The 131,187-nt window shown below is 37.7% G+C and overlaps 1 protein-coding gene, 1 non-coding gene and 1 pseudogene across 2 annotated transcripts; all 3 read right to left on the reverse strand.

Annotated features, from left to right (window-relative positions):
• Positions 1 to 11,230: 11,230 nt before the first annotated feature.
• SLC25A12 (solute carrier family 25 member 12) lies at positions 11,231 to 98,962 on the reverse strand. Its single transcript, XM_053665056.1, has 18 exons — positions 98,865 to 98,962; positions 97,887 to 97,940; positions 81,754 to 81,896; positions 68,400 to 68,515; positions 60,287 to 60,426; positions 51,599 to 51,745; positions 49,415 to 49,553; positions 48,641 to 48,734; positions 45,249 to 45,333; positions 35,778 to 35,859; positions 33,798 to 33,956; positions 30,634 to 30,686; positions 30,320 to 30,400; positions 18,306 to 18,446; positions 16,429 to 16,567; positions 13,638 to 13,796; positions 13,427 to 13,517; positions 11,231 to 11,895 (listed from the first exon to the last, which is right to left on the reverse strand). The coding sequence occupies exons 1-18, from the start codon at positions 98,874 to 98,876 to the stop codon at positions 11,697 to 11,699; spliced, it is 2,034 nt and encodes a 677-aa protein (XP_053521031.1). The 5' UTR covers positions 98,877 to 98,962; the 3' UTR covers positions 11,231 to 11,696.
• A 1,541-nt stretch (positions 98,963 to 100,503) lies between these two features.
• On the reverse strand, positions 100,504 to 100,667 carry LOC119053656 (U1 spliceosomal RNA). Its single transcript, XR_005083344.2, has one exon. It is a non-coding gene; the product is annotated as a U1 spliceosomal RNA (small nuclear RNA).
• Positions 100,668 to 100,914: 247 nt separating this feature from the next.
• On the reverse strand, positions 100,915 to 101,255 carry LOC119053646 (eukaryotic translation initiation factor 1-like; annotated as a pseudogene).
• Positions 101,256 to 131,187: the final 29,932 nt, after the last annotated feature.

Genomic DNA, 131,187 nt, shown 5'->3' on the forward strand with positions numbered 1-131,187 from the left:
GCAATCCTCAGAGGGAAATTCACAGCATTACAGACCTATCTTAAAAAAAACACACAAGAAAAAGCTCAAATAGACAATCTAACTTCACACTTAAAGGAATTTGAAAAAGAATAACAAAGTCCAAAGTCAGTAGAATGAAGGAAATAATAAATATCAGAGCAGAAATAAATGAAATAGAGTCTAAAAAATGACATAAAAGATCAATGAATCCAATAACTGGTTCTTGGAAAAGATAAACAAGATTGTCAAACCTTTAACCACATTTATCAAGAAAAAGAGTGCCCTGGCTCAGTGGATTGAGTGCAGGCTGCGAACCAAAGGGTCACCAGTTCAATTCCCAGTCAGGGCACATGTCTGGGTTGTGGGCCAGGTCCCCAGTAGGGGGCATGTGAGGGGCAACCACACATTAATGTTTCTCTCCCTCTCTTCCTCCTTCCCTTCCCCTCTTTCTAAAAAATAAATAAATAAATAAATCTTTTTAAAAAGAGGAAAAAATTTTTTTTCATTTCAGTTGCCTCTTCACCTTTCTTGAAATAATACAACGTAATATGCTAAAAATGTTGTATATTTTCTTCCATCTTCAATATTAAAACGGGTACACAAAAATTCACCAATCTTTATAAATTTAAAAAAAAATGCACACTGATATGACAGCTGCCGCAATACAACAAAATTGTTTTCAATGAAGTTAAAGGTGACTAAGCACTACCAGACCCGTCTTACAGGAACAAAGAAATGAACTTTTTGGCCAACTCAATATATGATGGGGGAAAAGTAGTTGTTCATGTGGGAAATAATACAGTAATGGAGAAATAATAATACAAATGTAAACTCCGTTGCACACTCACAGCTGTAAGCCTATTTTTGCCCCACCCTGTATGTACCTTGCATTTACCCCAGGCATGCAAGACTGGTTCAACATTTGAAAGTCAATGTCATCCATCATATCAGCAGGCTAAAAAAGAAAAGTCATGTGATCCTATCAATAGATGCAGAAAAGGCATTTGAAAATCAAACATTCATAATAAAAACTCAGTAAACAGGAAATAAATGGGAACTTCCTTGACTTAATAAACAATTTATATGAAAAAAAAACAAACCCAAACCTACAGCTAACATCACACTTAACGGTGGGAAACATGAAGCCCTGCCACTAAGATGAGAAAGGAAGAGCTTTCCCACCAAGGGAAGAAGGCGAGGATGTCCCCTGCCACCACTCCTTTTCCTGGCACTGGGCTGACACTACGAGCTAATACAGTAAGACAGGAAAGGAAATAAAAGGCATACAGATTGGGAAGGAAGAAATAAAACTAGGTTTGTTTACCAGTGACATGATTGTCTCAGCAGAAAATCTGAAAGAACAACAACAGCAAAACACGGAACCAAATAAGTGGTTATAACAAGGTTGAAGGATGCAAGGTTAATGTACAAAAGTCAATTCCTTTCCTGTATTCCAGCAATGAACAAGTGAAATTTGAAATTAAAAACACAATACCATTATGTTAACACCCCAAAAAGAAATACTTAGGTATACATTTAACAAAATATGTGCAAGATCTATATGAGGAAAACTACAAAACTCTTTGAGTCAAATCAAATAAACTAGATAGTGGATATTCCATGTTCATGGGTTGGAAGACAACATAGTAAAGATGTCAATTCTTCCCGCCTTGATCTAATGATTTAATGCAGTCCCAAATAAAATCTCAGTAAGTTATTCTGTGGATATAGTCAAACTGATCCTGAAGTGTATATGGAGAGGCAAAGGACAAATAGCCAACACAGTACTGAAGAATAACGAAGAGAACTGACACTGCCCAACTTCAAGACCTACTATAAAGCTACGGTAATCAAGACTGTGTATTGGCAGAAGAGACAAATGGCTCAATGGAAGAGAACACAGAGCCCAGAAAAAGATGCACATATACAGTACATATAGTCCACTGATCTCTGACAAAGGAGCAAAGGCAATATAATGCAGCAAAGATAATCTTTTCAACAAGTGGTTCTGGAACAACTGAACGTCCACATGCAAAGACCTTAACACCCTTCCCAAAAATTAATTCAAAATAGACCACAGAACTAAATGTAAAACATATGACTATAAAACTTCCAGAAGATAACAAAGGAAGGCACCTAGGTGACCTTGGGTATGCTGGAGATCCTTAAGGTACAACCAAGCCACAATCCATAGAAGAAATAATTGATAAGCTGGACTTTATATTAAGATTAAAAACTTCTCTGTGAGAGACAATGTCAAGAGAATGAGGAGACAAGTCACAGAATGGGAAAAGAATATTTGTGAAAGCCACATCTGACAAATGACTGTTACCGAAATACACAAAGAACTCTTAACAATAAGGAAACAGCCAAGTACAAAATGGGCCAAAGGCCTTAATAATCTCACCATACACATGGTGAAATTATTGAAAATATACACACGGCAAATAAGCATATGAAAAGATGTTTCAAATCATATATTATCAGGGAAATGCAAATTAAACAATGAGATATCACTACTTACCTATTGGAATGGCCAAGCTGTGGAGCGCTGACACCAATGCCAATGAGGATGTGGGGCAACAGGAGGTCTCATTCTTTGCTGGTGGGAGTGCAAAATGGTACAACCACTTCGGAAGATGGTTGGTGGTTTCTTACAAAACTAAACAACCATACCATATGATCCAGCAATCATATGTCTTGGTATTTCACAGCTCAAAGGAGCTAAAAACTTAGGTCCACAAAAACCTACCCATCAATGTTTACAGCAGCTTTATTTATAGTTGCCAAAACTTGGAAGCAACCAAGATGTCCTTCAGTAGGTGAATGGATAAATAAATTGGGGCACATCCAGACAATGGTATGTTATTCAGCGCTAACTGAAATGAGCTCTCAAGCCATGAAAAGACATGGAGGAATCTTCATTGCATATTACTAAGAGAACAAAGCCAATCTGAAGAGGCCACATACCATATGATTCCAACTATATGAATTCTGGAAAAGGCAAAACTATGGAAGCAAAAAACATCGGTGGTTGACAGGTGTTAAGGGAAGGAGGTGAATGAATAGGTGAAAGACAGAGGATTTTTTAGGGCAGTGAAAATACTCTATGTGATACCATAATCATGGATACATGTCATTACACATTTGTCCAAACATGTAAAGCATGCAACACCTAGAGTGAACCCTAATGTAAACTACGGACTTTGGGTGATTCTAACGTGTCAGTGTAGGTTCATTGAGTATAACGAATGTAGCCTCCTGGTGGGGGATGTTGATAAAGGGGGAGGGTATGCGTGGGTGGGGACAGGAGGTACATGGGAAATCTCTATACCCCTCTTAATTTTGTTGTGAACCTAGAACGGCTCTTGAAAAAATTAAATATTTTTAGAACAGTAAAAGCAAAGGAATGAAATGGTATACTACAACATATCTATTTTATACAAAATAAAACAGTAAGAGAGGAAGAGAAGAACAACCACAAAAAAGAAATGAGACATAGAAAACAGTACCCAAGTATCAAATCTAATAAGTGAGGCCCTGACTGACATGGCTCAGTTGGTTGGGTGTTATTCCCATAATCTGAAAGGTCGCTGGTTCAATTCCCAGTCAGGGCACATACCTGGGTTGTAGGCCAGGTCTCTGACTGGGGGCATGCAAGAGGCAACAGATGAATGTCTCTCTCCCTCTCTTTCTCCCTCCCTTCCCCTGCTCTAAAAATAAATATATAAAATCTTCTTTAAAACTTGTGAGTTCAGCAAGGTCATAGAATACAAGATCAATATAGAAAAATCAGTTATATTTCTATATACTAACTGAACAATCCGAAAATTAACAAAGTAATTCCATTAATAAAAACATCATAAACAATAAAATACTTAGGAATAAATTGGACAAGAGAAGTACTAGACCTCTACGAAATATGGATGAAATTTTAAATGATCTAAATAAGTAGAGACTCCAAGTTCATGGGTTGGAATACAACATTGTTTTTTTTTTTTTTTTTAGTTTCTTTTTTTTTTTTATTGATTATGCCATTACATTTGCTCTATTCCCCCCTCCCTTCCCCTCCACCCTGCATACCCCTCCCCCACCATTTCCCCCTTTAGTTCATGAACATGTGTCTCAAATTCTTTAGATTCTGTATTTCCCCTACTATTCTTACCCTCCCCCCCTATCTATTTTCTATCTACTGTCTATACTACTTATTTTCTGTACCTTCTCCCCCCCTTCCCCTCCTCCCACTCCCCTGTTGCTAACCCTCCCTGTGATCTTCATTTCTATGGTTCTGCTCCTGATCTAGCTATCCTCTTAGTTTGCTTTTGTTTTAGGTGTGGTTCTTAATAACTGTGAGTTTGCTGTCCTTTCACTGTTCATCTTTTTTATCTTCTTTTTCTTAGGTAAGTCCCTTTAACATTTCATATAGTAAGGGCTTGGTGATGATGAACTCCTTGAATTTGACCTTATCTGAGAAGCACTTTATCTGTCCTTCCATTCTAAATGAAAGTTTTGCTGGGTAGAGCAATCTTGGTTGTAGATCTTTGGTTTTCATGACTTGGAATACCTCTGTCCAGCCCCTTCTTGCCTGTAAGGTCTCTTTTGAGAAATCAGCTGACAGTCTGATGGGAACTCCTTTGTAGGTGACTGTCCCCTTAGCTCTTGCTGCTTCTAGGATTCTCTCCTTCATTTTAATCTTGGCTAATGTAATTATGATGTGCCTTGGTGTGTTCCTTCCCGGGTCCAACTTCCTCGGGACTCTCCGAGCTTCCTGGATCTCTCGGAAGTCTATTTCCTTTGCCATCTTGGGGAAATTCTCCTTTATTATTTGTTCAAATAATTTTTCAACTGGTGGTTGTGCCTTTCCCCCTTCTGGTACCCCTATAATTCGGATGTTGGAACGTTTAAAGATGTCCTGGAGTTTCCCAAGCCTCTCCTCATTTTTCTGAATTCTTATTTCTTCATTCCTTTCTGCTTGATCATCTTTTTCTTCTGTCTGGTCCTCTCCCTTGATTTGAGTCCCAATTTTCTTTCCATCACTATTGGTATCTTTTGTATCAGCATTCATTTCAATTAATTTAGCTTCCATATGTTTCTCTAATTTGTGACTAAAATCCACCAGTTCTGTAAGGATCTTTATAACCAGTGTTTTGAACTGTGCATCTGAAAGACTGGCTATTTCTTCATCACTTAGGTCTATCGGTTCTGGGGCTCTGAGTTGTTCTAGAGCCATTTTTGGTTTATTCGTGCTGTTTAGTGAGCGGAGCGAAGCCTTAGTTGTTTACCAGGACGGGGCAACCCAGGTCGCTGGTTTGTGACGCTGTGTGTGGGGGCGGGGTCAGAGAGGGAGCGATGGCGTTCCTCTCCGCTAGCCCAGCGCATCCAGTGACTCAAACGCCTCAGGCTTGCTTATCCGATCCTAATTTTGCGAGCCTGCTGCACCGCGCGGGTTTCCCTTCTCACTGGTTTCTCCGCACGTAAATGCGCGCGACTGAGCGACCCACCGCGCCTATTCCCTGTGCGCTCCGGCAGCCAGCTCGCTGGCGATCAGCCCTGGTAGCCTGCGCGCCCCGCGCACCGCCCCGGGAATTTTTTCTTGCTAACCTGCTCTGCTTCTGGCCTCGCTCCTCGTACCGGTCCAGCCGAGTATCTAGTTGTCCTTTGGACTCCGTATTGTCGATTTTCCGTGTGGCTTGGTTGTGACTGCTGTTAAAAATAGTTGTTCTTAGATTTGGTTGTGCACAGAGGCGAGGTGGACCCTCCACCTACTTCTCCATCTTGGCGGAAGTCCCGGAATACAACATTGTTAAGATGGCAATTCACCCCAAATTGACCCATAGGTTCAACAAAATCCCTATCAAAATACCAACTGGCTTTTTTAAAGAAACTGACAAACTAATCTCCAATTTATATGGAAGTGCAAAAGATCCAGCCAGAACAAGTTTACAAAGAATGAGAATGGAAGATCCACTTCCCTGTAAAAACTCAACGTGCAGCTCAGTCACCAGGGCAGCGTGGGGCTGGCACCAGCGCGGCCCCGCAGATGCACGGGACTGGGCTGAGAGTCTAGAGGTAAACCTCACATGGACGGTTGATTCATTTTCTACAAAAGCACCACGGTAATTCATTGGAGAAAGAACAATTTTTTAAACAAATGGTTCTGACACACTGAATAGCCACACGCAAAAAGAGTAATTTAAGCACGTCACGCCATAGACATATATTAATTCAAAACAGATCATAAATAAAATTTAAGAGCTAAAGTATAAAAATTTTCAAAGATAACAAAGGAGAAAATCTTGATGACCTTGGTTTAGGCAGAAATTTTAGGTGACATCAAAAGCATTCTCCATAAAATTTTAAAATTAATGAGTTAGGACTTAATCAAAATTTTAAACTTTTGTGTTTCAAAAGATAACCATTAAGAAAACAGAGTAGGAGAAAATAATTTCAAATCCAATATAGGATTCATACACAGAATGTATGAAGAACTTTTACAACTCAATAATAAAAAGGCAAACCCCAATTTAAAAATAGGTAAATGGCCCTGGCTGGTGTGGCTCAGTGGAATGAGCACCAACCTGCAAACCAAAGAGTCACCACCTCGATTCCCAGTCAGGGCACGTGCCTGGGTTGCAGGCCAGGTCCCCAGTAGGGAGCGCATGAGAAGCAACCACACATTGATGTTTCCCTCTCTCCTTCCCTTCCCTTCTATTTAAAAATAAATGAGTAAAAAATAAAAATAGGTAAATGACTTAAACACAAATGTGTATAAGCCCATGAAAAGATGTCCAACATCATTAGTGACTGGGGAAATGCAAATTAAAACCACAATTTAGGTTAACTTCACATGCATTCAATAATTATAATAAAAGACAATGATATGGTGTTGAGGATATGAAGAAATGATAACACTGTTATTATACATTTTACCTTTGAGAAGTGATAGAAAATGCACTATAACTGAACTGTGGTAAGTTACTTAGTTTTGAAAAGATAACCTCATTAAAGCTGTTAAAAAGAAAATATAACTATACCACTAGACTAACTTCCAGTCTACAGTATTGAGACAAGTTAGACAGTACCACAAAGGAAACAGATCAACAATGTGACACATTCTGTAAGACGAATGACTTCCAATGTTAAGAACAAATAAAAAAGCAGGGGACCATTCCAGAATTAAAGATTAACGATGCACAACCAAGCATAAAGCATCGATCTTGATTATATTCTGCATCAGAAAAACAAAGGCATTTCTGGAGTAGTTGGGGAAGTTTGAATATAGACTGAACATCAGATGACAGTATGAAATTATTGTTTGTTATGTGTCATAACAGTATCCTTGGTTACAGAATGTGCTCATTCTTAGGAGATGCAAGCTGAAATATTTAGGAATGAAGTACCATGGGGTCTGCAACATACTCTCTAATGGTTCAGGAAAAAAAATGTATTTGTAAGTGAATCTAGTTGAAAGGTATTCAGAGTTCATTTTTCCTCTTCAAACTGTTTTGTAGATTTGAAATTTTTTAAAAATAAAAAATAGGGAAAAGCTCAATAATATTCCTGTATACCAGGAATGGAATTTTTAAGATACAATTTATAATACATCTAAATATACGACACACCTAGAAATAAATACATATACACACACAATGTACAAGATCTCTTTGATGATTATACAATTTTATTAAGACATTAAAGACTTAAATAAGAGATACGTCATCTGCATGGATTAGAAAGCCCACTACAATGATGTAAATTATCCCCAATGGCTTATAGTCATTGCAAACCCAATCAAAATCTCAATGTGTTTGGTTTGTTTGTTTAGTTTTACAGAGGAAACTGACAAGCTGTTTCTAAAATTGACACAGAAGAGCAAAGAACCAAGAAGGACTACAGCTCTTAAAGGACAAGAAGGTAAGAGGATTTGCTATTTTACATATCAAATTTTTTAAAAAGATAGAATAATGGAAAAGATAGAATAATGGAAAAAACAAAACCAAACAAAATCCAGAAATAGATCTTTGCATTGATCACCCTTAATATAGAACAGAGAAGGCACTTTAAAGCAGTAGGGAAAGGCAGGTCCTTTCAATAGACAGGACTGGGCCAACAGACTCACCATATAAAGCAAAAATATTACTTCACACGACGTGCCGAAGACAGCTCCACGTAGGATAAAACCTCAACGTGAGACAAAACTAGAAAGCATTTAGGAAGACAGTATCAACCGTATTCATACTTTGAGAGAGTAAAACTTTTAAAAATAAAATATAAAACATGCTAACCATAAGTGAAAAATCGATATATTTGAACATAATAAAGTGTTACTATATCAAGAACAATGTGACAAGACAAGCCACAAACTGGGAAAAGATTTTGCAACACAACTCATAAAGGAGCAGTATCCAGAATACATAACACATTCCTGCAAGTTACTAAGAAAAAAGGACAAAAACCTTTAACATATACTTCACTCACCAAAGATGAAATCCAGGTAGCCACTACACACACCAGCATTCTCTTATGCTGTCAGTATGAAAGTCAATTAGTAGAGTTTTTCTGAAGAGTAATGTGTATATTAACATATGAAAGATGTTCAGCCTCATCAAGAAAAAGGCTTTAAAGTAACATGAGATAACATATAGCCAACAGATTGGTACAAATTATAAAGAAAAATACAGGCTTGGGGAAATATAAATTAGTACAAGAATCTCTGGGAAGAAGTTTGGCATGATCTTGCAAAGTTAACTCTAAAACACCCTGTGCCTCTGTGGTCTGCTGTAAGTACATATCCTTAAAAATGAATACTCCAAAGTACACATACAGAACATCCAAACAACCTGTAATATCCCCAAATTGGAAACAAACCAGAGGTCCAGAGTTAAGAGGAAAAATAAATTGTAATATATTCATACCATAGAATAAGCAAACTGTAGCTACATACTTACATGAATGAATCTCATGTTTAGCAAAAGAAACAAGTCTCAAATGTACACAATATAATTTGATTTGTATATATTTCAAAATCAAGAACTAAATGTTGTATTTAGAGAAATATGTATGGGTGGTGAAACTATAATGAAAAGCCAAGATACAAAGGGTAGCGACAGTGTTCAACAGAAGAGGGGACTGTGACAGGGAGGAACTGAGGAGGTGTCCGCAATCGTCTGTTTCGTGACTGGTGTGGTCATGTGGGTGTTCACTTTATGACTATTTGTTTAAAATATATATGTGCGTGTGTGTGTGTATACATACATGTTTAATATACTTTATATATTCCACAATAAGAAAACATAAATGACCAGCAACTATGAACATTCAACCTCACTAATTAGAAAAATAAAAATTAAAATGACAGTAATTACCTATCATGATTTGACTAAAATGTAAAAGACTCAATAGCCATTTTTGCTGAGGTTGCAGAGAAACAGGTGTTCTCATACTCTCGGTGGGAAAGTAAATTAGTGAAGCCTTTTTAAAAGAACAATGTGGCAACATACAGGGTCCGGCACAAATAATGCCCCTTTTTATTACAAAATCATAAGCATGTAATTCTGTAGCAACAATATCACACTCATGCATACCATATGACATTTTAGGTGAATTGTTCAAATTAAAGCTATAAATTATTACACCCATATATTACCCTACCAACCACAGTCAAGCAGGCCTTACTTCTGCTGGACTCTGTATATGAAATGTTAACCTGTACATCTGGTGAATTATCAATACCAATTTCAAATGTCTACCTTATTATGTGTACAAAGATATTTACTGTTCACTACAGCATTGCTTGAAATAGTGAAAAAAAATGAATAAATGTCAACAAGGAGCAATTTATGGAAATCATAACTCATACAATGCAATGCTACACAACTATTAAAAATGAAGATAAATCTTTGAGAAAGACCTCAAAGGCATTAAATAAGCAAAGTGAGTCAGAGAACAACCCATACATAAATTTTAAAACAGTCCTGTTTTTAACACATAACTATGTACACATAAACATTTATATGGATAAACAGATGAAAGACAGACTACGGATTGATGCTGGAACCTGTCAGCAATGACACTCTCTGGGGCAGGAGGGCACTTCCTCGCCTTACTCTTTAAACATACATAGTATTATATGAATCCTTTGTAAGAACTTACCCGTGGACTACTTGCATGTTTTTGCTAGGTGATAATAGCAAAACAACTGTATTGTCATTTATCCCATGGAATAAATGTCATTTACTCCAGTGGAACTGAGAACAACTGAAAACTTTGCTTTCAAAGCTAATTCTTTTGTTCCTGCAGGGCCTCGAGAGCCCGTGGCTGGGTCACGGGACTGCCAGGCATGGCCTGGTGGGCACTGTGCTGGACGCTGGGTGGCCGGGCCCTCCTCCAGCCTTGCCCCTTGAAAATATTTGTGTCCATCCCCATGTCCCAGCTTACTGGCAACAGCAACGATGTTTCCCCAAAGCACTTTGCCAAAGTAAATAAATTTCATGCTATATATCAAATCAAAGCACACCTAGATTTAGATGTGGCTGTCAAGATGCATGTTGAGATCTAAATTAGTAATCACACCCTTGGTGAGTGACTTTGGGAATAAGTAGTTTGCATTCGGATTCACGAGGAAGAACCTAGACCCCACTAAATCACAAAATAAGCTCTTCTCTTTCTTCTTTCCTTCCCTCATTTTGCCATAGCCCTTTCTAAACCAAACTCTTTCCAATAAAAGTATGAGAGAGGGAAACCTGAACATGAGTTATTTGGAATCAGTAATGAGTCAAAATAAAAGGCACTATCAGTATATTTATGAAGGAAAATTCAACTACCTGCATATATTTTGGTGTCCACTTTATTTTTGATTGGAATTATATCCATATGAAGGAAAATTTCTCAATATCCTTCACTCTTTTGAAAGCTAGACCTTTGCTGTGCTGTGTCAGAGGAAGGCCCAACTAAGCCAGGCATGCTGGAGACGTCCCTCTTTCCCTATGCACGCTCACAGCAGAGGGGCTGTCCAGGGGGAGCCTTTTGATGGATGAACAGAGGATCTACACACACGTTAAAGGCAATGGAAACACATCAGCACACTCAGGTTGTTCACCTGGTCCTCTGTTATCCACTGCCACGCATCTTTTCCAAAGGATCTCTTATTCAATGGTGTCAGCACCTGGTTTTGTTATACCTCTTTATCAGCAAATACCTTTCTATCCCAGAATGGAAAACAAGCTAGAAATGAAATACATCCAATATTGATGCTTTATTTCTCTAAGTCACCAATAAGAGAATGAATGTAATTGTAATACATTTATTTCCATGTGATTTTTAATAAAACACTTTCAAAACATTCTGTACATTTCAAGCCACTAGAACTGCATTACATTCTATAAATGTGATTTATTGGGATGAGGTGCTGAGATGTCTCTGTACAAAGATGTACAATATGTACAGTCACTCACTGTAAGGGCAAGCTGTGCAAAGCAGTCTAGAACACTAATTCATGCCAAAGCTCAGAAAACATTTCAACACGTAGGACTAAAGCTTGAAACTGTATTGTGGTTTCTTTTTTTCCCCTGGCAAATGATTATAAACACATATATGTATATGCCATATAGACTCCTCAGCCCAGCCAGCACCACGTGGCTGCCCTCCCAGGCCTCTCTCTTCCAGAGGCTGATTTGCCACATTCAGCGCCTGTCTCATCACTGGGCTGCTGCCACTGCCTTTGACTGAACCACAGGAACACTAGTAGATTTAAATTTGGGGAGATAAAGGCCAAACTTGTTTTCAATGCCAGCGAAAGTGGCTGTGGCGAGTCTGTATCCACCGATGTGATGGGGGTTGGCAGGAGGAAGGTCTGCAATGCGTGACTTAGGTGTCGGTTCTGAGCCAGAGGGTTTGCTGTCAGTGGGAAAAAGCAAATGGTTAGCATGCTCAAGAATGAAGAGGGTGGCACAACGGCTGAACATTTTCAGTCTGCCCCACACATCTAACAATCTCCTTGTGGTCCACACCGTGGTAGCCATGATTTACAGGGGCGTTGAAAGCAACACATTCACACATCTGACTTAGAAGACGACGATGGCCTCAATTTCAATGTATATATACTTATATAAATAGGTCCATAGAAAACCGATCAGAAGATAATACACTCAAATGCTAACACTTTCTGGGGAAGCAGGATTATGAATTATTTTCTCTTTTATACTTTCCTATACTTTCCTTTTATACTATTTCCCAAATTTTCTAAACTAAGCATAATTTAATCATAAAGAGATTACTTTGATCATTTATTATTTTTTAAGATTTTATTTATTTTTAGAGAGGGGGAAGGGAGGGAGAAAACATCAGTGTGTGGTTGCCTCTCCCACGGCCCCCACTAGGGGTGGGGAGACCTGGCCTACAACCCAGGCACGTGCCTGACCGGGAATCGAATTGGGGACCCTTAGGTTCACAGGCCCGAGCTCAATCTTCTGAGCCACACCAGCCAGGGCTACTTTGATCATTTAAAAAGCTGCCTTTTAAAACAGTAGACTCATGAGGGTTATTTCTAAAAGTGTTCTAAAAAGAAATACAATTCTTACTTTTTGGAATGTGGAAGCACAGAAAAGCCTGGAACTGTAAGACTGCTCTTCATTCTTTGTATTAGTTCCTCTACATGATTCTTAACTTTGCCTTAGCTCATTCTGAACTTGGCCTTTGAGCAGAAAAGGGGTTTATAGGTTTACAAGGTGTAGACTTAGATGTGGGATTTGATCTTACACTGAAGCTGATAACTGTTTGCTTTGGATAAAACCTTCCCCACCCAGCAAATCAACCAAGTGATTCCTTTTCTCTCTGGTGCAGGTTTGAAGCACTAAATCTTCAAAAGGCCCAGTTTCTGGCCTATATCTCATTGGTGATTATGTCCATGGACATAAACTCTCTTTGAACCTTTTTTGTTTTGTTTGCTATAAATTAGTTCTAAGAACATCTATACCTATTCTAATAATAAATTACGGTGAATAATGACATCTCAGAGGTGTGAAGGGCTTGAGTCTTTGAAATGAAGTTCATAAGTATATCTAATACAAAGTTACATTACTTGTAGTGAAAAGGCCATATAATAAAATCTAAATAATAAGAACCTAAATCCAAGAAGCTCATTACTCCTTACACTAAAGAAAGATAACTATTCACATAACACTTTAATTTGCTGCTTCTGTTAATTTCCCCCAAGGAGCTGCTTAATACTGCACATGATATCGCCCCATCAACGTCGTCTTCCCTTACACGGAGGCTTCTCAAGCCCACTGTTTGATTTGAATGCACTGGTCCTGTAGTGTGCTCTGTCCTACCGGTTTCTGAGAAATCCAAACTGCCTTTGTAGGCTGAACAAAGGCCTGTTTGGTCTGGTGCTTTCTTAACAAAGGTGTGAAACAGCCGCACTTACAGGCCTCCAAAATCAATGTAAAACCACCGCTGAAGAAGCTCATAGGTGACCAAGGTAACACCAAACTGGGGAGAGGACCGGAACACTCGAGCTGAAAGAGAGAGATAGGGGGGCACTTAACACCACGACACCTGTGGCAAAGGCGACCAGTAAGAATTGGAAGCGGGCGCCGCCAACGCCCGCCAGCCATTCCACAGGGCCCTGCCCCCACCTGCAGTCCCTTTCCAAAACGCTGAGGGCCCCTCCTCCCGGAGTATCTTCCTGAAACAGTCGATGACACCACTGTATGTCGTCTGGCCAGCACGGGCAGCCACTTGCAGTCTTGTCTTGATGACATCAGCAGGGGTTACCAGAGAAGCCGCAGGCACACCTTTCAGGAGAAAGGCACATTTAATTCATTCAAAGTACCTTATGAAGGATAGAAATACTGCTAACATCTAACAATATAATTAGTAATTTCAACTGCTTTTAACTCAAAGCCTTGTAAGTAGATGGCTGGACACTAATGGAAAAAATGATATAAATGTCTACTAGTTGTTTCAGTGTGGTTGGGGTAAAATTTTTTCCTTCTGAATCAGGAAAAATCACTCCATACTGACTGATCCCAAAGAACTGAGAGAGGGGCAGGGAAAGGCAGCAATATTACCAGGATAATTCCCAAGAGTTCTCCCTTAGGCTTCAAATATTTTACCTCCTTTTATTTCTTAATAAAATACAAGTATTTTTCATATATAATAAGAAGTGAGGATAATGTCCATGAATTGAGTTCCTAAAGGTATCTGACATCAAACTGTATTGTTTTATATTGATTCTTGTCACCATAATGTGTGAGCTAAGTTCAACACTCATATCCACTCGCCTGTTTGAGGGGCTAACTTGAGAGCTGACTGAGTCCTTTCAGACATGCGTGTAAGAGAGAGGTCATTACAACTGGGGGGGAGGGGAGGCCAGGCCACCAGATAAAGAATAATAGGGGAACTGATCTCGGAAAGGTCTCATCATCCATCCCTGTGTCCGAGAGCCCTGGGCTCATGTTGAGATTCATCAGCAGCAAGACACACGAGGTGGATTTCGCCACCACACCTCGTAACTTATAAAGTAAAACAAGGAACAAAGGAGCAAGACAGTCTTCTTCAGGGCCAGGGAAATGCACTGTGGCCTGAACCATCACCAGGCAGATGCAACTGGAGGACCTGCAGGGGCTCTCTGTTCGAGAGTGAAGAAGACACCTCCCCTCAGCACGGCTCTGCACCCCATCCAGAGGGAACTCGGCAAATTGCCTGCCTTTGGAATGTTCTGGACTCTGAATATTGTCAGTGCTTGCCAGCAAACTTTACAAGTAAAAATCAGACAAGTTCATCTCTCATTCTGAAAACTGACATTGAATGTCTGTGGGCAAGCAGCTGGCACTGACGGTTCCATGGAGATATTTACTTGGTCCCATCATGCACTGGCAAAATGCCTGTCCACGATTAAGCTGTTCTTTGGCTGGTTTTTTATTTTGTTTTGTTTTCAGCTTTTTGCTGCTGGTTGGAAAGCACAGAAAAAAGACTTGAGGGAAAAATGTGTCAGTCCCATTTAAGACTGGGAGACTTCGTGAACACTACAGAGGGGCTGCATGAGCACCCAGTGGCAAGGCCGAACAGGTAGCTTTACTGGCTTTCAAATGTTCACGCAACTGACAGAAGTTACAAACACTGGAAGACAAGGGATTTGCTGGGCCCCAAACAATAGCTCGAAGCTCCCTGGGAGACTTTCTTAATCATCACATTCCCTGTCATTCCCTGTCTCCAAGGCTGAGGACAACAACACAGTCCACCCCAGCACCCTCAGAACCAAGGGTTCCTGCCACACCCCACACTGCAGGCAGTGCCCAGGCTGCACCACCATGTTGAGCCTGGGCACCAGCAGGACCCATTCTCACCAGAATGGACCGGTGAGAGCTCCAGGAGCAGTGAGCTCAGGTAATCAGAGCTACACTGCTCACGTAGGGACAGTGTTGGGTTTGTGTTCACCCTTCACATTTCTGTCCCCAACCCACTACAATGGAGGAAAACCACAGGTCCGCCCTTTCCTTCCTCTGTCATTCCTGAGCACTGGTGCAGCCAGGGACACCTGGTCCCTTGCCTTCCACCACAAGTCAGCTCCTTCACAGCTCCAGAGGAAGGCTGGACCCATGAGATCAGAAGGAAGCATCTTAGTGCCTCCCTACATTTTTTAGGCTCTTCTTTTCAGATGAATCTCTTCTGTGTCCAATATGGTATCTTAGACCAGATGAAGGTTTTCATTTTTTCCACCAACATTTACTGATTGACATTTATCCTATTATTACTATGCTGGCCACATAGGGAAGGCAAGGATGGACAGGAGGAACCCTCTGCCCTCAAGGAGCGCCCCTCCTAGAACAGAGGACAAAACTCATACAAACAACCACAAATAAAAGGTCGAAAGTGTCAAGACACGGGTCCAGGACAAGGTGGTGTGCTGGGGAAGCACTGCTTACTTTGGTCTGAGGACGATGGCAGAAAGAACAGAAACAGCTTTGTGATAAAGGCTCAGTTGTGGGCCAAATCGTCCCAATTCCATTATACTAGAAGGGGCATGCCAGCCCCGTGCATCAGCATGAGGGACAACAAAGCAACTGACCCGATAAAAAACTTTTCCACCTTAACACTTAGCTGGGCTGGGCCCAAGGTTTCCGGGGTACAGGAGGCTAAGAAACACAGTAATGATGAAAGCCCAATTTAGATGGGCAGATCTAATTTGGCTCCAAGTTGCTAAGCTGCATTAAGCTGTTTATCCACATTATGCAAATGTAATTAACTCTCATCAGAATTACAGCATTTCCCACAAAGGAGAAAAAGCGATCCCATTTAAACTAAGTCAGATACAAACAATAACCCTTCCAGAAACAAAGTAGGAAAGTACAGAGATTCTGTACTTCTCCAAGAGAATGGGCGGAGGGGGTTTCTTTTGGCTGCAAAACATAAAATGGTACTTACCTGCCATGGCTCCAGCTGCAAGGAGATTGAAACCTCCCACGTGTCCACCTTCATCAGCCAGAAGCAGTTTGCAATGAGCATAAACAGGAAAATAGATGGCAGAGAAGGGAATGTCTCGGAGGAAACACGCTTTGGCACCCTGTCACACAGTGAGGAAACAGAGCAAAACAGTTGTGTAAACAGGGTGTGAGTGCCCACGAGGTGACAAGCTGAGGTGTCCCTCCAGCGGCATTGGGGCTGATGTGGAAGGGCAGTGGGGAGAGCTAGGGACACGGGGACACCCACATGGTTCAGAGCTCGAGAGAGGCTGCCGGATTCTGGAGTCCTAGGATCAGTTAACTGGGCAATGATGTCATCCTCACAATTAAGAGTTTTCTGGCATTTCCAGTATAGATACAATTTTTAAGGTTAATAAAAATTTAGTTCTCAAACTTCCAGGCCACTTGTTCTGTTTGGCTGTGATGAAGGTGGGTGAGGGGGAATAGACTTAGAAACCCAGTATTAATATCTTGGTTCCAAAGCAACCAGCAAAGACAGCCCGCGAACTAACAAATTACAATTCAATCCACATCAGCCAGAGGCCCTGAAGTGCCAGGAAAGAAGCTATAGACAGTGGCAGTGGGAAAGGAAGGGGGGAAAAACCCATCGATGTCCCCCTGTCCTAAATAGCAGACGACTAGGGGGACCCAGACAAAATGTTTGAGCAGGAGGTTTCCACGGGAGTAGAAAGCCACCCAGGGATACTTTGTCTCAGGGACTGAAGTCACAATGAACACCCTCCTCAGCTTGGTCAGGAACCCACGTGCTCCACTGCCCAGGGCTTCACCCAGACAGCTGAACAGTTCAGCCTCGGCACTTGTTTCCTGAATGGCTACTTTTAAAAGACACTTCAAACATTAAAAAAAAAAAGATTTTTAATTCCAGGGACTCTCTGAAGGGTGATACAAGGAGAAACGTGGTTAACAAAAGGGTATTCCAAAAAGGATGGACCTCGGGGGTAAGAGGGAAGGAGTGTGTACAGAACAGAAGACAGGCCTCATGGGCTTCCTGGTCTCCTGAGGGCCCTGGAGCTGCGTGAGTCTCATGTACAGAATTTCTCATGTCTAATTTGCTGCTGCAGTGATGGATCTATAAATAAATCAAATGCTGTGGAAACACAGTTGTTGTCTACAGCAGCTAAGTTTACGTATTTTCCCCTTTCACCAGGCAGAAGAATGGAAAGAAAACTCTTCCTTGTTTAAGAAAAATAATAGCTTCTGCTCCATTACATCTGATCTGTAATAATGAGAGTAAGTATACCTGCAGGGAAGGAATCTGTTGACTGGCATTTTGCTAAAGTACAATACACTCTATTTTTTTAATGGAATTCATTATTGACAAATCCCACCACTTACCTTCTTAAAGACCCGAATCCTACCAAACTCTACTACTGTTTCACTGTGGTCAAATTATTAAGACAAAGAGAAGCTCCTACTGGGAAGATAACAATAGAGATAACTCAGACTCAAAATAAACATAAGACCCTCCTGAAGTCCTAAGCCAGCCTGAAGAGAACACCAAAGAAACTTTTCCCTAACCCGTCATCAGATAAAAGGCCGCGAGCCCACAGCCAACGGGCCTGAAGAACTGGCCTCCCTGCTGGCAGCTTCAGAAAAGCCTGAAGAGAACAACTGGAGAGTAAGTCTGTACATCCCACTGCTTCTAACAGAAGTGTCCCGATTTTTCCTTTATGTTTGATTTTCTCCTTCAGGAACCACCCCACAGGACAAGATTGTTTTCCCGTTTGTGGGGAAGACATCTGGTTTCCACATTCTTGCACATTTCTATGGCGTGCATGACAGGATTTCTGTTGAGATAAGCTGCGGGAATCGACCCACCTTATACAAACCAAAAATTCCCAGGTCCCGCAGCACACTCAGGGCGCTGACCCTGGGTCCTGTAGTGATCTCTCCCGCTACCTGCAGGCGAATCTTCACTATCTCCAGTGGGTTGGTGAAGATGACCTGAGAGCCCCCAGCCTGCGGGCAGGGAGGAGAGACAGAAGCAGATTTCCAGATCAGAGCTCCACTGGCATTGTGAGGAAGAAAAATCCAGAAAAGCCTCCGCATTGTACCACTTCACACCTCCCTCTTCATGGGGAAATGAGAGGACAACGGCCCTCTTTGGGGCCAGTTCATGGGGACAGACCCGAACTCTCCTGAAGCCCATCTGTGTCTGGGTTTGTTTCTGCTTGAGATGTCAACAGTGTTTCTCAGACTGGTCTTTCCAGGGTCAACCCAGCCATATCCAAAATGGCAAAACTAATAAACTCATTCAGAAAACAAAAGTGAAGCCAGATGTGGCAGCGGGGAGCTCCCAACGAGAGGGAAAGAGATGCTTGCTATCTTTTATGAGCTGGAGCTAAACTTCGGATCCATAGTGGTTTCCATCCTCTTCTTAGCAAGCACTCAATTTAGCGAGGCCACCGGCTCAAACTCCCTTGGGGCTGCAGAACAATTAAGACAGCTTTGCCTCTTGGAGGCGCCTTAAATCAGAGGGGAAAGTCTCCTCTGGTCCAAATTCTAAGGTGTCTAGTCCTGAGCAAAAGGTGTTACTCTACATAGTAACACCCACACACAAGTAGAGATTGAGAAAGACCATTTCAGTATCGCTTCAACACAAAACCAGAAACTCTGCAAAGCAGAGTCAGGAAATGGAACATCTAGTCACCACGAGTACAACACAGGCAACTCAGAGCCACACGCCACGCTGCCTGGTGGTGACCAACAGCATTTGGATAAATAGTGTATTTGCATCTGAAACCTGTCTACTGGTAGCGGAAAAAAGAGAATATTTAACAAAACTACTACCAACTCCTTTTTTGGTTTTTGTAAGAAAGAATGTGTATATCTATATGTACATAAATATATAAAAATAAATACATTTAAAATATATAAATACATATATATCTTCATTTATGAAGTGAAAAAGTCTCATTTGCACATCTACATCTCACCTGTGGCTATTTACATTATATAATCATAACCATATTATATAACTTCATTGGAACAGCACGTCACATGTGAAACAGGAAATGTGCCTCGTTGGGGCACTGTAATTCCTCAGGTATAGGAAGACTACAAACAATAAACTCCCGTGCAGCATTTGATGCTGCTTCAATGTTCTACTTCCACCCACATTCCTGTTCATTTGTCTAAATCCCACAGCCTTCCCAGACCTGCTTCTGAGGGGCAGCAACAAGCCCCAGCCCGCTCCCCTAACTGCCCTGGGGCTACAAACCCCCAACTACTGCTGTTTGAGTCCTGACCCTTTACTCCTATCAACACCCACAACTGCCAGCACTGACACAGGATTCCTCCTCTTCTCCTCACAGGAAGCTTATTACCCTGGTTTCCCTGGGGCCCTAATCCTCTTTTGTCCACCGAGCCTGGGGGTGCAGCAATTGGCTCTCTCTCTCTCTGGGCTTTGTGCAACTCCCAGCTCACACACTGGCACACAGGTCCCTGAGTGACCGACTGACCCAGTTTTAGAGACTGATTTGCCTGTGTTTCTCATTTTTTAATCCATTGCACTACAGGCAGGAAGAAGTATTTCCATGTTTCAATCTGAGCAAGCAATACTTTCAAAAGGATTGCTGGGTGAAAAGTTATGTTAAAATGATGATTCAAATAATTGCTCCTGTAGCTAGTATTGAAGACCAAATCAATTGAAAAAGTTTGCTACCTCCTTGAAATCTCCTGTTTAAATAAATAATGGTTGCAAAAGACTACCTTTGGGAAAATGAGCTTTATGTTCTGAACTAAAGGAGATTAAAAAAATAATAACAGAACCACAAATTTTTATTATAATCCCCCATATTTGCCATCACCAGACAGTGTCAACCCCTGGGTGTCACTTGTTAAAAGTTCTTTCATGTTTTTAATCATTAGTAAATTATAACATCCCGCAGAACAGTAGTACCCCAACCGACATACCCCTGCCCCACAGTTCCCCTGCCCCACAGTTCCCTCCTCCCCTTCGGTTCTCATGGACACTTTTGGAAATAACTGCTAGTTTATTGAGATTCATATTCCTTTAGCAACTCTTCAAATTTCTGCCTGAGTGTACATGTAACAGGCTTTCTTTGAGGACAGCACAACTAAGAAGAAAATAACTGCACTCAAAAACACAAACTCAGTGACTGTGGGATGCTCTGAAGACGTGTTACCCAGAACACATGCTAAGTCCCAACAGCGCACTGAATGCAACCCCCAAGCAGACTGACACGGACACGCAGTCTGACAAGTGAGTGTGCAGCAAGGCACACACCCATCCACTAGCCTGTTCACACCTGTGCACTGCATTTGAAGGAGGAGAACTTCTAGCAATTGCACAGTCTGTATATGTTTTCAAAGTCAATGTACATTTTTAAAAACATTTTAGTAGGTCTAGGAATATGTAGACAAATACTCTCCAAAAATACTAAATAATTATAGAGAAAATAAAGATTGTGATTGTCTTAAATACTGAATATTGTATGACACTTAAAAGGAAACATACATGGCAAATATGTACTGTCCTTTCTTCAAAACTCAAAGGTTGACCACTGTTCCTAACATGTTAAATCAAAGATGGGGGGAGGGGGCATAAAATCTTCAATCATTCAATTACTCAGCTAAGAAACCTAGTAATATAGGATAAGGATTATGATGTTATTACATCCTTAACTATGTTTCCCCTCTAAGAAACAAATACAAAAAAATATAGTATCTCCTCTATTTTAAGACTATAGTATCTCCTCTATTTTATTGATTATATGTGATATCATTAATAACAGCTTTTCACAGAAAAAAAAACACTGCTTACAGCACATATAATCAATGAATATACAAAACCGCAGGAATGTAAAGTTGTGAAATATAAATATGGCAACTTTTTAATGAAAAAAATAGTGCCTGTATTTTTATAAATATGCTAATATTTGCTATTTTAAAAAGCAACAAATTTAAACAAAAAAATTTAAATGTCCAATAAGAAAATAGTTCAGTAGAAACAATTTATGCTCTTAATCACACAAGGAGATTGGGAGACTGGGTAACAAAATTATGCCGATGACATAAACAGAACATAAAATGTCAGGTACCCATTGATGACAAACAGGTCAAAATTTACTGAAATGTATCACAATCAGAATGGCTTAGAGATGAAAACACTGGTTGCCTCCTGGAAAAAGAAATAAGTAGCTAGAAGAAGTAATTTTCAAGGCATACCCCACTGCATCTTTTAAATTCTGAATTAAATAATGTATTAACTACTCAAAAACAAAACAAACAAACAAAAAACCTCCCCGAAATAAGAAACAGACCAGTTCTTAGAAACAATGGCTTCTTTTAAAGACTAGGTCCTCTCTCACACATTTTTCTCTGTGGTAAGTTTGGTAATTTATGTACTTTAAATGCATTTTAAAAAACTATCTGTAGTCCCAAAACTTTAAAAAAAGCTTATCTATGTCTTGGCCACTGTGAATAATACAGCAATGAACATAGAGGTGCACATATTTTGCAGATAAAGGTTTTAAAGTTTTTTGGCCCTGGCTGGTGTGGCTCAGTGAACTGGGCACCGCCTGCAAACCAAAAGGCTGCCAGTTCAATTCTCAGTCAGGGCACATGCTTGGGTTTTGGGCCAGGTTCTCAGCTGGGGACATGAGAAAGGCAACCACACATTGATGTTTCTCCCCCTTTCTCCCCCCCCTTTCTGAAAATAAATTTTAAAAATGTTAAAAATGTTTTTCTGGTAGATACCCACAAAAGGGGTTGCTGAGTCATAGAGAAGTTCTATTCTTAATTTTTTGAGGAACCGCCCTGCTGTTTTCCTCAAAAAATACTGGTGGTATCAGTTTACATTCCCACTGGCAATGAATGAGGGTCCAATACATTTTTCAAAGCTTATCTCTCCCTGTATATGAATGTCGAAAAATATCTAGTGATCTGAAATACGCACCAAAGATATATAAAATTTCAAATTAAACCATGATGATAACACAGCTACAGGGTCTTAAATAAACATTGTCTAATTTGACATCTTGTTGCTTCCGGTACTGATGTTTATTTACATTAGATAACATACCATGCTGCACACCTTCAATGAATCTTTTCAAGTCACCGAATCACTGAAATTAACTTTTAACTCTCTAATTGCTAAATTTTCCTCTTCAAATTGCTGCTTATATTTTTAAGAAGAGGAAAGCATTAATATTACAACTGCCTTAGATTCTTTTGTTTTTCAGTACTGAGTCATTTCTTTGTTGAGAACTGTATTACAAAGGAAACAAAGGGACCAGATCTCATCTGAATGAGGGTTATCTGCATACAACAGAAACAAAAAGTCAACAAAAACTTCCATTTAATCTCATGTCACATATTTTTTCTTTTTAATGACAAAATAAACCAACTAACGCTGACAGCAAAAGTTAGGAGGAAAAGAATGCAATATTGAGATGTCACCACGTGGCTGATGCGCCGGAGGCCAAGGGGTCTCACACAGGACTGGGCCTGTCCAACCTCCTGCCCTCACAACCCTGCCCGGGGCAGAGTCCACAGGGAGGCTGGGGACCTGGCCCGGCCTGTGCTGAGGCCCCTGTTTACTTTCTTCTTTGATCTGTTGTCTTCTATAGTTTGCAACTATTTCCCTCCAACCACAAAATGTCCAATCTGAACAATCATTACAAAGTCTCCCTTTACAGAGGCTGGTGAAAGTCTAACTTCAATTTAAAGCCATACCAGCTCCTTGAACAGATGTACAAAATATGTGCATTTAAAATAACCAGGAATCTAAGAAAAGTCACTTAGTTGTCACTAGGACTCACTGAAGAGGAAGACAAATAGACAGTGACTCTGTATCACACACCATCAACCACAAGCACTTTCAGACTTTCATAAAGCAATGAGAAATGCTATGGTTCTTTCTAAAATAGTCCAGGATAGAGATAGCTTAAAGAGAATAAACTGCAGTTTTGCTGAGTGCTGAGTGACGTTACATGCCAGGGTGCTGGGGTATGAAGAGGAAATTACACATATCCCTAACTAGGGTAAAGAAAGTCTAAACTCCTATATACCTCTATACCTCCTATATACCTATATGCCTCCTATATACCTATCTCAAGCCACACTGACATAAATGTATGTGGACTTTCCACTTGTGTGCACATGTACGCTTGTGCACGTAAGTATTCAAGCACACAATCAGGACCACACCAGTTCCAGGGGATGACACCTGGAGACACTATTTCCAAACAACTCTTCAGAGGCGTGCAAATTCAGCGTGCTGAGGAAGACACAGCACAGAGGGCTGGCTAGCTACAGACCTTGGCTCCCAGGATTAGTAAAAGCTCTCACTAACAAGTGGACCTAATATGGGGGGTGTGTGTGTGTGCGCGCATGCATGGCACACATGGGCTGAGGGGAGAAAGCACGAGAGAGGGGAAAAACACTAGGTCGGAAGGCTGTTGACGTACACTGTCGTTAACTTTGTAACCTTGGATAGGTCATAACCTTTCCATCCCGTGGTTTCCTAGTATGACAACAGAGATCCCAACAAGCGCCCCATCTATCACAGAGCTCTTGTGCACTAACCAACATGAGAGCACCATGCAGACTGAAAGCAAGACCCCAAGGGAGGGGGTGTGCTCTTCAGGAGGCTGGGTTCATTCAGGGCTAAGGAAACACCTGCCACATGATGGATTTACATTAGCCCTTTGCTGAGCAATAAATACATTCTGAGTTTTATGACTTCTGTCCACTCATAAGCATACAACCTCCAAAAGAGCTAAGTGCTCTGGTTAGAACTAACAACATAAAAAAAGATACCAGAGAGATGTTTAGAAAATACATATATGTCAGTCTGTTCAGACTTTTAAACTTTCTTTTTTGTTGATCTGAAAAGATACAACATTTTTTTCCCACTTAAGTTTATGGATATGTCTAACCACCAGAGACTCCATTAAGATAATTCGGAAATAAGTCATAGACTGAGAAAAACATTCATGACACATATATTTGACAAAGTACTATCTCCATGACATATTAAAGAACTCCTAAAAGTCAATAAAAATATAAATATGAACAACCTAATGAAAACTAGGCAGAAGGCTTGAACAGATACTTCACCAAAAAGGATAGATGACTACCCAATAAACACATAAAAGGATGCTCAATATGTTTAGGCTTCAGGGAAATGTAAATTAAAACCACAACACGGTATCACTTCATACCAATTAGAATGACTGAAATAAAAAAGACTAAGAATACGGAATGCGGATGCGGATGTGGCATGACTGCAACACTTCTTTGCAGGCCGCCAATGTGACTGTGAGATGCCCATCCACTGGAAGACCCGGCTGGCAGTTCAGACTGAAAATACACCTGCCCCACTGCACTCTTAGATATTCGCCCAAGAAAAATGAGAGATTATGGCTCTTGAAAACAAGATGTTAAACAAAATTATGGTGACGATGAAAGAATGCATTTTGTACGATGCTATTTCTATGAAATCCGAGAAGAAACAAAACTAGTGACCGAAATAAGAACAGTGTTTACCTGGTGAAGGGGAGGAAGGGTTCACTGGGAAAAGGCATGAATGAATTATCTGGGGTGAAATGTTTTATATCTTGTGTTGGGAGGTGATTTCATGGGTGCATACAATTTTTAAAAACTCAGTGAGCAGCATGCACTGCGTACCCAAATAAATTCTTTTTAACTGATGGGAAAACAAAAAAACCTCATTGATCTGACTGACATCTAAGATCTGTTCATCTGTGGTATATTAATTACACCTAAATAAATTAACATATGTGTTGATAAACATTTTTAATTTACATATACCCATAAAGTAATAAGGAAAGAGAAGGTGCTAAAAAGTTGACTGAGCTCACTGAGACTTAATCTGAGGTGTGGAGAAGGCCCTGACCTGATCCCCCAGAGAGCATCATAGAATAAAGGAGTGGGTCTTCAAATCCCAACATCCGGGCTCACATGCAGCCCGCAGTACACGTTAGCTGAGCGTCTGCAGCGACAGAGCCAGCCGCCCTGAGCTGCTGCTCCATCTGCCCACTTCATAGCAGCGACAATAGTACATTTTAAAGTAATTTAAAAATTCTAAATTGACATTAAAGTATTATTCTTGCCCACAACAGATAATGCAATTAAACAGTCAACTACATGTTATCTAGGAATATATATGTACTTATAAATACATACAGAGAGAGACTTTCTAATAGAAAAATAAAAACAGCTTGGTAAGAATGGCTTACCAATGAGAAAATTATCAGAAACCTATTATCACATACACACTAAACACAGAGCATCCATAACAGAGGTGAACTGAGTAACTGCACACATACATGTACACTCTTACTCCATTCCCACCTAAAGAAATGTCAAGCAATTGTGAAACCTAAAGTACAATTTATAGACTCTTCAAGAACATGTCAGCTCACCTAAATTATGATAAATTCTGAGCTAGTAAGTCTTTCGTGGGAAGGTTTTGATATAGATATAAAATAAGAGTTTGATTAATGCTCACCATGAAGATTTAAAATTTGAAAATGCACACTCTGTTTGTACTTCTATTCCCAAAGGTTATATTATATTTCTAAAGTTAGAAGTTCCACTGTGATTACCAGCTGCCCTTAGAAACTGAGAGCTTCTTTCATTTGTAATCAGGAAGTCAGCATGCACAAAACTTCCGTCTGGTTTAAAAAAGAACGTGTGTGCGCGTGCATGCATGTGTGCACATGTACACATGCACAAAAGTGTGTGTATAAAAACTTTAGAAAGAAATATACCAAAATGTTGACAATAAGAAATAAAATTATCATTTGGTAGTATCTGTGGTCAAGGCAAAAGGCCTTAAAAAATTAAGGTAAAAAATGCCATAAAAGATCAAAGACCTAAATGTAAGAGCAAAAACTGTAACTTTTGGAAAAAAACAGAGTTATAAATCTTCATGACCACAGATTAGGCAATGATTTCTTAGATATAACACCAAAAGCTCAAAAAACAAAAGAAAATATAGATAAATTGGTCTCGTCAAAATGAAAGTCCAATCCTTCAAAGGACAAGATCAAGAAAGTGCAAGATATTTGCATAAAACCCATCTGATATGGGACTCTAAATAGGCTCACTAAGACACCACTTCCGCCACTGGATGACTACAACGAAAAGATGGATAATACCAAGTATTATAAAGGATGTGGCAAAATCAAAACCCTCGTACACTGCTGGGAGGAATGTAAGGTGGTGCATCCACTTTGAAAAACAGCCTAGCGGTTCCTCAAAATACTAATTAGAGTTACCATGTGACCCACTAATTCTATTCCTGGGTATATACCCCTGAGAAAGAAAACATACTAAACTTTTTACATGAATGTCCACAGGAGCATTTTTCCTAATATCTAAAAAATGGAACAACCCAAACATTCAACAACTGATGAACAGATGAACAAAATATGGTATATCTATATGACGGAATATTATTCAGCAATAAAAAGGCCTGAAGTACGTATACAAACCAAACGTGGATGAAGCTTGAAAACAGGCTGAGTGAAAGAAGACAGACACAAAAAGCCACATATTGTAAGGCTGCATTTATATGAAATGTCCAGAATTGGTGAGTCCATAGAGAAAGTCTATTAGTAGTTAGTTGCCAAAGGCTTGGCTGGGAGGCAAAGAGGGAAGATTGGAGAGCTATAGATAAAACGGTACCAGGTTTCTTTCAGGGGTGATACAAATGTTTTTAAATTTATTGTGGTGACAGTTGCATAACTGTGAATATACTAAAAACTGCTAAATTATATACTTTTAAGCTGTTATTTTAAAAGTTTTCCTGAAACATAGCAGGCCTTCAATGATTGAAAGGATGAGTAAATAAATGAAAGAGTGATTGGAAACATATCTCAAGTATGAAAGAACATGGACTTGGAGACAGAAGTGGGTTGACTCTCAACTTTTCCATTTACTAAGTGCTGGGTTTCACTGAGCTTTTAGCTTCCTCCACTCTAGCTGGGAATAATAATAATGAAATAATACCTATGAAGTGTTCAGCCCAGTACAAGATGCTCAAGAAATGGCAGCTATTATGATGAATTATAATTGTAAGCATATATTTTCTTTGGTGACATGTAGAAATGAGTAAATAATGATAAGGAATTATACTTTCCAATTACCTCAATGAAATCCGATTAGATTTAAGATTAACTTTTACCTGGTGAGGACTGTCAGGAACTACCCTTTTTCTATGAGATATGAACACATCCTCAGTCTAGTCCCCTGCATAGGATAAAAGAAACTCTAAATTTTTCTGAGCCTTAACAGCTTGTTCAATGAGAATGAATAAATGAAAGAATGAATGAATGGAAACATGCCAAATGTAAATATGGATTTGGAGACAAAAGTGGTTTGAACCTCAACTTTGCCATTTACTAAGTGCTGAATTTCAACTGGGGTTTTGTTTTTTTCAACTCTAGTTGGGAATTATAATGAGACAATGCCTATAGAATGTTTAGCCCAGTAGGAAAAATCCCTACTGCTTATTAGCAATGCAGCAAATTAGAACTACATCAAAAGCAAAAGCCAGTGTCAATGATAGCAATAATATTTTAGTTCAGTGGCAGGATCATAGATGCTCATTTTTATTACATGTTATATCTATATACTGTGTACTCTTTTATAAGCATGAAATATCACCCACATTAGAAAACAGATCATAAAACAAACAAGAACATGTAATGCCCAGGGTCTGGATATTTTAATCTCTTGGCCACGTCACGATCTAGTCAATGTACACCATTTCTCCTACAAGGCAGCAGCCATTTCATAGCACGACTTCCCTCCTGTACACAGGATACTCAAGGCCCAGGTCCTACCTAGTGGCCTCTCTGCTGGGGAAAAATCCTATAAAGATAATGCAGACTGCTCAGTTTGAGCCATTTTTTCTCCATTAGCCCACCTAAGGTTCACATGAAGTACATCTTTAAAGCTGAGCGATTTCTGAAAGAGCAGTAGTAGCTCTTCTCACCTGACAGCATTCAGCCAACCCCACGGGGACACCGCACCACCCAGCTGGGGAGGGTTCTCTTGGTCGGGCCCACGGGTGGCCACCTCCCTAGACTTCAGCTCAGGGCTGCTAACCAGGTTTCATTCAGTAAAGAGAATATGGCTATATTGCACAGTGCCTGGTATTCTATATGGAGAGACTCATTGTTTTTGTTCAAGACTTTATTTCCTGTTGAAATACATCGACTTTTGGGAGAGGTAGAAGATTATGCTTTAACAACCATTTGTAGTGTAATTGAATTCATCAGTAGAAACTCAATAATTGCTTATTTTCTTTCCTCCATGAATGAAGAGATTTGGGGGGGGGAGGGAAAAGGAAAGCAGAAAACATTCAAAGTGAAGAAGTGCAGGCAAGCTAATCATTCTGCCTACAGCCCAACCAAACTGTTTTTCATGCTGCCAATTTCCGCTGAACAATCCATCAAAGCTTCCAGAAATGTCATGATTAAGGAAGAGATTTAGAGTGTCAACACAACCCTCAAGGCACCCATACTTCAACAGAAACTCCCAAAGCTCAAAGAGAAACAGGGTCCATATCTAGGATGAATAAAAGAACCAAATATCTGATTATGCTTTAACTACTTAGGTTACGTGTCAGACATAGGAACAGGTCAGTTTCACGGGCAAAACCTCTGGACATTACAAATGGAAACAGACATAATTAGCTACAAGGAATAGAGGATGATTTAGGAGATTTCTGGCAAATGTATGCATGTGCTGTGGCAAAACTGAGTTAGGAAACTTCACAACCAAACTGAAACAAAAACCACTGATAATAAGAATATTTATGATTTGTAAAGTTTCCATCATTAGAAAAGAGAGAATCACAGCATTAATTGGGGTAAAATAAGAAGAGAAACTTCATTTTTGGTGATCTGCCTAAGCAAAGGTCTTATTCTATGTCCATCATTTGTCCTTCATGAAAAAGAAAGTCAGCCAAAGAGGTGAGTTTTGTCTTTAAGAATGACTTGGGCATGCAGGCAGACATGTGTGCACACACACACACACACACACACACACACACACACACACACACACACCAAGCCCCCTCTTTCCCAAGAACATTGGCTGCAGAAAAGTGAGGACCCAGGTATGTGCCAGGCTGACAAATCTCATCAAGGAGAATCCACAGCAGCCTCTCTCTGACCCTTAAGGCACATTCTCTGAATTAAAAGCTACAAAGGTCAGTGACTTCACCACCTCAGGTTCCACAAGCAACTGAGGAGGTTTTAGCCAAGACTTTCAGCCAATGCAACTGGAAGTTATTAAGGGTTCCAGGGACATGGCAAATGTGTTCAGAATTGTCAACAGCCTCAACATAGTTATGGTGGTTTGCTATATCATCTGGTCCCTAAAGAAGGAAAATTGTAATTATACCACAGTGGCTTACTCAGTCCTACACCTAAAATATAATGGCCCAATTAATATGTCATCTCACACTTATTTTACAGTAACAGTCAATATAAATATATGGTAACTCTATCCACTACTACCATTTACTGTGATGGTAGTAGAACCATCACAGTAATGAATTAGAAGAACCAGAATTAGAACTTTAAAAAGTGTGCAAGGTAATGTTCCAGGAGCTTCTAAGAAACTGAGCTGACAAAATTACTACCTGTTTTCTGCACTCAAAACCAGTTAGTTTATGCAATGAAATTTAAAAGTCATTCCCTATGACCACTGAGAAAATCTGCTTACAACCCCTCGCATTCGGAGGAACATCACTGAGAGTACATTCAATGTGCAAGAAAGTTAAAGGAGCATGTCTGCCATGAGAAATGCCCAGCATTCATACGTACACAGCCCCCAGCAAGGATCTCTGCAAAAAGCGGAATGGAGCCATCTCTTCTGGTGAATTTGTCCCGAACAAAATCATTAACCTAATTAGAAAGAAAATATCAGTTAACCAGAATTCCCTCTACTAATTATGTTATTGTTTTCCCAAATCAGTAAAATATTTATCTCATTAAAAAAATTAAAAATTGTCACATGTCTACAAATTTAAAATTTTACAATAGCCTTGAAAGTATGTCAGTTTCAACAGCATCAGCTTTAATTTTGGCTTAATGATAATCTAAACAAATGACATAAATTTAATGGGAAAGAAACTTACAGTCAGTTTAATGGCCTTTTCTGGAGCAACCCCTATAAGCTGTGGTATCAGACCTAGGTAAATGGAGAGAATTGTTAGCCATATAGAGGTACTAGACATGCATAAACAAGCCCAACAAGAAATGGTTTTCTCCATGTTATTTACCCATACAACATTTCAGGGTTTTCATTAAAATGTAAAAAATGGATTATCCTAAAAACTCTGTATATGTATGTAATCATTATTTATGTCAAATATAATGTTATGCTTTCTTGAGGGTGTAAATCCTTTTCTTAAGCATGCTTCCTTTAAAGCCTAGTTATCTAACACCTCCCAAAAAGTACGTAAGGAAGGAATAGAGCCCCTGGATCTTCTTTATACCTGGAACACTGCCAATAACGATGCAACCCAATTCCCTCCCTTTACCGCCCACAACACACAAACACACACTGACACTCTGGAGAAGTCAATGGTGTATGCTGGAAAAGCTCTGCAAAGCGTGCTGTTAAGTAGACCCAGATTTTGCCAAAATGATGCTACCTATGGAATAGTACACAGTGGCTTGGTCATTACAGAACACTAACTCCCATAATTTTTTCTTTATGGGAGAGAAAACCAAAATTCAGTACTCATTTATCTAAAAGGAAGCCAAAACTGCACAGAAAAACAGTTTCATGTATCATTTAATGGATATCTTCTGCAAGCAAAAGCATATGCCTATTGTATTCTTATTTACTGATACATGTCAAACTTAAGACATTTCAAAAGAATCCTCTTAAAGCAAAGGAAATTATTATTTTTAGAAAGTTAAATTTCCCAGGCTGGCTGCAAACTGGAATAGAAAAATATATATAAACAATTCAACATCTGTAGATATTCACAGGGCTCAGCTTTCTAAAGCACACAGATTACCCAAATCGTTAGCATACATTTTTTGCACACATTTTTTAAAGATGCTAACAATAAACATTTTATATCCTTTAAATCACTCAGCCAAGGGGTAGTTATGTATGTGTTTACAAGCTCACTGCTGATCTTCAGCCTACTTTGAGGACACTGCTGAGTGATTTTCTGTGAGTTGAGAGCCAGCAAGTAATCATACATACAGGCTACTGTCAGTCAAACTGAATTATCAATGACAAACGCAAATCTGCACACACCTTTAATGGATAGCAGACTGATTTGAAAGAATAAATCAGCAGATGGCAGTCTTAACTTTCTAACCCTCGTGATTATCAGACCCTATTGCTTTTAGTCTGACTCCCATACAGTTATGTCAGCATGTGCATTTGTTTTACAACTAGCCTCGATCAGACTCACGGAATTTTAATAAAGTACTGATTTATGTCATCTTATCATTGTTGCCTGCAAAGAAATTTAGGCTAATCTGTCAACAATTTTGTCAGTCATCTGACAGAATAATGGACCGGTTCTAAGGAATATATGACAATCTCAATAATCATAGTGTTCACATACAGGATTCCTAAAACCTTTTCCCTAATAGAAGAGGCTCTCATTTAAAGGACTGATTTTATCAGCTCACATCCTGAATAAAGCTCGCAATCCCTCCACCTCCTCCCCCTTACAACTTGCTGTATCTGACTCATTTAACTAACATGATATCTCGCACAAATGAAATTTTCTGTAAGCATCCATCCCTCGAGAAAGATAAATGTTCAGTCTATATCCAGGTTCCTTCTGATACAGGACATTCTCTTTCTAAGTACACCAAAGAAGAAGAAAGGTTATTATTCAACAACAACAACAAGAAGATTGGAAATGTCAAAGAAAAAAGACAACTTACACACCATTCAACCCTCAAATTCCCTATTAAGTAAAATCTAGGTGTGTGGGTTCAACACCGTTTAAGACAAGCATCCACGCGCACTGATCTGGACTCCAGAAAGGGCACGGCTCTTCCATGGGATACCTCCTGTACATCTAAAATTTAGAGAGGCTAGAGTTTTGATCATTTGAACAAAATTAATTACATTCATTCTCAGGAGCAGGGTATTTGAGCCTAGTTTGATTTGAAAATCACTCTCTTCTTTTATTCTATATATAATGCCAAAAGTGAACATCCTCACGACCCTTTCTTTCATATACAAGTGTATCAGAGCTAGCTTTTCACAGAATGTCTGTACATACTGCTAACCAGAGGTGTCTTTTCTCCAGTCCATGAGCATGAAGCTTTGTTCAGGCCCAGTCTTTCTTTCCAAGGACAAGGTTCTAAGCCAAACAGTTCAACAAAGCTCAGAATGAGCTAGGGATTAATGAGACAGTGTGTGCAAACAAACAAGTACAGTAAATTGCATAAATGCCCCGGACTTAAGCATGTAGAGAGTATTTTTAAAGAATTCCAAGTGGCGCCCAAAGGCATTAAAAAATTAATCTCCTTCCCAAAGAAAACCTTAAATTCTAATATGAAAACATGTACATGAAAGTCATTCCCTCTCCAAAAAGAACAAGTTCCTACAAAGCTGACGGGGGTAGGGAGAATTCCGCATGGGCTGCTGCCTCTTGGCCAACACTGTGCTCAGCCTAGGGCTGGTGGTAACATTTTCTGCAAAGGGAAACCTCGCTGCTTTCACTCACAGCCATAGTACTAAAGGAAGAAAAGGAGCAAGAATGAGACTTGGAGCCAAAAGGTTTTCTTTTCTTTTTTGTTAAACTTCAGATGACTAGGTAGAAAACACTTATCCATGGTCTCCATGGAAGAGACAAAAGCATTTGATATTTCTTTCAGTTGAAACAGGTGGATGGAGGATAAACTTACCTTCAGGCAGCAGCCTGGCTTCTATTTCACAGAGAAGAAGTGTATTTCTCCTCTCTAATCCTTTGAGAAAAAAAGCTATTTCTTAGCTGTTGTCACTGTATTCCACCTGCAGACATGTGCCTTAGTTTTTAAAAGCATGGTGACCACAGACCCGTGGGAGGACAAACATAGGTTTGGATTCCAAGAAATACAAGGAGCAGGAAGAAGATGTGAAGACCTTGTTTGCAGATGAATATTGCTAGTTATCAGCAAGAATGTAAAAAGGGAAATGAGCTGTGAAAAAATAACGAGAGAAAAACAGTCCTAGTCTGACTGGGCAGGTTACACATTGGTTTTCATAGTGAGTTCAAAGCTGCTGCTGGAGAGATAAAAAACCACTAACTTCAGTAGCTGAGATGTGCTTACTCACCCCGGTAGAGTCCGAAGAAGCCCTCATAACGCAAGACTTTCTTAAAACAGTCAAAGCTGTTTTTGTACATCAGCTCCCCCACAACAGAGCCGGTGCCACGCTGGTTTTGCATGCGGGTCTTCACCAGATCTATAGGATACACTGCGGTGGCTCCCACAGCTACAAATAAAACAATTTTTAGGCTTAAAAGACAGCACAACTAAATGGAGAGTCTGTAAGGACAACAAATCTCATCTCAAAGAACCAGAAAATAAAACACAATCTCTTTTCTGATAAAAGAAACGTCGCTATTTTTCCCTCTCCCATACACAGTGGAACCATGACCAGCTAGCAACCACTGGGGTCCAGAGAACAACTGTAGTGGTTTCCAAGTCCTCACCAACATTAGATAATCAACACTTGATTTCCATAACATCAATCTCTTATCTGTAACAATTTTTTAAAATAATGTATTTCTTTTTATTTTCCATTAAATGCCTACATATTGAGTTGGCCAAAAAGTTCATTTGATTTTTTTCTGCAAAATGACTCTAGTAACCTTTAGTTATCTTTAACTTTATTAGAAACAATTTTGTTAGATTGTATTGTGTCACATCTGTGTGCATTAAAAAAATCAAATTTGGTAAGTTTCTATGTAGCCATTTTAATACTGAAGATGAAAGAACACACACAACATTTTCAACATATTATGCTTTATTATTTCCAAAAAGGTAAAAACACAACTGAAATGCAAAAAAAAATTTGTGCAGTGTATGGAGAAGGTGCTGTGACTGACTGAACATGTCAAAAGTGGTTTGCAAAGTCTTGTACTAGAGATTTTTCACTGGTTGATGCTCCATGGTTGGGTAGATCAGTTGAAGTTGACAGCGATCAAATTCAGGCATTAATTGAGAACAATCAACATTGTACCATGCAGAAGATAGCTGACATACTCAAAACATCCAAATCAATAAAGTTATTGGTGAAAATGAAAAATTTCTTTTATTTATTTTATAGAAAAAAACCATATGGACCTTTTGGCCAACCCAATATCATACCAGTTACCCCTTTAAAATGACTCTGTATATACATACAGGAGAATATAATTTAAAATTTTAGTTTACTAAAGCATTTGGGTAAATTAATCCTAGTTACAACCACAATATTGAAACAAAATCTCGGTATAATCCTATCCCTATGTACAGAATTTGGTTTAAAAAAGAAAAAGCCAGGCTTTAGATTTCTCAGGGACTGAAAATTTTATAACATGAACTAGAGTACTATATTTTTCAACTGTTGAAAACTAAAACGTGCTTTGCAACTTCTAAAACTGAGACTGAAAAGAAAAAATAATAGTTTCATTATTAGTTCAGGCTTGTTTTGAAAAATCATAAGTATTTTAATCATACCTGCCCGGTTCTTCTCAACAAAGCAATTTCAGATTTTACACTTCTTCTATGCAGAGATTAAAGCCCCCCCCCCCAAAGTCTTGAATTATGCCCAGGAGCAGGGATGGGAGGTTCATTTAGCAAATAAGCTACAAATCCAGATATTCTTCAATCAGTAAAAGGGAAGGGAAAAAATTCAAGCAGAAAAGCAAATGTGAATCAATTTGAGAGGTTGTCTTATTTCATAAGGTTCTGGGATTTGTACCTCAAATCTTGATTTCCTACCTGCCCGCACCCCCAAAACCATGAACAGTCTATTCTGCATTGCTATGTAGTGGCTTTAACCTGCATAATTCAGGTGAGTACAGCACTGCACCCAAGACTTTCACATTACGACAGGGGTTTGTCCTACAGACTGCAGCCAGAGGGGCTATGACCATGCTATGACAAGTCCCCTGATTGTAGGTTTAAAAAAATTTTTTTAATGCTTCAGAGAGACCTCCAGCCGTGACCCGAGGAAACAATGAACTGCACCTTTGCTGATCTGTCCCGGACTCATGAGATAATATTACATGATCACAAGCTCGAAACAGCACACAGACATATCACTCACCTCCAGCAATTGAGCCCAGAGTGAATCTGTAAGCAGACTCGGCAATCTGGAGCCAGACAGGCCTGCCTAAACCATGAGATTGCTGCGGGGTAGAAGAAAACATGTAAAAAAAAACCCACACAACTGAAAAAGCATACAGCAAACAAAAAAGCTACAGTGGATTTTTAAATGTATACTTCTATTATTGGCATTGAAAATCCATATCTAGTCAGATAGACAGAGTAGCTTCTTCCCTCTTTTTTTAACAGCCTATTAATACCTCATCTATCTGCTGCTATTGGGGAATGAATCATTTTACTGAAGCAAATACACATTTCAAGTATAACATCTTTCCTTCCTTCTTTACACTAACTTAAAATTTAAAAAATATTTTTTTAATGTACAAAAACTGTCTTGATTCGTAGGTCAGAGACTATTGATCACATGTACCATCTGTAATGACTGGAGTGCATCATATTCATATGTCCACCAGTCACTGCATCCACATCTAATGCAGCTGTCTGTGCTACCCTCCCAGGCCCAATAGAGATGACCTCTTCTACCAACAGCTTCCTTGTTGCTTTTGCCACCTCTCATCTATTAGTGCTAGAGAAATCACATAACTAGGATTCCATGTAAAGCAATGTCAAGGGCTTCTCTCTTGGGATAATAATTCCTATTTCTAGGGCTCAGAACCTTATTTCTGGCTTTGCAGCTCAACCACTAAGGTTAGTGCAGTATTTCTGACCTAAAGTATTGAGCATTTGCTCTCCTACACCTATGTATTCCCCAACTCTACCTAAACAAAGGAAACACCTAAAGGGCTTTAAAAAATAAATCCCTGGGGCCTAGAGCTTATATATTTTTAATTCCTAATCATTCTGCTATGTAGCTAGAAAATTACTGTCCTAGCCACATTTATGGTTCTAATATAAAATCTATGATGATAGTAAAGCAAAGGGGAAAATCCTGTGATTCAGAATGTTATTGCATAGGTAACCTACACAGCATTAAGAATCTGAAATAATTTGTCTACATTAGTGTGTCACTCTTTTTCTTTAATATTTTCACTATGAAATAGCAGTTATTTAACAGTCTGAAATGAAGGAATAAAACTATTATAATGAAAACTTGAAAAATATTAACTAAGAAATAAGCTTCTAAAAACAGCATAATAAAAAGTTATTCATTATAATAATTTAATGGAGAGGGAATCCATTCCTAAAATCTAAAAGAAAGAAAAAAGCTAGTCTACTCTGATTTGCTTTCATTGTACAATCTCTTCAAAGCTCAATTAACAAAGATAAATATGGCAAAGCCAGATACTTAACAATTTGGGAGGCAGACTATAGAAAGGTTTTGCCTTCTTGTTTTATAAATTTTGCACCACAATAAGCATCACTTCTGTTTAAAATTTTTTTTATTGATTGATTTCAGAGAGAGACATTAATTTGTTGTTCTACTATTATGCGTTCACTGGTTGCTTTTTGTATGTGCCCTGACCGGAGACTGAATCTACAACCTTGACATATGGGGATGATGTTTTAACCAACTGAGCTACTCTGCCAGGGCTAAGCATCATTTCTATTTTAACCAAAGCATCTGATATCTAAATATTTAATGTCTGATTGTGATCTCTGTAGGCAGAGATCTTTTTAAAAGCTCATTATGATGGCCATGATGCCGTGGTTCAATAAATTCTATAATAAAAAGAAAAGTAATGTTCAATGAAAAAAATGAAATCCTTATAAAATCTGGCAAACAGTAAAATACTGTTACATCAGATAACATCACTAGATATTTTATAAATTTCAACTATCCCAATACTCCAACTTTATTAATCCAATGACTACATCCAAAGCTGAATTTAATTCATGGTAGAAACTATTATTTAAAAAGTAGAAAATTACATATAGTAGGACATAATCATGATCTTGTAGGAAACACATTTTTTCCTATCAAATAAGCCCAAGCAACTATATAGCCATCTATTATGTTTGATTTACATGCTGTAACAAAATGAGCAATTAATAACTTGAGGCTGATATTTTCATTTGGAATCTAATATGGGAAAGAGTAAAATATTTTAACAAAACCTTGAACATAGCCTAATTTTGATTTGTTCACAGAACAGCAAAAAAATGTGCCATCTAAAAAGATATTTATTTTGTCTTGTTTATTACTACAATAGTAATACAAAGTTTAAACTGTCTAGACATTTGCTATGAAAAAGTACATGACCAAGCACTCAAGACCTATGCCTAATGGAGCCTCAGGGGTCCAGTGTTTTTCAATCTTCTGTAAATAAATTCCCTTGTGAGACCATAAGGAGGATGCTGACAATCAGCAACTTCTCTCCACAATGAGACCACACTGTCAGTCAGTTCACTGAACACACACACGTAACAAGGCCGTACTACGGACAGGACAGGCAACTTGTCACGGGTCTCACTGTGGGCTGGGGAGTAAGAACAGCGAAGGCTGCCCCACTGCATTCTCCATCATCCTTTAAGTCAACAGTCTCCAGCATCTGTTTCTGATTGAACACTCTTGCCAGACAAAGATTTTAAGCACCTAACCCTAATATATTATTTCATTTATAAGCTATATGCATGTTCTACCATCCTAATTATATACATGTATATTTATAATTATTTGTTTATATATAATTACATATTTATTTATATTCATAAATTTAAGTAATATATTATAAAATTATACATATTTCAAACATACAAAATAGAAATGATAAAAGAATGAAGTTAAATTTTTTTTATTTTGTTTTTCATTTATTAACTTGAAAACCTTTCAGTATTACTTTAAAGTATTATATTAACTGAATATGTTTCAATTAGTTTTTAAAATGTAGACTAAATACAGTGAGGCTAACCAATGAATTATATTACTCTGTTTTAAAGACAAAATAATTAAAAACAAATGCAGTCAGTAACTTCAAGGTAAAGATGGCATTTAATATCACATATTTTGAAGAAATTCAATTTATAACATTTTGACTTAGATTTTAAAATACTTTAAAATCAATGTGGTTGTTATGCCTATTAAAACATACAGCATACATGTTTTTCATTTCTGAAAACATGTACATAAACTTTTTTCCAAAATCAGAATTTTTCAACCATAAAACTGGATGAAAATAAAACTCATTCTCATATATTATTATATTCAATCATGTCTCCTCTCAAAAGAATATGTTGAATTAAAAACTCATAGAATAAAAGAGCTATAATCTCAAATAAAATTCAAGTAACCACTAATTCCCTAAATCTTTTATTCACATAAAAGATTTCTCCTGTGTTCAACCACATGTTTTCTTTATACTATCTTCCTTTAAAGAAAGTTTATAATCCCTACAAAATCCTATGAAAACTAAAGGATTATACTGTGATTTAGCTAAGGATTAATCCTTAGCTAAAAACATCTCTAATCATAAATACCCAAAAGCTTTTTGAAAGAAATGTTGCCTCCACCCTTATTAAATAGCACTTATTTAAAAAAAAAACCTATATGGTTACTAAGAGATTTTTTTTAAGACTCAGCCAACACTATAACTTATGGTTCACTTGTATTCAGGTATGTAAATTAATGTAATTAATGCTATGGATTTCACATCATGAATATTCATAAGCAGTCTGCTACTGTAGCTGTCATCCCTACTAATGACTGTGTATGGAATTTTTGGCATTTAGGCTGAAAGAAAATACTCAGCCCTAAGAAGACTGCCTACAGTAAGCAAATGAGCCAAAGGAAAAAGCACTCTTTTCCTTACAGTTAAGACTATGATCATGAAGGTAATATTTAATAAGGTTGTTTTTCAAAGGAAAATAAGAGTAAAACATCTTTTTTTAAAAAAGAGTTGAGCCCCTTAAATGAATTTTAAACTGTCTCCTAAACATATGTATCTAATAGGTGATGACTTGAGATCTCATTGGAGAAGAAACCTCCTTTTGCTTTTGTTGTTAAATGTATCCCCATCCTATAAATAAGAACTGGATAAGACAAGATCATGTCAGTCAACAAGTCAAGCAACCTGCCCACACCAAGCTGCTCCACGCAGGGTGCCAGTCCAGGAAAGACAACTGCCTTTTCCAGACAGCACTCTATTCCTGCGCAGAAGAAGAAGGTAAAGCTGTGGTCTTCTATACTGAGCATAGGAAGGGGAAGAAAGGCCAGATTTTATACAAACTAAAATATATGATTGGAATGGCAAAATAAGGCTAGGCAAAATAAAACAAAAGTCTTTTGTCTCTAAATCATATCTATGAATTTAACATACCTGTTTTGAAGTCAATATTCTTAGCCTTTCAAAACAAGATTAAAACCTGAAGGCCAGTCTAGCAAATGGAGATAAATTTTATATGTGTGTATGTATGTATAATGTTAAACAATATATACTTTTCTCTCAAAGTCTTGAAATCTAATAATTTAAATGAAGTTCATGGCAAACAAATGACTAAAACTAATATATAAACCCAATTCCTTCTTTTTTGAGAGCAGACTTCCATTATGGTAAAATTATCACAGGTAACAAAGGTAAAAAGTTCCAAAAAAAAAACTAGTAAGTTGATTGCAATGCTTTCTCTTTACTCATAAATCCAAAGTTCAAAGAGGGTCCATGAAAATGCAAAACATAGAGCAGAGACAAGGCCTGTGTCTAAGGGGTGCCACACGTGACAGGGCGAGGTCATTCTAATAACGTTTTGGCTGGACCCAGCCCAGCTTATACTCCAGAAGTTCTTTGTGTGAGTAATCTGTAGCTTGGATTTATTCTTAAAAACTTTTTTTAAAGTATGTATATGTACCAAGTAAAAGTACCAAGCAGGTCCATCACAGATCATTTCCCCCATAGATCATTAACTGATACTATAGTAAAGAAAATGAAGCTTATTTACCCATCCTCACATAGGGCCAAAATTAATCTTTAACCTATTTTAACCTCCAAAGTGATTCATGCTCCAAAAATGTCACATCCCCTTCTCTCTGCAACCTACCTCCTTTTATTTAACTCACCATGTTCCCCAAATGAAAATTCTCATTTTTTCACTGGTCATTTGATACCACAACATATCTACCCATTCTACTGTTAATGGATATTGTAAAACTGTTTCCGATGTTTTGCTATTGTAAATAATACTGCTATACACATTCTTGCATGTGTCTTTTAATCAACACATGCACTCATTCCTGGCAGGGACTACACCCAGGAAAAGAACTGTCAGGCCACAGAGTATGTGTCTCTTCAACTGCAGCTGACAGTATCAAACCACTTCTCAAGTGGTGACGCCAGCAGTTTATCACCATTTCTCCATCCCCTGAACAATTAACATAAGAGTATAATTTTGGTCAATCTGGGTAGCATAAAATAGCATCTAATTGTAGTTTTAAAGTGTATTTTCTCTGTTTACTAGTGATACTAAACTTTTCTTCCTTTTCTTTCTGTTCTTACTTTCTTATTCTTTCTTTCCTTCCTTTTCTTTCTTTTCTTTTTCTTATACCATTTGAATATCCTCCATTTTCCCCTTTTGTGTAGCTTATCTTTTCATCCTTTTAGTGATATGTTTTAATGACCAAAAGTTCTTAAATTTAATGAAGTTCAACTTATTAGTCTTCATCTTTATGCCAAGTATTTTCTATCAAAACCCTCCTTTTTCTAGAATATGGATATAATTTCCTATTATCTTCTACAAGCTTTTATCTTCCACATTTAGAACATTTCAACTGGAAAAGATTTTTATGTATGATGTAAGATAGGGAATTTTTCCCCTATCAATTAATTTTTTAATGGCTTAAATTTTTATTTATTTATTTATCTTTAGAGGGGAAGGGAAGGAGAGAGGAGGACAAACATCAGTGTGTGGTTGCCTCTCATGTGTCCCCTGCTGGGAGCTGGCCTGTAACCCAGGCATGTGCCCTGACTGGGAATCAAACCTCGATCCTCTGGTTTGCAGGCCCATGCTCAATCCATTGAGCTATACCAGCCAGGGCCCCTATCAATTAATTTAAAAAAATATAGCATTAATTTCAGCCAGCACAAAAAAAATGTTTAAAGTAAAACAATCCAGACAATAAAGAAGAAAATATAAAGATACATTTTTTCCTCACTTTGCATCCTCTTCCACCTAAGGGAAAAAAGGAGGGTGGATGAGGAGTTGTGTCGTATATACACGTGAACCCGCCAGGCAGTGTGCTCAGACAGGCTTCCTACAGTCAACAACAGCAAGAACCACAATAACAGCAGTCAACGTCTATTGCTTGCTTAGTAGGTGTAACTGCATTATCTCATGTAATTTTCACAATAACCCTATCAGATGATAGTATTCTCTTCATTTAATAAAGGAGGGAATTGAGAAAGGATGTTAAATGATCAATGCTCAAATTCTTAACCTCCACCTCTCATAACTTCCCTATTTCTGAACTCACAGAGTCTCTGTGACACACACGTGTTTTAATAACAACTTTCACAGGGTGAGATGACAACAACACAGGCCAGCCCGCCCATTTTTACACCTAAGTGTCAAGTGGATGCCTATAGGAGAACATTCTGTACGTGAAATGTTCATAGTTTCTGAATTCCTAACTTGGTAATACAGAAAAAATTATAAAAGGATCAACAATGTCTTCTGGAATTGAAATGAAAATAGTTACAGTTAGCATTTCTGTAATTCTGTGGGGTCTACAGAATTTAAAAAACTAAGGCATTGAAATCGTAGTCTATATAAATCTAAAATGTGTTAACTGAAAAAAGTCTTTTCTGTACTGAAAATCAGTAAAAAGTTTATTACTTTGGTTGTTGTAAGAATTTAGGCATATGTTTATATTAGTCTACTTGGTCCAAACCTGTATTCCTTACAAAGTTTTTAATGCTACAAAGAAAAAAGAGGATACATTTAGAATTTTGAAAATAAAATTAAAATCTATGAATTCTCATTATTTTTGCAGAATGCAGGAGTTTGAAGGAATCTTGAAAATATTTGAAGGTACTCATTTTACTAAAGGAGAAACATGTACCAGATCCCAAGAATAGCACAGGCCAGATTTTACAATGTATGTAAGTAGGGATATTAATTTGAATCCCTCCTACACAGTCTTCAGAAATCTATGTCTATAAAATTCTAAAAATTATGACTTCTTATCTTTAAGAGGTGCTTTTCAATAATTTACAGGGGAAAATAGGTTTGAAATCTTTATTTTTATTTCTCTATTCTTCACCCTAAGCAATAAGACTACCCAGTCTAGCTGCTATGAGAACGGAAAAACCAACAATGCAGGCTCTGAGGTGCCTCCTTTGGGGACAAGGCAAGAACACCCAGGATCTCTCTGGCGACTCTGGAAATCCCAAAATCCCTGTGCCATCCTACTGGTTCAGGAAAAGGCAGGACAGGCACTGCAGCCCCACTCTGGATGCCCAGCAGAACCCAGGGAAAAGGAGGAAGTGGTAATGTTATCACTGCCCATTTGCTAAGTGTCTGACCAGAACTGTGAGGCCATCGTGTCAGCACGAAAGCATCAGCGCTGCCACTGAAGGCAGGCAAATCAACTTCGAGTCTGCCCACGAAAAGGCGTACACCAGTAGCAGAATTACCTCGCCTTCCTAAGGAATATGAGGGAGGTAGAATTGGGGCACTGAAGATTACAAAAACAGCTGTGTAATCTATGACTTGTAGGAAACTTGCTAGGGGCAAGAAAGTCAGGTAAAATGAAAAATACGAGCAGCAGAAAGGCTGAGGAAGGAGGAAATGAGTCGGCACTTCTCAGTTCATTACACTGCCTTTAACAAGCTAAGTGAAATATTCTACAATTGTAAATATAAGGACCCCCCCCCGGGAAAGCTATAGTTATAGACACGTGACACTGAAAAAGAGCTCCTTTTGAAATGCAATTTTTCAAACTTTAAGAGCAAATTTTTATGAATATACACTACAAAATATAAAATTAAATTCAATAAGAGCTCCTTAACTTAAATATTTCAATGTCTCACATTTTTAGTAATTTTATTAAATTTTATCATAAGTCAAAGAATTAGATCCATCTATTTTTAAAGGATCTAAGGATGTATACTAGAAATTAACTTTGACAGCAGCAGACAGGAATTTTTTTTACTAAAGAAGCTAAATTGCAATGGTTTGCAGATATATTTTAATCTGCAGGAAGCTCTATTACACACCAAGAAAACAAAGTATTAACATAAAATGTAGATATAAAAGCAATATTTTCCATTTTCAATTTCCTTAGCAGATTATAAAAGTTCTCATTTATTATGTAAAGTTAGATCTGGACATTCTAATTAATTTCAGACATAGAATCATCACTCCATGGAGTTCAAGGAGAAGTAAGATTTACTGATAATACCGACACTCCCCAAAGTGACCACACTTACACGCCTTGGTCTTTCACCAGCACACCTGGCTCTGCCACCAGAGTGGCAGCAATAAAGAACAGGCAGACTGGGTTCTCCTGTGGCACGCTCACTTAACGTTTTCGCTCTCATTCCTTGTCTTCTGTCTTCTTTGCTCCCTCCCCACATCTCCTAGCCTCACGGGGCACCACAGTCTCACAGAGTCATGGCGGACACATGACTCATGTCCCTTAGAGCAGGGAAGGACCAGGAGGAGAAGCTATAGTTGTCCTAACCCTCACGCCCACTACAATGGAGGCTTCCCCCGAGGGCTATTGAGGTAGTGGTTTTGGTTTAAAACAAGATTTTAAAAATATATATTCCATTTCACTCTTCAAGATAATATCATGGGCATTTATTTTCTTAAGATAGTATTTTTGAAATCAGAAATGGGGCTGTATTAACTATAGGACTCAGAAGCTATTGATTTTAATCATCCTTAACATGAATATCTAGTATTTTATCAAAAATATTACACTCAAGGTTTCCCTTCTAGTTCATTAATTAGACAGTTTTTCTGCGGTACTGTTAAGGTACAATCTCAGTGAAAAATGTTTTGTATTTTAAAAACCCCATAAATATCAGTTTAATGATACAAACTGAACTTAACACTAATCTTTATGTGATTAGACATCCCTGGCTTGGTAGCTCAGTTGCTTAGAGTGTCATCCCAATACACCAAGGCTGCCAGGTTCGATTCCTGGTCAGAAAAACATGCGTAGGTGGAACAAGAAAAATTGATGTGTCTCTCTCTCTTTCTCTAGTCAATAAATAAATGTGACTAGACAAATTAAAAGACTGCTAATTCCAGGGGGAAGGAAGGTAAGCCCATGTATGTTTGCACTCTTATTTTCCTTTTTATGTTAATAAACTGAAGATAAACCACAAATATAAAATCCAGTTACCCCATAAAAATACCCCGAGGGTGAGAGTGAACAGTTCTATAAAGGTAATCTTTAAACGAAATAAAGTCTCTTTCTGGAAAGTAGTTTTTAAATTTCATCATTCAGAAGCTCTAGTCTGTCGTGTACATACTATTTCAGGATTTTTGAAGGTGTTTCTATTTATCAGACTCCTACCTGTCTCTGAAGTTCTGCCAGGTTGTAAGGTAAGGCTCCCTCGGCCAACGGTGCTATTCTCTCAATATCTGCCAAAGTCAAGCGCCTTCAAGCAAAAATATGGAAAAGAAAGAACTGTTACACACCAACAAACTCCTCATACTAAGATGATCTCTCTTCAGGGGAAAAAAAAGGAGAATGAAAGAACTAGGGCTTAAAAAATAGTATTTCTCTATTCACACAGATCACAGTGAGAAAAAACAACTTCACAACATAACTGCTTGCCACAACATAACACAAAAGACTGCAGAGAAATAATGTGGAGTATACAAATTTAAAAAGACTCCACTAACAGATATTAGAAATAAAAAAATAATTTCTGCCATAAGCAAAGTATACATGTTGATACTTCATGCATACTAAATGTATTCTCTCAGTACACATGCTTAATGCATAGGTACAAAGTATCTTGAGGACAGACAAAAAAACTGATCATTACTGGATGCCTTTAAGTAAAGGCACAGAATAGAAAGGAGGCTTTTTATATGGCATGCTTTCATTTATTTATTTTTAATCATTTTTATTTTTCAATTACAGTTGACATACATTAGTTTTAGGTATACAGCCCAGTGATTAGACACCATATAACTTACTGTGTGATCATCCCAATAAATCTCATACCCATCTGATGCCATACATAGTTAATAGAATATTACTGACTATATTCCCTATGCTGTATTATAGTCATGGGGATCCATGACTATTCTATAACTACCAATTTGTATTTCTGACTCCCTTCACCTTTTTCACCCATCCCTGCAAACGCCCACCCATCTGGCAACCGTCAAAATGTTCTCTGTATCTATGAGTCTGATCTGTTCGGCTTGTTCATTTATTTTAACTTTTAGATTCAATTATTGATAGATATGTATTTATTGTTATTTTATTGTTCATATTTTAATCTTTTTTCTTCTTTTTCTTAAAAAAGAACCTTTAACGTTTCATTTAATACTGGTTTAGTGGTGATGAACTCCTTTAGTTTTTTTCTTGTCTGGGAAGCTCTTTATATGGCCTTCAATTCTAAATTATAGGTTTGCTATGTAATCTTGGTTATAGGTCCTTGCTTTTCAGCACTTGCACTATTTCTTGCCAATCCCTTTTAACCTGCAAAGTTTCTGTTGAGAAATCAGCTGATGGTCTGATAAGACCTCCCTTGTAGTCAACTGACCTCTTTTCTCTTGCTGCTTTTAAGATTCTCTCTTTGTTTTCAGCTTTTATCATTTTAATTATGATGTATCTTGTTGAGGGCCTCTTTGAATTCATCTTGTTTGGGACTCTGCACTTCCTGGACTTATATGTCTATTTTCTTCACCAGGTAAGGGAAGTTTTCTGTCATTATTTTTTCAAATAGGTTTTCAATTTCTTGCTCTCTCTCTTCTCCTTCTGGCACTCCCATAATGCAAATCTTGGTACACTTGAAGTTGTTCCAGAGGCTCCCATACACTATCTTTATATTTTGGGATTCTTTTTCTTTTTGCTCCTCTGATTGGGTGGTTTTTTTTTTTTTTGCTTCCTTATATTCCAAATCACTAAAAATTTGGTTCTCAGCTTCACTCACTGGACTGTTGATTCCCTGTAAATTATTCTCCTTTTCAGTTAGTGTATCCTTCGTTTCTGACTGGCTCTTTTTTATGGTTTCTATGTCCTTTTTCATGCTGTTGAAGTTCCTTGAGCATCCTTATATCTATAGTTTTGAACTCCATACCTGGTAGTTTGCTTGCCTCCATTTCATTTCGTTGTTTTCTGAAGATTTCTCCTGGTCTTTCATTTGAGCCCTGTTTCTTTATCTCCACATTTTGGCTACTTCCTCATGTTTGTTTCTATGTATTAGGGGCAGAGCTGCTACGTCTCCCAGACTTAATAGAGTGACCTTGGGTAGTAGGTTTCCTACAGGTTCCAGTGGAGTGACCTCCCAGTCACCCAAGCTGAGAGGTGCACCCAAGGTGCACTTCTGTGTGGACTGTGTGAATTGTTCTGTTGTGGTCGAGCCTTGATTGCTCTTGGCATCACTGGGAGGGATTCACCCCCAAGCCAATCAGCTGTGAGGACCGGCTACAACTGTAGCAGAGGAGCTTCTGCACAGGAGCTGACTCTATGGAGCAGGGCTTGCTTCAGTGGGGCTTTGGTGCTCACTGAATCCATCCCTTGAATGTGTCAGTTGTGGACGTGATACGGTTGTAATCCAGGTGGTCTGAAGCTGTCTACCAGGTGCACTGGTTCTGGGATATGGCATGTTCTTTTCAACTCTCTCAGTTTTGAACCATGCGAATGCATTACTGTTCACAAAAATTTACTTACAAAGAAGTACATTCTGTGAACAAGATAAAAGGTCACTTCGCATATCATTTTGAGAAGCACTTTTTAAAAGTATTTATTATTGTGTAGGAGGCTCAAAACCTTTGATAAAAATATGATTTCTAAATGAATGAGACATAGCTTGATATATTTGGTGTCATCTCTAGCTCACCAACTCATTACATAGCATGAAAGCAGTGAATTACCCAATACACTCAACTTCTATTAGTCCTTCGTTCTAGGGGTAAAACCCTTCCCCCTCCCCCAGATACTCTTACATTGAACTACCAGAGGCAACTAAAAAAATATCTGATCACTTAACAGATCATGAGTTTTCTCCCCTACAGGTTCTGCTGGGTACCCACAGATAAGAGTTTTTCTTTGGGATTTGCCTAAGACTGCAAATTAAATATTCTCTATGTGCCTTGCAGTTTTTTAGTCCACAAAATAGAGGCATAAAACACCTAAACTTGTCTGTGATGGTAAGTATGGTAATAATGTCACAGGCATATTTTTTAAAAATGATACTCTCCAACACAAAATGGTATACATTATTTAGCAATATAACCATTCACAATGAACCCGCAAGATCATATAATTCCTGAACATGTAACTCAGTTTATTTTACAAATTTAGGTAAATTTCCATAAACCTCTTTAAATTCCTAACACCTCCAGAGAGTGCAGATGAAACCCATTGTCCCATCTCTTACTTCTTCTCACTTCTGTCCCCTTCATCTCATTTTTCTTCCTTCCCCCATTTCTCCATCATGCCCCTCAACAGCCCCTTACTTCCTTCTGTTACCACTCCTTCTACCTCGGCCTCCCCTTTCCTTCCCCTCCTTTTCCCCTCCTGTTTTCTCTCTCCGTTTTCCTCCCTCTATCTCTCCCTACCTGTAGCCTGTCTTCCTCTGTCTCCTTCCTCCCATTTCTCATATCTGACTGTCTTTCTTTCTTGAAATTTATACACTGAATAAACTATTGTTACAGTAAACTGCTTCACATGTTAAAAGAACTGTCCCATTAATAAATATCCTGAAGAACTACGGGAATAGTTACCCTGTAGCATTATATAAGTCTGCAAGCTGGTATAAGATATCAATTTCCAGTGGAGTGACTTGTCCATAGCGTATTGCACTCTGGGAAAATTCCTCTGGAAGAAAAAAAATCTTTTAAAATCTTAAAAGATTCTTAATATACAACAAATTTCTACCTTAACTAACTGTAATCTCCAAGCCCAAGGCATTTTTGAATTATTTTTAAAATCTAAAACTGAATTTAAATACTCAAGTTCAACTATATAAATACAACTACAAAATTCTGAAAGCTAGCAAAAGAAAATGTTAAGATAATGAAACAGCAAAAACAGGTCAAGATAAATTAACTTCAAAAATACAACAATCTCTTTAGAATCCTCTTATCTTATTAATTCACTTTGGTCCTCAGAGTTACAAAATAAAAGAACTGGCTGCTTTCCAGTCACCTAAAACATCCTACTGCAATTCAGCAAAAGGAGTGGGCTTGCCCTTCTTTCTGTGGCAACTCCTTCCTGGTACAAACAAGCTGCTGCCACAGTGCCACTGACCTGTTTGACAGATTGGGCCAAGGTTCTTTTCAAAACTGTCAAAGCCACTTTTCCATTCCTGACCTCAGCATCCCATTAAATCCACCTGGATCTGTGCAGACCATTATGGTCCAAGTGAAGCATGTACACATGGCAACACACTTTCTAGATCTGACTTCAGAGTAGTAAACTTAGATCAAACTCATGCCCTAGATAAAGAAGAGTGAAAATGCTGAGATTCAAATCAATATGTATATTTTAAATCTTACCCTTTGTGACTTCAAAATCTCTCCTTGTGCCAGCTAGAGTGCTATATATCTTACGAACAAGCTCCATGTTATTCAGTAAGGAGTTAAATGCATTGAAGTAGGAGAAGCTAACCTGATGTGAGATACTTCCTCCAGCTGCCTAGGAAATTACAACACAAAAAGTTAAAAAACAAAACACATGTTTATGGACCCTGCACTTTTCTCAAAGATTATCCAAAGGAATCTTCATTATTAAAATGATTAACAACCAGTCCATAAACACAAGATAAGCATTGTACTAAAACACTCAGTGCCTTTCATGCCCTCAGGGAGGTCTATGTAATTTAGGTTTTAGGGAAGAAAGCAACATCTGGAAGTTAGACTTCATGGTTCATCTACCTATAAGGTCAGAAACAACAAATATAATTATCACAGATCAAAAACAATAGTTATTTAAACAGGATTTTCAAGACCCTCAACCATGGAACTCCTGCTAGTTCTGGATAATCCAAACATCAATACTATACATAAGGAGCATTTTTAAAATTTGCTTTTTTTAAAAAGACTTTTTCACAATATCAACTTTCCTATCTTTTTTAAAGGCCATTGTTATAATTAAGATATTTAACAGTCAGTGCTGAGTTCTGCATCTGTATTATGAAAGATGTAACAACTATCAAAAACTCCAAAAAATATAGAGCAAATCTAGCGAGGATTTATTCACCATAAATTATATTGTTAATGGAACAGCTCAAAAGAGTCTCTCATGCTGGGGAGGGATGGGGGCAATAAGGCCTTCATTACCTCTGCAAGGTGAGGAGGTAATTTCTCCTTCTGCCCACCACTTGGCCATAAAGTAAAAAGAGAGTATTTTTTATACTTTGCAAATGCCTAATTTCTAAATCTGGAGTCAAAGGAACCCATATGATTGAAAACATTCGCTACTAAAAACTCAAAGAAGTGCTTATGGAAATACGAGTGTGACAACCTTAATCGTGAAGGTCTGTAGCCACCCCCACCATCCCTCACACACATGCCTTAACCCAAATATAAATGATACTTGTATTAGCCTGAATTTGGATAGCAGTGACCCCAAAACAAATTACTTAATATATTTCTCCAGGGACTGAAGGGGTGTTTGGTAAACCAAGGCTATAATGGGACTATCTAACCCAAATTAAAAGATTAAAGGGGTTCCTTTGCTATAAGGCATTCAGTGAGTCCTTCACTCTAGGACTCTCTCTCCTTCTTCCCTCTTTCCCTCACTCTCTCCCTTTCTTTCCTTCCTTCCTTGCATTTTTTGATTAGGGTATGAGGTGAGGGTAAGGGAGTGGGAGATGGGTGTCAAGGAGGTGAAATGTGCAGGAGAAAGTGACATGCTCCATGTTCAAATTCACTGAAGAAAAAGAACAGAAGTTGATCTTTCTACCCCAGCCTACATCAGGGATAATGATCTTCAGCTGAAACAACAAAAGCACTCATTGGCTTCCCTCCATTAAAAACAAGCAGCAATCAAAAACTTACACAAAAGTACAAGGCATGAACAAGACAAGACAACTGGGAGGTGAGGAAAGTTTCACCACTCTTTGTGAGGAAGTGGATGACATCAGTGTGCTGTTGGTCCAGATGACTATTACTTAGTAGATATTAGCAGTTTACCAGAACAAAAAAAACTGTCTGATCCATGCAGTCAGAACACACAGGTAAAGGGGCAAATACCAAGAGAGGAGTAAGCCACAGAGGCTGATGCCCACATATTTCCTCCACACCATCTGCCATGGCCATGATAATTAGAGCAGAGGCCCATGGTGATCCCTCTAGCAAACAGCACCCTGCAGGCAACAAAGGAAGGAGCCATTCCTAAAGCATGGCTTTGGGAAGTCTGGTGGGATGGAAAGATGTACTGCCCACTGGAAAAAGTAATACACACCCTGGTCTACAAATTCCCCTGTGCCCTGCAGTTATACTCTGTAAGTGGAAATAAACCATTTGGAACACAGGAGTGCAAGATGGTGGCTTTGCCATGATCCAGGGAGCAACTATTCACCATCACCACTACCTCTCTCACCCACACCTGTTTCCCTTCTAAAAGCAAACATAAAGTTAGAATAGTTGAGAGTCAGGTGGGTTCAGGGAAGCAATCCAGGACCCGGTGGTTCTAAAGGTTTAAGGAAATAGAAAGTTGAAGAACTTGCTTTTACTTACTGAAACTAAGTTCTCCTCCACAAAGGGAGTGAGCATGTGAGACCGAATGGTAACCATGATGTCACTGAAATCCAGACCAGAAATCATGCCACTTTTGCTTTTATCTTTCAGTGCAAAGGCTTGTCTTGCATGTTCCAACTGTAGCTCCTAGAGGGAAAAGTAAAAAATAGGGCATTATTATTGGTTAAAGTATAATCCAAGTCTATGTTTTGGAAAGGGCAGACATCCTTTCACTACATGCACTTACTAAGGAAATGAACAGTGTACAGATCTAAATTTACAACACTTTTAATTTCTTTTAAAAAGCAAATTTTCATCCTGGCTGGTGGACTGAACGTCAACCTGCAAACCACAGGGTTGTTGGTTTGATTCCCAGTCGGGGCACATGCCTGGGTTGTGGGCCAGATTCCCAGGAGAGAGTGCACAAGAGGCAACCACACATTAATATTTCTCTCCCTCCTTTCCCCTCTGTCTAAAATAAATAAATGAATAAAATCTTTTAAAAAATAAAGAAAAAGCAATTTTTTTCTGAAAATGTACTATGTGTTACTTCTCAGGAAGATGAATGAATCGCAGCATGACAATGAGGAAAATGAAAGAGAAAAAAATCTTCATTTATTTGAAAAGTTTCCACCCTAAAAACAAGTTGAACATGTTTCCAGCGCTTTATTTCAGCCTTTACAGTAAGTACTAATTATTCTCTCTCCTGCTTTAAGGCATTCTTATCATCCAAGAATAACTTTCTGAATTAAAAGTTTAGATTCATCTTAAATTTTTCAATTTTTAAATGTTGCAATTAAAGCCAGCCCCCTGCCATTCTCAAGAAATCAGAAACCATTTTTCAAACAATTTAAAAATGAATTTATGAGAAACTCTGGTAAGTACAACACCCAGTAAAGTTGACCACTGAACAACGTGGATTTGAATGGCACGGGTCCACTTATACAGAAATTTTTACAATAAATGCACTGTCAGCACTCTTTGTACCACTGGGTTTTTGCATCCGTGAATGCAATCAATCACAGACCTGTGGATGGGAATCCATGGGTGTGGAGGGCCGACTGCATGCATTATTCTCTGCCATTTTATACAAGGGTCTTGAGCATTCTCAGAGTTTTCTATCCTCAGGGACTCTGGAACCAATCCTCCTTAGATACCAAGGGAAGACTAAAGCTTCTGGAAAGTCAGAAGCTATATGTGGATTTTCATCTGCGTGGGGACTGGCACTCTTACATTGTTCAAGGGCAATTGTAGTGCTAATGTGAAAGTTATGAACAACAAACTGCATGGCTTATGTTCAGCTATCACTCTACCTGGCTTTGGGCAGTTGCTCAGAAACTGTAAAACAATCCAGAGAATCTCTGAACTTTTGATCTACTGCACAGCCAAATTTTGTAATAAATGATGTCCATAAAAACAGTAAAATGTGCTAGTAATACCCTAAGTACATACAAAAGTCAAAATCTCAACACTTCTGCCCTAAGGGCCTGCTACATAATCCAAATAAATCTGTTATCACAACATAATAATGATACTGTTTAATCCCATTTTCATACAATTTGTAACTATGGAAATAATATTCATATTTAAATATTAAAATATTTTAGTTAAAATTAAATATTATAATTTTTATTATCATTAATTTATGAAAGCCTATAAATAAATGTTGCTTTACCCTTTTCTGATATTTAAGATAAATTTTGGTTGAGGTCTCTCTATTTTACTAATTTATTTAATTATATCTTTATGTAATTATATGATAGCTCAATAATTCAAAGATATTAATATTACCTTAGCAGATGTTTGTCTTATAATAATTTATTAAGTTATGCATTTGTTTTAGATATCTTTCTTTATGTATATGATATTTAACAATAAAAGAAGCTTTAAAAATAGTTTCTCTTAGGTTAACAGGCTAGTGACAAGTATATAAAACCTAGTAAACCTCTCAATACTGTTAGCTTTAAAAAGTTAAATGATAACATTGAGAAAAACATCAAAGTATTTAACATCCATCATCAAACCTACATATTTGGAGTTTCTTGAGAATAGCAACAGAAGTTAAGAAACTACAGTTCAACATATGAAAGAGTAAGAATACAAGATAAACAATCAGCATGATCTAACAAAGTGTCTCTTCTACTTTTTTTGAAATTTCAACTTCATTAAGGTACAAGTAACAAATAAACTTAAAATTATTTAAAGTGTTCAATGTGACAGTTTCATATATGTACACAATGTGAAAGGATTCCCACCAAGTTAATTAACACATTCATCAACTCTATACTACCTTTTTTTTATAAGGATACAAGTTCTACTCTCAGCAAAATTCATTTATAGAATATAGCATATTAGCATTAGCAACCACTGTCATCACGTTATACACTAGCTCCTCAGACCTATTCATATCTTATTCCTGAAAGTTTGCACCTTTTTTCAGCCTCTCCCTATTCCCCAACCACATCCCTGGCAACCACTTTTCTACTGTTTCTGTGTTCAACTTTGTTTTAGATTCTACATATAAGCGATTCAGTATTTTTCTTTGTCTGTCTAGCTTATTTCACTTAGCATAAGGCCCTCAGAGTTCATCCATGTTGTTGCAAATAGCAGAATTTTCTTCTATTTCTAGGAGTAATATTCCTGTGCATTGGTGTGTGTGTGTGTAAATTTTCCTTATCTATCTATCACTCAATGCACACTCAAGTGTCAGCACCTTGGGTATTGTTATAATAATGCAATAAACTTTGGAGTACAAGTATTTCTTTGAGACAGGAATTTATTTCCTTTGGGTATTTACATAGAAGTGGAATTGCTAGATCATATGGTGGTTCTATTTTTATTTTCTTCAAGAATCTCCATACTGTTTTCCATAGCACCTCTACCAGTTTACATTCCCACCAACAGTGTACAAGTATCCCCTTTTCTCCACATCCTCCCAACACTTGTTCTGCTTTGAGTAGCCATCTTAGTGAGTGTGAGATGGTATGTTCATGTGGTTTTAACTTGCATTTTTCTGATAATTAATGATATTAAGCAACTTATTATGTACCTGTTGGCCATTTGTATGTCTTGGGAAAAATGTTGATTTAGGTCTCTTGCCAATTTCTTAACTGGGTTATTTATGAGTTTTTTGTTTGAGTTCCTTGTATATTTTGGATATTAACCCCCTACTGGATATGTGTATGTCTTAGCATATCAGAAATATCTAGTGCCAACCATGGGCATGATTAAGACTTCTTAATGGCCCTGAGTGCTGTGGCTAAGTGGATTGAGGGCTGGCTGCAAACCAAAGTGTCACCGGTTCAATTCCTGGTCAGGGCACATGCCTGGGTTGCAGTAGGTGGCACAGGAGAGGCAACCACACACTGATGTTTCTCTCCCTTTCTTTTTCCTTCCCTTTCCCTCTCTCTAAAAATAAATAAATAAAATCTTTATTTAAAAAAGACTTATTAATGACACTCAGTACTAAAGAGAATATGGGCCTTTATATTATTTTAAAAACAAAGCAGAATCTTTATTATGATAGATTTTCCATTTTTTACTAGGTCAACAGTTGAATTTTATGTATCTTTTAAAGATACAGTTTTGAAGTATCACAGATAAAACTATAGAGTATATGCAATTGATCCAGTAGTGGGGCAAAGCGTGAAGTACAGATAAAACAAGATGGGTCAACAGTTAATAAATGTTGTAGCTGGTTGATGGGTACATGAAGTTGATGATCCTATTCTATTTTTAAATATATTGAAATCTTTCAAAATAAAAAGTTTTAAAAATTAAAATTAAGAACTTTCAAATGACAAGCAACAAAGAAAGAAGAAGCCCTATGTATATAGCTCTCAGTTTATGTATTGGGTTGCCCAAAAAGTCTATTATGTTTTTTTCCATACAATGGCTCTAGTAGTGCTTAGTTGTCTTTAACTTCATTTGAAACAATTTTGTTAGATTGTATTGTGACAGCTGTCATACCAACGTGCATTAAAAAAAGTCAAAATTGGTGATTTTTGTGCAGCCATTTTAATAGAAAATGAAAGAAGATAAGCAACATTTTCAGTATATTATGGATAATTATCTTTGGAAAGGTAAAAATGCAAATGAAACACAAAAGAAGATTTGTGTAGTGAATGGAAAAATTTCTTGGTACTACTGACATTTTGGCCAAATAATTCTTTTCTGTGGGGCTGTCTTATGCATTGAAAGATGTTTAACAACACCTTCCAATGGCCTCTACCCATTAGAAGCCAATTGAGGGTGATAGCTGACATACTCAAAATATCCAAATCAATATAGTTACTACTGAAAATGAAAAATGTGTCTTTTATTTTACAGAAAAAACATAACAGACTTTTTGGCCAACCCAATAGTATAATGAAGACATCAGGGTAAAACAGATATCAGAAAATATCTTCAGTATATGCAAGGGAACCAATAATGAGAACAAGCCATCTTTGGAGAAATCTTCAAATATACTAGTTTCATCTCTCAAATGTATAATATTTTCAACTTTCCAAGTTTGAGCATTTTACAAGGTCAGTCAGGTAGGCACTGACAGTGAAATTATTAGAACAAGCACTGGGTTCTTCCAATATGCACACTTAAAAAAAGATCGTAGTTTTCAAACTGTGATTATCTTAATGAAGAAAAGCAATACCCTGGGTTTATAAAAGATAAAATAAGGATCCAAAAAGGTCCTTTATCTAAAAAGATAGATACTCCATTAAATAAATGATAAAATAAGTCTACTTCTGGATTGAAAGGGTAAATAGGGGCACTGAGGGAAATGATAAAGAAAGGAAATTGTGCTAAAGCTAAAGGTCTTGTGCACTTGAAATTACATTTCATAGAGCCAGGAGATGGAGGAAACAGCAGCTTCAAAAATAGTATGGCTTTGGATCAGCCTGAACTAGCACATTTAACTCTGTTGTCTTCCAAAACTCCACTCCTCACAAAATCACAGTAAAGGAACAAAAAATAAACAAAACAAAATCTCAAGAATGAAGAGAATGGAAAAGGAAAAAACAGAAACTACATTTTTAAGATCAGAGAACAGAAGGGTAAGTGACATCCGACTTAGCAGAACCAAGAAAACTGAAGCAGAGAAAGGCAAAAAGCAATCCAATGTACATGAGAGACCCCCGAAAGATTCAGATATTCACTGCACTAGTACCCCTGAATGTGACAATGAAGGTGGAACTGAAAACAGGAGGCTTAGATGGAAGTCTGTTTAAAAAGCAGTTAATTACCTGACTTACTGCACCATAGCTAGACCTCTGCCCTTTTCCAGCCTTAGCAAAAGACTAGAGGTTCACTGCCTGGAAAGTCTAACAGAGGATCTTTAGAATAGTGAAGACCAGGCACAACGGAAAAGAGTAAGTAAGTGAAAAGCCCATCTGCATACTGAATGCTGTCTTACTCAGCAACCAGAATGCCAAAATCCAGACCAACTAATCCAGATGGGAGGCCAGATGATTATTCTCTGGTTCCCCAATTCAAAGCAAAGACCTGAACATACAGACATTAGAGGGTCCCCACTGAAACAGCCCAGCTAGAGAACTTTACAGTTTACTGTACAGTAAGGTTCAGAATTAGTAAGTCCTACCATGAACCAAAAGCTTCCTTCTAGTAAGCCTCAATCTTAAATACGAGATGAGGATCAAGGACCATCAGAAATATGAGAACAGCCACTAACACGAAAAACAGAAACTCAGACAAAGAGGAAGAAATATGAAGAAAACACACTTGCAGGGAGAAAAAAAATTTAAAAAACAAAACCAAAAAACCCTGTCTACAATATCTTTGGAGAAGTGAAAAAATAGTACATCCACATAAGAAGAATAGGATGCTATTTTTAAAAACAAAATGCAAATATTCGATAAACCAAAGACTTTCTGAAAATCAGAAATATGAGACTGATGCTTTAATCTGAGCCTGAAAAAAAATAAAATCAGAAATATAATAAAATTAAAAACTGAATAGAAGGTTCAGAAGGAAAATATGAAAGAAAACTAAAGGACCATACATTTAATGTTTACTGTTTTAGAAAGGAAGTAGATAAGAAGGGAAGAAGTAAATAAGAAAAGTAAGAAAAGTATTTTCAATAATTGACAGTTACATGTTTTCAAATTAAAAGGGCCCACTGAATGTTCAGCAAAATGAACAGACTCACATCAAGGAATATCATTGTGAAATTTCAAAATACTAAAGAAAACATGTGAAAACCTCCAGAAGTCCAGCCTGGCCGGTAGCCCAGTTGCCCAGAGCACCATCCCCAGCATCTCTCTGTGTCTCTCCCTCCCTCTGTTTCTTGCCCCTGGCTTCTTTCCTCACTCTCTAAAATCAATAAATAATATATCCTTAGGGGAAGATTGAAAAAAAAGTACTGTCCAGAGTGGAAAAAGAAGTTTCAAAACAGAATCGAGAATAAGAATGCCACTGAACTTCTCAGTGGCAAAACTGGAAGTCAGAAAACAAGAAATGTTTTCAAAATTAAGAGAGAAATAAATTTCTATTTGAGCTCTAAACCCAACCAAAATACATGTAATAATAGAGCAAAGGTTTTTGTATGAAAAACCTTACCAAAAAAATTACTTACTTTCTTCAGGAAGCCCCTACAGGAAATATTCCCCCCAAAAGCAGAAATAAATCATAACACAAGAGATGGAATCCAGCAAATGGAGATTCAACATAACAGAAAGGCAAATGGATTCCCCAGTGTGAGGATGAAGGGAGAGCACAGACTGACAGCTCTGCATGAAGAACAAAGCCCAGCCTCTACCCACGGAGCAAAAAAGTTATCATAGACCAAGCAACTGCATTCCTAGGGATGTACTCAAAAGACCTGAAAATAGATATTCAAACAAAAACTTTTATACCAACATTCATAGCAGCACTATTCACAATAGCCAAAAGGTGAGAAAGAATCAGTGTTCCTCAACTAATGAACAGATAGAACAAAACATAGTGTATTTACCCAATGGAATAGTATTCGGCCATAGAAAGAAATGAAGTACTAGTAATATATGCTACAACATGGATAATCCTGGGAAAATATTATGTAAATGAAAAAAAGCCCGACATGAAAAGTTGTATTGTATAATTAACTCTATTTATATTTGACCCTTGAACAAGGTGGGGGTGAGGGGCATATAATTATCCACCTATAACTTTCAGTCCCCCAAAACTTGCCTCCTAATAGCCTACTGTTGACAAGAAGCCTTACCAATACCATAAACAGTCAATTAACACATATTTTGTATGTTACATGTGCTATGTACTGTATTCTCACAATAAAGTAAGATAGAGAAAAAGAAAATATTCAGAACATCATAAGAAAGAGAATACACATTTATAGTTGTACGTGTTTACTGAAAACAATCTGTGTGTAAGTGGACATGTGCAGTTCAAACCCACGCAGTTCAAGGGCCAACTGTATGGGAAATATTCAGAGTAGGTGCATCCGCAGAGAAAGAAAGCAGACCGATGGTTACCTGGGGGTGGGAAGAGACAGGACTGCGGAGTGAGAGCTGAACGGGCACAGGGTTTTCTTCTGGGGTGATAAAAACACTTTAGAATTAGAGGCAGTGGTTGTACAACACTGTGAATGTACTAAGTGCCACTAAATTGTGTATATTTACAAGGTTAATTTTATGTTAAGTAATTTTACCTCAATTTTTTAAAAAAGAAAGTTTCTGGAGAGCTCTAAGATGAAATTGGTGGAATGCCTAATGTGTTTTACACAGATTAAAAAGAGATTTTACTAACTGAGGCAAAGTTTGAGAACACATTATATTAAAACATAGAAAACTAAATAAGAAAAAATAGAAATTCTAACAAAAGTGATCATTTAGTTATACATAGTGTTTAACTACAATAATTCAAATATAATATTGATCCAAGTAGACTCATGAGATGGGGATGGTGAGAGAAAAATTCCAAGTCTGTGGTGGAGGCGAAAGAAGTGGCTACTAATTTTCCATAGTTCAAATTCAATAAAAAATACCTAAAAGTGAAAAATTAAGAAGCAGAAGTGCCAGCATAAGTTTATTATTTAAAGCTATGGAAGTAAGCACTATGAGAAAGAATGATAATTTACAATCACCAAGATATGGAAGCAGCCCAAATGTCCATCATAGAGGAGTAGTAAGACAACTATGGGACATTTACACAATGGCATACCACTGGGCCTTAAAAAAGATGAAAATTTTATCCTTTGCAATATCATGGATAGATCTGGAGAACATTATGCTAAGCGAAATAAGCCAGTGAGAGAAAGGCAAATGGCATATGATTTCACTCATATGTGGAATCTAATGAACAAACTAAACTAACAAGCAAAATAAGACGGACTCCTAGATGGAGAGCAGGCTGACAGTCATTGCTGGGCTAAGGGCAGAAGGACTGAGCAAACAGGAAAAAGGACTGATGGACACAGGCAACAGTGTGGTGACTGTAGGGAGGAGGTGGGCATAAGGGGATAAATGGTAACAGAAAAGAAAACAATAAAATATAGATTAAACAAACCAACAATGATAAAAGTTTTAAGAAGTTGCCTCTGGGAGTGGAAAATGAAAAATGAAGATAAAATGCCACAGGGATTGCTAGTTTTCCAATAAACTTAATAAAAGTTAAAGGGAAGGAGATGGAAGAGGAATGGTATATATTTACACCAGTTATGAAAACTAAGCTCACCTGGAGAAACTGTGTGAATTCTGTGTAGTTAAGATGCTTCTTCCGATTATGCCCAAAATGCAGTCGGATAAATTCACAGTCCCAGTTAAAAGGGATATGATGATGAATAATAGTCTGTCCAAAAATTTCTTTGACATTTTCTTAAAAGGGAAAACAAAAATAAATAAATTATATCTGGAATAAGTAGTTTAGTCCACTGCAATGTTCCTACAGAAAGAAATTAAGAGAAATTTTAAAAGTCAATATTATCTGATTCTATTAAGATTAGCTGCAAAAATTTTGTGCCCAGAAATCCATGCACAGGAACACAATTGATACAAAATATAATTTTACACTTAAGATTGTGTACCATTACATATAAGGCCATGAGATTCTTAATTTCTCTTGATATAATTTTAATTAGAAAGTGATTTGTACCTTGCACTATAAATGGCTGCTACTTTGCATTCCAGTATAAAATCAATAGTGTTTTCCCAGTTCCTTAAGGAGTCGAATTAAGCCCTTTATCAGAAGCATGAATACCTAAATTACAGTATAATGCAATATTTGTCATACTAAGTATGGTTTGATTGAGGCTTGATTATTACATTCACACTAGACTGAATGTCTATTGAAGATAGGTATAAGAAATACTACCAAAAGCATATCATTAGCTCAGCAGCAAGCACCTTATTAAAAGCTTCTGATATTGTCAAAAATATGGTCTTGACAAAAAGCTTCAAAATCCTCATAAAAACCATGATTATTAGTCTCAACTATTAAGATATTTTAAGATAAGTGAAATTAGTGACTCACTTTTAAATAAGGAAGAACTAAACACAGTATAGTAACTTTTAGATAAGAACCAGTCACACTGTGTAATATACAACCAAAACCCTCTGACAGCTTGTCATCATGCACTAAGATTGTCATTCACTTTCTTACACAGTTCTACACTTACTATACAAGTCACTTCACAAATGACTGGTACTTTCACAAGCACAGACTTGATAGACTAATTTAGAAGCTCATGCCAAAAAAAAAAAAAATCATTAAAAAGTTAAGAAAGCAGGCCTGTATTACTAACATCTTAAGAACAAAATTATTTTCAAATGTAAGCCAATTATATTAATAAAAGGGTCTTATCATCAAGAGCTATCAATTATACTAGAGAATTAGTAAATAGAAGTTTAATATTTTATTGTCTCCAACTATGCTATTTTCCCTAATTTCTTCAGATTCTTTAAATAAGGTAAAGACCTCATATTGTAAATGGTTTAATGGATTCCCTTTGGTTTTAGATACCTTTTGTTGTTGATAAAAGCACTGCTACGGTGGGGGTAGGAAGGGCATGTAGTGTAAGAATCCTGAACTAGAAACCCTGCCGCTCCGGATTCGATGCACGTAACGGCTCTGAGTGGGTCACAGTCGGTACCGTGGAAGGAGGCATTGGATGTCACTGGGGAGATGGGATTCTCATCTTTGCTTTCAAATAGAATGTAGTATTTATTTCTTGCCTAAGCAGCAACAGCATTTCAGAATTTGTAAATCATACTGAATTATTTTCGCCTTTCATAAACACAAATTAAATATATGGGTTTTTGTTTCTAAAAACAAATAACTCAATAGCAATTCATGGGATCCTGGCTTCTAACCAACACAAAGGATTATCCTTAAATGTACATGAAACTTCAAGTTATAAAATATATTAAAGTTTACAAGATAATTAAAATGAGTTGCAATAACATATTTAGAGCTAAAAATATGGCAGATTAGCAAAAAATTTTTAGAATTCTACTATTTAATTGGTTGCGTCTCTTCCTAAATTAATTAATTTCCTATTTTTAAGGTCTAAAAAAGTATAAAACTAAGGAAACATGAATGGAAAGCAGAAAAAGTTAAATTACTACATATATTTAAATAATATTAAAATTAATTATTACAGGAAATAAGTTATTTTATTATCTTTACTTTAAAGGTCATATGTCCCAAAACTCAACAATTTGATAAGAAGTGCACATACTGCTATCTTCATAAGTTTTATATAATGGTGGAATAAACCTGAATTCCCTTTATGTGATCAGAAGATAGCAGAATCTCAAGTGTGAAACTATATCAAATAAAAAGATTCAGAAGCTTTCAAACTATAAAAATTTAATTATGAAAATTGCTTTGTATCACAAGAGTATTTATAAATCAAAATTCCAATGTATAATGGCATTTAGAAAAATAGCTCTATAATAAAAACTTTAACTAAAATCCTATTTTATAAATTTCCTAGCAACCTCTAAATAAGACCTTAGAATATTTTTGAAGCAATTAAAATTACAGCCTGAATTATTCACAGTAATCTCCCCAAATATTGAAATGTCATTTGGCCTAAGTATCTGTTTGAACTTTTTCTATTTCTCCTAAAGTGGGCACTTCACAGCTCTGTATGCCGTTTCTGTATGACCCTTAGAATGTGCTGTGGTTTATGAACTACCCTTGGACACTTAATTAGTTTAACCACGTCACAGGCTACAACGACAGTTACTGGAATTAACAAAATTTCAAATCTACTTTGGCACCTCTTGATGTATCCCACTTCCCTTCTGTATGTACACTACCAACTGTCTCAGGAAGCTTACAGACATAATTAATAACACTATGGTTTTAAAGTCCGATTCTTAATTACCACTTTACTTTTAGAAGGATATGCTTATCAAAAATAAAAAAAGTTACACAAAAGCTCCAGAACTGGAGAACTTATACTTGCGTGAGGCAATAGCTCAAACAGCTAATGTTCTCATCTTACCAGGTTTTGTCAGGTTCTGCATGACATGAAAGGGAACACCAATATTCTCAAATGTACCCAATCCAACTAACTGACACTGAGTAACAAGTTGTCCCCGCCCAGAGAGAATCCCGTCTTTCCAGTGGCAAACAAGGGTCTTTAGCTCTAAATAGCACTGCTTGGGGTGCTATTTCAGTAGCCATAGTTCTGGCCTGGATGAAAAGACCATGACAATCACATCTTATTGGCAGCAAGATCATGATCTGGTGTTTTATACCAGGTTGGCATTGCTAAGGGAAATAGGAATCCATTCGTTTTCTGACATATAGAAAACAATAGACCACTTTTTCACTTCTTGCAGAGGATGGGCTTATGGAAAGAGAAGGTTTCTAATTCCTTTGAAAAGGGAATTGAGGCCAGATACAAAAATAGCCTGTCATTATGTTCTCTTTGCTCAAAGGAAAGGAGTACAATAATTTGTCAGGAGGGCAGGTAATGGTGACAACTGTGATTAAGTAAAAATGTTCACAGACGTAACACATTAGTCAGTTTAGCTGTATCAGTCACTTATGATGATTGGACTAGATGAAATATACATTAAAGCATATATTTTGTGTAAATATGTCTTAACAGAGGTTTTCATTTTCCCCACTGTCTCCCCATCTCATCCACCCTTATCCCTCCCCTGGTCATTATGGAAGCTTCCTACTGGTCTTGTTCACCTTTCTGCAGTACAAAATTACCTCTGACCGGGGCTGGCACTCTTCTCCAAGACTGCCACCATGCCTGTTCCATGAATGAGCCTGGAAGGAGCTGCTGTACCAACGGTGTGGCCAGAGAACTCCTCCTGTAGGTATACAAGCCATCAGCCCTGTGACACAGCCCACCTACCATCAGCCCAAAGACATCCTGATTCCAAGGACTTCAGCCCAGCAGGAGCCACTGCTTCCAACTTACAGGCTTGAGACCAAGCATTTTTATTGTCAGGAGGAAAAAAGTCCTCAACAGCTGAGTTTCACCTGCACAGTTCTTAAAGTGAAGTCAGAGAGGCTTTTAGAAGGACTCCCAACATGAACAATGAAATATCCTTGTGTACAACTGAACAAAAACAATGGCAAGACTTGTGGAAGTGAAGAGTTTTTTAGTGAAGGAAAACTTTGGGGGTGGGGCGGAAGAGGAATAACTAAGAGACCAAAAAAGAAAACAAAGGAAAACAAACAACAAAATAAAGATCGACAACAGGAACTCGTAGAGGAAGTCCCAATCCACAGAGCAGGGAGATGCGGTCCCAGACTTCTAGGTTCTACATCCAGGCAGATCATTAGTTTCTTGGTGACCCCTCTGTTTTTCTGAGGGAAGGTATTTCTAATACCACTTTACCTACCTCCAGAAGGGACTACGCACAATCAATAGAGTAGTCACGCTGCCGAACACACATAAAGGTCCCTTTCTCAAGAAGATGAATTTAAAGAGCATCTATAACCATACAAGCTAGATGCTGTAACAGTCTATCACAAAATGATATAAAAACTAGTAACAGCATGTCCTTTTTCTTTTCACCTCAAAATCAAATAGCCATTCTCACAGCCTTGAGTATTAATACGACCTTCTTTGTGATATTTGAAAGAAGTCTAAAAAATTCTTCCTGATTTAATTTGACGGCCCAGGTGAAGCTCTAATTCTTACCAGATTAAAATGGGTATTTATTAACATTAGTATTTCATATTATTCCATGTCTATAGTTTTTTTTCCATTGAGAGAGGGCACATTTTTCATATCGAAACTTCCATCTCTTCAGCCTTTTAATAATAGCAGTGGTTATGCCTAATTTATTCTTCCCTTTAGGGGGAAATTTATTTAGAGGCACAAATGGACACATTTTTATTTGCTGCACATATTGATAGTCAAAAACTCAAAAGGAATCCCTGCCTTCTGAGGCTCTTACAGTCTGGGGGTGAAGATGTGGCCTTGGAAAAGTTCACTTCAGAGAGTTCCTGTTCCTAGGCAAACACTTTGGAACTCAATGTTGATGTGATTTTAACAGAAAACTTAGACTGTATAACATGTTTTCTATTAATTTATCAGTTAATAGATGAAGAGTTTGGGTGATTGTTTTTTTGAATTATTATATCATTGTAAAAGCAATAGTCTTTTATTTTTTAAATTTATGATAAAAGCATATCAGCTATTGACAACACAATGTAGTACAACTGGTTATCTAGGTTACCTCAAGCTAATTCTACCAAGCAGAATATTCAGTACACTAGTGGATAATGGTAAGACCAAGGCAAGTTTGTACTGTTTCTAGCACACACAGTCATGCAATGGCCTCTACAAGGCTCATGGCACCAGGCAGTATCAGCCACACAAGCTATTAAGTAATTAATTATCCACAGCATGCATTATACATTTTATTGATGGAACATCAAAGAGGAAACAAGTAACTAATGGTTTTATTCACCCGTTTAAAAACTCCAGAACCCTCTCCTGAGTTTGTACATACTGAAATGGATTACCAAGATCTCAATGCAAGTCCCTTCCTTCAGAGTAAAGGCATCTCTAACAATAATTTTTTAAATTGTCCAGAACTCAAGAAAATGTTATTCAATATAACTATTTATATAAATACTTGAAAGATGCACACAAGTGTGTATAAAAAGCCTATCTTTAAAAAAAGCATAGATGAGAACAATATATACAAGTACACAGATAACATCATCATCACAGTCCGTGAGAGATACTGATGGTACAATTGTCTCTCCCCACTCCATTACATCTCACACCCAGTATTCTCTCCCACCTTTCTCTCCTGATGTGCACAAGAGAAAACTATTCCTTTCATAAGCTTCAAACTAGAAAACATAAGGCCATTTGGTCAAAAGGATTTCAAGTTAGAGTGGATCTAAAATTCCCTTTTACTTAAACATATGTCTATAAATACATAAGCATAATTCATTTTATTAAGTAGATACAAACATAAAAACTGACCTTTATCACAGATCAAAAAACCTATAAAAATAAACTCTAATTATTTTCTTATGCTGAAATTCTATGGTATTGAAATATAGCGTTAGAAACCTTGTTAAATGGCATTTGTAACAATTTCAATGCTTTTCCTCTTTTCTTAAGAATTTAAAATTAAACTTTCTCTTTTTCATTATGATTATTTTCATTTTAGTTAAGAACATTTGCCTAAAAATGGACCCTCAAAACTAGGGAGGTAGGGCAGGAAGGGGAAATGGTCAAAGTCCCCAGGAAATAGGTGAGCACCATCAGGAGAACCATCCAGATGGCCAGGGACCCCGGGAACGATGTGGAACACAGATCAGTTTTATCTTACTCTATAAGAACCTCCCCATCTCTACATTATGGAGCAGAGTGCAAGCGGGATGCTGGAGGGTTTATATGTTCTTCAGTTCACACCAGATGCTATAATAACTAAAACTACTTTATTTTGCTTTCCATCCTAATTAAATTTTCTGAAAATCCTAACTCATAAATCATAGTCTAAAGGAAAAACAAAAGATGTATAAAATGCTAAGGTTGGGATCTAATAACTACAAACTTCCCTTTGCATAAAATACAAAGTTGACGTAAACCCCTCGGCTACTTCCCACACTAATCTTATTATACTAATCAACAGTGATGTGAGTCTCTACTCTCAGTCTGTTGGATGAACTAACTCCAGTGACTTATTTTTAAAACTAGAAATTGAGAAAAGCAACCAAATGGAGGAGACACAAAGAACCATGATATCAAAATAAGAGGGACAAAATAAATTACAATTTGTTTTGGGGGAATTTAATTCTTTAACAATGGACACATGAGAGAAACACAGGTATACTGTCACTAATACAGAAATTTTTATCAAGTTATTTCCCAAGCATTTCTGGAAGTGAGACATGTGTGCTACCTATTGAAAATAGAAAATGCAGCATCATGAGTAATATAGGGTTAATGCTGAAAGATGAGATACAAAGGTTTTATGTGTTAAACTATAAAATCTAGGTAACTTTGAGTAAAGTCAACATTCTTTAGGAGGCAGAATGGCCAGAGATTGCTCCAAAGCAGGGAGAATGCCAAGATATGCACAGAAACCTAGAGTTTTGCATGGGTATTTTTAGGGAAAGTCTTACATGGAAGACAACTGGGCCAATGGGCAGAAGGCAGAAACAATCAGTGCCAAACTAGAAAATGTACCACTGAGGTCACAGCAAAGGCACCACTGGTCCTTTCCAAACACCTGTGCGTTCTCACCAACCGTACCGTGGCAGTAACACTCCCTCCCTTGGGCTTCACTAAAAATGTTTGTTTTAGAACAAGCTCTGCAGTGAATAAAGATTTAGTACTGTGACTCAGGAAAAGCCTGACTTTCAAGAGTTTCTCTATCACATACCAATGCCAATTCATACCATAAATGGGGCTCTCGCTCAGTTTTACAAATGAAAAAGTTCTGGAGATCTATTCCATAGCAGTGTGAATATACTCAACACAACTGAACTCTACACTTAAAAATGGTTAAGATAGCAAGTGTTATATGTTGTGTTACCACAATAAAAAAATTCCAAATATTAAAAAAGGAAAGGGCGAAGGGCTCAAGGTCCTTGAAAACACTACATTGCTTCTTATTAAAAAGCTTGTCATAGGAAAATCTAGTTGATATTTTCCTAAACAAAAACTAATTTCTGCAAATAAGTGTCTTTAAAATATAGTACAAATAGAAATCCAAGTTTACAACTTGCAGGACCTCAACAATGTGCTAGTTTACATGCCTATAAAAGCATTTAAGTCCATTTCTGCTTCCAACTCAGATGGTAATTCTAATATCCTAGCCTTGTTTCCCAAAACCAAAAACCAAAATGAGGATTCAGAGAATGCTAACTATTCTTGCCTTAACTTCCTCCTTCAATTCCATTCATCGTGTTAAAATGATGTAGAAGTGGTTTTCCAGATGCTATAGAGAAGCTCTGAACTCTCTACCCAAAAATCTCTTGAAGAGTGACATGGTTACTCCATATCATTTGTTCACAGTCTGTTTCATAAAGACTTTTGCCCAGGATGGCCCAGAACAAGACAATTTTACACCAGCTATTCTAGGAATACGAAAGTATCAGTGACTCAATGAGCAGAAGTAATGGCATTCCTAGGTTCCTTAATTTTTGCAATAGTCTAATGCTTAAAAGAAAATAAAACCATTTTAATTTTATCTGAGTAAATCCTTCTAGGAGAGTAATGCTTCACTTATTGACTAACTCCAAAATAAACAGCAATCTATATACAGTCACTAGATTTAGCGATTATAGACTGGACGAGCCTTACTAACTCCACTTATCACTTACAATCTTTTCTTTTCCTTACCAAATGTCACCTCTCCATTTCCACTTTTGTCAAACAATTGGAAAGCCACTATGAACATGGAATCTGGAGCACATAAAACAGATTCAAATGCCAAAAACTCTTGATAGGAGATCAACCTAGAATAAAATATAAAATGTCATTGGCTGGTAAAGAAAGGCAAAATGTCAGTCACTCAACCTGCCTTTACTGTATGAAATGTAGCTCAGGGTAACCAAATAATTGATGAAGAAAGTTTTTCTTTATAAAAGTATTCCAGATAATAAATAAAAAACAAATAAATAAAATTAGAATATCACCTTTTTTTAAAAGCCCTAGCAAATTAATGGACCTGGGCAATAATCAGTAGCTTCTAATAGCACTCAAAGAAAGAGAATTAGACCAAAAATAATTAAACTTGAATCTGAACAAGTCTGCAGATCAGTTTCTCAACCTTGGTACTCAATAGTGTTATCTTCTGATGAGTAATGCTTTGTTGTGGAGGCCTCCTGGGCATTTTAGCAGGTTTAGTAGCGTACCTGGCCTCTACCCACCAGATGCCAACAGCAAGCCTCCATGTTGACAATCACTACTCTAGATGTAATCAACAATTTATGAAAAATAGAAAGGACAAAGCAACCTGCTAAACACTATTATGGAAACACAATCAGCAAAAATGCAGACTGTAGAAACTGCAGAGTAAACATTCTATGGTGGCAAAAAAACCCATTCAAATTGTTTGAAAATTTTATTTACTAATTTGAGGGAAAGAGAAAGACATGAATTTGTTGTTCCACTTATTTATGCATTCATTGGTGGATTTTTCCATGTGCTCTGACTGGAGCAGATAGAACCCTCAACCTTGGCATTACAGGGATGATGCTCCAATCAACTAAGCTATCCAGCCAGGGCTAAAAAAACAACTTTTAAAGAAGATATGGAGGAGAATCTCAATAAAAACTGAAATGGTAGGGCAATTAATTATAAGATACATATTTATTTGGATTCTCAAGCAAAGTTAAAAAAATTGTATATAAGAAAATCAAGAAATGAAAATGCTGATATAATGTAAATATTTGATGATATTAAGAAATCAATGTTAATGTTTTTGAGGAGGTTTTGTTTGTTTTTTGGCAATTTTTCTTTTTGAGACACGTTATTTTATATTTGCTTCAAAATAATCTAGGGAGTAAAGGAATGAATGGAGGTATAAATTAAGCAAATTTAATAATTATCTTAATAATTATTAAAAGTGAGAAATGAGTATATTGAATCACATATGTTTGAAATGTCAATAATAAAATTTTTAAAGGAAAATTCAAAACAAAAAGGGGAGAGACTAAAAATTATTGGGTTCTCTAACACTCAGGGGTGTGAAATTAACCTGTAGCCAAGATTACAGTGAAAATGTCTTCAGTGATCTCATGGTGCTGCCATACACTAGTTTAAGTCATCTTCCATAGCGACCTTGCTGCAAAGATTCCATATCATGTCCCTGTTATTGGTAAGTGATTAGTATACAAGTAACAGCATTATAAAAATCTATATACACACCCTATATCCTATTCAAAGGAATAGACCTAATCCTTAATGTGGCTTCTGAGCCCACAGGTTCTGACCTCTGCATACCTTCCCCTTGCTCTTTGCACTCTAGCCCATTCATCCTCAGCAACTAGAACAAACCATGCTCCTTTCACTCAGTGCCATAACTCAGCAATTCATTTTCTTGGAATGATCCCACAATCTCCAAATTTTTGCCCATTTAATTTATACCCAATCTTTACATAGCTCAGCTTACATACCATTTCCTAAAGAGAACCAAGTCAGAGTCCCCAGATGACTTTACCTTCCCTCCACACCATAGCAATAGTCTGGTTTTAAAATAACCAAGATTTCTGCATAAAAGTTTCTTCTATTTCCTTTGCTGTGTAAAAACTTTTTAGTTTGATGTAGTCCCACAGAATGGGAGAACATATTCACCAATACATCTGATAAGGGGTTAATATATAAAATGTATAAAGAACTTATAAAACTCAACACCAAAAAAAAAAAACAATTAAAAATGGGCAAAAGACCTGAATAGACACTTCTCAAAAGAGGACATACAGATGGCCCATAGACATATGAAAAGATGCTCAATGTCACTAATCATCAGAGAAATACAAATTAAAACCACAATGAGATGCCATCTCACACTTGTCAGAATGACTATCATCAACAAATCAAGGAACAACAAGTGCTGGCTAGGATGTAGAGAAAGGGGAACCCTTTTGCAATGTTGGTGGGAATGCAGATTGGTGCAGACACTCTGGGAAGCAGTATGGAGATATCTCAAAAAATTAAAAATGGATCTGCCTTTCGACCCAGCAATCCCATTTCTGGGAATATATCTGAAGGAACCCAAAACACTATAAGCATTCCTATACTCATTGCAGCATTATTTACAATCGCCAAGATATGGAAGCAGCCTAAGTGTCCATCAATAGATGAGGATAAAACAACTTGGGACATTTACACAATGGAATTCTACTTGGCTGTAAAAAAGAAGAAAATTTTACCCTTTGCAACAATGTGGATGGACCTGGAAAACATTATGCTAAGTGAAATAAGCCAGGCAGAGAAAGACAAATGCCACACAATTTCATCCCTATGTGGAATCTAATGAACAAACTGAACTAACAAGCAAAACAGAAACAGACTTATAGACGGAGAGCAGATGACAGCTATTGGGGGCGGTTAGGAAGTAGAGGGATTGAGCAAGAAGGAAAAAGGACTCATGGACATCGATAACAGTGTGGTGATTGCTGAGGGTAGGGGAGTATAAGGAGACTAAATGGTAATGGAAAAAATACAGTAAGGATTAAATAAAAAATTTAAAAGGTTTTTCTATATGCACGAGAACATTAAAGGAAAACACTTTTGAAAAAGTAAAACAGGAAAACTATAGTTTTCTATATCATAGGAGAATAGAACCTCCAGTTGAAATTCTGACTAGAGCTAAATATAGAAACTATGGTTCTAAAAGTTACAGTTTCAAACAATCAACTGTCTAAACATTTTAGATTAGATCATACAGTAACTTTCCCTGAGATCTGCATTTAGTGAAAAAACTCATTTTGCTTTTCATTATACCATCAGAACTTCAAACTTTAAGCCACAATCTCACAAATACTGCTTGGCTAATGGTTTTATTTTTAGACAACCCACCATGTTATTTATATCATACGGTATTCTTCTACATGGCTCTCCAAATCAAGTACCTATATTAAAACACTTCTGCTCATTTTACTATATAATGGAGGAAAGGGAATGGGAAAGAGAAAGAGGGGGGTCAGCGTACAAAAGGACAAGGTACTGACTCCCAAACCTGTTGTTCCCACACACTTAACTAAATCACCTAAACTTGTCAATACTATTTCTATTAATGCAGATTTGGTCTTGGGTGATTATAAATAATATGTGGTACTACTTCAAGCTACATACCAATAGGACTGCAAAAAGAAAAAATGGACTGAAAATTAAGAAAACTAATTTTGTGTTATTGGGCAAGTCAATCAACCTCTCTGGACTTAATTTTCCTTAAATGTTAAATGAGAGTGGGTTGACTTCAACATTATCAAAGCATTTGATTGTCTTGAATTAAAAGTATTAAAGATACTAAAAGTCCTAGCCAGAGCAATCAGGCAAGAAAAAGAAATAAAAGGCATCCACACTGGGAATGAAGAAAAGTGGCACTTTTTGCAGATGACATGACTTTTCATACAGAAAACCCTAAAGACCCATGGGAAAAAAAAACTACGAGAAACAATAAACAAATACAGTAAAGCTGTAGGATACAAACTCAATGCACAAAAATCTATCTCATTCCTATATACTAACAATGAAATTTCAGAAAAAGACATGAGAAAAAAATTGCTTTTGCAATTGCAATAAAAAGAATAAAATACCTAGGAATAAACTTAACAAAAAATGTGAAGGACATATATATTGAAAACTACAAAGCATTATTTAAAAAGAATTAAAAAGAGCCCTGGCTGGTGTAGTTCAGTGGATTGAGTGCAGGCCTGAAAACCAGGGAGTCACTGGTTCAATTCCCAGTCAGAACACACACCTGGGCTGCAGGCCAGGTCCCCAGTGTGGGGCACACTGAAGACAACCACACAATGATGTTTCTTTCTCTCTCTTTCTCCCTCCCTTCCCCTCTCTAAAAATAAATAAATATTTTTTAAAAAGAGAATTAAAAAGATACAATGAAATGGAAAGATATTCCATGTCCACAGATTGAAATAATCAACATAGTTAAAATTTCCATTATCCAAAGAAATATACAGATTTAATGCAACCCCCATCAAAATCCCAATGATATTTTTTAAAGAAATAGAACAAAAATCATCAGATTTGTATAGAACCCCAAAGACCCCAAATAGCCAAAGCAATCCTAAGAGAGGAACAAAGCCAGAGGTATCACACTATCTGACTTCAGATTATACTTTAGAGCTATGGTAATCAAAACACGACAGTACTGGAAGAAAAAGAGACACACAGACCAGTGGAATAGAAATAAGAGCCCAGAAATAAAACCACATGTATATGGGCAAATAATTTTTTTATATTGTATTTATTTATTTTTAGAGAGAGGGGATGGGAAGGAGAGAGTGGGAGAGAAACATCAATGTGTGGTTGCCTCTCATGTGTCCCCCACTGGGGACCTGGCCCGCAACCTAGGCATGTGCCCTGACTGGGAATCAAACCGGAGACCCTTTGCTTCACAGTCCCGCAGTCAATCCACTGAGCTACACCAGGCAGGGCTAATTTTTTAAAATATATTTTATTGATTATGCTATTACAGTTGTCCCATTTCCCCCCTTCTTTCTACCCTGCACACCCCTTCACCCACATTCCCCCCTTTAGTTAATTTCCACGTGTCATACTTACAAGTTCTTTAGCTTCTACATTTCCCATACTATTCTTACCCTCCCTGTCTATTTTCTACCTGCCATCTGTGCCATTTATTCTCTATACCTTCTCTCCCCTTCTCTTCCTCCCACTCCCCTGTTGCTAACCCTCCATGTGATCTCCATTTCTGTGGTTCTGTTCCTGTTCGAGCTGTCTGCTTAGCTTGCTTTTGTTTTAGGTATGGTTGTTAATAACTGTGAGTTTGCTGTCCTTTCACTGTTCATATTTTTTTATCTTCTTTTTCTTAGATAAGTCTCTTTAACATTTCATATAATAAGGGCTTGGTGATGATGAATTCCTTGAACTTGACCTTATCTGAGAAGCACTTTATCTGTCCTTCCATTCTAAATGAAAGCTTTGCTGGATAGAGCAATCTTGGTTGTAGGTCCTTGCCTTTCATGACTTGGAACACTTCTTCCCAGCCCCTTCTTGCCTGCAAGGTCTCTTTTGAGAAATCAGCTGACAGTATGATGGGAACTCCTTTGTAGGTGACTGTCCCTTTATCTCTTGCTGCTTCTAGGATTCTCTCCATTTTAATCTTGGCTAATATAATTATGATGTGCTTCAGCGTGTTCCTTCTTAGGGACTCTCTGAGCTTCCTAGACTTCCTGGAAGTCTATTTCCTTTGCCATATTGGGGAAGTTCTCCTTTATTATTTGTTCAAATAAGGTTTCCACTTGTTGCTGTTCCTCTTCCCCTCTCCTACCCCTATAATTTGGATGTTGGGACATTTAAAGATGTCCTGGAGGTTCCTAAGCCTCTCCTCATTTTTTTGAATTCTTGTTTCTTCATTCTTTTCTATTTGGTCATTTTTTTCTTCCTTCTGGTCCACTCCATTGATCTGAGTCCCAGTTTTCTTCCCATCACTATTGGTTCCCTGTGCATTTCCCTTCATTTCACTTAGTTTAGCCTTCATTTTGTTCATCTAATTTGCGAGCAAAATCAACGAGTTCCGTGAGCATCCTGATCACCAGTGTTTTGAACTGTGCATCTGAAAGGTTGGCTATCTCTTAGTTGCTTAGAAGTATGGCTCTGGGACTTTGAGCTGTTCTTCTTGAGCCATAATGTTTTGATCTGTTTGCGCCTGTTACATATGAGGGGCAAAGCTTTAGGTGTTCACCAGGTTGGGGTGACCCAGGTCGCTGGGTTGTGACCCTGTATGTGGGACTGGGGTCAGAGAGGGGCGATGGCGTTTGCTCTGCTCTCTCTCGAACCTCGGTCCCCTCTGCTGCTTCCTGCAAACAAATTGGCCCCTTCTAGTGCTGGTTTCTGGGTGTCTGGGCTTGTGCACCCTCCAGGACCCTATGGGTCTCTCCAATGAACTCTCTGTGAGCCTCAGGGCCTCTCCTGGCACCTAAACCCCAAAAGTTTTTCCAAGTGGTACTTTTAGGCTTTAATTCCCATCACTGGGGCCCTGGTTTGCGTGGTCTGTCTCACTGCTTGCTCCTTTGCCTGGTTTATCTGAGTGTGAATGTGTGACCGTGGTCAGCCAGCCACCTTGCACCCTCACTGGGCCTGCCTGTTGCCAACTCGCACCTGGGATCTGCCAACCACTGCCTGTGCGCCTGGGTAGGTCTGCCAATTTTCCTTGCACAACCCCTCTCCACCAGCTGCTGACTCTGCCCCTCTTACCAGTCTGGCTGAATGGTTCGTTGTTGTCAGACTTCCATACAGTTCAATTTTCTGTCTGTTTTGGTTGCATTGTTACTAAATCTTTGTTATCTTTAAACTTGGTTGTACAAGGAGGCACAGTGTTTCCACCTATGCCTCCATCTTGGCTGGAAGTAGCAAATAATTTTTGACAAAGGAGCCAAAAATACACAATGGAGAAAAGAAAGCTTCTTCATAAATGGTGCTGGGAAAATTGGAAAACCACATGCAAAAGAATGAAACTAGATAACAATCTGTCCCATGTGCAAAAATTCAAAGTGGATCAAAGACCTAAATATAAGACCTGAAACAATAAATTATGCAAAAGAAAACACAGGTACTAAACTTATGGATCTTGGTCTTAGAGAAAATTTTATGAATTTGAACTCAAAGACAAGTGAAGTAAAAGCAAAAATAAATGAATGGGACTATATCAAACTAAAAAGCTTCTACACAGCAAAAGAGACTGCCACCAAAACAAAAAAGCAACCAACCTAATGAAAGAAGATAATTTCAAACAAGTGCTCCAATAAGAGGTTAACAACCAAAATATAAAGAACTCATAAAACTCAACACCACAGAAGCAATCCAATTAAAAAATGGGCAGAGGACTCAAACAGAGAATTCTCCCAAGAAGACACACAAATAACCAACAGATATAGGAAAAGATGCTCAACTTCACTAGCCATTAGGGAAATACAAATCAAAATTACAATGAGATACCACCTCACACCTGCTAGAATATCTGTTATCAACAAGAAGAGTAATAACAAGTGCTGGAAAGGTTGTGGAGAAAAAGGAACTCACTGCTAGTGGGAATGTAAACTGGTACAGACCAAATGGAAAACAGTATGGAGGTTCCTCGGAAAATTTAGAATAGAGTTACCATATGACCAGCAATCTCACTTCTGGGTATCAATCGGAACAAACTGAAAACATTTATTCACAAAGATATATGCACCCCAATGGTCACTGATTGCATCATCACGGTGGCCAGGACATGGAGACAACCAAGTGTTCTTCAACAGATGACTGGATAAAGATGTGGTACATATATATAATGGAATACTACTCAATCATATGAAAAGATAGAAATACTGCCATTTGCAACAACATGGATAGACCTTGAGAATATGCTAAGTGAAATAAGAAATAAGTGAAATAAACTAAGAACCATATGATTTCACCCATATGTGGGATATAAAGGAAACTCATAGACACAGACAACCGTATGGTGGTACAAGAGGGAAGGAAAGTGGAGAGTGGAGAGTAGTAAATGGTAAAGGGAGCCAAATATCTGGTGACAAAACATGATTTGACTTGGGGTGGTGGGCACACGATGCAATGTATAGATCATGTATCACAGAAATGTATACTTGAAACCTATATAATCTTATTAATGTCATCCCAATAAATTTAATTAATTAAAAAATAAAATATCAAAGTATTAAAGAACCTTTGACAAAGACTCTTAACCTTTTTGAAGTCACAGACCCGTTTGAAAACCTGGGATTTCTCCCAAGAAAAATGTAGATACAAATTCACTCATTTCGTATTGTATTCTGGCAAATTCAGGAACCTATGAAGTTCATGAACAGGAGGTTAAGAACCCCCATAGTTCTAGAAAATGTTACCTTTCTCTGATTTTAGAAATTATTCATGTTTCATCCTGGCCAGTGTGGCTCATTTGGTTCAGTATCACCCCATTAAACAACAGGTCGCCAGTTTGATTTCCTGGTCAGGACACAAGCCTAGGTTTCGGTTTGTCCAGGTCGGGGCTTGTACAGGAGGCAACCGATAGATGCTGCTCTCTCACATCGATGTTTCTCTCCCTCTCTTTCTCCCTCCCTTCCTGCCCCCTCTAAAAAAAATCGTCTATGCTTGATATATTTACTTATTTTTATTACATAACAATGAATCAGATTTCCTAACCCAATCCCAATCTGACTCATTCCAAAGAAAGAGAGAAACAGGGAGTTCAAGAAGTTTTTAAAATTGAAATAGAACATATTCACCTTTTAAAAAGAGAAACAAGTTTTCAAGTAAACACTATTGAACATTATCAGATTCTTTACTAGCCAAAACCCACTTTTGATCAATTCTAGTCTGCCAACTTAAACCCTTGATTCCACTTGACCACACTTTTAACAACCCAACTGAGTCTGGGGAAACCACATGAATGAAGCTTCAAAAAAGATACACCACTGAGATGGACAGGATGGCCACAAAAAAAACATCTAAGAAGGTATGTAATTCTGAAAACAGGTCTCCAATCATATTAATAAATACTCTGATCATTTCTAGAAGAGCTAATTGAATATACTACCTTGAATAATTTTAAAGGAATCCCGATTAAATATAATTAATTTTCATATGCCTTATTGTTTAAACACTATTGAGAGACCCAAAGCTAAATGCCCCATAATAACTTACCAGCTGATTTAACTTTTTTAGAGACTAGACACAAAATATATACAAGTTTCCCAATACCTGCCAATGATAAATTATATAAATTTTTCCAAGATATAAAATATTCATAGTAAACTTCATGCATTGTGCTAGGTTTTTCAGGAAAATACAAATGAATACAACATTAACTCTGGACTTGAAGAACATAGATAACATTTCTCCTTGAACTATTACAACAATCTCCTGAAAAGATTTCACTGCATCCAGGCTGGTGTATCTTTCCACACCATGCCCCCCAGCTCCTTTCTAAGACAGTGAGTAAAAACTTTATTCTCTACAAAAAAAAAAAAAAAAAAGATTTCACTGCATTCAAGTCTTGTCCTATTCCAACCTACCATTTTTCTAAAATCTTATCATTTGTGATAATGGAAATGTTTAAAGATTCCTTATTATCTAGTTTTTCGGTTTTTCATACGAGCACTTCCACAGGTAGGAGAAAAAAACCTGGATCCTTGGAAGCCTTGGGATGTATTGTGTTGGCCTAAGAGTTTGTTAATTTTTCTGTAAGATGGCTCTAGTAGCGCTTAGTTGTCTTGAACTTCATTCGAAACAATTTTGTTAGATTGTAGTGTGATAGCTGTCATGTCGTGTGTTAAAAAAAAACTTATTAAGGGGGTTCCAGCCAAGATGAAGGCATAGGTAGAATCCCTTCACTTTCTCACACAACTAAAAGAAGGATAACAACACATCTAAAAACAATAAACAACCAGAAGTGCCAGAAAGTCAAACTGCATGGAACTGCAACAATGAAGAAATTAAAGAGACATTTGACCAAACTGTCAGGAAGGAGATGGGCAGCCGGGCCGGCAGAGAAGACCCCTGGCGAGGGGTCAGACCATGGAGGTGGGGCTGGCTGAGAGTCCCAGGCAAGGCAGTACACTGTGCAAGCTAGGCAGGGCTGGCTGAATAGGAAACTAAGACTCAAAGCTAACTGCCACGGTGGGAGAAACTCCCAGTCTCACACGAGAGTCCATTGGAAAGTAGGGCTAGAGCCCAGCAGGAGAACTACTTTGTTCCCTCTCTGACCCCTCCCCCACGGACAGTGCCACAACGAAGCAAGGAGACTTGGTTGCTCTGCCCTGGAGAATACCTGAGGCCTCACCCCCTTATAATATACCAGGTGTGCCACAACAAAAAAATATGGCCCAGATGAAAGAACAGATCAAAACTCCAGAAAAAGAGCTAAGCGATGAAGAGATAGCCAATCTATCTGATGCAGAGTTCAAAACACTGGTAATCAATCTTGATTATCATGCTCACAGAAATGGTTGAGTATGGTAGCAAAATGAAGGGACAAATGAAGGCTCCCCAAAGTGAAATAAAGCAAAATATCCAAGGAACCAACAGTGATGGGAAGGAAACCAGGACTGAAATCAACTATTTGGAACAAAAGGAAGAAATAACCATCCAGCCAGAACAGAATGAAGAAACAAGAACTCACAAAAATGAGGACAAGCTGAGGAACCTCTGGGACAAATAAACATTCCAACATCTGAATCATAGGGGGGGGTGCCAGAAGGAGAAGAACAGCAGCAAGAAGTTGCAAACTAATTTGAACAAATAATGAAGGAAAGCTTCCCCAATTTGGTGGTGGAAATAGACTTCCAAGAAGTCCAGGAAGCCCAGAGAGTCCCAAAGAAGTTGGACCCAAAGAGGAACACACCAAGGCACATCATAATTAAGTTACCCAAAATTAAAGATAAAGAGAGAATCTTAAAAGCAGCAAAAGAAAAGGAGACAGTTACCTACAAAGGACTTCCCATAAGGCTATCTGCTAATTTCTCAAAAGAAACCTTGCAGGCAAGAAGGGGCTGGAAAGAAGTATTCCAAGTCATGAAAGGCAAGGACCTACATCCAAGATTACTCTATCCAGCAAAGCTTTCATTTAGAATGGAAAGCTTTCATTTAGCATGGAAGGGCAGATAAAATGCTTCCCAGATAAGGTCAAATTCAAGGAGTTCATCATCACCAAGCCCTTATTATATGAAACGTTAAAGGGACTTATCTGAGAAAAAGAAGATAAGAACTCACAGCTATCAACAAATGAACTTACAAAAAAAAGAACAAGAATGTAAACAAAAACTAAGCAAACAACCAGAACAGAAACAGAATCAGAGAAATGGACATCACATGGAGGATTTTCAGTGTGGAAGAGGAGGGGAAGAATAGTGGGGGAAAGGTACAGGGAGGAAGAAGCATAATTGACAGGCATGAAACAGACAGGGAGAGGTTAAGAATGGTATAGGAAACAGAGAATTCAAAGAACTTGTATGTACAATCCATGGACATGAACTAAGGCGGGGGAGAATGCTGGAGGGCTGGGGGGTGTGGGGTGGAGGGGGGATAAATGGAGGAAAATTGGGAAAACTGTAATAGTATAATCAATAAAATATACTTTTAAAAAACTTATCAAAGTTGGTAATTTTTTATACAGCCATTTTAATATTGAAGATGGAAGAATATACAAAACATTTTTGGTATATAATACTTTATTATTTCAAGAGAAGTAAAAACACACAAAAAAATTTATACAGTGTATAGAAAAGGTGCTGTGGCTGCCAAATGCGTCAAAAGTGGTTTGTGAAGTTTTGTGCTAGAGATTTCTCACTGGACGATGTTTGTGGCCAGGTAGATTAGTTGAAGTTGACAGTGATCAAATTGAGACATTAATTAAGAACAACCAATGTTATACCACACCAAAGACAGCCAACATACTCAAAGTATCCCAACCAATGAAGTTATTGGTGACAATAAAAAATGTCTTCTCTTTTTTGGAAAACACTGAATGAACTTTTTGCCAACCCAATAGCTTAGATCTCACAAAGCAAGGCAAGTTTTTTTTGTAACTCATATAAATATTCCATTTGCTCCATAATACAGTCATATGTGATTTTAATATAAAAATGGTGTGTTTTTCCCCTTTAAACTGAGTAACCGAAACTCCAGTAAAATGTACCTGGCTATTTCTGTGACTGCACAATACACAGCCAGGCTAAAAATATCTCAGTGACTGAGAGTCATGAGTCTAAGGATACAGTCAAAGGCAGGTCCGCAGCTCCATTCCAACCACAACTGATAATGACAAAGCAATATCACAACCACACCAAAGTACCTGTAACACAACCTCTCCACGCTCATTCCCCCAGACACACACACACACACACACACACACACACACACACACGCGCGCGTGCGCTCCTTGGTGCTTCAAGTCACTGCTGCTCCCTTCCTGGAATTCTCCTTCCTACTTGTCCAACCACCAGCAAGCTGCTTTCATTCTCCCAGATTTCACTCATGCATCACCTCTGCTCTGTTGCTGTCCACACCACCCAAAACAGACTTAACTATGCTTACTTGGGTGTCCTTTGTATCCTTTATATACTTCTAGTATAGCACCTTATCTCCAAAGTATTACTTTTTTGTTGTTGTTTACTCATTCTCCATTGCAGTATGACATAAACTTCTTGGTAAGCCCGGGCACCCCAGCCCTGACCAGTGTGGTTCAGTTGACTGGTGTTCTCCTACAAATTGAAAGGTCACTGGTTCGATTCCCTGTCAGGGCATGTGCCTAAGTTGTGGGTTCAGTCCTTGGTCCTGGCATGTAAGAGAGGCAACTGATCAATGTTTCTCTCTTGCATCAATGCATATTTCTCTTTCTCCCTCCCTTTCCCTCTCTCTAACAAATTAAATTTAAGTTTAAATTTTAAAAAAAGACTGGGAACCCCCTTTTATTTATGTTTGTATTTCTAAGACCCAATAGTACCTGGCAAATGGTGGTTGTTCAATAAATATTTGTCAGATAAATGAGTAGACAGAGAAATGAATAAATCCACTCTCTAAATTCTTCCTTTATTTATTTCTAGCATTTATAACTTCCTAACATGTTACAATTTACTTTTAAGTTTTGTTCATTTTTGCATAGGTTATTCACTTATATCATTCTAGCACTTAGAACAGTGCCTAAAACACAGCAATTAATAGTTATCAATATTTATTGAAGGAAGGAAGGAAGGAAGGAAGGAAGGAAGGAAGGAAGGAAGGAAGGAAGGGATAAAAAGAATACACTTAGATGAAAACCATTCTGTTCAGATTGTTGTATATAAAATATGACTTTACACATGTAAGTTTTTTTTTAAATGGCAGTATCCTTGATAATGGCAGTAAATAAGTTTTTATGGACATCTAAGAAAATAAATGGTTTATTAATGTTAAAATTCCAGATTGTCATAAGTAAACAGCGTTTGTATTTTGTAATTAGATATTGCAGAACATTAGTTTTCAAAAATATATATAACGGTCTTACCCATCCTTGGTTTGATCGGCTACTCCTGCCAAGAGCTGGATAATCTTCGGATTGCTATTTGGGTCATTATACAGTCCAAGATAGCGCTGGACAAAATCTTCCGGGGTCATGTAATGTTCTCCATCGACCTCAGTACTGGCATACTAAAATATAAATGATGTATACTTAAGAATTAAAATTATTCAATATCATTTTGTAGTAAATATTCTATGAAAATGTAAATGAAAGGCCAATATAAAAATCAAAATATGAATAATAAATGCAAAATTTTTCCTGGATAGTGTAAAAACACACACCAAGAGCAGGATTTAGGAACACTGGTAAAGTACTGATACTGATATATGCTATAAAAGTGATTTTCAACCTCTGTCATTTCATGACACACATAAACTAATTACTAAAATTCTGCAGCACACCAAAAATATATTTTTGCCAATCTGACATAAAAAAAGGTATAATTCTGATTAATACAACTATTGTTGTATTGGCTGTTGTCATTTTTTTAAAATTTGAGAATCTAAGGGAAAAGAGGTCAGTGCCTCTGACTAAACAGTAAGATATGCATGTTTTAAAAACTCTTGCAGCACACCGGTTGAAAACTGCTGTGCTATAACACAGATCCACCTTGAAAACATTATAAGTTAGAGAAGCCAGACACCAAAGGTCACACACTGCATCTCATTTACCAGAAATGTCCATGATGGGCAAATTCAGTGACGGAGAGTAGGAGAGTCGTTGTCAGGAGCTGGGAGGAGCGGGGAATGGAGAATAACTGCTTTAGCAAGTATGGGGCTTCTCTTCGGGAGTGATGAAAATGTTCTGGAGTTATACAGTGGTGACGGTTGCACAATATTGTAAATACACTAAAAACTGCAAAATACATACTTTAAAATGGCTAAAATTGTGAGTTTTATGTTATATGGCTTTTATCTCAGTTAAAATATATGTATATATGTAGGAGAAGGGATATTGGAAAGAAGAAAAAAGGTGAAAGGGCAGGTGATCAAGACCCGAAAGGGAAACATCTATAGTCTCCCAGGGGCTTCCTGTCTCTAGCAGGAGGGAGGGCTAACGTGCCAAACCACAGAAGTGAAATGAATGAGGAAAGCATAATGAACAATACCTTCCATCACAGGGATGTGTTCCCAGTTCCAGCAGCTCAAAAAAGTAAAAATATTCCACCTTTTATGGTGATCGTTTTTTTAAAACAAAATAAAATAGCTGCCTATCAAATAAATGCCTCATTATTTTAAGGGGCTTATGTACTGTGACATGAGCAAACATGAAAGACCAAAGCCCTCCTCTTCAGCTTATGGCTGGTCAGTTTAGCTACTTAACTCAACTACCAAAGTAGTAACATCAGAAAATTTCCCAGAAATGAAGAATGGGAGGGCTTACTAAGTGCCAAGCACAATATATTAAACACACCCTCCCTGCCCAGGACTTGGCCAATCATCATAAAAAATTACAGAACATCAGCATAAAGAGGAAAATACTAAAAGTTTTCAGAGAAAAAAAAACGGGTCATATATAAGGAGTTATGAATCATGGGCATCATGCTCCTAAACAGAAACGCTGGGAGCCTGAAGACACTGAGTAGGGCCTTGAAAATTCTAAGAAAAAATGGTTTCCAACCTAGAATTCCAAACTGAGCCAAACTTTCAATCAGTTGTAAGGGTAGTTTGAGAGCACTTGGAGATACCCACATTCTCCACACTTGTTCTCCCTTCATGTATCCTTTCTCAGGAAGCTGTAGGAGAATTTGCTCCATCATAAGTGAACATGAACCAGGTAGGAGGAAGGTGAGGGAACTGGGAAACAGATAATCCAACTCGGAATAATGGCCAAGGGAAGTCCCAGGACAGCAACTACAGGCCTCCGGAGCCCCTAGTGCTGGGCTGGGGCAGACGGCTGGCTCCAAGGAAAGCCACCAGGGGAAATGAAATGTCAGGGCGTCCAAGGCATTTATGTAGCTGTGTGGAACAGAACATTTGGAGAAGTCTAAATCTTTGCTCAAATGCCGCCTTCTCAATGAGACCTACTCTTATGACCCTGTTTACTCTTCCAACCCACGCCAGTATCTGCGTTCCCAGTGCCCCTCATGTCACTCTGTTTTCCACTTGGTGCCTCTCACCTTCTAACGTGCAATATATATTTTACTCATTTGTTATGTTTATTGTCTACCTCCCGGTTGGGATGTAAGGGTCACAGAGGAGAAAAGTCTTTGTCTAGAATGCTCACTGATGTATCCCGAGCACCAAGAATAATGCCTGGCACATAGTAGGTGTTAGTACTTGTTAAATTAATGAATAGGCAATAGGTACACAAATTGCTAAGTAAGTGAAGAGTTAGGTTTTCTTTTTACTTTATGAAAAAGCAAATTATAAAAAAGTTTTTTGTTGTACAAAAATAGGAAATATAATACTGGATAAACAGAATTACAAATAGTTGCTCTGACAAAAAACACAGGGATGAGAAAGATCAGAGCAAAGGACCATTGGTTTGCTTTTTGGTTATGTATTTCAAATGTCTTCATCTGTGATCAAACCAAACCACAGCTCTTTCAGCAAGGAGAGAATTAAATAAAAACTATTTCCTTCACTGTATTCTGAAACACACCACAAAGGCTATCACAGCAAATTCTGTGTCAACCAACATAAGAAGCTAGCCCAAGGTGGACATATTTTCACTAGTTGGTGCTACCAATAGCACCTAACAAATATCACCCCCAGATAAAGTTATGTTCTCTCTACATGCTATAAAAAAGTCATTCTGGGTCCTGGGTTTAAATCCTGATCCTACCACTAACTCAGTGAGTTCTTCACCACCTCCATTTCTTCTCCTAGGTGCTTAAATATATCACACACCTATCAAATGAAGACTAAATAACTCTGATGTTTCAAAAAGAGCAGATATGCAAACATAGGATAAAAAATAATAAACTGTATGATACTGATAGTGAATGGATTTCACCAATTCCTGCCAATTGCTTCTTCCTGTCATTCTTCAATGTGTGACATAATTGGGTATATTTTCCCAAGATCACAAAACCACCAGAATTTAGGACAGGCAGCAGCAGGGAAAGGCACATCAAGGAGATAACTGCAATTGGAAAGGGAGCAACACAAGGAGGTCTAAAAGTAGAATTTAGAGAAACTAATGAATCAACCACTAACTAGAATGCCAAACCGCAGTATGAAAAATGAACTATGGGAACCAAAAAGGAGTGGTTCATTCTAAGTATTGGTAGGATGAGGCTGGAAAGAGGAAATGAAGTAATATTCAGAATAGGCCTTAAAAGTTAAATTCAGCCCTAGCCAGGGTGGCTCAATCGGTTGGAGCATCTTCCTGTAAACCAAAAGTCAGGTTCATTCCTGGTCAGGCACATGTGTGGGTTGCAGGTTGGGTCCTAGAGGGATGAGTACCAAATGGTAGAAGATTAAATATTAAACTGAATAACTCTAGGCTTTATTTTGGTGGCCATGAGATACTACTAAAAGTCTTAGGGGAGAAGAGGAATTATGTGACCATTGCTCTCTCAGGTAGCAATGGGACAGAGAGACTGGAGAAGAAAGAAACTGATGAGGGTCGAGGAGACCAGTGGTCTAGTGGCTATTGCAAAGACCCAGGTGAAAGAGGTGGAGCCTGAACAACGGCAGTGGGAAGTGCTAATTAAAGAGCAATTAATAATAAAAAACAATGTGTACATTCATCCACTGCTAATAGAGATGATTTTAAATGATTTTAATAGGTTTACATTCATACCATTCAAAATTCAAAAGGTACAAAAAGATACAATACAGTGAAAAGTCTCCCTCCCACCTTTAACCCAGTCACTCAGTTTCTCTCTTCAGAGGGAGCCAATTTCTTGTATATTCTTCCAGAGATGTTTTATGCATGTACAAGTAAATTATATATGCATGATATGTATATATACATACACACAAATGTGTGTATGAATATTCTCATCCATTTTTACATAAATAATAACATACTATTCACACTGTTCCATACGTCTTGCTTCTTTTCAAATTCAGTCCTTTTGAAAAGTGATTTAGCAATATATGTACATATACACACAAATATACATATACATCACATTGAAGGAGTTATAAAATGCTCATGACCTTTAACAAGGAATCCTGGGCATGACTCCCATGAAAAAAAATTTTTAAAGGAATAATAAAATACAAGAGACGGGTTATGATGAATTTTGTTTTCTCTTTTTTCTCTGTTCACCATTGTTTAAGCCTTGCTATTTTTCTTTAATTAGCAGGTGTAAATTTTCAAAAGAGAGCATATATGAAAAGATTTGAGCTCATATTAACAAAATTTGATGTCTAATTGTCCTTTGGGGGGTGGGCACAGAGATGTCAAATATATAAAACCTAAGTTTGATTGCCAGGACTACCACCACTACATACACGGAACATATACATACATACATATACAAATACACACACATTGAAAGTATACTGTACTTATTGAATCACCAACATTTCACAACATTCTAGACTTTAAAACTACCAGGAAATACAGCAGCCTTAGCTCAAACTACCAAGACACAGCAGCCAACAAGGAAAACAAATGCTGTGGATGACATGTACTGGAACAGGCTTTGCTGGTATCTGGGATTATAAATGATGCCAGAGAATCACTTACCCTGAGGTATTTCACTAGTGTTTTCCCCAGCTCTCCTAGTCTATTTTAACTTAATTTTAACTGAAAGATAAAGTGTATAGCTCAGAGGAATAAAAACAAATCTTCTCATCCACAAGGAGTCGCTCACTTCTTGACTTCTGCAGGAGACAGTTAACTAATTAACTCATTAGAGACAATTACTTGGCAATGTCAGTGAGCCTGTTGCCAGAACAGAAGAGGAGGGAGTTTAGAACTGAAACTGGAATCTACTCACAGTCAGTCAAGATGCTAAAACATTTTAGGTATTATGCTAACAACAAAAAAAGCAGGTACTGTAAAATTGGTAATACATTGAAACCAAAAGTATTTTTTAATACTTTAAAATAAGAATGACCCATTTATTTTAAACAACCTCATAACTGTTAATGTTTCTTATTTTAACTGACTGGGTAATAATGTTTTAAACAGATTTTTAAAAAGTAAACATGGCCTATAGCAGGACATAAGGCCCAAAATAAGAAAATGTTAACTGGCCTTATTGAGACCTTCCCTTTTGCTAATCAAAATGACTTTAGTATGCACACTAAAAACAATAAAAAATAATTTAAAATAGTTTTGAGTCTCCCAATGGTAAAATTTAATATATCAAGCAATGTAGTTGTCTCATATTATTTCCATTTTTGTTCCTATCATTTCAAAGGGTGAAATAAAATGACTTTAACCAAAAATTATATCCATACTCCAGATAATTTCAGACTTAATCATTGGCCATTTCAAAGATATCCCTTAAGCACTTGTAAATACTTCTTGGGCAAGACGTCAAGGACACTTGAAAGACATATACGAGAAGTTGCCGACAGTATCTTAAAAACAAACGAACATAAAAACAGGTCTATTTTCTTAATATTATCCAACCCCAACTCAAGCATTTGAATGCAAAGTGCACATAGCTTTGACATTCCCAGAATTATTTAAATTACACTGAGTATAGTTCTCATGTACTTGAAAAAGCCTTGACAATCTGAAGCTTGAGAAATAAAATGGATTTTATAGATTAGAATATTTACACATTTAATCTGTATTATTGCCTATAAAAGATGGCAGGGTTTCATACTTACACTGAACTACCTTCAGGTGCAAATGAAAAGACCATGTTATCTAGAAATGTTTTGCCTATCAAGCCAACAGGTCAACATATCAAGGCCTCATTTGCCTGGAGTAAAGTGGATAGTAGTAACTCCTTTGCTACTTACCAAATTTAACCTTAAGTGACCTTTAGAATACATGCTACCTACACCACAGGTTAACTATAAAACAAATTTTAGAAAAAACTTACACACAACTCTGAATTTCCATTGAGTAAGGGGGAAAGAAAAAGTTAACTTAAAACTCAATGACATAATTGAGTTAAAAAACCCAATCAGGGGTGTCCAACCTTTTGGCATCTCTGGGCCACACTGGAAGAAGAGCTGTCTTGAGCCACACATTAAACACACAAACACTAATGAAAACTGATAAACACAGAAGAGGTTTTAAGTAAATTTACAATTTTGTGTTGGGCCGCATTCATAGCTTGCCTGGGCCACCTGCAGCCCCCAGGTCACAGGTTGGACACCTCTGGTCACAAATTCCTGCTTAAATAGTTTAATTTTTTTTAAAAACAGACCCCTTGGTGTTTTATATTTCTAAAAGATTTCTCAGAGATATTTAAAGGAAAATTCTGATCTGCTGTGACTAGAAAGATGATTACTTTTTATAGTAATTTAAAATTATACAGTGTATCAAGATCAAGAATTTTCTTTTTAATCAAGATAATATACCTAGACGCTCTACTTTTTAAGCTAAAAATCTGCTAAAATCTAATCTTTCAGTTTATTTTGCATTCAGTTAAAAGCATTTGTGAAGCACCAACTATGTGCTAGGCACTCTGCCTGACACTAGGAACGCGGAGTCCTCAGACACCTCGAAGGCAACAGCACGGTGGACACCTAAACCGGCGTCAGAAAACGGGTTCTAATCCTGCATGCCATGAACGAGTTAAGATTTCTTGAGCAAAACACTGAGCCTCTTTAACAGAAAACAGCTGTCTTGTTGTGAGGGGAAGAAAATGAGATCTTGAACCCCACAGTACTTATTATTATAGAACATATATGCACACTGAAATGGTTATTCTAAAATGCCTAGAAACACAGAACGGCATAGAATCCCAGTTTCTCTCCCTGGTTGACTGAATTTTTTTGCTTTTGCTCAAACATGAAGGAGTTATTGTTCTAATGCTTCTTTTTTTCTCCAAACCAAGGTTTCCTTCCACAGTTCTTGGGTTTACCAGATCGGTCCTGACTGGTCTAGGCAGATTTACCTCTGCTTATCCAACAAGTAGCTGTAATACGAGTCAAAACACACTGTTCCTCTATGGCTTTGTTCCAGAGGAGATGAACTGACATTTTCAGACCTTCACATACTTTCAACTGCAGTAACTCAAATGACAATGTCACAAAGTTCAGGAACTTCAAATATTAAATATAGCATTTCCCATATAGAAAAATGAACTACATGAACAATGGAAGAAAAAGACATGTACCATGGAAAAAGCTGAGCAGATGAAACTAATCTTTTTGCTGTTCTTCCCTATTACTGCTCTTACTCTTAATGAAAGCCAAATTTAGTCAGGAATGCATACCCTTTCACTACAAAAGCACTCTGCATAATGAACAAAGACCATCACAGATCTGACACACAAACCCTGTTACAATGGTGTGATGTGGAATTTACCTTGTCGTAAATAATATTTTAATGAGAAAATAGAATTTTAAACACACTTGGCCACATTAATTTTAATAACTTTTTTAACATTATTTTATTATATTTTTCCATTACCATTTATCCCACACACACACCATCCTCCACCTCCACCCACCTCCTCCCTCCAATTTTAACAACTTTTTTGAGTCACATTAATTTTAAAAACAGATTTTAATTAGTGTTCAAAAAATTTTCTGATATTTATCAAAATCAACTACACATCCATCGGGGAAAGGCAGTTTCACACATCTAATTTTAATTAGCACTTTCAGTTGTATATTTCACATACACTAGAAACAAAACCTCCTATTTGATTTTACAAAGCAAATTCCTCAGATGTCTGCCCTTCTGACAGACTGCTGCCATGAAATACTATATGCTTATTTTTCTTTTTGCTTTAATATGTGTATGTTTACTGTCCATTACACCAAGTCCTGCCAGCTACTAAACAATGCAATTCCTAACATAGCAGGGAGGTACAAGACCCTCACTATTCACTGAAATCAGTGATAAACTAGGTTTACCAAAAACAATTTTCCCCTTAAAATGTCCAAACCTTGGAAATAAAATGACAACCCCAGAGAACTCATTAACTGGAACTACAGTGCTTCTCAGGGCAGATTAAGTTGAATAATTAATTTGCATTGTTCTTAAAATAAATATTTCAATCTCTTAGTGTAAGTAACCATGGGAACATACAAGAAGCATATATATTTATAAGCCTGGGCAAATCACGTCTTTGACAATGAAGGTACAGCTCCTAGAAAGATAGAGTGTTTTAATGTAGGTAAGTCTTAATTAAGTACCAAGATTTTTACTATTAAAAAAAAGGGCCTTTATCCTTGTAGGGAACAGAAAATATTAAGAGATTTAAAAGACAAATCAATGAAATACAAAGCATGAACCTGGCTTGGACCCTAATTTTAATAAAGCAATTTAAAAAGAGTATGAAACAATCAGGAAAATTTCAACACTGAATGAAGTAAGTCTGTGTTATTAAGAAATATTTTTAGGTGGGATCATTTTACTGTGGTTTGGCTGGCTTTTCAGAGTCATCATCTTTTAGATACATACTGGAGTATTTATGGATGCAGTGATATTTCATCTGGGAATTGCTTCAAAATAACTCAGTGCTGCTGCTATATGGATGAAGCAAGATTAGCCATGCTAGTTGGCTAATCTGAGTAATGGGTACATGGTGATTCATTATGCTATTTTTGGTCAATTTGCATATGTTTAAAATTCTCATAGTAAAGTTTTGAAAGGCTACAGAATAACAAGATTATTCTATATGTACTATTATTCTATATGTATTAACTATTCTATATGTTTAAAAAAAGGAAAAGCAAGTTTATTTCATTTACTGTATAACCTGGAGCAAGTTGCTTAACTTTTCTCGTGCTCAGTTTCCTCATCTATAAAATGGGAATACTAATGGTACCTACTTTGGAGAGTTGTTCTGAGGATTACATATTATTTGCATAAAACATTTAGAACAGAACAAAAAAAACCATTTAGAACAGTGCCTGAGACAAAACAGTGGCTCAGTAAGTAACCAATTACACTGTTTTAGATGCCCAAAAATGGCCATGACACTGGCTTCAGTGAATGATGCTTCAGCAAACTTCAGCAGTACAGTAAGTCCTTACTTATTATCATCAATAGGTTCTTGGAACTGCAGCAAAACAATGTATAAAGTAACCAATTTACCATAGGCTAATTGATGGAAAAAGAGTTAAGATTCTATGGCTTCTCATGGTTATAACAAAACGAAGTCGAGCACAATGATGTTACTCAAGGGTCTGCTGTACAAAGTATTAAAAAACAACTGGAGAGAATGGGATGATGATGATTTTTTAAAAGCTTACACATAACAAGTGAATTACAAGTTTCTCTTCAGGTCTGTGTTTTTGTGTTTCAGAGCCTATGATTAGACTATTATTCCTTCTCTGATCCAGACTGAGCAACTGAAGGTTCAGGAGAAAACTGCACATACATTACACTGTCTCTCAGGTATCGCATTATTAGACCATGGCTACCCCCCATCTCAAAATCAATAGACTTCAGAGAAGCCATTACCTCTTACAATTGTATTTCTGAGTGTGTGGATTTGTGAACGTCTCAGATGTATGTTTCAAGAATATGAGTAATTAATGGATTACATGTACATAAACATATATTAATATGTTGTCACTTTCTAGGTCCAGCAGTTACCTGGGGACTCAAATCCTGTTCAGAAATGTCCTCATCTTAACTTAGAACAAAAGGATGAGAACAAAGAACTAAGCTTTATTCAGTTCTCCATGTGTCAGGTACCATTTACACATTATTATTTCATGGCCTCACATAGGGATGCTAGGTGCAGTTATCCTTCTTAGACAGATAAGGAACCAGGCTCCAAAAGTAATAGATGCTCTAAGTAACCTAAGGTCACATAGCAAAAAGAGATCAAATATGGATTCAAATCCAGGTTAGACTACACAACCCAGGTGGGTCCACCTGCACTCTGCTGCCCCCCAGCTGAAAAGCCACCTGAGGCCCAGCTCAGGGTATTCTAAGAACCCTACGGACAGGAGGACACACAGAAACGTATGAGAAAATTTACATTTCAATGCCACCTTTTAAAACATGATCTACTTAAATACAAATTGAATCATTCCACTTCCAAAGTGACCTTCAGTGGTTTCCATGATGCTCTTAAAAATTCAAAACTCTTCCCTGTGGCCTATAAACAACACCTTGCTCTCTTACTGGCCATTCACCCCCTACTCACTGATACTGCAGGCACACTGGCCCCCTTGCTGTTTGTTGAACATACCAAACCCTTACCTACATCTAGGCCTTTGTACATGTGAGCCCTGTCTGGAATCTTCTCAAACCACCACTTAGTTCTCAGCTGTAGTATCACCTCCTCAGGGCCCTTCACTGACCACCCTCTGGAAAAATGATAGCCTTTTCCATCATTCATTTTATTTTCATATTGGACTGGTCACAGTCTGTAGTTAGGGGGGTGTGCGCGTGTGTGTACTTGTTATTGTCCTTGTCTTGCCCTTACCTAGAATGGGAGGTTCTACCTTTACTGAATTCCTGTATCTCAGCTCTGTGAGGGTAGAACCTAGCACAATGCCTAGCCCAGCACACATCAGGCAATTAAAAATATATTGATTGGTAGAACATAACATGGCATTTAATAACACTAATTTCCTCATCTTTTCAGTTATTTTCCAATCATCTTAGCTGATTCAAGGATAAAGTCTGACTATGGTGCCAGTTTGCCCTTAATGCCTAATAGTTTTTTTTAATGAGAATTCTCTATAGTTTATGGTAAATATTTCATAAACTAAAGATAAAGGTTAGTCATTATCATCAAGTCCTATATTCTGAAGAAGTGGTGAAAACAATCAGTGTGCTTAAAAAATACTCTAGATCCCCTTATGTGCATCTCATACTGTATTTATTCAACCCAATTTATGCTGGGAAGTTCTCCTTTAACTTTGGGTTCTGAATTGCTAAATTCTGACTTTTTAAATTGTTCACTTGCTCAAAATCTGGTACACATACAATGAGACTTTTATTTTCCCCTAGTTCTCCCCTCAACCAAGTTAAAAACTTAGTTTCAATCCTTCCATCTCTTTCTCAATGCCCATTAAATCACACAAACATATATAAAAATATACATACAACATATGTGAAGTAACTTCTAAAAAATTAAAATCATGTTCTATACACTTCTTTACATTTTTCTTTTCTCACTTAATAATAATACACTGGAAATCCCTCTAAATCAGCTGGAATAGGTCTAATACATTCTTTTTGTATCTGCATAGTTTACTCTTTCTACCACTTCCCTTTGAAAGCATTTGTTTCGTTCTGTCCCCACGCCACTTTGCCCCTTTTCAGGAAGAATTGAGTCCTGCAACTAACAACCTTGTACATATATATTTTTTTTCCCACGAGTATTTTTATTTCTCTGGGACAAATATCACAAAAGTAGGATTGTTTGTTCAAGTGGTATGTTCTTTTTATTTTGAACCATTGCCACACTGCTTTTCAAAAACCGTTTGCACAAATATTGTAAGAAAGCAATTTTTCCCCTCCACATTTGGCCTCAGTAGATGCTGTCATTTTTTACTACTACTTGTATTATCACTGTAATATTATGGCAAATATTCCGCACTTTTGAAAACATAGCCCTAATATGTATTCCAACAAAGTGGAAGGAAGCCCTTCTTAATTTCCTTCTCGGACCCAGGTTACTGCCAAAAGTAAGTAAATACATAATAAACAAATATTTATTAAATAAAAGGACATTTCTTTCAAATAAAAATTAATGTTATCATAAATACCCTAAGGCAGAACCACTCTTTTGCTTTACATTAGTAGCATCTTTGTCCACTTATTCTCTAATCCTAAATAAAGATAGAAAAAAAAGCATTTTCATAATTTTATATGGGATATGACCTTTATTGTTACATTGGTGATAATGAGAAAAAGAATAGGCTGAAAACAATATTTGAGTTCTACATTGCAGTACATTTTGGTCTAGCATATATAATGCATGTGAGGTCTCTATATGTGTTGCTTTCATCATATGATATTTTCATAAATGAACAACAGAAGCTCTATCAACTTAAAGGAGGGAAAAAAAGAGTTCTTGAAAAAACATTCACTCAGAACAGTTTTTGATAAACCTACTTTGCCACAAAGTACAGACCAGACAAAGTTTTTCTTTTGCAACTTGTCAGGCTTACAACAAACCATCTGCGGCATTCCTTTCATCCTCACCTCGCCTGCCTCTCCACTGCTCTGTCGCTCCTTTTTGCTACTGTACACTTCTGATGTAGCAAAACTGGGTCAGTGACAGTGAGTGAGAGAGGTAAAAAAAGAAAGATAAATCAAGAAATGACAGTTGAAAGGGCATTATTAGTAAAATCTCAGCCTGACAACTGGTTGTAAAATTATAGCACAGACTAACATGTAAGAATTCATTTGTTGTGCTCCAATTTTATCAACTTGAGGGACAGGAAATAAACAGATTCCTAGTGACTGTTACCTGTTCTTTTTTTTAACTAATAGAAAATATAGCTCCTCAAAGTTTAAGAAGCAATGAACACAGAAAAAAATAATAAACCTATTTTTCTATATTCAAAATAATAATGCTTTATTCTTTTTTTAAAAGATATTATATATTTTTACAGAGAGGGGAAGGGAGGGAGAGAAACATTAATGTGCAAGATTACATGCTCCCCGAACAGGGACCTGACCCAGGGAACCCAGGCATGTGCCCTGATCAGGAATCCAACCTGTGACCTTTCAGTTCATAGGCCAGAGCTCAACCCACTGAGCCACACCAGCCAAGGCTAATGCCTTACTCTTATAACTTGCACACATAATTCCACTAAACACAGGTATACTAGCACTTTCAAATAGGAATATTTTGCTGTTTACAAAACAAATTACTTTTGAGCCATACTATTTGTGAATTTAGACAGTTAATGCCACAAATCTAAATTTTATTTTTTTAAAAGAGCTTTTAACTATATTCTAAAATTCAAAATTAAATCTTCTCTGTACTCTTTAAATACTCAAAAGATCCCGAACTCAAGTTACCCCCAATCCCACCAAAACCAAGTTACACTAATAACAGCATATAGTTTTTGACTAAATCCTTTTCACAAAACTCTGAGTTCCCCTGGGACCATTCTCCCTGGTTCTGATCCTTCTTCTGACTTCGGATGTGGATATCACTTACCAATCAGTCCCTTATTCTCTGTCTTATTTTATATTTAATTCTTGTAGTCACAAAGATTTATGTACCACTTATATGAATTTGTAACTGTCCAAACCTGACCTTAACTTATTAGGGCACATTTACTTAGCAATCACACCTAAACTCCTCCCCTAACCAAAATTCTCAAAATAGATGCTTCATCAATTAAGATCTAGCCTAAAAATGTCAGATTCACTCCTCCTTCCTTTACTTTCATATTTAATAGCAAATTCAATAGATCCATCTCCTACAAAGTTCCTGGTATTGTTCTTTCCATTTCCCCAGCCACCAGCCTCTCCGGGTCATTACCACCCATCTGTATTATTTCAAAAGCCTCTTAACTGATAGTCCTACCTACTTCCAACCTCTCCACACTTGATCCAGCAAACACAAAGAGCGGCCAGAATTCACTACTTCAATTTGCCCACTCAGAAACCCACAGTGCCTCCCCACTGTTTCAAATCCAAACTCCTTGGTCAAATGTTCTGGGTAGTTACAGTGAAGAGGCACTTTTTAAAAATCATCTAAGTCAACAATTTTTCCTTCTTTAACTTAACAAACGTAGCTGCCATTAGCCCCTATGTACATTTTCAAAAATCATCCTGTTTTAAGACCTCACAAATGGTATAATGCAAGGGTTAAAAGTATGGGTTCTGTAGTTTGATTTGAATTTAGCTTCTGTCAATTTAATACTTCATCTGTTTAACAGGGACACTAACCCTATCTCCTAAGGTTGTTATGAAAATTACTAATACCCTTAAAGTACCAGGCCAATGCCTAATACACTGCAGAATGATCAATAAATGTTAGCCACTGTCATTATTATTACATGGCCACTCTGATTTAGGCAAGTCAATTTGATTGCTCTACCAGAGGCTATGCATTTACCTTCACTAGATTCCTTCCATCACAAACTGTTAGAACTGGAATGGGTCCCAGAGAGGATTCAAGTCTTGGCTCAATCTTCCTCTTGGATTACTCAACTTGGTGTCTAGAACTAAACTAAAACAAGTGCACACATGGCACACAGAAAACAGTCCTTGGTAAATATTTTTGGGTTAAATGCTAAAGAAATGTATAGTTAATATGTATTTTTACTATAGGTCCCCTATTATCTCTATACTATTAAATCATATGCATCTAAAATAAAACTGTTTCTCTAAACAATTCCCTGTACAGTTTGAAGTATTCAAGGTAGGATAAAAAAAATCTAATATGTTACTTGGTAACTGTCCTTAAATTGATTCAACTAACTATATATACTGTATCTTTCTAACTGCTTTCTACCTTCCTGAATGTATCTATGTTTTCTCAGTTATCTACTAGTAATTCTTGCGTCAATGCTTATAAGTTAGTGCTATATGTGCAGTTATGAATTCCACAATTTTCAATATAAAAATTGTTAAGAGCATTATCAAAATAATGTGTAAAAAGATAATAAGATTTAAAAGCTGTCAAAAAGCTAGCATCATTCTAGCTCTCTCCTTGTTCTTCAATCCCTTCTCTCCCAAAAAGCAAATTCATACAGAACCATGAGATTTTTAAAACTAGAAGGACCTCAGTTTCTATTCACATAAGTCCTCTTGAGTCCCACATAAGATGAAGCCCACAAAGTCCATAATATTAGCCTACAGGAACAACAACCAGCTAGAATCAGGACTGAGAACTGAAACCAGTGTTCCTGACACTTAGATCAATGCTCTTTTCTTTACATCATGTATCATTTCAACTGACTTCTTCCATGCCTACCTAATCTAGAAAACAAAATTAACTATATCACATGAACTCACAAAACAATATAACCACATGATATGAATACTAACATATTTTTGGTTGTTTTTAAGAACTTGTGTGAGAAATAAGGGTTGCAAACCATAAGTAGAGCATTTCTACTATAATTACATTTGTTCTAGAAATCATACTTCCCCTAAAATCATCTCTGCAGCCTCCTCCCCAAAAATAGGTTAAGCAATCCACGTCACAGGTAAAACTGTCATCTATTCCAGGCTCATCAGCATATGTTAGAACCTGTTCCTAATATAGAACCACAGACTTTTGGAGTTGGAAGGAACCTTCAAGATCACCTCTCATTTTACAGAGAAAACTAATACCCAACAGGGACCTGCCCAAGGTCAAAATTTCTGTACAAGAACCCAGGTCATAAATAGAAAGTTCTCAAAAGAAAAATTCAGAGATAAACAATATTTAGTGAAATACCTTAGCTTGACTTCCTTTACATCTACTCCTTAAGTACAACTTCCTGCATAGGAAACTTTTGAAATTTAAGAAAAGAAAGCAAAACAAAGAACTAAGCCAACTTTTCTTTTTAAGTTTATAACCAAATCACTGATCCTTAAAACTTATCACAAGTTAAGGTGGATCCTGGCAAGAATCTCACATAACATTTTGTAGCAGACAAAATCATACAGATATATTTTAAAAGTAAAGGAAAAAAGACACAAATTGAAAAGGTATAATATTACTATCTCTGTAAAAAATTACATAGAGAATTGCTTATAACTAGGAAAACCATGCAATTTAAAATCTTTTAAGTCATGCAGTTTTCAAAAAAGAAAAAAATTTCAATCACTATACCTATCATTACACAAGAATGTCAATACATTTTGATATTTTATTTTGGTGACAGTGATTAAGGGAAGCTGGAAATTCTTCTTTTTACTGTTCTTTTACATGTCCTAAGTCATGTTTTAAAAAATAGTAATTTGAAGAAAATCTTTTATCAAACTTTAAGAACAAAAGCTTTTATTCAAGCCTTAAAATAAGAATGATAAGCTATATTATCTAGCCATTTTTAAGAATATATGAAAATAGACCATTCCTGAAGGTTAAGGCCTCAAAAGTACTAGACTTATACCTTTTCCCCCTCAATGAAAAAACCATACTACATAAGGCAATTTACCTGTAGGAATATGTTTCTTAACTCGTGAGGATCACCTCGCTTGGTTGTCTGCACCTGTGAGAAAAAAAGAAAAAGACAGTTAAGGCTTCACTAGACACTTAGTTAATCTCCTCAAATTAGAGTTCACAGAAGCTAACAATCAATTCTCGTATCTTGTATAAGGGCGTTTAGTTTAAAACAAACCAAAGCAGTAATACTGATAAGAACTGTCAAATTGGAGATCTGTGACTACCGGTGAAAAGACGAGTGTGAAGAACCTAAAATAGAGAACATTTACCAGACAGATTTCACCTGGACTGGAATGGGAAGGGAGTGAGAATCTATTACTTTACCTCACATCCATTAGCAACACAGCAACCACCCAACTTCAAATGAAGAGGCCAGTAAGAGTAGATCACCGAAGCTGAAACACCCAATTTAATCGCATGGCCTAGCAGCCTTACCCATGGAAAGCAATCCAAAATATAATTATCTCCGCGCCCCTCACTTTCTCCACCCAATCTAAAATATGAAAGGCTGCCTATGTTTCCAAATACTTTCGCTGTCCTGCCACCTGCAGCGCAAATGCCAAGCAATGCCTCCGGCCCCACTGAAGCCCCAAATTGCTCAATTACGCCCTCCCCCACCGCAATACACAGATGCCCTAGGTACACCAATTTGCATGCCACTTCCACTCCCTTTGCGATGCCCTCCAACTACAGACTCACAAACCCATTAGAGCAGGACACTACTCTTCCTTCACCGACCCGTGGTCCTCAAGAGCCCCTTCAACTCACAATCCCGCCTCCCTCCCCTCCCCCAACCAGGCATCCTCCCCCTCCGGTCCAAGCCCCGCGCAGCTCTACCACCCACGGGCTGGAACCCCAGGACATTCTAAGAACCAGGCAAAGAAGGAAATGGGAAGAGGTGAAGGGCTTCAAGCAGGGGCCCCAGAATGTCTCTTATGCAATAAAGGCAGCAGCAGAGAGCTGGAGTCACCTTGACCGCCATGCTGTGCTCGGAAGCCGGGGACGAGCAAGGGAGCGAGCAGGGCCCAGCTGTCAGGGCGCGCGCGCCACCAGCCCGGCCCCGCCCGCCCGCTCGCCGGCGCCGCGCGCGTCCTTATGCAAATGATCAGGGAGTGGCGGGGAGAGGGCCGCACACGGAAAAGGGAGCTGGCCTGGGAACTCCCGGCCGGTTCCGCCAGCCGCTGCTTTGAGGAAGGGGACGCGCCTCTGGTAGGGAAGACTGGAATGCCAGCCTTGGGATTCCGACGTGCTGCCGGGTTGCTGACAGCTGAGTCGCCGCCAAGACAGCCCCAGGTTGCCTAAGGCCTCTTAGTGGATGTGGCTTTGGGTAGGGACTTCAGCCAAAGTCGTTGTACCCTGGGACTTAAAGGGACACTTGGGGCCTAGATTGAGCAAGATTTCGATGGCTCATAGAACATATTCCATTAATAATAATAAATGAACTAATGACAGCTAGTGGCAAAAAAATAATAAAAAAGATTGTGAAGCACTCACTCTGGGGGAAACCTAAGTAAACACAATTTGAGAAATATGCTCCTAAATTGGCATGGGATGAATATGCTTAATATATTTGTGTTTCATGTGCTGTTACAAAGCTCTATCAGACTCAGGCCATATTGCCGATCACTCAAATCCTGTGTGCAATGAGGTGCGGCACAAACGCAAATGGGAAAAAAAAACCTATTTGTCTTGGACTGGGCTGGCACTGAATCCTGACCCACTTTGCCCATACATAAACATGTCCAGCCCTACCTAAGAAGTAGAAGCAGCTAGCCCTTGAAACAAAATAACGTCTCTAAAACTAAGTCTTGTCATTATGACTATACTGAGCCACATATTCATTCATTCAACACTTACTGGGCAGCTATTATATGCTAGATGCAATTCTACTTGCAATGAGAACATAAAGTCCTGACCCTCTAGAAGTTTACAGATGGTAAATGCTTCCACACAACCCCATCTCTAAGTGTATTCTTTTTGTTCATGTTTGTGTCTTTAAACCAAGCATGCTCCCTGGTTAAAAAAAAAACAAACTCTAACAACTCCCAAGCTTTATCTTGACCTTACTGAACTCTGTAAGCCCTCTCCACCCTCTTTTACATTTCCAGTGTCTACTCTCAGAGAAGGCTTCTTTTTCTCCAGTCCCACTAATCATATTTGGGTTCAGTATCCAAGTTAATAGAAACAAGGAAAGAGGAGTGGCAAATGACAATTGTTGTTAAGGAATGCTGAATTCCTAGTACTCCCCAAATGAGCTTTCTGCTGCAGTTGATTTAACTGTCTACCACCATTAGTACATCTTTCTTCAGTCTGTTCAAAGTTCTTGAATAATCAATGTAATTGGACATAAGGAAGTACAAATTCACATTTTGTTCTATCAGCACCTTATGACCCTGACACTCTACTGTCTCTTATTTTAACAAGTTTCTCTAAATAGGAAACTCAAGATGTTTATTTTGTTACTTTACAAAGGAAGGACGTCTGTTTAGTGGCCCAGGGTCCTTCAGTTTGAACATAATACTTAAGTGAAAAAAGGTATTTATTTATAATGAAGGGATTATATTCTATTGGAACCAATTGTTATTCTGTTTTTTTTCCTTGTTTTTTTTTAGGGGAGAGCGCGAACGCAGTCCCCCACTACCACCAATTATGCAGTCGAGTTTCCCACATTTGGGGAAATCGCAGGGGTCGGCACATCTGGAGTGCAACGGATAAGCCTCACCCTGGGAAAACCACCTTCATGGTCATGGTATCTCCCCTGCCAGGTATTTTATTGTGTGTTTTTTTTAAGTTAAAGGCTAATGTAGTAATTTATAACTCTTTTAAGTTTCAAATGATATTTTTTGGCTCTTTTCAATTTATTGCATTTAACTTGGAGTTACACTAATCCAAGTTAAATGCAGAGCCCAAATGGTTACATTATACAAGCTGTGAGGTTTTTAAACTTGTGACAAGAGACAGAAGAAAAATTCTACTCATTGCAAAGAAATCCTAACTTAAGCTTCAGTGAGCAAAAGCACTTAAAACCCATGAACCTTTATCTGGTCATCCTTAGCCAGTCCAATCTCTACATGGAACCGGCAAATGTTCCTGCACTCATCACCCTGTAGCTGAATTACTTCCTCATATTCTGGATGCTTAATTACAGTACCATTGCAGACAAATTTCCTCTTAAATGCCTTCACTAGTTTCTTTTTATCTCAATCATCAGTGACTCCTTGGACAGTAGTAAGGGTCTTCCTGCCATTTCTCTGTTGAATTCTTATATGGATATAGTCCTCAGTGCCAGCAGGAAGTAGATAATTACCCTACTTCCATCAGAAAAGGAAACAAAAGAGTGGAGGTTCTGGATAGTGGGCATATGATTCTATTCCTTTTCCTTGGTGCAAATGGCCTGTGGGAGAAGGTGGGCAGAGAGGACAGAGCATTGGGAAATAAGTGGGGTTCAAGGAGAAGACTGCTGAGTCCTCAGCAGCAACTCAGTGACTGGGCCCTCAAATGATATATATATTTTTTTAATATTTTATTTATCTTTAGAGGGGAAGGGAAGGAGAGAGGGAGAGAAACATCAATGTACGGTTGCCTTTCGTGCGTCCCCTGCTGGGAACTGGCCTGCAGGGAACTGGTCTGCAACCCAGGTATGTGCCCTGACTGGGAATCGAACTGCGATTGTCTGGTTCGCAGGCCCGCGCTCAATCCACTGAGCTACACCAGCCAGGCCTCAAATGATATTTTTAAACAAGAAATAATTTTAAAACTGCAGAACAAGTTGAAAACTTGATAATTAAGATAGTCTATAAAGAATGACATTTCAGGGACTGCCAGTCAAGATTAGGCATAAACAGACATAGCTTACCTCTTTGCACAACCACATCAAAATTACAACTAAAATGTAGAACAACTATCACTCAGAACTATCAGAAATCAAGTCGCAAGGAAGGCTGACAATTATGGAATTAAAGAAACCACATTCATTCAGACTGGTAGCAGGGGCACAGACATGAAATGGGTTGGTCCCACACCCACGTGTGGTGGATAAAAATTCAGGAGGGATATTTTGCAGGCAAAGAGTCCCAGGCCAGATTTCCAGTGCCAGAAAGGTAAGTCCCCACAACTTCTGGCCACAAAAACCAGCTGGGATTGTCAGTGGAAGAAACTTCTGGAGTTCCAAGCAGTTACTCCTGAAGAACCTGCACACGGACTCACCTACTCAGACTCACTCCCTCTGAACTCCAGCACCAGGGGAGGAGCTTAGAAGACACCAGTGATATACATGGAGAAATGGAAGTGTGTGGAATTAGGGTGAGCAGAAGCCATTGTCCCTTTTATAAATCCTCCTCCATGAGGAGCTGGCAATCTGGTGACATGTCTGAGACTTAGCCAACCTGGGTAACACTGTTTGACCTACCTTGGAGAACCCCAGAGATTCTGCCCTACCCAACTTACAGGTTCACCCCAAGCTGCTTTTCGGTATGAATGGTTGCTCTTGGCTCATACTGCACAACTTCCTAAATCCTCTCAAACAATCAACAACTGGCCTCAGTGAGCCCCAGGCCTGGGAGTAGCAGCAGCCAGCAGCCAGCAGCCAGCAGCCAGCAGCCAGCCTAGATTCACAGCTTGGCTTCTCCTGGGAATCTTCAAGCCCAGCACAAGTAGCAGACATCCCAGGTTGCTTTATAGCTCAGGCAGGATGTGCTGGGCAAAACACAAGTGTAGGCTGACCAGGGCCAGCATACCCAGTGGACAGCTATAGACCAAGTCAAAGCACCACCACCCTGACATCACAGAGCTGATGTTCCACATTAGACAGAGGTCGGTGGTCAGTGGTCACAGCCAATCCTTGTGGTTGACTGGACTGGGGAAATCCCTCCCATTGATCTGCCAACAGCAACCAAGGCTCAACTACAAAGGAGGGTGTACTCAGCCCACACAAAGGGCATACTTCAAGTACCCAGCTTGGGTGATAAGGGGAGGCTGTGCCCCTGGACCCTACAGGACACCTACTACATTAGGCCATACTACCAAGACACAGAGTCAAAGCAGCTCTAACTAATACATAGAAACAAACACAGGGGGGCTGCCAGAATGAGGAGGCAAAAAAAAAAAAAATATGGTCCAAATGAAAGACCAGGTTAAAACTCCAGAAAAAGAACTACACAAAATGGAGAGAAGCAATCTATCAGATGCAGAGTTCAAATCACTGCTTATAAGGATGTCCAAGGAACTTAGCAAGGATCTCAACAGCATAAAAAAAGATCAGTCAGAATTGAAAGATACACTAATTGAAATACAGAGCAATATACAGGGAAACAACAGTAGAGTGGATGAAGCCAAGAATCAAATCAATGATTTGGAACATAAGGAACCAAAAAACAACCAATCAGGACAACAAGAAGAAAAAAGGATCCAAAACATGAGGATAGTATAAGCAGTCTCTGGGACAACTTTAAGAAGTCCAACATTTGCCTCAGAGAGGTGCCAGAAGGAGTGGAGCAACAGCAAGAAATTGGAAAATCTATTTGAAAAAATAGGGAAAGAAAACTTCCCTAATTTGGTGAAGGAATTAGACATGCCAGTCCAGGAAGCACAGGGAGTCCTGAACAAGATGGGTGCAAAAAGGCCCACTCTAAGACACATCATCATTAAAATGCCAAAGCTTAAAGATAAAGAAAGAATCTTAAAAGGAGCAAGAGAAGTTAGTTACCTACCAGGGAGTTTCCATAAGACTGTCAGCTGATATCTCAAAAGTAACTTTGCAGGCTAGAAGGGATTGGAAAAAATATTCAAAGTCATGAAAAGCAGGGACCTACAAGATTGCTCTACCCAGCAAAGCTACCATGAGAAGCAGGGACCTACAGATTGTTCTACCCAGCAAAGCTATCATTTAGAATTGAAGGGCAGATAAAGAGCTTCCCAGACCAAAAAAAACTAAAGGACTTCATCATCACCAAGTCATTATTATATGAAATGTTAAAGTGACTTATTTAAGGAAAAGAAGATCAAAACTATGATTTAAAAAATGGCAAAAAATGCAACAATTGAATCTAAAAAACAAACTAAGCAAAGAAGAAGAATAGAGACAGAATCATGGATATGGAGAACATTTTGATGATGGCCAGATGGGAGGTGGGCAGGGGAGAATGGGTGAAGGGGTGCTGTGATTAAGAAGTACAAATAGGTAGTTACAGAATAGCCCTGGGGGTGTAAAGTACATTATAAGAAATGGAGTAGCCAAAGAACTTATATGTATGACCCATAGACATGAACAATTGTGGAAGGATTGCCTGAGGGAGTGGGGGTTGCTGTGTGGAGGTGGACCAAGGGGGATAGATTAATCAGGACAACTGTAATAGCATAATCAATAAAATATAATTTTTAAAAAAGAATGACATTTCAGAAAGCAAAATAGGAAGTTAAAGGCTAAGAGAGTAATTGAAAATGTATTGCCATAAATAGTCAGTTTCTAGAATTGGTTTCATAAAAGTCTCAATGCACAGCTTCACTGAGCTGGGGATTTAAATGCGCTCAAGGAGTTGTTGCCCATGAAAATATTATATTACCCCCAAATGCAAAACTGAAATATGAGCTTCCTAGACAATCCACACTAGCATGTCTTCAACTTCCAGGCAGCTTACATCATATTAATTCAAAACCAGCCAGGCACTTTGTTGGTGGAAGTTAGAATTACACTAATGCCTGTGCCCTAATAAACCAAAATGTAATTATTAAGAGAAGAGGCAGTTTCCCATGAGTCTATCCTGCCACAACTCCTGGACCTCCTTCCATCTCTAATAATATACCATTTCTGTTTATACTCCACTCTCCTTTGATTATTTTCCTCACATGAGTACATTTGTATTTCTGTTTCCATATCCTGTACAGCTTCTACGGATATCACCTTGCAAGAAGTAAATCAAGGTGGTGTATGGACACTTAATAGAGCATTAGGCTATCACTGACTAATTAAACCAGGAGTGGAGCTCTTCCTGGGTTAAAGGTACACATGTCACCGCTATGATGAGAAATAAGCCAGATATTATGCCCCCATCAAAATGAAGTTCACTTAACATATTCGAAATAAGTAGCATTATCTGACCTCGGTGCACACGTACACACACAAAGGATATTTATGTGTACATTAGTTTTGGACTATACCTAGAAGTATAAAATGGTTCTCTATTTTACTACAATATTGCAAAACTCATAAATTTTATAAGCTGTGCTTTTAACTCCTCCCTCACTAAGAGTCTGTATGGGGAAATGGAAGGCATTAGGCTGGAGAGAAATATGAAGGGTTAAGTGTCCAAGTTTGAGCAAATTATGTTCTAGTTGGTAGACTGACCTGGAAATCAATAAATCAGAAATTATTTCAACCCAAGCCACTTGTAGTTGACACTAGAAAAAAATGACATGTTTATATATTCTCTATACTGTAAAAGTATTATACATTTTGTACGACAGTTGCTCTAACTGAAATAAATTCTCATCTTGGTGGAGAGAAAAAGTGGGGTATCAAAAATCTGATGAAATAGTTGTATTCTTGCAATTACATCTTCTGAAACTACTCTTCCTCAGAATCTGACTCTTGTCTTTTTTTTTACTTTAAAGGTATAACATATATTTTTTAAAATTTCATTGTTGTTCAAGTGCAGTTTTCTGCCTTTTATCCCCATACCAGCCCATCCCCGAGCTCGCCTCAACTCCCTCCTGTTTCCACCTCCCTCTTATTTCCACCCCTCCTTGTTATTGTCCATGTGTCCTTTATACTGGTTCCTTCAAACCCTTCCCCTTTTCCCCTGAAATTCCCTCCCCTCTCCCCTCTGGTCACTGTGAGCCTGTTCTCAATTTCAGTGTCCTTGGTTATATTTTGCTTCTTTCTTTGTTTTGTTGATTAGGTTCCAGTTAAAGGTGAGATCATATGGTATTTGTCCCTCACTGCCTGGCTTATTTCGCTTAGCATAATGCTTTCCAGTTCTATTCATGCTGTCATAAAGGGTAGGAGCTTTTTCTTTCTTTCTGCTGCATAGAATTCCATTGTGTAAATGTACCATAGTTTTTTGATACACTCATTTATTGATGGGCACTTAGGTTGCTTCCAGCACTTGACTATCGTAAATTGTGCTACTCTGAACATTGGGGTGCATAGGTTCTTTTGGACTGGTGTTTCAGTGTTCTTAGGGTATAATCCTAGCAGTGGAATTGCTGGGTCAAAATGCAAATTCATTTTTAGTTTTCTGAGAAAATTCCATACTGTTTTCCATAGTGGTTGTACCAGTCTGCAATCCCACCAACAGTGAACTAGGGTTCCCTTTTCTCCACAACCTCTCCAACACTTGTTGTTTGTTGCTTTGCTTATGGTGGCCATTCTGACTGGTGTGAAGTGGTATCTCATTGTGGTTTTCATTTACGCCTCTCTGATAGCTATCGATACTGAGCATCTTTTCATGTGTCTCTGGATCCTCTGTATGTCCTCCTTGGAGAAGTGTCTGTTCAAGTCCTTTGCCCATTTTTTAATTGGGTTGCTTGTCTTCTTAGAGCAGAGAGAATCTGACTCTTAAGTCTTGTAAATTACACAACAAGAATAACATGATCTTATTTTGGGACCACAGTCTTCTTTATTCCCTGTGGAGGCAATAAGAGCCAGCTTTCTTTTCAATGGATTTTTGGGAGAAAAGAATGGAATGAGCTGCTCTGGATGTCTCAGGCTATGAGTACCCTATCACTGCACTAGTCATGTAAAAGCTAGTATTGTGTGGGAAACCTTATGATCAAATGGAGAATTGAACTATATGAGCTTTAATGCTTCTTTTAACACTCTAATATAATGTTTGGAATGAGTCAAATTTTATTTAATAAAAATTTCTTGAGTGCCTCGTATGTGTACTAAACTCACTGTTGCAGCTATATGAAATATAAGAAAAATAAGTAGCAGGAATCCAAAAGTATGGAGAATATTTTACTGCAGCAATTGCTACAATTCCTTTTTTAATGAATAAAGCTGAAAAGATGATACCAAAACTTTTTGCATGTGCCAAAAGGTCAAGGCAGCATTAGGCCTTGGGATAAAAATAACTTTGTGGCTTATCACATATTCTGATTCCAACCAAAAGCATATAGCTGGGAGACCAAATATCCTCCTGGGTCCCTCAGTCACCCATAAATACCCAACCCCTGAGGATTTACTTGGATCTGGGCTTTCCCTTCCTTCCACTTAGAAGTCAATAAGGAAGGACACTTCAAATCTGATCCTAAGTAAAGAAAACATTTTCTTTACTTTTCTGAAATAGAATAAAGTTAGATGATTTACACTACTTGGCGTCAAGATTTACTATAAAGCTAAAGAAATCAATATAGCAGGTCTCCAAATAATGTTATTTTGCTCAACATCATTTGTTATATAACACAGAGGAGAAAAACAAATCAGTCCCCCAGCCAGGGCTGCAGGTCTTCACCATGTCTGTGTGGGTGTTCTCTCAGGACTTTGGTTTCTTCTCACATCCCAAAGATGTGCACAAGAGGTGAACTGATGTGTGTAACTTGTCCCAGTCTGACTGAATGTGGGTGTAGGTGGGTGCAAGCATAGGTGACCGCACCCTGCAATGGAAAGGCGGCAGTCTGGGCGGGTCCCTGCCTAGTGGCTTGAGCTGCCACCAGGATAGTCTCCTGGCCACCTGCAACCCTGAACTGAGATAAGCAGGTTGGAAAAATAATGATCTTACTTGTTTTTATTCAACTTTCTTAAATGTGTGTATGGTTCACATTTATTTTAATGTTTAATTTGAGAAGTATTTGGGGTCTTTATTTAGACATTTGGCGATGTTTTTGTGACTAGAAATATGCTATAGGAATTTAACTCTTATTTACATATGAGAAAAGTGCTTTCATTATACATATTTTGCTTAAAGTTGTAGTTCCTAAGAACCTATCAATGATGTTAATTGAAGAGTTACTGTGCAGTATAGTAATGGCTGGAATAAGGACTGATAAATAGATCAGTGAAACAGAATGGAGAGCTGAGAAATAGATACAAAATTATAAAGTCATTTGATTTCTAACAAAGATGGCAAATCAATTCAATGGGATAAGAAGTCTTTTCAATAAATAACAGAGAATAAGTAGATATCCAAGTGGGAAAACAAATAAACTTCAACTCTACCTTAAAACATGCACTAAAACTAATTTGAGATGAATCATAGACTTAAATGCAAAAGCTCAAATCATAAATCTTTTAGTAGAAAACATAAAAGAATATCTTTTTGATTCAGAAATAAAGTTTTTTAGTCAGGACATAAAAAGCAATAACCATAAATTAATTGACAAATTAGATTTCATTAAAATTACAAATTTCTACTCATCAAAAGACAGCATTAAGAAAATGAATAGGCAAACCCCAATCTGAAAGAAAAATTTGCAAAACATATATCATATTTTTTAAACTATAATATGCTCCCCACCCCCCAATTTGGGAGGAATAATGGTTGTTAATGCTGCTGTTGAATTCTGTTTACATTTACATTGGTGAAATATTATGTTATTAAATATTTTACCACATTTTTGCTTCAAATTTTTTTCTATTTTCCTCCTCCTAAAATCTAGGTACATCTTATGGTTCAAAAATATGGTATATGACAAAGAACTGTCATCCAGGACATAAAGAGCTCCTAAAACTCATTAATAAATAAACAACCCAGTTTAGATATGGGCAAAAGACTTAAACATAAGGTATACAAACGACCAATAAGCACATGGAAAACTGCACATGATTAGTCATCAGGGAAATGCAAATTAAATCACAGTAAAAAGATAGCACCACACACTCACTAGAATGGCTAACACTAAAAAGACTGAGGACACCAGCTACTGGCCAGGAGGTGAAGCAACTGGAATGGGCACTGCAGTAGGAGTGTAAAATGGTATAATCACTTTGGGAAAAGATCTAGCAGTGTCTTATAAAATTAAATATACACCTACACCCAGAAATTCGACTTTTTGGTATTTACCCAAGAGAAATAAAAATATATGTTGATAAAATGACTTATACAGGAATGTTCACAGCCACTTTATTCATAAAAGCCAAAAACTGGAAATAGCTCAGCTGTCCATCAATAGGAAAAAGAATAAACCAACTATGCTTGCTATATTCACCAAGTAGAATACTATTCAGCAATAAAAAAAAAAACCCAAACTATTGATCAACACAACGTGGATGAGTTTTAAAAGTATCGTGCTCAGTGAAAGAAGGCTTACATTGACTCTATAGTACAAAAGAGCATAAGCATTATGATTCCATTTGTGTAAAGTTCTGGGGGAAAAAAACAAAACTAATCTATGGGGAACAATAAAAAACATGGAGGCTGGAAGAGAGAAATTGATTAGAAAGAGCACAAGGGAACTATCTAGAGTGATAGTAACAGTCTATGTCTTGCTAGGTAGTGGTTTAGGTTACAGGTGTAACCTAAATGTACAGGTGCACATTCCCCACAATGTGCCTTTAGGGAATGTGCACTTAAGGTTTATACATTTGATTCTGTGTAAATTTTTCCTCAAAAGAAAACAATCTGTGAATAAATATTGAAGTCAAGCTAAGGGCATAAAGTATTTAGGGGAAAGTATTTAAATTTACTCTGAAATGCATAAAAGAAATGAGAAAGATCCATGGATGAATAGAGAGATGGATGGATAGGTAGATAATGTGATACCGAACTGGGGGATATTCGGAAATTCACTGTAAAAATTCTTTCAACTTTTTTCTACATTTGAATTTTTTCATAATAGAACATTGGGGAAAATTGTGCTGGGTTTTTGTGTTTCTGAAGATTGTTACCTAGGTATTTAATTCTGTTGTTTGAGTGGAAATTGTAACAGGACTTGTTTCTTACACACTGATAGGTTTGTGTGCATTGTTAGAGAGTAGGAAAAAGAAACCGAAACTGCTTGACTAATAATACACATCTATGATAAGCAGGGGAATCGGCATTACATTGCATTGAGGAAAAATGTTTTCTTTAACATAGATTCAGATAGTACATTTATGTGTATATATGTGTTTGTTCTAATAGTTCTCCACAGGAAAAGAATAGGAAGGATGTGAAAATATGTTACAGAAACCCTAGAAGGTACTAGACTTAGAATCTGTAGCCTACTCTGGAACTCTCCTGCTGAAGTTCACCAAGGCTGTAAATCTAGACTGAGAAACTCAAGAGTTTGGTGGGAAATATTGTGCAATGGGTCACTGTGTTCTTGGATTGCCCTGTTGGAGGAAGGAGAACTGATCACAGGGTAAAATCAACTTCAGTGAGTAGGGAGAGGGCAGGTTTGTAGTGGGAGACCGAAAGGAAGGACTCTTTAGGGAGGAGAGGGCCAGACCTCAAGACATAGAAGCTAGGAACTAAGTATTATCATGAAGAAATCCTGAAAAATTACTATAAAGGAGTCAGGTAATATTGATCAGTATCAAATTGTACCTCATCAGAAGAATAATCAGAAAGTTTAAGTTACAAAGTCCTTTTTTAAAAAAAAATTCTATTTATTTCTTTTTGGAGAGAGGGGAATGGAGGGAGAAAGAGAGAGAGAGAGAGAAACATCAATGTGCTGTTGCCTCTCACGTGCCCCCCATAAGGGACCCAGCCTACAACCTAGCCTTGGGCCCTGGCTCGGAATCGAACCAAACCAGTGACCCTTAGGTTTGCAAGCCAGCACTCAACCCACTGAGCCACACCAGCCAGGGCTAAGTTAGAAAGTGCTAAGGAAACAGTATGAAAAAGCTAGACCTTGAGGAGAGTTAGACCTCTAGGAGGCCTAGCGGGCAGAAGAAGGAAGAAAAGTAGGCAAAACTGTGAAAGAATTGGTGTTCTTTTAATCAGAAGAAGATGGGAGCTGAGAACACAGAAGGGACTTAACGGAGAACTATTAACAGTCTCAGTGAAAGTTGTACTCTGCATATTCCATTCCCAGTAGCCCCAACAATAGGATACTACCATAAAGGGAAACTGTGTGAAAATGAAATAAACAGAAGTTGAAAGTCGAGTTGGAAGAGGTCTTCACCATGGCATAAGGCCTTTACACCACAAAAGATGCCACAAAGAATACAAACAAACTTTTACATAAAAAAGAATTAATTGTAGCCTGCACTTTTAAGGAGACTTCTGGGTAAAATTGACCTGCTTTTTTCCTAATTCTGGTCAAGCCAGCATGGGAAAAAATTGTGGAGTAACAGGTATACATGGTCTTGCCTACATTGTCTCTCACCATCACTGCTTGGAAAGAAGCCCAGAAACAATAAATGTTTGCTCACCTGCTAATCTATCACCCTGAAGGAATAGGTCTACCTGGACAGTTCAGGATGGGGATGGGGAATAAAATAAGGAGTCAGCACATATACTTCCTTTAATTACCCCCAAACCATCAATAAAGCATTCATATGAACAAGTTTTGTGTTGACTGATAGTGTGGAAGAATTTAAGTGCAGTAAATGTAACGTTCCTCATATCACCTTCTCTCTGAGATCCATTTGGCAGTGGCAGCAACATTATTTCATCAAAGGCAGTAAGCTCAGAGTTCCAAGTGGAAATGGCAGCTAAGTGAGTGTAACCCAAGGCAAAACTGAGTGGTAGGTAATGAGTGACATGGATCACAAAGAAACAACAGCTGAGTAGCAGATGAGACAAGTTCCCGTTCGCATAAGCAGAATAAAAACACTGAAATAGAGAACAAGGGGACAGTGACTAGAGGGGAGAGGGAAGGGAATTTAAGGGGGGAAAAGGGGAGGGATTTGGAGGAACAAATATGAAGGACACAGGGACGAGAACTAAGGAGGGTGGAAATGGGAGGGAGGTGGGGAACATGGGGCGGGGGGGGGCTGGGATGGGAGAAATAGACAAAAAACTGTACTTGAAAAATAACTAAATAAAATTATTGAAGAGAAAATAAATAAAAATAAATTTAAAAAAAGAATACAAGAGAAACCTAAAGGGATGGTAGGACATTTCATCATATAGAATTCTATATGGTTATAAAGTTCAAATCTTTCTCTTAGACACTGTATTGCCTTATATGATATCTATAAGCAGGAAATATGAAGGGAACATTATTCCTCTTTATAAATGTATTACAGTGTATTGGGAAGGCAAAACATAAGTAAAACCATTAATTAATAATGTATATTCCCAATTGTGTGGTAGATTTGTACCATACAGGTTTAGAAAGAGAAAAAAAATCAATTTTAGGTGAATGACATACAGCAGGTTTTGCAGAAATCATAATTTGCCACTTGAATTCACTTCTCCGTGTTCCTTCCAGGGCTGTCTTATTATCCTATCCTTTCTCCTTCGTTCACACTCTGTCCTAACACTTATATCAATGGCTGATATTAGTTAAGTAGGTGCTAATGAAATCTTTTAATGATTGTTCCTAGCCGATCACTCTACCACTAGCCATTAGTCTTCTTATATTTCCTAGGTGAAGACCAGTTTCATTGCCTTAGCTGTTCAAGCCAGAAAGCGAGGTATCAGACTACTCCTTACCCTTCACATCCAAATCTCCACCCAGTCCTGTGGTTTTTATCCCCTTTAATGATTTTTAAATCTCTTCTCTTGATTATAATAGCCTTCATCATGCCTCCTAATTGCTCTCCAAGCCTCTAGTTCTCCACTTTCTGCCTCCTGTCACTACCCTCAAATGCATTCTCCACAGTGCTGTCAAGTGTTCCACCTAAAATAGAAATTAAGCAGAAATTAAATTTTGTCACTTCCCCATCCATCACTGGCTCTCTGTTGACTTTCAACATAAAATCCAAACTCTTCAGTGTGGTGAAAAGTAGAAGCTTCTTGATCTTGCCTCTTCCTCTTAACTTATGTCTTGCCACTACTATACTTTAATCACAAGGGTTTAAAAAAATTATTGTATTTTTCCCATAATCACAAAGATTTTTGGACATTTATGCTATTTCCTTTGCTGGCAATATTGTAATCCACATTTATTCCAATTTTTCTATCCTTTAAGATACAGCTCAAGAACCTCCTCCTCCAGAAAATAATCCTTAACCCCTTTCCCCTTCTGGGGTGGCCTGCCTCCACCCCATGTATAGGATTTATCATTCTGTATTGTGATTAACTCCTTACTTATTGTCTCTTTCATTGGTAGCTTTCAAACTTTATTAACCCAGACCTATATAGTAAAAAGTACATTTTCATCACAACCCCAATACACACTGAAATAAAAATTTCATTAAGCAATATTGAACTTGACTAGATGCAATACACTCTGGTATTTATTATTATGTACATTTCTATTTCTTTTTTTCTAATTCTGGTTTAAATATATTGAATTGGTTTCATGACCAATAGTTTAAAAATATTGAAACAGACTGAACTCACATAGATTCTCAAACATGGCAGATACTTAGTGTAAGTAATTAAGGAAAAGATGAAACAAAAATCTTGGTATTCCTAGCAATTAGTACAGGACTAGGCATGTAGCAATGGCCAATAAAAATGGTTGAGAAAGAATAAACACCCTTTTAGGGCAGACTATCTTCATGAATCACCTCCCCCCATCACTTCCCTTTTAAGAACATGAGTTTCTTACAAAACATCAAATTAAAATGAAAACATAGCCATGTAAGCACAGATACCTAACAGGCAAAACTGGAGACAGGGCTTTAAAAATTGTTGAGTTTGAATGGTGTAATGAGTAGAGAGGTATGATTGCTAAGGCCAATTGCTAGATCTTCCCCAAAAGACCTAATATAGTAAAGTCACCAGGGGCCAGAAACTGGGTTTTCAGTTCTATAGGTCAGAAGTCATCTTGTAAGTGGCCCAAAGATTACTTATGCAGAACAAATACACAAGATTCTGATGAAGAGTTACCAATAATTATTATTTAGTGCTTGCAATGTATCAGACAACATTCTAAGTACTTTATATGAATCTAACCTCAAAACAACCTTGCAAAGCAAGGTTATCTGCCACGTCCTCTTCCAGCCATGCTGTCTGACAAAGTCCAGGCAGGGAGGATTAAAGTTCAAGGAATTTGTCTCCCCGGAGGAGAACGTGGCATCCAAAATGAGTTAAACAACTGGCTGTTTTATTTTAATTATTTTACTCTTGCTACTGAGTATGGACATTGTACTGTACTTACTTATTCCTGTGAAAATCACCAAAGAGGAGGGCACAGTTCAGGAGAAAACATTAGTATTCCCCACGAAACTGCCTGAAAGAATGGAAAAATCTCCACAGATTCCCCTCTCCCTTATACAGGGGAGTACAACAGCCAGGGTAATATAATAATTAACCATAAGGGAAAACATGTCAAGTTGTATAAATTACCCTGGTTTGAGCAACTTAAAGCGATCAGGACCGCCATAGTATACCAGAAATCAGTAAAACAAGTTACATGTTTGTTTGAGTAATGAAAAAGTAGTGGAATTGTTAGACATTTATATTTCAGGTTCATTGATTTGCATAATTCCAGTGAAGTTGTACAAAGTCATTTCTTGATCAGAGAACAAAGTTCCCTCTAATGAAATAGTCCCTGAATGTTTAGAAGTTGTTGAAGTAACAGCCCCTCCTTTACCTTGAATTAGAATATATATCAATTGGACAAAGAAATTAAAAAAGGGCTGGTTAACTATTACAAACTAAACACATAGAAACAGTTACTAGAGAGTCAGTTTATAGTACACAGAGAAACATTTTAGACAGTAAAGAATAGATAGCTAAATTAGACATCACAAAGGCCTTATAATAAATTTCCTATTACCTCTACTCAATCTAGCGTATCCTTTTGCCCCATGATAAATTCTGAAAAACTTTAATATACAATTAAGACATTCAAATTCTGTACTTACAGCTATTTCTAATAGTCCGATTAATGGCTCTTCTGGTCAAAATAATCTTTGTTTATTATAACTGAATCTATGAGAACTTTCATACTTTTCCTGGTTACCTTTGTATTGATTTTTTCTGCTTAACTGATCATGCTATACACCTGCAAATATTAGTCACCACCTAAAATGAAAATATAAAAAACCTGCTTGTACTTATAATAAACAGAACAGAGCTTCACTGTTCTTTGAAGCGTGTTGTCCTCTGTTACCCATCGCCGATGCCTACCCTCACCTGTGGGACCCCTTGACCCGCTGAGGCCGGACCGCGGCAGTTATCCAATGTTATCTCCATTTCAAAGATGAGAAAATGTTAGACTGAGACATTAAGAAACTTTCCTAAAGTTATACAGCTAATAAGTGGTAATTAAAAGGTTAGTAAAAGGATTTTGATAAAAATGTGAAAAATCTCTCAGAGAGAATAATACATAAAGAAAAGAAAGGAGAATATTTAAATATAGAGAACTCATCCAGGAGGCCTGATAATTAAATACTAGGAGTTCAGAGAAAATAGACATTTAAAATGTTGGGAAAGAAATTAACAAAGAAGTAAATAAGAATTTTCCAAATCCCAAAGTTGAATTTTGAGCTTCAAAATGTCCTCTTTCTATCCAGAACAATGAATGGAAAAGATTCAATATGAAGGCACACTATGAAATATCAGAACATTGGAGATAAAAAGAGAATATCTCATAGCCAGAAAACACAGATCCATGAACCAAAAGGAGAAGGTAAAAATGGCCCCTTTCAAGTGTCCCTGAAGAAGTTTTTTCCTCCCTTCCTCACAAACTTGAGCTCATGATTTTGAGGTCCCATATCCAAGGGAGGAATAATTCCACCAGGAAACACCATCAAGGTTCAAATGAATTGGAAACTGAGACTCTCCCCTGGCCGTTTGAGGCTCCTCAAGCTGTAGAATTAAAGGTAGAAAAGGATCACCATAGTCATATGGTGATAAATCTCAATCATCAAGGGGAAATTACGTTGCTGCTCTACAATGAGACAAAGATAATTATGTCTGAAACCCAACTGACACAACTCAATAAAGACAGCCAGCTCAACAAAGGTAGGTTGATAGTGGACTCAGATCATTTGGGAACTAAGGTTTAGGCACTGCACTAGGTAAAGAATTAGACTCAGTTTCAAGGTACTTAGAGGGATCAAGGAACATGCAATGAAAAGCTGAAAAAGAAAGTTATGATGACCAATTTAGGACTCATGGGTCACCTACAAAAAGGGGCTGAATAGCAGCTACACTTTATATTATTCTCACTCCCCACCCCGGCCCCCACCTTACTTGAAGAACATTGACATTGACTAACCTTTTATTTTTCAAATATTTTATTTGCTTATTTTTAGAGAGAGGGGAAGGGAAGGAGAATGAGAGAGAGAAAGAGAGAGGGAGAAACATTGATGTGAGAGAAACATCGATCAGTTGCCTCTTGCACACCCCCAACCAGGGACTTGGTCTGCAACCAAGGCATGTGCCCTGACCAGGAATCAAACTGGCAATCTTTCAGTTTGCAGGATGGTGCCAATCCACTGAGCCACAGCAGCCAGAGTGGCATTGGCTAACATTTTAAATTTAATCTTTCTGTGATGATATGCTAGCTAACAGGACTATCTATGTCCATTGTATTGGGGACATTGATTGCTACACAAAAGCTTGCCATACATGAATTTCTTATAGGTCAGGTGACACCAGGAAGATATTGGGGCTTGAATTCCTTTTGCCATGTTCTACCTAGAACTGAAGCCTACTAACAAAGGAGATAACAGTAGAAAGGATCCAGAATTTCTCTTGTCAGGGAATTAGTACAATGTGGAAGCCCCTTTCGGCCAAGATATTAAGAGGCAGTGAGAACATACATGTCAGTCAATGTCAGCTGAAGAAGCAGAGATGACCAAAACAGAGAGTAGTAAAATAACAAGATTCATTGCTCCTCTATTACTACTTCTAGCCCCCAAGACTAGAAGAGTTCGCCTTGAAAAGGAAAGTGGAAAAAATACTCCAGAACAAGACATTCTCCCTGGACTGATCTTCAGGGGCTTGGAGAGGAAGAATGAATGAAAACTTGACTGTACACTCTCCCTCATTTCAGATCCCTGTGGCTACAAGTCTAGTCAGCAATGGAGGGGGTTTTAAAACACCAAAGTTTTAAAATAGGCCAGGCTAGACTTTGTAAGTTAAAAGACCAGAAAACTCTGAAATCTGCACAGGAAAAGAGGGTACTCAATATAGTACAGTGGGAGCAGTGACTAGAGAAAAAGTAGACATTTTAGTTTATACCTCCACCAAGTTCAGATTCTTTAGTAATTTGGTCACGTTAAAGTAAGAATAATATCTAGTAGAAGTTAACATTTTATGTATTCGGCAAGTATAATTGTATGAGTAATCTGAATACATTAAGCAAGCCTGGAGCAGATAACTGAATTTCCTCTAAGTTACAATTTTGCATAGGGTCAGCAATATAGTATATCTAACTAAACTTAGTATTATACTATTTTTGCCTTTTATTTGTTTTAAGAAATGAAAGAAATTTATTTAGTAAGATTGTTTTTCATAAATCCATGTTTGATGATCAACAAACATGCCACCCTCTGTGGATTTAGAAATCATGGGAGGTTTTTTTGTTTGTTTATTTGGTGGGGGTTTGGTTGTTGTTTTTCAAAGATTAACACCATAGTATTTGGAAAATGAAGACTAAACAGAATGTGATGATTTCTCAGTTGTGCCCTCTTCCATTAAAAATTGAGTGTTATGCTCAACTTTTTCCATTACCTGCAATCTTTCCAGTTTGTATGTAACCCATACATATACTTGTTAATAGTGTGGATATTTTAAAGAGCATGTCTTTGTGCCCTGGCTGGTGTATCTCAGTGGATTGAGCACGGGCCTGTGAACCATGCAATCATGGTTCCATTCTCAGTCAGGGCACATGCCTGGGTTGCAGGCCAGTTCCCAGTGAGGGACACATGAGAGGCAACCACACATTGATGTTTCTCTCCCTCTCTTTCTCCTTCCCTTCCCCTCTCTCTGAAAATAAATAAATAAAATATTAAATAAATAAATAAATAAAAATTAAAATAAAAAAAAGCATTTCTTTGAACCATCTAGTGAAGATTGCTTTAGGCTCACCTAATGTGAAATCACCTACTCTACCCTATTCTATTTCTAACTCCAATTTCTATAGCCTCATTGGTAATATCTGTTTGAGGACTCTAATTTATAAAGTACACCTCCCACACTGGAATATTTTAGGACACTGGAGCAGGGTAAGAATTCCTGCAATTATTTGTGGCAAATGTATCCCATACCCGGTAATACCCTAACCCCTTCTTAATCCAAGCTTGGTAAAAGATAAAAAGTTTATGACTCTTTTCCTTAATCTCTACCTTATATGATCCATAGAATACATAGAATAATAATAAAGTAAGGCTCACCAAAAAATGACATTTCAAATTACAGTTGTTGCTCTAATCTGTCCCAATAATGATTTAAATAAATATTTATCTATCTTTAATCTCCTAATAGTAAATAAAACTGTCATTTGGCATTTAAACATATTATCTAATTTATTTAACTAAACAGAAAGCACAGTGAAACCTAAGATGATTAAATCATACTTATACTATTTGAGTGAGCTGGACATTTGCCATCTCCCTGCAGCAGCAGTCCTTCTGTACAGTTTACTCAAAAGAATAATCTGAAGTTCAAAATCTGAGAACTAAAGAACTTGAAAGTCTACTTGAAAAGAAAAAAAAAGCAAAAAACTTTACCAAATGAAAAAACACACGATTTAGCTCAGCATGTTGGGGGAAATGGCTAAATGATAGCCATTTTAAGACACAAGACAGTGACTAGAGAGTGATTTGTTTTTGCAGCCCGGTGGCTTGTTTTGGCCCAAAGAGGCCAAAAGCCTCTTTTGGCATCTCTGAACTGTTTATCATACCAGAGATAACGCTCTGCTCCTTCTGCTTCTGTAAACTGCCTCCTGCTTTTGCGCCAGAAGTAAGGGTCCGAAGGACGGGCCCTCCCTTGCTCTATAAAAATAACTGCTCCCCCACTGCTGAGTGCCCAGAATTTGGAGACTGACTCCTCTGGGCCCGCGCGCATAAAATAAACTTCCACTGCATACACCTGAAAGTGGCTGAGTTGTTTTCTGTAACAAGCAGGGCTGCTATCTATTGAAGGACAATGCAGATATATGACAAAAATTTTTTTTAAATCAAATTTCTTCCTGGTCTTTTTTTGTGATTCTAGTTTAAATAAACTTACATAAAAAACAAAATGTTATAATTATTTGTTACTATTTTAGAAACCCCCTAAAATAATTCTTACAACTTTTAAAAAGTGGAAGTTATCATTTTTCCAAGTACTTGGTCTTAAGTGAGAATATTATATATATTCTTTTTTTAAAGATTTTATTTATTTATTTTTAGAGAGGGGGAAGGGAGGAAGAAAGAGAGGGAGAGAAACATCAATGTGTGGTTACCTCCTGCACACCCTCTACTGGGGACCCAGCCAACAACCCAGGCATGTACCCTGACTGGGAATTGAACTGGTGAACCTTTGGTTCACAGGCAGGCACTCAATCCACTGAGCCACACTAGCCAGGGCAGAATATTACCTGTACTCTTAATGTTAACCCAGTATGTAGTAAATAGATAATTCTATTTATAGAGGAATTGTTCTCAGGCCTGTGGGCCTAAGAAGAGAGGATATGGGCAAGCTTAAATATAAATGTATTTAAATATAAGTGCAGAGTACAGCATTTTATATTTAATATAAAAGTTAATCTGAATAAAAATCCTTAGTAAACATTAGTAAAAGAATTTGTTCTCACTTCAAGTAAGAACTCTAGGATGAAGATAACATAGTTCTAGCCCAGGAGGAGTTATCAGTAAGAGGCAAATAAGCTTAAGAGAGGAGAAGGTGATGATTCACGATCATCCCCTAGGAAGACAGATCAGAAAATAAGGCAATTCTTTTGTGATAAGCAGGCCTGCTCTGGTGAGTGAACACAGCAGGCCCCAAATATAGCAGGCCTCAATGAAGGCAACTGGAGAGAAGTGAAAGAAGAGTATAAAAGCCTCAGTTGGGATGAAATGTGTGGCTGCAGCAGTACAGCATGGGCTCATTTCTGTTTATTGTGGAAATTCAGGGAGAAAAAGAGGAAAGATATTATCTTGACTGTACCACTCACCCAAAACCTGTCTTGAACTCTCTGAATACATTCCAAACAGCATCTGGGTTTGGGGAGATAGCGGTTTACCTTTAGTGTCTAAATGTTTGGGTGTTTAACTCACTGAAAGACAGAGAAAGAAGTATGGGGGAGGAGGGTAAACTACTGATGAGGACCAGCTAGGCTTTCTTGGAACTCTATAAGAAAGCTAAAACTTAATCTGAATTAAAATTTTCTGGGGAAAGACAGAACTACTGATGCTCTGAGCCTGTCTACACAAATACCCGTTTGTGCCAGAGAATTTTATCTTTGGAGAAACTGGATCAGGGATAAATTCATTCTGGCAAATGAGCATCTCCAGGCAATTGTGTTGATAACTCACTCTAGGCCGAAGCTACTTTCTGGAGACATCCAAACAACAATTTAATAAGAGGGAAAAGCCTGAAGCCCTGGCTGGTGTAGCTCAGTGGATTGAGCGCGGGCCTGTAAACCAGGCAATCGAGGTTCGATTCCCAGTCAGGGTACATACCGGGTTGCAGGCCGGTTCCCTGCAGGCCAGTTCCCAGCAGGGGATGCACGAAGGCAACCAACCATACATTGATATTTCTCTCCCTCTCCCCTTCCCTCCCCCTCTACAGATAAATAAATAAAATAAATTAAAAAAGAGGGAAAAGCCTGTTTTACGCATATGTTGGTAGTAATGGGTTAAATGTGAATGAAGTGCTTTATAGGCTCTTTCATTCTAGTCACATGCTTGAGGGTGTTATAAAGCAAAAAAACTTAGCAGTTTCCAATACCAAGAACTATGAAGTGCTTGAACAAAAGTGGAAGTTCAGTTGTTTGAGGATGGTTGAAGGGTGTTGTGTTCTTGATGATATTACTAGAAAGTAATTTAAGAAATCATGTACCAGATATAGTTACCGTACTTTTCAGACCATAAGATAAGATGCACCTGGGTTTTAGACAAGGAATATAGGAAAAAAAATTTTGAAGCAAAAAATGTGGTAAAATATTTAAAAACATAAATAATAAAATATTTCACCAAATGTAAATGTAAACAGAACTCAACAGCAGCATTAACAACCATTATTTCTCCCAAATTTGGTAGGGGGGTGGGGGAGTGTGTCTTATAGTCTGAAAAATATGGTACTTCTCTCCAAAGTATTTCGTGAAGGAAATTAGCCCTTTCTACAGAAAGAAAGGGAAGAAAAAAGTGGAAAAACATAAGACTGAATTGAGAGACTTGAACCACAGTTTTGTCTCTATCAGTTACTTGCTGAGAAACCTCAAGCAAGAGAGTAGAAAATTAAGTCAGGGACCTTCAGGGGTGCAATTGGAGTAGAAAATATTAAAACTGAGTATTCATATTCTTTTTCGTCTAAAAATAAAAAGATAACAAGAGTAATATTTAATATAGGAATTAACAGTATTAAAAATACATTACAGGATTTCTAGCCAAGATGGAGGCATAAATGGACACACTGTGTCTCCTCACACAACCAAAATTAAAGACAACAAAAATTTAGAAACAAAAAAAACAACCAACAGACAGAAAATTGAACTGTACAGAAGTCTGACAGCCACTCATCCAGACAGGTAGGAGGGGCAGAGTTGGTGGCCAGAGGAGAGGGATCGAGGCAGGAAAAAGCGGTGGTTGGCAGACCCTGGGTGCAGGGTGGCAACGGGCAGACCTAGTGAAGCACACAAGTGGCTGGTAGACAGCGGTCAGACATTCGCGTGCAGATAAACCAGGTGAAAATGGGCAGTGAGACAGACCATGCAACCCAGGGCCCCAGCCTAAATAAAGCCTAAAAGCACCAATTGAAAACACTTTTGGGGGTTTAGGTGCCAGAAGAGATTCCCAGCCTCCCAGAAGAGTTCATTGGAGAGACCCACAGGGTCCTAGAACATACACAAGCCACCTACCTGGAACCAGCATCAGAAGGGACCAATTTGCTTGTGGGAAATAGGAAAGGGGACTGAAATCCAAGAGAGAGCAGAGCAAGCACCATTATTCCCTCTCTGACCCTGCCCCCACATACAGCCTCACAACCCAGCCGCTGGGTTGATCTTCCCTGATGAACACCTAAGGCTTTGCCCCTCATACATAACAGGCAAGACCTGAGCCCCCCAAAAAGAAAAAATGGCTCAAACACAAGAACAAATCAAAGCCACAGACCCAATACTTTTAAGCAACCAAGAGATAGCCAACCTAGCAGATGCACAGTTCAAAATACTGGTGATTAGGATGCTCACAGAATTGGTTGATTTTGGTCACAAATTAGATGAAAAAGTGAAGGCTACCCTAAGTGAAATGAAAGAAAATACACAGGAAACCAATAATGATGGAAAGGAAACTGGGACTCAAATCAATAGAGTGGACCAGAAGGAAGAAAGAAATGACCAAACAGAAAAGAATAAAGAAACAAGGATTCAAAAAAATAAGGAGAGACTTAGGAACTTTCGGGACATCTTTAAATGTCCCAACATCTGAATTATAGGGGTATCAGGAGGGGAAGAGGAACAGGAACAAATGGAAAACTTATTTGAACAAATAATAAAGGAGAACTTCCCCAATCTGGCAAAGGAAATAGACTTCCAGGAAGTCCAAGAAACTCAGAGAGTGCCAAAGAAGGTGGACCCAAGGAGGAACACACCAAGGCACTTCATAATTACATTAGCCAAGATTAAAATGAAGGAGAAAATTCTAGAAGCAGCAAGAGATAAGGGGACAGTCACCTACAAAGGAGTTCTCATCAGACTGTCAGCTGATTTCTCAAAAGAGACTTTGCAAGCAAGAAGGGGCTGGAAACCAGTATTCCAGGTCATGAATTGCAAGGACTTACATCCAAGATTGCTCTATCCAGCAAAGCTTTCATTAGAATGAAAGGGCAGATAAAGAACTTCTCAGATAAGGTCAACTTCAAGGAGTTTATCATCGCCAAGCCCTTATTATATGAAATTTTAAAGGGACTTATCTAAGAAAAAGAAGATTAAAAAATATAAACAATATGAACAGTAAAAAGACAGCAAACTCAGTTATTAACAACCACACCTAAAACCAAAGCAAACCAACCAAACAACTAGAACAGGAACAGAAACACAGAAATGGAGATCACATGGAGGGTTACCAACAGGGGAGTGGGAGGAGGAGAGGTGGGGAGAAGATACAGAGAATAAGTAGCATAGACAATAGGGAGAAAATAGACAGGGAGAGGGCAAGAATAGTATGGGAAATGTAGAATCTAAAGAACTTATGAAACGTGCACATGAACTAAAGGAGGGGAATGTGGGTGGGAGGGGGTGTGCAAGGTTGAGGGACATGAAGGGGGAAATGGGACAACTGTAATAGCATAATTAATAAAATATATTTTTTAAAAATTAAATTAAAAAATAAAAAGGAAAAAAATACCTTAAAGCCCTGGCTGGTGTGGCTCAGTGGATTGAGCACTGACCTGCAAAGCAAAAGGTCTCCAGTTCTATTCCCCATCAGGGCACATGCCTGGGTTGCAGGCCAGGTCTGCAGTTGGGTTCTCAGTTGGGGTCATGTGAGGAGCAGCCAATCTATGTTTGCCTCAAACGTTGATGTTTGTCTCACATATCAGTTTCTCTCCCTTTCTTTCTTCCTTCCTTCCCCTTTCTCTAAAATAAATAAATAAAATCTTAATAAACTATAACTTAAAAAATAAAAATATATTAGATACATATTTATAAGGAGATGTAAAAAAAGTTTTATGCATTTTGTACACCAAATAAAAAGTTATGACAAAGACTAGATTACCTGATTTCTAAAATCACTTTGCTCAAAAATTCATTGTTCTATATTATTAAAAGTACCTTGGTTTTTTAAAGATTTTATTTATTTATTTTTAGACAGAGGGAAAAGAGAGAAACATCAATGTGTGGCTGCCTCTCATGCCTCTTATATTGTCTGGCCCACAACCCAGGCATGTGCCCTGACTGGGAATGGAACCAGCAACTCTGGTTTGCAGGCTGGTGCTCAATCCACTGAGCCCCACCAGCCGGGGCAATTTCTCTTAAACTATATAAAAATAATACTATATCTATAGTTAAATAAAATTCCTCATATACAACAATTTAATCTTACAAAGATCTAAAAATGTAAACCTTTTATTCTTTAAATGCATCTTAACCCTATAATTTACCCTTCTTACCTGACAAAGCAAGTCCTCTTTGTATTATATGGTTCGAGTTGGTATGACCCTTTCTTCCTCTTAGCTCATTTAAAGAGACTGACAAAGGGATTCTCTAACAGCTTTGTGTTGATAAGATTAGCGACAAACTTAAAGTCTGGAATCCCCTTAGCAAAATTTTCAGAAAGAATAATTTAAATTTTATTTGCATAGTGACTGGTTGGTTTAAGCTTGTTGAAAACACTATATATTCCCTTAAAATTATGACTTGTAAAAAATGTATAAGAAACACTAACATCATTCTGGTCAAGATGGCAGCATAGGCAGACATGGTTCGCCTCTTCACACAGCCACATCAAAATTACAACTAAAATATGGAACCATCACTCAGAAATATCAGAAATCAAGTTGAATGGAAGTCTGACAACTATGGAATTAAACAACATCCATCCAGACTGGTAGGAGGGACAGAGATGTGGAACAGGCTGGTCCCTCACCCACATGTGGTGGATAAAAATTCAGGAGGGATATCCTGGGAGCAGGGAGTCCCAGCCCCACATCAGGCCCCCTATCCCAGTGTTCCAGTGTCAGGAGGATAAGTGCCCACAACTCTGGCTGCAAAAACCAGCTGGGATTGAGTCAGTGGAAGAAACTTCTGGAGTCCCAAGCAGATTCTCTTAACCCACATGCAGACTAACCTACTCAGATTCACTCCCTCTGAGCTCCAGCACCAGGGGAGAAGTCTGAAAGGCACCAGTAGTGTACAGGGAGATACAGAAGTGTCTGGCTTTAGGACAAGCAGAGGTCTTTGTCCCTTTTATAAATACTCCCCGCCCCTCTCACACCCTGCCCCCAAGGAGCTGGCAATCTGGTGACATATCTGAGACTCAGCCCACCTAGCTAACACTGTTTCACTTGCCTTGGAGATCACCAGGGATACCACCCCAACCCACTTACAGCCCTATCCAAGTTTTTCCATATGAATGGCTAGTCTTGGCTCTTGCCTCAAAACTTTCTAAATCCTCTCAAACAATCAACAACTGGCCTCAGTGAGCCCCAGGCCTGGGAGCAGCAGCAGCCAGCAGCCAGCAGCCAGCAGCCAGCCTAGATTCACAGCTTGGCTTCTCCTGGGAATCTTCAAGCCCAGCACAAGTAGCAGACATCCCAGGTTGCTTTATAGCTCAGGCAGGATGTGCTGGGCAAAACACAAGTGTAGGCTGACCAGGGCCAGCATACCCAGTGGACAGCTATAGACCAAGTCAAAGCACCACCACCCTGACATCACAGAGCTGATGTTCCACATTAGACAGAGGTCGGTGGTCAGTGGTCACAGCCAATCCTTGTGGTTGACTGGACTGGGGAAATCCCTCCCATTGATCTGCCAACAGCAACCAAGGCTCAACTACAAAGGAGGGTGTACTCAGCCCACACAAAGGGCATACTTCAAGTACCCAGCTTGGGTGATAAGGGGAGGCTGTGCCACTGGACCCTACAGGACACCTACTACATTAGGCAATACTACCAAGACACAGAGTCAAAGCAGCTATAACTAATACATAGAAACAAACACAGGGGGGCTGCCAGAATGAGGAGGCAAAAAAACATGGTCCAAATGAAAGACCAGGTTAAAACTCCAGAAAAAGAACTACACAAAATGGAGAGAAGCAATCTATCAGATGCAGAGTTCAAATCACTGCTTATAAGGATGTCCAAGGAACTTAGCAAGGATCTCAACAGCATAAAAAAAGATCAGTCAGAATTGAAAGATACACTAATTGAAATACAGAGCAATATACAGGGAAACAACAGTAGAGTGGATGAAGCCAAGAATCAAATCAATGATTTGGAACATAAGGAACCAAAAACAACCAATCAGGACAACAAGAAGAAAAAAGGATCCAAATAGTATAAGCAGTCTCTGGGACAACTTTAAGAAGTCCAACATTTGCCTCAGAGAGGTGCCAGAAGGAGAGGAGCAACAGCAAGAAATTGGAAAATCTATTTGAAAAAATAGGGAAAGAAAACTTCCCTAATTTGGTGAAGGAATTAGACATGCCAGTCCAGGAAGCACAGGGAGTCCTGAACAAGATGGGTGCAAAAAGGCCCACTCTAAGACACATCATCATGAAAATGCCAAAGCTTAAAGATAAAGAGAGAATCTTAAAAGGAGCAAGAGAAGTTAGTTACCTACCAGGGAGTTTCCATAAGACTGTCAGCTGATATCTCAAAAGTAACTTTGCAGGCTAGAAGGGATTGGAAGAAATATTCAAAGTCATGAAAAGCAGGGACCTACAAGATTGCTCTACCCAGCAAAGCTATCATGAGAAGCAGGGACCTACAGATTGTTCTACCCAGCAAAGCTATCATTTAGAATTGAAGGGCGGATAAAGAGCTTCCCAGACAAAAAAAAACTAAAGGACTTCATCATTACCAAGTCATTATTATATGAAATGTTAAAGTGACTTATTTAAGGAAAAGAAGATCAAAACTATGATTTAAAAAATGGCAAAAAATGCAACAATTGAATCTAAAAAACAAACTAAGCAAAGAAGAAGAATAGAGACAGAATCATGGATATGGAGAACATTTTGATGATGGCCAGATGGGAGGTGGGCAGGGGAGAATGGGTGAAGGGGTGCTGTGATTAAGAAGTACAAATAGAGCCCTGGCTGGTGTGGCTCAGTGGATTGAGCACGGGCCTGCGAGCCAGATAATCGCGGTTCGATTCCCAGTCAGGGCACATGCCTGGGTTGCAGGCCGGTTCCCTGCAGGCCAGTTCCCAGCAGGGGACACACAAAAGGCAACCATACATTGATGTTTCTCTCCCTCTCTCCTTCCCTTCCCCTCTAAAGATAAATAAAATCTTAAAAAAAAAAAAAAAGAAGTACAAATAGGTAGTTACAGAATAGCCCTGGGGGTGTAAAGTACATTATAAGAAATGGAGTAGCCAAAGAACTTATATGTATGACCCATAGACATGAACAATTGTGGAAGGATTGCCTGAGGGAGTGGGGGTTGCTGTGTGGAGAGGGAGAAGGGGGATAGATTAATCAGGACAACTGTAATAGCATAATCAATAAAATAGAATTAAAAAAACACTGCCATAAAACTAAATTTTATCTTATAGTTCTTTTAAATTTTATAATTCTTTTACAGTTCTTGAATCAGATATGTAACTGACAGCATTCTATAGCTGTCAGTAGCAGAAAGTATAGCTGTCTATAATAGAAAAGCTCACTTTGTGTGTTCGGATCATAGGGAATTGAATGAAAACCAAACCATTAAAATGACAGCTTTCAGAATTATGTGAATACACTTCACACTACTAAATTGTATACTTAAAATCATAAAAATGATCAATATTATGGGATGTGCCTTTCACTACAATCAAAACTTAAAAAGGCAAAATGACTGAAACAATGTATCAGCTTAAAATGAATATTTCTAGTCATAATTTTTAGCACTTTTTAGTTTTATTTTTTTAATATCTAAATAACTTTAATAAAGTTTTCTTTGCCCTTCTCCTACCTAGAACCTCTTCCACATTATGAAACAACATAAAACAACAGCAAAAAAGGAGTAATGGTCATTTTTTTTGTTGGCTAAACTGAAAAAAGAATTAATATTTGAAATAGCAGTTTAACTATGGAACCTGAAATATAATAGCCATTATCGTATTACCCATCTTAAGTACTCATACATAATTAATGCCATTCTTATGAATTATAATTTCAAAAAGTAAATCAGAAAAAAAGTAAAGCAGGCATCACTGGATGGTTCTTTTGTAAAGAAGTATAAGAAATTATGGTGCTTTTTCCTTATTTGACCAATCTTAGCTTCTAAATAATGACATAATATGAAAGTAGAAATATTAATTTTCTACTAACTATTCCTTTTTCCAGTTAAGCTGTTTCCTTTTGATTCTGTGTTTTATAATTTATAGAATGTAGAGAAGAAGGTAAGTAGTTAGCAGAAAATGTCTAAAACTTCCAAAAAGATTGGTAAGTTTCTAACGATTAAAAAAACAATACATCCTTATTAAAAGAAGCATATAGTATTTTTTTAAATCCCTCCTTAATTCCCATCTCAAAATTTCCTTTCCCAGAGATGCCACAGTTAAACTTGTTTGATATGCTTTCAAATGTTTTCTATGTTTATGTCAAAATACACTTTTTAAAGACAAAGAGAATAACTTATAATGTATAATTTATTTTGTAATCAATTATATATTAGGTATTTTCCCAAGTCAGTACATAGTAGGCAGCCCTTTTCCATGTTGGGTAAAAAGTCAGAGAATTTTATTGACTTTATACATTCTTGGAGAAACCCGTTCACATGTAAAAGTTTATAATTTTATATGAGCTTTATTTCGTATTAGCTTTTTTATTATATACATAAAATTATTTAATTCGGGTGTCAGACATAGTTTTTCATTTCAAGAGGACTTCTACATGACCACATTCACAAAATTGGCACACTGTATTAAATAACTAAGTCAAACCGAGCAGGTGAGGATGCAGCTAAATGCCCATTGAAATCTCAACATACATCATCCCTCATGCATGCTCATGGAAATATGTGCTGTGAGCTCACTAGAATATTAATAGAGAATGTGTGAAGTCATAAGTGGTTGTTTACAAAATAAAACCTCTTTTCCTAGTACTTCTCATTTTATTATGAAAAAATATTACAAATAAAAATTACTGCTATTCAAGGTGTTCATTTTGAAATCACATATGGTGCATAGGTCCAAGCCATTTTCCTCCTCTCATATTGAAACATCACAACACACTATGTGAGGACTGAATTACTGATTAAATGTAACTTGGCATCCGCTGCCAGCTTAGTAATGACACATTTGCTATGCCAATTGATTGAAAATGAGAGTGAATTAAAACATATTCAAGTATTGGGTTTACTCATAATTTGTTCCTAGCCTGAGATGAGGAAAAAAAAAACTGCTGGAGAAACGATAAAATTTGTATTTCTTCCTGATACAAGGAATTTGTCAAAAAATCTGTAATTATAAAACAGATTTTTAAAAAAGAAATAGGTAACTTTTTATAGTTGGTTCTTATTTAGACACTACTCAAATTTTAATTTGGGCCCTTTGTTCCCAGATGGTGGGGTGGATGGTTCAGCATTATAAGGTATAGTCAACAAACACAGGATGTTTCACAGAGGAATACAGAATATTGTCAAACTGTAAGTTTCCTCTCATATAATTAAGTTAAAAAAAAACCCAGCCACTTTTGATGCACATTTAGGTTACATATTTCCAATTTGCCAGTAAAATGAATGCTGTATTGAACATCTTTGTTATATCTTTGCATTCTTGTGCAGTTTTGTAGAACAAATGCTTATAAGTGGAACTGTTACCTCAAAAGATACACTAATTGAAAAATTTTGTTAAAGTTGTGTTTTTTTTGTGAATTTTTAAAAGATTTCATATATTTGTCTTTAGAGAGGAAGGGAAGGCGAGAGGGAGAGGAACGTCAATGTATGGTTGCCTCTCATATGTCCCCTGCTGGGAACTGGCTTGCAACCCAGGCATGTGCCCTGACTGGGAATCAAACTGTGATCCTTTGGTTCTCAGGCCCACGCTCAATCCACTCAGCTACACCAGCCAGGGCTAAAGTTGTTAAAATTGCTAAATTGCTTCTCAAAACTACTAGTTTATACACCTACAGGTAGTAAATGAGAGTTTAAAAAACGGAATGTGCAATCTGGTGGTGATGTGTTTTTAAGTTATTTCTTTAACAGTAGTTTTCAATGTTAACTGGTCTATTTTTTTCTTTCTTTTATTGCATATGAAAGTCATCTAGCTGGGTAGAAGATCCTGAAAAACTGTTCTGGGGACTGAAACTAATACCCCATCCCTGTAACATTAACATTATAAGCTAAACAAATGAGTTAACTAGTTATTGTTATTTGTATATATTTTGAAATAAAAACACATCAAGTACCTACATTTATCTTTTAGAACTCAGATTCCCTTCCTCTACTTTCTGATGACTATATGTTTACTGCCATTATCTTGAAAAAAATATCCCTTCTGGAGGTTTCAAGACATGATGGGTTCAAGAGCATAGTCTGTATGCTCTTGAACCTGAGGAAAATACATGGTTTCCAGTTCATTCCCAAGAATGTAATGTGGCCTTTTTCTCTGAAGAAAAATTCCTTTTCCAGATCTCTTAGTATAGAATAAATATATTCATACTAATACCACCTCATATTAACCTAGAAATTTAGAATTTACAAACCTCTTTAATAAGTGTTGTTCCATTTGATTTTCACAACAACCAGTGTGGTGACTGGGGGGTATTATTATCTCCACTTAATAGATGAAACAAGGTCACAACATGAAGTAGAACTTAGACTAGTAGGGCTTGGACTTTCCACACCACTATGCTGCCTCTTTCATACATACAAAGACAGCATATTCATTTGCATAGATATTTTATTCCGTGGTGCTAATAATATTCACTTCCTAAATCCCCCTTAGAATAAGGTAAAATATAAATTTTAAGAAAGAAAAAATCGTACTAAAAAAGGAAATACATTTTCTTTTTTTTGTAATTCTTTTCTCTTTTAGGCAAATCGGACCTAAACATGTATTTTGTGACATTTTAATAAATGTGTATGAACAGCTCTTAAGAAAAGGACAATTTTAAAACTGTAATCTCAATTTTGCAAGCTGATCATACTAAATGCTAGCCACATGATACATGTCTCATCATATTTCTTACTCAAATTTATCTCATTTCTTATTCATATTTATCATGTATAGGTTTCATCATATTTCCTTACTACAATTAGCCATAAAATCACAGGACTAATCTGTTTCAGATTTGCTGCACTTAAGAAAAATTCACTTGATTTCTTATCAATAAGGACCATAACTGCTGATCAGCAATTTGATCTACAGATAAGGTAGTTTTAAAAAGAAATGGTGAGTCTTGATATTTTGAAGAGATTATAAAAAAAAGATATCCTTTTTTGATTTATAATGTTATTGATTATAGCCCTGACTTCAATTTTCTTTTTAGCACATTATAATAATAATTTCTG

The sequence above is a fragment of the Artibeus jamaicensis genome, unplaced genomic scaffold (assembly GCF_021234435.1).
Source record: "Artibeus jamaicensis isolate MK-2021 breed Jamaican fruit bat unplaced genomic scaffold, CSHL_Jam_final contig_391, whole genome shotgun sequence".
Classification (NCBI taxonomy): domain Eukaryota; kingdom Metazoa; phylum Chordata; class Mammalia; order Chiroptera; family Phyllostomidae; genus Artibeus; species Artibeus jamaicensis.

Excerpts from the sequence above, each read along its gene's own strand:
- SLC25A12 (XM_053665056.1), bottom strand. Across the intron at positions 51,746-60,286 it reads AATTCACACAGTTTCTCCAG|GAGCTACAGTTGGAACATGC; the intron begins GTGAGCTTAGTT and ends TTTTCCCTCTAG. Across the intron at positions 30,687-33,797 it reads CTTCTTCGGACTCTACCGGG|GTCTGATACCACAGCTTATA; the intron begins GTGAGTAAGCAC and ends CCATTTACCTAG.